General features: G+C 35.8%; 1 protein-coding gene across 5 annotated transcripts; it reads left to right on the top strand.

Moving 5' to 3' along the window:
• Positions 1-21,121: 21,121 nt before the first annotated feature.
• On the top strand, positions 21,122-87,590 carry MTX2 (metaxin 2). Of its 5 annotated transcripts, XM_077883467.1 has the most exons (11): positions 28,196-28,298; positions 47,799-47,846; positions 49,036-49,082; positions 69,695-69,767; positions 73,450-73,526; positions 74,676-74,768; positions 75,268-75,306; positions 75,692-75,817; positions 77,077-77,153; positions 86,968-87,007; positions 87,135-87,296. In XM_077883467.1, exons 1-10 carry the CDS (start codon positions 28,211-28,213, stop codon positions 86,978-86,980), a joined length of 681 nt encoding a protein of 226 aa, XP_077739593.1. In that variant the 5' UTR covers positions 28,196-28,210; the 3' UTR covers positions 86,981-87,007; positions 87,135-87,296. The 5 variants fall into 5 exon arrangements, with proteins under 5 accessions (XP_077739591.1, XP_077739593.1, XP_077739590.1 ...); XM_077883465.1 differs by lacking the exons at positions 28,196-28,298; positions 86,968-87,007 and adding an exon at positions 21,122-21,322 and having other exon boundaries at positions 87,135-87,590; XM_077883464.1 differs by lacking the exon at positions 86,968-87,007 and having other exon boundaries at positions 87,135-87,590.
• The last annotated feature ends 32,578 nt before the right edge of the window (positions 87,591-120,168 follow it).

Raw genomic sequence — 120,168 nt, 5'->3', positions numbered from 1 at the left:
CTTTGTCATAAATTAATTGACCATATATTTGTGGGTTTATTTCTGGGCTCTCTTTTCTGCTCCATTGATCTATGTGTCTGTTTTTATGCCAATACCACTCTGTTTTGATTACTATACTGTAGCCTTGTAATATCATTTGAAATCAGGGAATGTGATGCCTCCAGCTTTGCTCTTGTTTTCAGTTTGCTTTGGCTGTGCAATATCTTTTTTATGGTTCTATACAAATTTTAGGATTCTTTGTTCTATTTCTGTGAGAAATGTGATTGGAATTTTGACAGGGTTTGCACTGAATCTATAGATTGCTTTGGGTAACAATATTAATTCTTCCAATCCATGAGTATGGAACACCTTCCCATTTGTTTGTATCTTCTTCAATTTCTTTAATCAATGTCTTATATTTTTCAGTATACAAGTCTTTTACCTTATTGGTTAAGTTTATTCCTAGTATCTCATTCTTTCTTTCTTTCTTTGGTATTTATTCTGATGCAATTGTAAATGGGATTGTTTTCCTAATTTATCTTTCTGATAGTTTGTTTTTATTGTATAGAAACACAGACTTTCGTGTCTTGATTTTGTACTCTGCAACTTTACTGAATTCATTTATTAGTTCTAAAAGTTTTTGGTAGAGTCTTTAAAGTTTTTTTCTATATAAAATATGTTGTCTGCCAATAGCATGAGTTTTACTTCTTCCTTTCCAATTTGGATGCCTTTTATTTCTTTTTCCTGGCTAATTGTTCTGTCTAGGACTTCCAACCTATGTTGAGTAAAAGTGGCAAGACTGCACATTCTTATTTTGTTCTTGGTCTTACAGGAAAACCTTTCTGTTTTTCACTTTTCACTGTGATATTAGCTGTGGGCTTGTCATAAACAGCCTTTATTTGTTGAAGTAAATTCTCTCTATTCCCACTTTGCTGAGAGTTTTTATCATAAATGGATTTTGTATTTTGCCAAATGTTTTTTCTTCATCTGTGGAGATGATCACATGATTTTTATCCTTCATGATCCTTTTAATGTATTGTTGAATTCAGTTTGCTAATAGTTTGCTGAAGATTTTTGCATATGTTCAAAGAGGATGCCCCAATTTTTTTTATAAGCATAGATATTAAATGAATAGTTTTCTTTTTAATTTCAGCATTGATTGCTCCCATTGCAGACTTTGGAGACAATGCAATGGAAGCTAAATATGCTTATTTACTTAATAAACTCTCTTTTGAGGTATTGACCATATTATGCCATACTCCATTTTTAGTTTCCTATATTTTAAGACTATTGGTTGAATTCTGTCTAGGATGTTCAAAACAAAATGAAGCATAGTAGGGGTGTCTGGGTGGCTCAGTTAATTAAGCATCTGACTCTTGATCTCAGCTCAGGCTTTGATCTCAGGGTCATGAGTTTAAGCCCTGTGTTGGGCTCCACACTGGGTATGGAACCTACTTTAAAAAAAAAAAAAAAGCCTGGTAATTTCACAATACCAAAGAAGCCATATCTATGTTATAGAAGTATTTCAGAGGATTTAGGGCAGCCCCAGTGGCTCAGTGGTTTAGTGCTGCCTTTAGCATGGGTTGTGATCCTGGAGACCCAGAATCGAGTCCGACGTCGGGCTCCCTGCATAGACCCTGTTTCTCCCTCTGCCTGTGTCTCTGCCTCTCTCTCTCTCTCTCATCAATAGATAAATAAAAATTTTTTTTTAAAAGAAGTATTTTGGAGGATTTAGTAATTCATAGCATCTTTGCCCTGTGGGGATTGGTATCAAGGATAAAATAATGGAAGCAGTTTCATTCTGGAAGCTTTCCCCTTCTTTACTTCATTTGGAGTGGAGTTTCATTGGTAATAACCATAGAGAACATTTTTTTTTCATAGAGAACATTTTTAAGCCCCAAAGTTATTTTGGTTAACTTGAAAGACTATTTTTATCCAGTCACTGTCTAGTTCAATTATTCAATAGATTTTGAACTCAAAATATCATTATAGAAAGCAGAAAGGGAAAGTTAAGTATGTATGTCCTTTATACAGGTAATATAGATAGCTAAGGCACCAGTTGCCAAATACTTTGGTGTTATGCCTTCAGGGGTCAGTAAAGTAGGTTTCTAGATCCTATCACTAGCCAGTTGTGCAACCTCAGAAAAATAGTTTCAGCTTTTGGAACTATGTTTTCTCATTTCCAAAATAAGAACATTGGAGTAGGCTGTTTTTGTTTTGTTTTGTTTTGTTTTGTTTTGACCAGCTTCACCATCAGAAGGCCTCATTTTGGCAGTTTTCTGGGGAATCATGGTATGGAAATTCCAATTAGCTTATGTGGTCAATTTGAGGACAAATGCACAATGTCTTTAGGTGCTAGGTTAGCATCACAGAATTCCAAAAGTTTCCTTCAGATTCTAATATTCTGTGGTCCTATGACTTATTTGATGCCTATCTTCCCTCAATCATTATCATCAACAAAAATGAGTTATGGGGTACCTATTGTTTTACCATATTGGACTAGGCAAGGGGGATACCAAAAAGTTAAAGACTCCTCTTCAGTCTGCTTGGGAAAATAGGTTATATGGTTAAAATAAGGGAACAGGGTGATATGTACTGGGTGGTAATGATAACCCAGGGCCAGAGAGTTTAGGAAGGTCTTTAGAGAAAGGCTAACAAAGTAGAAGAGGGGAAACCTGTGGGAAAAAAAATGATAAGGTCTTTCCAGGTGGGATAAATGGAATCATCACAAACATGGGAGCAGGAATATTCAACGGCTGTCTTAGAAGAATGAACAGGCCAGTTTAGCTGGAAAGAATTGTATTATTATTTAATGAGTCTTTAATCCCAAATTGTGTGTAGCAGCTTAGCTGTTATTTTAGCAAATGTGGTAGCTATTATAGCTATATTTAGCCAGCCTGTGGTACATCAGACTATCCAACTGTTTACAATTACTTTTATTAACCCTAGGGAAATTATTGATGTGTCTCTGAATCTAACATTGACACAGTGGAACAATCGGCAAATATTTATTGAATCCATATAGTATGCGAGTCTTTATGAGGCATAAAGTTAGACTGGAAAGGTTCTAGCCCTAAGGGAGCAGACTAGTTGCTGTTATAAAATCCCCTCAGGGAAAAACAATATAAAATACAAGATCATACAGCCAATTTAGCACTTTAAAAAATAAACCTTCAAGAAATCTATACTTATAAAAATGATCTTACTCATACTTAGGATGAGAAGAAACCACCGATGAATCTAAACCTCTAGCTCAGGTCCAGGTCACTTCTTATCCTCATAAGCTCCAAGACACTATTTCCTTTCTTTTCTACTCTATGGATCTCTACATGGTGTTCTGTAACATGCCAAACTTTAAGTTCCAAAAGATGTAATCTTCTCTCCCCAACACACCATTTCTCTCCAAGCAAAATATAACACTAGTAGAAACCATTTTCATTGCCACTACTGACATGAAAAGCCAGCCACCAAAATAACTCCAAAGCAAGTGAAACTAAGCCTGTCCTTTCTCTGGTAATTCCTATGCTGGTGAACAGCACTATTTCCAACAGCCCAGTCACCGTGTTAGAAACTTGGGGTCCTGGAGGAAGGGCACGTTGAGGTGGGGAAGATGACATATATGAAGGGGATAGGGACAAGAGACTGTTGTGAGGCCAAAGGATGTGTCTGTCTTGATTGCTGTATTTCTACAGTACCTGGCACTTAGTAATTGTCCACTAAATATTTGTTAAATTTAGAAATTTGCCTGAGTGGAAATTATTGTTTTATCCAAAGGGATGAATAAATTAATATTCATTCTTTTGCTTTTTCTAGGTAGTATAGGGTTTGATCTACAGATTCTTGAATTATTACTATTGGTGCTTTGGTTCAGTTTCATCAGGGGCTGAAAAGAATTCTGAGAGCTACCTTCAAGATCTAACCAGTAGTTACAATCAGACTTCTGAGGGAAATTGAACTCAGTGTTTTAAGCAGCCAATATATAAAAATACTTCTGGAACACACTTGTTTGAAAATCGAGGTCTCTCTCTCTCTCTCTCTTTCTCTCTCTCTCTCTTGGATTCTTTGTTCTATATGATAATTGCTAAGTGAATATTTCAGGTGCTAGACACTAACAATATGCTAAGGAGGGCAAGATTGTTTCCAGGGCAGTAGGTGAGAGAACTTTTCAAGATGGAACATTTATACAGAGCTGTTAAGAGTGGGGAGAAGTTGGGAAGGCAGAGAAAAGGAAGAAGAGTCTTCTAGATGAGAGAAAAATTATGAACAAAAGCAAGAATTAGGGATGCCTGGGTGGCTCAGCGGTTGAGTGCCTGCCTTCAGTTCAGGGTGTGATCCTGGAGTCCCAGGATCGAATCCCGTGTTGGGCTCCCTGTATGAAGCCTGCTTCTCTCTCTGCCTGTGTCTCTGCCTCTCTCTCTGTGTCTCTCATGAATAAATAAATTCTTAAAAAAAAAAGCAAGAATTACAAGGGGTAAAGAGGGATAGTCTAAGTTGTTTAGAGAAGTATCGGAGATATGTAGAAAGAATGTTACTGCAAGAGCAACATTTTTAGGAAGATTAATTGGTGGTTATCTGTGCCATGACTTGGAGCTGAGTGAGACTGGAAATGTGAAAATTAATTAAGAGTCTATTTTGTAAATCCTGGCATGAGATAATGGCCTAATCCACAATGACAGTGGGTATACAAAGAACATGGAAAAAGATAACAGGAAATGAATGATATTTTGCTATTTCACAGAGCAGAAACTTTCTAGGCTTTCTGATGTATAAAAAATATATAAACTTCAGTGAGATAGTCTCTCAAACGCATCATTGCAAGGCCTTATATTATTTTTCCTGAAGGTAGTTTTCGTTTATATAGAAATCATATGAATGATACATAATTATACTGATAGAGTAACTAGTTTAATTTTTCATTATAAAAAAAGGTGCACCGACACTTCTATTTCCAGCAAAATCGTGGCTTAATAAAACACTTGGAAATCAGGGTAAAATAAAGAATCCTATACAAAAGTGAAGACTGAATCAAGAATCAAAACAGTGTGGCAGAAGATAATGTTATGACTGCCCTGGAGAGGTTATTGGTCTTGTTAACCCAGCACCTTGGGTTTATTGTCCCATGCAAGAACATGAGAGCTTTGGGCCAGTGTCAAGCTAGACCCCCCCACAATGTTAACATCCCCAAAGCTTGTGCTCTCAGAGAAAGGACAAGCTAGCAAAAACCTGTCTACCAACATAGGGAGGCAACTAGGAGCTTTTCGCCTGTATTCTAGGTGGACTGGAATCATGTCCACTTTCTTTTTTCTTTTTTTTTTTTTCATGTCCACTTTCAATTTGTAACCAGAAGTCCTCATACGGATTTGTTGTTTGAACTTACACTATCTGTTGGGGCCCAGGAATTCCTACACTGAGAAATCAACCAAAAAAAAAAAAATGAGATCTAGGCTAGACTAGTACTACTCCTGGAGTGCTTGGTAGGAGCAAATGAAAAAGCCTTCTGGAAAGGTATGCCTTTATTGTAGCAGCACATTATTTCCACAGAGGGAGCCTCACAGACTAAAATTATGGAATACACAGGAAATAGTCTACTATGTGAAGGTCAGCAAATACATCTTATGGCATGATCAGACCCCAAGAACTTCAATGAATGGAAGCATTGGTTAGATATTACAAAATATCTGATTTATAAAATTATTGGCTCTGAAGAAGAAATTAAGAACATAAGAAAAGAATAAGTTATCAAATGTTTTTAAAGATTATTTATTTATTTTTATTCATGAGAGACACAGAGACACAGGCAGAGGGAGAAGCAGTTTCCCTGCAGGGAACCCAACGTGGGACTCGATCCCAGGACACTTGGGATCACGCCATGAGCTGAAGGCAGATACTTAACCACTGAGCCACGCAGGTGCCCCAGTTATTGAAAGTTTTTAAAAAGTATTTTGGGGCCTTGCTCTGGGCAGATTGCTGGGAAAGTCTTGCTATTTGGACATAAGGAGGGCTAAGACTGATGGTTGGGAGTGGTCAACATTCTAAATCATGATGTCCAGGGAATTGTTATGAACTAATATATATTTTTTTAAGATTTTATTTATTTATTCATGAGAGACACACAGAGAGAGAGGTAGAGACACAAGAAGAGGGAGAAGCAGCCTCCATGCAGGGAGCCCGATGTGGGACTCGATCCCTGGACCCCAGGATCACGCCCTGAGCCAAAGGCAGACGCCCAACCGCTGAGCCACCCAGGCGTCCCTGAACTTTCATCTGTTTAATTAGTGCCTATATTAAAAACATCAAATATTTGGGATGAGGCCTTGTGGCAAGGGTCTCCACAAAGTGGTGATAATTTAAGTCAAATGGTCAGAGAATGGTGGATGTGAGATGTCTGTCCATTTGGAAGCAAGACCCCAGCAGTCAGGTAGAATGGAAGGGTAGTGATGGTGTGGGGGAGGTATCAAGGTTAGCTACGGACAAGGACTAGGGTGATGTCAACCCCAGTCAGACCCCAGTCAAAAGCGCTTGAGTTTAGGATAGATATATATCTAGGAGAAAAATGAGTTACCAAATAAATTGGGAAAGAAGTCCCATAATACAGATTAAGCATGCATAAAGAGGATAGGTGGCAGGGAAGATATAGTTAGATAGGTACAGGTGCCCTGGGTGCCGGACTTAGAACAACAAGACTCATTCCAGACCCTACATACTGATGGGAATGGGGTTTCTAATATGCTACCAGCCTTGGTTCAGACATGCTCAAAACTGGAGAAAATTTTATTTTTATTTTATTTATTTATTTTTATTTTTATAAATTTATTTTTTATTGGTGTTCAATTTGCCAACATATAGAATAACACCCAGTGCTCATCCCGTCAAGTGCCCACCTCAGTGCCTGTCACCCAGTCACCCCCACCCTGGAGAAAATTTTAAGTGAAAAGTTACTACTCAAGAAATACTTTGTCAGCATAGGAGAAAGTGCTTCTCCCAATAAACACTTGAAAAGAAATTATAGTGACAGTGGAAGACAGCAAAGAGTTGGATGGATTTACCATAAATCTGTTCATTGAGAGGTAGGAAACTAAAAGGCATGATCCAGGATATAAATATAGTCAGCTATATCTACTTATCTCTAGACTTTGCAATGCCTTTAGGTCTTAAAAAAACTAAGAGTCTTGCATTAGTATTGGATAATCAAGCAATTGTCGTGCCTTTTCATTTACTACAAAATATTATGCAAAATCTTTCTTTTTGCACATAATATGACTTCTATTGAAATGAATGCTACATCTAAATTTCATTTAGAACGTTGGAATATTTAGGATGTTTTCTACTGGATGGATAGAACCCCAGGCAGCCCTGTCCCCACCCTGCCTGGCATGTTGTTGCCCACCTATAGGCTTAGTCTGGAGGGACCCTGGCAGGAGCTGTTCATTTTTGGAAAGAGCCTGAAGCTCCTGGATTCCTAGGGTTGGGGATTTGCTTCTGAGAACCACAGAGTCTTTCTGACCCTCGTGTGTCAGACCTCTTGGGAACTGTGCTGCTAGATTGCTTGCGAGTTTCCAGAAACTCGTGGGCCTTTTGACTCAAATGGCATCTTGTTCCCCCCCTCCCGCCCTCAACAGCAACCCTCTCTTCCTGGGCGCACCCTCCTGCCGTCCCCAGGTCTGAGTGCCTGCTTTAGAGAGGCTTTCGGTGTGCTGTTCAGCTGTGGCTCTGGCATGACAAGGCTGGCAGTACGTTGTGGCAATCTTCCAGAGTTAGAAAGTTCTGTTTCCTGTAAAATGGAAATACAATTCCTAGATTCTGTGTTTGACTTTGAGGGCTGAGAGGAGGCTAAGGAAAATTGGTTTACAGTGCACTCTAAAATTTCCAAAGTATGTTCCAAGATGCATCTCAACTTGAGAAATTCTTTTGGAAAAAAAGATTGGTTAAGGAAACTGTAGGTTAGTTGGGAAAAAAAAGTGTAGAAATCACTGACCTCTACCTCTGAAACCAATAATACATTATATGTTAATTAATTTAATTTAAATAAAAAAGAAATCTGCATACCATTCTCTATTATGGAAACTAAGAATTCCTAGGAGCATGTTAATAATTCTAAGAAGTCTTATAGTAAAGAAACCTATTTCATTAGGATTGATCAGTGTTTTCTAAACTTTTTGGTCTCTATAACATTTTTTGAAGAATACATACTATTATCTTGAAAGAATCAGAATGCTGGGGACTAAGCTTTGGAAAACGCTAATTATCTGGACCTAATGGCATTTACTCAGGTTTCATTGTCTGTAGCTTCTGCCACAGAGGCCCACTTTTACACTCAGGATCTTTTTTCTTTGTTGGGCTTTGTGACTTCCCTAATTCTGATGTTTCTCCTACCTCCTCTCTGTGTCCTAAACCTGGGTGCTCTCCAACATTTAGGCCTCAGCCTGCAGTTCTTTATTTTTACTTTTTTAGTAGCTCCTTTCCTTTGGGATCACATTTTATCTTCTGGTTTCAATCATCACCTCTACATAGATTAAAAAAAAATCAATTCCTAATGTCTCTCCTAGCTCTAGTCTTGCATTTCAAAATACCTCCAGGACAGTTTCACTTGTATATTCTGCTGTTACCTCAAATTCAACATGTCTACACTTATCTTTCCAAAATACGTACCCCTTTAGGTGTATATACAAAAACAATAACTGGCTACAGTTCACGAAGGTAGAGAAAGCCCCATAGTAGTAGCAATAAAAAGATTAAATACTCAGAAATATATATAATAAGAAATGTGCAAAGCCTAGATGCGAAAAGTTTAAAATACTTCTGAAAGCCAAAAATGTAGTCTTGAACAAATGGAAAGATATGATCTATTCTTGGATAGCATGAGTCAACATTATAAAGTTGTCTTTAAGTCACTTTATAGATTTAATGCAATCCCACTAAAAATATCAACAAGTTTTTTTTTAACAAGTTTTTTTTTTTTTTTTTAAAGGAGCTATATAAATTGATGCTAAAGTTCTTGTGGAAAAATAAACAGGCAAGAATATCCAGGATAATATTCAAAAATTATGTAAAAGAAAGACACCAAAGAAGATAAACTACTTCCTGTAAAAAGAAAAGAGATTTTAAGAAAATAAACATTTATCTGCTAATTTGTGCAAAAGAAATGCAGAAAGGGTAAGCCAGAAATGAGACCCATTACCTACAGGGAGTGAATGGGAATGGGTAGAAACAATGGGTAGTAAGAATGAGGAGGAGTGACACTTATCTGTGTTTGTCTTTTTATATTACTTTGACTCAGAACCATGGTAATGTTTCACATGCTCCCCCTTCTCCCTGCAAAAGAAATAAGTAAAATCAGCCAGGACTTGGGAGGAACCTTAAATGGAACAGGAAAAGTAATAAATGAACATAAGTGTATTAAATGAATAACGTAATTGTACTGGAGCAGATGGGGAAGAAAAGAACTAAACCTAACCAACCTTGGAAAACAGTTTTGACCATAAACTGTAAGGCTAAAGCCAAAAATCCTGCACAGCAATATTGTACTCTACCTAGTAAATTTGTTTCTCATGGGGATATGAGCTTGCAATTCTGAAACTACTTTATGTGTACACTGTAATTGAACAAATAAGAAAATATATTGTGGATAATCAGAGCCAGGTTTCTCCCTGTCAGAGAAAGAAGTCACAAATAAGAAAAGGAGGGGGGTAGGACCTAGAATGAATTAAAATGTGGTGTTGGATTAAAATTGAAGGTATTAGTATGAACTCATGGTTATATACATATGTCTGTGTGTATGTATATGTTTTATACATATACTCATAGAGATGAATAGTTTGGAAATAAATATAGATGTGTGTGTACATGTGTTACTACATGCACATATATTTCCTGTCTTTGTTCACTGAGTAGGCCTGGAATCAATGACAACCCAATAGCTTTGGGTATATCCAACAACCAGATCTTGGTTTCTAAATATCATTCTCCAGTTAAAGAAACCAGAGTTGGGACACATGGCTGGCTCAGCGGTTGAGCGTCTGTCTTCGGTCCTGGAATGGAGTCCTGCATCCCCTGCAGGGAGCCTGCTTCTCCCTCTTCCTGTGTCTCTGCCCCTCTCTCTGTGTCTCTCATGAATGAATAAATAAAATCTTTTAAGAAAAAAGAAACCAGAGTTTTTGGGAAAATGGTTGATTCCATGGCTAGGGCAGGGGAAAATACAAGTGCACCTGAAACATCTTCTAGTGCAGGAAAATAGGGGAATGCCCCCAAAACGATAGGGGTATTTTGAAAAGGCACAGGAATCAACTTGAAAGATTTACCAATAACCAAGTCTGGGTAAATTTGAGCAATGAAATAAACAATGAGAGCTTGGGGTTATAACCTATAGAACAAAATAAATATCCATCAATTCATACTGATATAAATAAATACTTTAATAAATAAGTAAATATAAGAGGGGAAGGCACAGCTCTTCCTTGCAACAGGATTGTAATCAATAAATGTAAAAGGAATGATACAAATAGAAAATCACCATTAGGTAAACAACAAAATAATAATTGTGGCAGGCAAGACTCATCAACAGAAAGTAAAATTAGTGGACAAAAGGTATGATTTGAAAGAAGATTTCAGAGTCTCAAAGTATCTTTTATAATGTACTTCTTACTTCAAAGAAAAATGTAACTCTACAGTGAAGAAAAGTCACAGACTCTACCTTAGCCAAATTTAACATGACCAGTAATAAGATATATTGACTTTTACCCTGATATGATACACTGAAAGAAGGCACAACATTGTTTCTGGGGTAATTTTACCAAAAACACATAATGTCAATTTATCATGGAAACATAAGAGAAACCCAAATTGAGAAACATTCTACAAAATAACTGAACAGTATTTTGCAAAAGTGTCAAAGTCATGGAAGACAAATAAAAAGATAAACAGAGAAACATATGGAGGAGACTAGAAACATGACCACTAAATGCAATGTACGAGCCTGGATTAGAAAAAGGAAGTTAGAGAGAAAACTGGACAAATTAGTATAAGGTATGTAGATTGGTTAATTGTGTCACATCGATGTTAATTTCTTAGTTTCAGTAATTTTACTATATTATATTTTACATTTACAAATACACATATTTTACAAATGCAAAAATGTTACATTTACAAGTGCAACTTTGTATTTACAGAAAATAAAAATTATATTTTACTAGCAAATATAGATATTAGAGAAAACTAAGTGAGGGTATATGGGAACTGTACAATTTTGGGCACTTTTCTATAAGCCTAAAATTACTCAAAACAAAATTCAAGCAATTAGATAAAATAGGACACAACTTTAATTTTTAGGAATACATACTTTAAAACTCAAAAAGTGAAATTTAAAAAACTTGGGAGGGCTATGATATTAATTTTACTTTTAAGCCTGTTATAATGCATTTTTAATTTGACTTACACTTTCCTTAATATGCCTTCTTACTACCGCAAGATCTGGCAGAACAGGTAAGCTTAAAGTTTTTTCCAATATGCTTTTTTTAAAAAGCATTTTGTCTTAAAAAAATAAAAAGCACTTGTCTTGCTATACCCCTCCCATGCCTTCTGCCTGTCCACACCCAAGCTTTCCCACCAGGAGCGGTTTTGAGTGGGCCTCTTGGGGATCCCTCCTGGGTACCAGGGTTCTGCTTCCTTCCCCTCAGGCACCTATCCCTTCCCTCCCTAGCTGGCCCAGGGGCTTCCATGAGAACCTTGGAAGTTCCTTGGGAGCCTTGCCCAGGGACCTAGGACTGCCCAGGCTTCAAGCTGTTCCCTTACAGGCCTGGACTCCACCTTGCTGCCTTGGTCAGGGCCCCCAAACCTGAGCTGCCTGCCCTTTTCCTGTCAGGGGTCAGCATGGTCCAGTCCTGGGTGGAGAAGGCTGACACTGTGGGGGCCTGGCTCAGGGCAGGCGTAGGAGCCGGGGCACCCCAGTGCCACCCCCACCCAGGTGGTACCAACTCCACCCAGGTGGTACCAACCTGGTTGGGGAGGGGCAGCCTTGAGTCCTGTGCTTGGTCCGTGATACTGAGGTCTAGGCAGGACTTGCAGGGCCACCATTCCCCCCTGCTCCTCATCCCCCACTCCCCGCCTGTGCCTGCTTTGCAACCCCTTTGCTTGGGCCACGGTGTCTCTGCATTGCTTGCCTCTTTGCCTTTACCTCTTTTTTTCCTCCACCCCAGCATATGTGGGGTCTTGGCCCCCAGGCTGTGAGCTCCTTGGGGGCAGGCCCTCAATAAATGTGAAGTGCTGCTGCCCTCCCCCCCAAAAAAATACACTTCAACAAAATAATGACTAATAAAAGTAGAAAGATACATTCTAGTTTATCATAAGAAAAACATACAAGCTACTTATAAGACCTTTAAATTGTTATTAGATATTGAAGTATATTTTTAAAAAGATTTTATTTATTTGAGAAAGAGAGAGAGAGAGAGCATGGGAGTGCACAAGCTGGAGAAGGGGCGGAGGGAGAGGGAGAGGGAGAAGCAGACTGGGATCATGACCTGTGCTGAAGGTAGACGTTTAACCGACTGAGCCACCCAGGCACTCCTTTATTAGTACCTTTAAAATTTATTCCTTTTTTTTTTTTTAAGTCGGCTCCTGCCCACTGCGGAGCCCAATGTGGGGCCCAAACCCACCACCCTGAGATCAAGACTCAAGCTGAGATCTAGTTGGTTGCTTAAACTGAGTTACTCAGGTGCCCCTAAAATTTATTCTTTTTTTTCCTAAAATTTATTCTTTTAGGCATCATCTTTGCTCACTCTATATTCATCTCATTTTTATTTTTTTAATTTATTTTTATTTATTTATTTTTTATTTATTTATGATAGTCACAGAGAGAGAGAGAGAGAGAGAGAGAGGCAGAGACACAGACAGAGGGAGAAGCAGGCTCCATGCACTGGGAGCCTGATGTGGGATTCGATCCCGGGTCTCCAGGATCGCGCCCTGGGCCAAAGGCAGGCGCCAAACCGCTGCGCCACCCAGGGATCCCTCATCTCATTTATTTATTTATTTATTTATTTATTTATTTATTTATTTATTTATTTAATTTTTTTTTCATCTCATTTTTAAATACTGAGTTTCTTTGCTTTCCCTATTTGTGTTTATGTATGTGTGCAACTACACTTCTATAGCTATATTATATAGGCAGGTTCTCCTCTCTCAGATATGGGGTTCTATTCTCTCAGTTTAGCTATAAATCCTCTGGAGAAAACTGGATGAAGGCATCCTCTGTGGAGACATTGAATTCTCTTATCCTTTCTGAAACTGGTGAAAGGCCTTGAGTTTCTGCTACTTCAGTTTCAGTCTATATACAATGAATGTGCTTTGAGTGTTTCACATGCAGTAATTTTTTTTCATGAATTGGAGGAGTAGCCTGATAACACTACTAGTATTATAAATACAGTTTTGGGGGTGCCTGGGGGGCTCAGTTGGTTAAGTGTCTGACTTCAGCTTAGGTCATGATCTTGGGGTCCTGGGATTGAGCCCTCTGTGGAGCACTATGACTGGCCCCAACTCAGCAGGGAGTCTGCTCATCCTTCTGCCCAAACCAGCCCCCTTGCCTGTCCCCGTTTGTGCTCTCTCTGTGTCTCAAATAAAGCCTTAAAAAAAATTAATATAACTTTGAACCAAGCAGAGACAGATGTTCTTTGTCATTTTTATACTTGGACTTAGGTTCTCTACTGACAGTAAAATACAGACAAAACTAAATAGAAGGTCTAGATAAAATTCATATGGGTTCATGTGAATGACTGTGTTCAACCGTGAAGAGAGAAATATTCAGTCACTCATAAAAAATTTTCCAGAGACAAAATGGAAACCATTGCTGTGATTGGCAAGAGGTGCTGCTACTCCAAATTAGCTGTTTCTATTCCATTTGAGTTTCTGGGATACTGTTTTTAAAAAAAGGAAGCTGGCAAGTTACCAAATATTTCACACTGAAATTTAAACTAAGCAACAGCTTCAGATGGTTGCTTTTAATTTTGAAGAATTATATAGTGAAATGTTTTCATTTTATCTGGAAAGGAAAACATTAAGAATTGCCATGAAAAAAGGATATCGTTCCTCTTAAAGATTGTAAGACTTTAAACATGTGCCAAGATAAAATTTTGTGTTAGATAGTTGGAAGTTTTTGGATTACTGAAGGTGTACAGTAATACCAGCCCAAGAAGTTATTTTTCATATATCTAAATTTTAGAAAGGCATTTGGTATCCTGGCAAGGACATTTCACTCTGCTGAAGAGTTGTGGTAGCTATGGCAACATGACAACTTGAAACATTTCTTAGGCAACATTGCTTATGACTTTAAGTGGGTGCAAATATTCTTTCATAGCACTTGTTATACTGTGTCTAAATGGCTTGTTTGTTGTCCCTCTTTTCAACTGGATTGTAATTCAGAGAAGACACTGAAATTTGTTCACCATGTATCTCTATGATTTAGGTGAGGGCCCAGCATTGCAAAATGGGATCTAATAATGACTTGCTGAATGAATGAATGAATGAATGAATGAGTGAGTGAAATGAATCTCATTCTCTAAGGTAGATTCTAATCTGAAAAGAAGGCAAAGCTAAATTATCTGAAAATATTGGTGGCCATGTCATTTGGCATAATCTAGACGCTGACATGTTATCAGTTCACCATCATGGGAACCTTTTTCTCAATGTGACTCCAAGTCCTCAGGAGTGCTTAGGCCCATTTCTTTTTATCTTTTTCTTTTTTTTTTTTTTTTTTTAAAGATTTATTTACTTATTTATGATAGACATAGAGAGAGAGAGAGAGAGAGGGAGAGGCAGAGACACAGGAGGAGGGAGAAGCAGGCTCCATGCCTGGAGCCCGACGTGGGACTCGATCCCGGGACTCCAGGATCATGCCCTGGGCTGAAGGTGGTGCTAAACCGCTGAGCCACCCAGGGATCCCCTTAGGCCCATTTCTTTACCTTGTTTTTGACACTCATGTTGTATACATTCTTACTTCAGGCTTCTGAATCACCACCACCAACTCTTTAGCTTTAAGGGTTATAAGGTAAAATATGACAACTCAGATAAAGTTTAAAACCAGTGCCAAACTATCATCAAAAGCAAGAGTGTCTACAACTGATCTACAAAATTTGCCAGTTTCCATAACCCATCATTAAGTATTAAACAAGAGTCGTCACACAATGAGATGTACTTGCCCATATGTACATAGTCTTATATAAGGACATACAATCAAACATTAAGATATTTTGGATGTTGTTCTATCTGCCTGTGTTCTTATTATTATGAAGGAAATGAATCTCTGCTATGGAACACGGAGCTGGTCTAAGATAAGTTCTTGGCAGTATAATTAAGACTAATAAGGTCTATGTTTTGCAAGGTCTAGATGTAGACAGGTCAGAGCACTTGCCATATCAGTCACCTTTAAAGAAGTTCTACCCAGCATGATAAAAACATTTTTTAAAAAAATGGTAAAGGCGGCATAAAAATATTAGAGTTTAAAAAACAGCAAAAAGAAAAAAATCAAAATCCCACTCTGTTGTATTAAGGCTATCACATTTGAGAAAAGCTTTTTTTCATATACATGTTTTTGCATAGTTGTATTCACAATCAAGTACATTTCTTTTTTTTTTCTTTTTAAATATTTTATTTACTTATCCATGAAAGACCCAGAGAGAGTGGCAGAGGCACAGGCAGTGGGAGAAGCAGGCTCCCTGCAGAGAACCCGATGTGGGACTCGATCCCGGGACTCCGGGATCATGCCCTAAGCTGAAGGCAGAGGCTCAACCACTGAGCAACCCAGGAGTCCCCAAGTACATTTCTAATTCTACTCTTTTTACTTATAGTATCATTCATGTTTTCCACATTGTTTTATTCACACATATCATTTATAGCTTTAGAAAGTACACATCCTTGTCAGCCAGCTCTGGAAAGGTAATATATACACTAGGGATGAGACAGTTCTGTGTAGGTTTTTTGTTTTGTTTTGAAAACCTGTAAGTTTACTGCTATAGTGATTTAGGGTTGAGTTAACTCACTATATTTATAAGTAGTTACTTTTACATAAATATAAGAATATAATATATGTCTATATAAATATAATTCCACTGAAGGCATTCTTAGCTTTTCTTCTTAGTTAACACAATCATCTGAATTTTGCTCCTCCAACCCTACCCCAGGAGCAGTAGTTAGGGCATCATTTACATTTTATTAACCCCTTTATGGACATAAAAATATTAAAGAGCTTAGATGACTTTTGTAGTTTTAAAACAAACTCCACTTTAGTGCTCCTTATCCTTCTTGTGGACCATGGTACTATGGTATCGGCTGCCTAGCATCTTTTCTCTCATTTTCCACCCTTGCCTGGTCAATCACTGAACCCATTCACTTGGACAAAATGTTTCATTCAAGGGTAATAACATCCAAGCAATTATAATTCTTCCCTGGGATTAATTTATGGAAATTGGGGCTGCCAAGCTAAGAAGATGTTAGGTTGGTGCTTTAGGCAGTTATTTTTTCCTGCCAGCTGGGAAGAGGTGTGTCTTTGGTTAGAAGAACAAAGCTGAACAGATATGAGAAGAAAGGAGAGTTCCTAGAGCTCTTCATTCAGTTTTGTGAACCATTATGGTATATTTTCTACCACCATGAGGCAATAAACTTAAGCTTGCTTAGCTAGGTTTAATTGTGTCTCCATAATTTGCAACCAGGAAAGTCCTAACTAATTCAGTTCCTGTAACAGTAGAAAAGACATTTATAAACCACCAATGAAAAGCACTCTCACTAGATTTAGTTATAAGACTCAGCTCCCAATAATAACATAAAACTATAAAAGTGAGACAACACACATATTCTAATTTGGCAGAATGTTTTGGAAATTTCGCATTTTATTTATTTTTAAAGATTTTATTTATTCATGAGAGACAGAAAGAGAGAGAGACAGGCAGAGGGAGAAGCAGGCTCCATGCAGGGAGCCTGATGTGGGATTCGATCCCAGGACTCCAGGATCACTCCCTGGGCCAATGGCAGGCACTAAACCATTGAGCCACCCAGGGATCCCCAAATTTCACATTTTAATTACTGTTGAAAACCAGTTAACATTTGAAGAATCTAGGCCCACTATAATCAATAGTGTAGATATTTCCCAAAGTGTAGTGCTGTGGTCAATATGCCTGCACTTCATTTGAGGGTATGCTAGCCTAATATATAAGATGGTGGGATCTGAAAGTGAGAAAATGATAAAAACTTTGTTCTGGGTCGATTATGATTTCTTAGGAATTAAACAAAATGGATGAGTTAAGAAATGTAAGGATGAATGGCTGCCACATTTCTGTACCCTTTAAAAAATATCTTTGCAAACCCCATATATCAGGTCACTTGTAGTTGTCTACAGTTCCATTATTTTTTTAAAAAGATTTTATTTATTCATGAGAGACACAGAGAGACAGAGACACAGGCAGAGGGATAAGGAGGCTCCCTACAGGTAGCCTGATGTGGGACTCGATCCCAGGACCTTGGGATCATGACCTGACCCAAAGGCAGCACTCAACCACTGAGCCACCCAGGTGCCCCTACAGTTCCATTATTTTTAAAGAAGTAAAAAATGTTAACAGATGAACAAAAACGCTCTGGGGCATAACATGGTTAACTTAGTGTTTTTAATTGTATTAACACTTTATTTGAATTAGTTGAATTATCCATAATTAATTCTGTTGTGGGGGGAGGGGGGAGGACTAGTTTGATAAAAAGACCTGAATTTATCATTGTCAAGTAAGTAGAATAATTTTGAAGGAATCTCAGCCAAAATTTTATCTTGCAGGCATTTTTCAAAAAAAGAAAATATTTACATTTAAAATATTAACATTCTGTCAGAGAAAAATGAGATGTAGATAAAATGCCTTAGTATTTTAATGTTAATAAAGTATATATTCATCATGATAGCTGTGTATTTCCTATTTTAATATAGTAACATAAAATCTAGAGACATGAAAATATTTTCATGACAGAACAGTTTTGTAAGAAAAGTGATTTTATTAGGACAAACAATATTTTATTTTAAATAATTGTGTGATTATCCTTTTAGTAACATATGGATTCCCTAGCACTTTTGTTTTATAACCTCATCCTTAAGAATTCCAGTGGCTTGTTTTCTTGTATTTTCCTTAATTATGATCTCAAACAGATCTTCAGTTTTAAATCTGCCAGTTGTTCTAATACAGATGCATAAATACATTTATTCCAGTTGGTTATTTATTCAAAGACAGCTTGTTTGTGGATACTGTCAGGACATCTGCATTTTATTGGATGTAATTTTTAGTAATAAAGACCTCCCACATTATAGATTCTTTCCAGTCTAAATTAGCCTGTGTGGGAAGAAAGGAACCATCAGTCAGGGAGAAAAAGTGAATCCATATGGTGCTGATGAGTCTATTTCCCTAGTTACAATGATGAAAGGGTTGAGTATAGACGGTGCCCCCAGCAGATCCCGGTTTCTTTCTCAAAAGCTTGCTAGAACGGGGTTGGTGTCAGTCCCAACCTCTGAGCCAGCCCAGTTCATCCATGTGCCATGCATCAAGCCACAGACACCTAACTGAAAGGTTGAGGGCACATTCTTCTTTGCCTCTCTTCTTGCTCTGTTTCTCTCGCATGAATGTCCAGTCCCCGGATCTTGCCATTCTCCTTCCACTTTGGGGCTTACCTTTGCCCTTTGGACTTGTTGGATTTTGGATTTCCTGGTCCAATCCTAAGGCCTTTGGTTCAGGTTCCCACACAATCGCTATTGTATGGAGAAATCTTTAAAAAAAAAATCTGTGAGTGTCAAAAAGTAGTAAAAGATTTTATTCCAGGTTTTATTTATTTATTTTATCTTTTTTTAAAAAAAGATTTTATTTATTTATTCATGAGAGACACAGAGAGAGGCAGAGACACAGGCAGAGGGAGAAGCAGGCTCCATGCAGGGAGCCCGATGCCAGACTTGATCCCAAGTCTCCAGGATCATGCCCTGGGCTGAAGGCAGCGCTAAACCGCTGAGCCACCCAGGCTGCCCGATTATTCCAGGTTTTAAAAAGTGACAAAACAAACTTGGTAATAGAACTTGAATAGGTGACAGCTCTTCACTTTTACAAGTTATACTAGTTCACTGTGCCGAGAAACAGGAATTGAAAGCTTTTCTTTCAATTGACATCCAATAGGGGGAACAGTTAATTTCCCTTGGCCAATATCATTCATGGGATGAGGAGGAGGAAACTAGGCACAGCATATTCTTTCCTATTAGTGTTCTCTCTCCCAACACAAGCAAGGAAAACCTATTATTTTAACCTCTTATCAACCTCTTATCAATCTCAGCCAGTAAGAAAATACTTTTTCTTAAAATGTTGCTATATATATATATATATATATATATATATATATTCATGTACGTTTTGGGGGTAAATTTAAATTTAGTTTAAAAAGTTTCCAGGGCGCCTGGGTGGCTCAGCGGTTGAGCGCCTGCCTTTGGTTCAGGGCATGATCCTGGAGTCCCGGGATCGAGTCCCACATCGGGCTCCTTGCATGGAGCCTGCTCCTCCCTCTGCCTGTGTCTCTGCCTCTCTCTCTCTCTGTGTCTCTCATGAATAAATAAATAAAATCTTAAAAACAAACAAACAAGTTTCCTAGTTGCAAAAGGTGATGCAACTATTGATGATTTATCCTTAAAAAACTTGTTATTTAGCATAGTGGGTAGAACTGTGTCTCCACTTCCTCCACTCCCCTTCTCTAAAAAAGAGAAACAAGTATGTTCATGTTTCTAATCCCTGGTACCTATGAATGTGAGCTTATTTGGAAATAGTCTTCGCAGATGAAATCAAGTTAAGATGAGGTCATGCTGAATTAGGATAGACTCTAATCCGATGATTGGTGTCCTTATTAGAAGAGGGAAATTTGGACACAAACATATCTTCATCATCATGTGATGATGAAGCCAGAGATTTGAGTTGATGTGTCTATAAACCAAGGAAAGCCAAAGATTGCTGGCAACCTGCAGAGGCTGTAAAAAGGCAGGGAAAGATTTTTCCTAGAGTATTGAGAGATAGCCTGTGGATATCTTTGCTCTGGACTTCCAGCCTCTAAAATTGGGAGAGAATAAATTTCTGTTGTTTTAAGCCATTTATCTTGTGGTCATGTGTTATGAATTTCTCATCAGGGATAGGGGGGCTTGGGCTCACCAGATGATGTCTGAAGTCAGTTTCACTTGTAATATTTTTTGCCTCTAAATCTGTCACATATCCTGATCTTTCCTTAATCGTAGGCTTGTATAAACTGTCTAAAGAGTCACTTAAGGGATGTACTGTCTCCTCCTCTTCCTGCCCCTCATCCGTCAAAAGGGAGAAGAGTGTGAAACTTATCTTATTCTGCAGGATGAGCCACTTTTCGGGGGCCCAGAATCGAAAAGCAAACTCTCAGCTGATGCACTGCTCATGCCTCCTCTCTGCAAAGAACCTTTGAATAAAGGAATAAACACTACTGGTCGGTCTATGGACTAATCAGCCTACAGTACAGTGAAACAGAGGAAATTTAACGTGGATTTGAACCTGGGCTTCATTATGCAACCTGGGCAGGTAGTTTAAACTCTCTGAGCTGCTTTCTTTCTTTCTTTTTTTTTTTTTCTTTTTCTTTCTTTTTTTTTTTTTTTTTTCTGAGCTGCTTTCTTATCCATAAAACGGGGGCACCAATATGGCCTTACTGGGTTGTGGGGAAGATGACATGAAATCGAACGCTGCACACAATTTTTTTTTTTTTTTTTTTTTTTACAAGGGCCTGGTACCGTGCGCTTAAAATACATCACTCGCCAGAGCGTCCCGGGTGGCTCAGCCGGTTAAGCATCCCACTGAGGTCGTGACCTCGGCGCTGGGAGATCGAGTCTCTCCCCCCGCGCGGAGTCGGCCCCTCCCCCCGCTCCTGCGCGCTCGCAAATAAAGAAATAATTCTTAAAAAAAGGAAAAAAAAATTAACTTGGTTACAAAATGGGATACAGAACACCTCCAGGAGCCCTCTCTCCGCGCGCGGCCCTCCCCCAGGCCGGAGCCCGCAGCGGCCGGGACGCAGGCCCGAGGGCCCCGCCCACCGAGCCAGGCGCGCGCAGGCGGAAGTGCTCCCCCGCCGCCGTCCGCCGCGCCGGAAGTTCCTGGCCGGCCGGCGGCCACCTTGCGCGCCTCGCCGCCGCCCCCGCGCCCTGGTGCGCTGCGCCTGGTGGGCCGCGGAGGCCGGAGCGGGCCTGGGAGCGGCCGGCGAGCACGCCGAGGGCCGTGCGGAGCGGGCGCCGCGGGCCTGCGCGCAGCCGCCATGTCTCTGGTGGCGGAAGCCTTCGTCTCGCAGATCGCAGGTAGCGCGCGCGGCCTCGGGCTGCGGTGGAGGGGGGGCGGCGCGGGGAGCCCCTCTGCGTTCTGTGGCGTCAGGTGCCGAGCGCAGGCCTGGGGATACCGCGCGGAGGAGAGAGCGGAGGGGAGACGCTTGGCCAAGGTCACCCCGCAGGGGCTGTCACGCCGCCTGCCTTCTCGTGGGCGCACCTGGGCCAGCTCCCGTTGGGCCGCGAGGGCCTGGGGAGCGTGGAGGAGGCCGTGGGGCGGGGGCGTGGCCACGGGGCCAGGTACTCCCAGGCCTCCGTCTGCGCGCGCGCGGGGAGCCTCGGTCGTGGGATCTGAAGTTTAAGGGGATTTGTCCCTAGCAAGTCGCCCTCGCTTCCCAATGCCACTTCAGGGCGACCGAAATTCTTGCTTCCTCTGCAAGCAACACAGTAGTACTGCCATTTGCCAGACCCCTGGGACTCACCGAAAAGTCCTTCATATGTTTTTGAGAAACACCTTTGGTTGGATGGAGTGAATGAACGTGGCTGATGTAAATAGATTTGTTTTCTGTTTTCGAGGTTCTTATTTATCATAGTGAGATCAAGTATCGGGGAAGTGAGGAGACTAGGCATGGGTATTGTAGATGTGCTCTGACGGGCAGTCGTTAGTTTTAAATGGAATTAATCTTCACTTCCTGGCAGTATTTTCAACAAGAGTGAAGAGACACTTAACCAGGATAAATAGGTTACCTTTGAAATAAAGTAGTGTTTTGGAAATGGGAAGTGCTGAATGTGTCATAAAATTCGCCGAAATGTTTTTCATTGCATTGCATTTACGTGAAGGTACATTTCTTCTTCTTTTTTTTTTTTTTTCCTTTTTCGCTTAAATACATTGTTTTCTGGAAGAGAGGGACGCTCCCACTAGATTACAATTCTGAACACCTGTTTGTTGGTGCTCAGTAAATGTTTGTGACCTGAATCAATGAATAATCTTGAGATTTCAAACAGTGATTATTTCTGTTTTTACATTTATGTTAAAAGTTAGATCATTGATTTAATTTCCATTTCTGCTATGTTCAAAAAAATCAACCATTTCACATTGTATGCTGATTCTGGTATACTGTATGCATGTGCCTCAATGTGTCATTTCTTCTAAAGGAAAAATTATGTCTTTTTTTTTTTTTAAGATTTTATTTAGTTATTCATGAGACACACAGAGAGAGAAGCAGAGACGCAGGCAGAGGGAGAAACAGGCTCCATGCAGGGAGCCTGATGTGGGACTCGATCCCGGGTCTCCAGGATCAGGCCCTGGGCTTGAAGGCAGGCGCTCAACCGCTGAGCCACCCAGGCATCCCTGATAAATGTCTTTTAATAAACTTTTAATAAGTTTGGAATTTTGTCTCAGTAAAATTTAAGAACTTCTAGGAATTTCATTTGTGTGCCATTTTAGCTATTTGTAATCTATTACTCTAGAAGGAGGTATTTAAAGATGAATAATTCAATAAATTGTTTTGGGTCAACTCCCAAGTCATAACACCACAAGAATAAATTCCAAATGAATTAAAAATCTAAATGTTAAATAAGAACAAAAACCAAATTGTAATAAAATAACTAGGAAAAATAAAGGAGATAGTTTTCAGTAATCTTGGGTAGCAGGGGAGGCCTAAGTTAGACACAGAATCCAAAATTCCTGGGAGGAAAAATTGCAGAAAAATTTGAAAAGCTTTATATGATAAAAGACATAAGTTTCTACAAAAATAAATGAAAAAGACAACAGGACCAAGGGTAAAGTATACAGGCAATTCACAAATGGGAAAATGTAAATGGACAATGAACATGTGAAAAGATGCTATCACTAAAAGATAAAGTTTACCATTTTGTCAGATGGGCAAAAATGAATATGATAATTTCTAGAAGTGACAAGGGTATGGGAGAAAACATCTACCCTCAGACTGTTGGTGAGTCTGTAAATTATTGCTACTTTTTGAGAACTCAGTATAGCAAGATTGGTTAAAATGCCATCCTTTGACCTAGAAACTTTTCAGGGAATTTATCTGATAGAAATACTGGATCGTTATTTAAAGCAATATGTAGCAGTATTCATTATAGCATTAATTTTAATAGCAAAACCCCATAAATGTGCTATATACATGTCAAATTATGGTATGCGCACATTATTATAAATAATAGAAATGAGATACATATACCTGTTAAATATATTGGCTTGAAATTTATGATTATCTTAAGTAAAAAACAAGTTATAGGATAATATATATACTGTATGAACCCATTGTTGTTAAATAAACCCTATATAAACTTGTATGTATTTATGTAAGCAAAGAAAAACAGAATATTCAACTAATTTGAACTAGTAATTTCAGAGTAATAAGGGTGGAGAGTTGGTGGAGGGTAGAGGAACTATATTTTTGAATCGATCAAATTATTATAGTGAGAATATTTTGCTTGTGTAGTTTAAATGATTATAATTTTAAAATTAGAAGATTGTATTTGAGCAAGCAGTGAATAAGGGGTGGCTAAAATAATTTATAGGAAACAGTGTTTGACTTGTAAGTGACATAAATGTGACTCGGATCAATTCAGAGTATTTTATTTCTGGCAATAATATGGTTTTCTTGAAAGAGGTCAACCTTAAGAGATTAGCGATACATATCTATATAGTCTTCTTATACATACAATAAATAATTGTGAATGTTCTTAGAGTTGAGTGCTTTAATTTTTAGTGTATTTAACAGTTTGCTTAGTATTCCTTTCAGTGGGTGTGAGCTAACATACTGATAATTTCTTCTAGAAACATTTAGGGGTGCCTAAGTGCCTCAGCAGGTTAAACATCTGCCTTGGGTTCAGGTCATGATCCCAGGGGTTGAGCCCCACATCAGGCTCCCTGCTCAGTGGGGAGCCTGCTTCTCCCTCTCCCTCTTTTGCTCCCCCTGCTGTGCTCTCTTGCTCTGTCAAACAAATAAAATCTTTAAAAAAAAAAAAAAAAAAAAAAAAAAGAAACATTGAAAGGCATTTTGCATCTATCTGTGATATTCTTGAGAGCCTCATTCTTACGGCATCTTTTTGGAAGACTTCTGTGAACTCCCCAGTTTAAGTGAATCGTTTTTGTCTCTACCAGTGTATTCTTCACCAAAATCTTGCATTTCTTACTCGTTACTGTATATCGTCAGTGGCTTACTCTCTTCATCGCCACTGTTATTTTGGTTCAGGGCTTTGTCATTTCTCGCTTGGATTACCATTGTAGTGTCTGAATTGGTTTCCATGTTTCTAGTGTGGCCTCCTTCCAATACAGTCTCCACACTGCAAGCCTCAGTGAGGTTTTGTTTATGTGATTTTGTTATTTTCCTAAAATGCAAACATGACTCCTCTTGTTTCAACACCTTCATTAGTTCAGAATCATCTGTAGGTGGAGTGAGGCATATAAGACCTGCCATAAGTTGATCCATCTCTTCAGCCTCATCTCGTCTCTCTTAAATTCTCTTTCTATACTTTGTAGAGTTCATCTTTGGCACACATTGTCCTCCTCCCGAAATGCCCAGTTTGTTTGGATAACTCTTGTTTGTCCCTTAATGCTCTGGGCACATTTTAATCTGTAAGTCTTTTTTTTTCCTGTCAAATGAGAATTTTTTTTTTCCTGATAATGATTATATGCTACATGACCATTGTAGACAATGAAGGAATCCAAGAGAATAAAATAACAATCAGCTAAAACCGTAACAGCCAGATTGACTTGATGTTTCACTGTCATCATTAAAACTTTGATGACCAGAACTGTCTTGTTCTCTGCACCTGAATTAAAAAAACAACACATAAATATAAAATGTATCTACTTTTAGTAACCTGTTTTGTCATATAATATTGAGATGTGTTTCCTTGTCTGCTAATGGAATCACCCATCACCATTTTCATTGGTTGCATAGTATTTCATTGTAATGAAGAAATGATAATTATCTAGTTTCATTTTGGTGGGTATTTAGTGTGATATTAGGTCAACTGGAGAAGCAGAAGCTGTAGGATTTTGATTTCTAGCTCTAGCTTTCACTCCAACTCTAGCTTTGTATCGATGTCTCTAAACACAAATGCAAACACACACACACATACACACCCAAGGAATTAGCTTATGCTGTTGTGAGGGTTGGCCAACCAAGGACCATATCCACAAAGTAGACAGCCAGGAAGGGGAGATCTAAGAGGAAGAAAAGACACAGACAGCAGATACTGCTTGCAGTGTATGAATTCATAGGTCCTCTGTTAAAAGACTTCCAAATGATTAAATCAGATACACCCAGGATAATCTCCCTTTGGATTAATGTAAAGTCAACTGATTAGGTAGGGACTTTATTTATATCAGCAAAATCCTTCACAGTAGCTCCTAAATTAGTGTTTGGAAAACTGGGAGAAGGTATTTATATGCTACAAAATGACTGTTGCTTCTCCTTTGACTTCCTAGAGCCTGCTTTTCCCTGGGATTCCCAGAGAATGTCCCTTCTAGCTCACCATGATCAGAAACAGTAGAAAAGGAATTCTGGCAACTGTAGTTCAGTCTGGCTAAGTTGATGTATCCTAAAGCCATCACTGGTATATATGATTTTTCTCTGATGTGAGCAGTGCTTTCATGGATGTATTTGTATATCTGCCGAGTAGTTTCGTTGGATACATTTCTTAAAGTGGAAGAGGATTTTGTGTTTTTTAAAAATATTTTATTTATTTGTTCATGAGAGACACACAGAGAGAGGCAGAGACACAGGCAGAGGAAGAAGCAGGCTCCATGCAGGGAGCCCGATGTTGGACTCGATCCCGGGACTCCAGGATCATGCCCTGAGCTGAAGGCAGATGCTCACCCACTGAACCACCCAGGCACCTCATGGAAGAGGACTTTGTTTTTTTTTTTTTTTTTTTTTAATATTTATTTATGATAGTCACACAGAGAGAGAGAGGCAGAGACATAGGCAGAGGGAGAAGCAGGCTCCATGCACCGGGAGCCCGACATGGGACTCGATCCCGGGTCTCCAGGCGCTAAACCGCTGCACCACCCAGGGATCTCTGGAAGAGGACTTTGAATTGTTCTTGTTACTTAATATGGAAAGGAAGGGTAGGTTATGATTTTGAACTCGAATTTTCTTAATTTTTAGGTTTTGAATTAATAGCTTGGATCTTTAGATGATATGCTTGATTTAGAACTTTGGAAGAGGGATAAAAATAATCCTGGATATTGAATTGTTTTCAAAATCTTTTATAATAGCCCGTGTATTTTAAATTTACATTTGCTTATTTATTTATTTATTTTTAAAAATATTCATTGATTCATGAGAGAGAGAGAGAGAGAGAGAGGCAGGAACACAGGCAGTGGGAGAAGCAGGCTCCATGCAAGGAGCCCGATGTGGGACTCGATCCCAGGACTCCAGGATCATGCCCTGCACCCAAGGCAGGCGCCAAACCGCTGAGCCACCCAGGGGTCCCCTGCTTTTTCTTTTAATGGCAAGATTTTCAGTACGTTATGTGAGGTTTTATTTTTTATTTATTTTTTAATTTTTACTGTCACTTGGGCATATATCCGAGGGGAGGGTTGAGTATCCTGATTTGAGCTGTGTGAGTATATTTGAAGCAGTCACTGTAGCTGAGAGGTTGGAGTACTGTGATGGACAAGCCTGACTCCCTTGCATATCCCTGTGCTAGGAGTGGCTCCAGGCTTTAGGGCTCCACAGAGCCACCAGATACAAAAGGTGAGAGATGCTGAGTGCTAAACAGCAGAAATCTCCCACAGTGTCAATCTTTTTTTTTTTTTTTCTTAAGACTTTATTTTTAAGTAATCTCTACACCCAATGTGGAGCTTGAACTTCCAGCCCCTGAGATTAAGAGTCACATGCTCCACGGACTGAGCCAGCCAGGTGCCCATCAATCACTTCTTTCACCTTTTTTTTTTTTTTTTTTTTAAGATTTTATTTATTTATTCCTGAGAGACATAGGCAGAGGGAGAAGCAGGCTTCCCACAGTGAGCCTGATTTGGGACTTGATCCTAGGACCCCAGGATCATGATGTGAGTCAAAGGCAGACGCCCAATCACTGAGCCACTCAGGTGCCCATCACCTTGCTTTTATGCTTCTGATGGACTTTGGAGTAAGTCAGACCTGGGTGCTTACTAAATGTGTGACCTCGGGCAAATTATTTCCTTTTTAAAAAAGTGTTAGGTTTTTAAATTGCAAAATGGTGAAGATAATTTTAGATTTTTAAAAAATGATGAGGAAACATAATAATGCTTAGCCTTGTGTCTGACACACTGTAAGCGCTCTGTAAGTGTTCATTAATATCATTTTTAGCTGTTTACCTGTTTTTCTCTTTTACCAGACTTTGCCTCTAAAGGAGTGGAGGTCTGTTTATTAGACATTGCCAAAACGTTTTATCCTTAAAACTTAGCTGGTAATTATCTAGTTACTGATAAGAGTAAGCATCCCTTTTTGAGCCACTTCTAGATGACTTAGATACATAATTGCTAATATTAGCAATTTGATCCTGTTTGATAAGTAGGATATTATTTTTGTTTTATAGATGGGGAAATTGAAGCTTTTTTTTTTTTTTTTTTAAGATTTTATTTATTTATTCATGAGAGACACACAGAGAGAGGCAGAGACACAGGTAGAGGGAGAAGCAGGCTCCATGCAGGGAGCCTGATGTGGGACTTGATCCCAGGACTCCAGGATCATGCCCTGGGCCAAAGGCAGGCGCTAAACCACTGCGCCACCCAGGGATCCCAAAATTGAAGCTCCTTAAGTAATAGAATATAAAGGTTAGGAACCAGGCTGTTGGAGTAAGACAGAACTGAGTTTTTTTTTTTTTTTTAAGGTTTTATTTATTTATTCGTGAGAGACACAGAGAGAGGCAGAGACACAGGCAGAGGGAAAAGCAGGCTCCATGCAGGGACCCCGATGTGCGACTCAATCCCAGGACCCCAGGATCACGACCCAGGCCAAAGGCAGATGCCCAACCACGAGCCACCCAGGTTCCTGACAGAACTGAGTTCTAAGCTCAGCTCTGCTTCTTGTTCTGTGATTTTGAGCAGACTATCCCAGGCTACAGTTTCCTTATTTGTGAGAGGATAAGATGTTTCATAACATTATTAATCATCTAGTTCACGGTGATACATGTTAGTTTCTGATACCACTTTTTATTGCCCCAAGAGCCTTTGAGGATGTTATATTTGTAATGCTATCCTATTGCCGTTTTTGGACAGTGTGTTGTCTGAAGTGTCTTTATTTCTAGTAACCCTATACCATCTTTCTGGATGACCTTATTACTTCACCAGTGCCTTGCTATATTTTAAGCATGTCAGTTAATTTCATCATACTGTAATTATTAATCTTTTAAAATTCGTACAATATCTGTTCTGTTCTTTATTTAGAAGCTCAGTAAACTATATAAAGAATAAAAAAAGACTTGCAATATTTCATTTATCTCATTGTGGGCATGTGGGTGCTTAATTATTTAAATTTATTAATAACTTCATTCTAGCAGTAGCATTAATTTATATTATGATCTGGAAAAGTAGTTTTACGGGTTCCACAGAACCCATATGTAAGCATTTTGAAAGTAAGTATTATCAAAACAGGCTGTTTACAACATTTTGCTTTTATATCAGTAATAAAGTATATTCTATTTCATCCCTCTTCCATGTATTTACTAGGAAATGTGAACTTTATTTGAGAGAGAAATTTATCTGGGGGGCGGGCAGGGGCAGAGAGAAAGAGGGAGAGAGGGAGAAAGAGAGAGAATCATAAGCAGCCCTGTGCTTAGCACAGAGCCCAGCTTGGGGCTCAGTCACACAGCCCTGAGCTGAAATCAAGAATCAGGTATTTAACCGACTGAGCCACCCAGGTGCCTGGGAAATGTGGACTTTAAAATCATCTAGAAGGGTACTAGAAGTGCAAAGAAGTAGAAACATGGTTTAAAAGTCCTTTGTAAAATAGAAGTGATGCTAAGTGATGCTAAGATTTATTGAGAGTGTAGAAAGTGGTAGTCAAGCCTCTTAACATCTGATGGTCAAAACTCTTGTATATGCAAAACTCTTGACTATCTAATGATGATGATTGTAGCAGATAATTGAAAAAATAAAATGTGTTCAATTCTTTTGTTCCTGAAAATAAAGATATATTGTTAGTTTTACTTAGTATTCTGAGGATTCTCCAGTATTGAGGAAGGCACTGAGGAATCATTGAGAAGTTAATTGAACTGGCCATCAATTTCAGAGAATCTTCTTTCATTCATACTAGTCATGTGAATAGTCTCATACTGTAGTGCTTATCATCCTGGCGCATGCGAAGGTGACAATGAAGAGGCAGATGGAGAAGCAAAGCAAAGACAAAATAGGTTATACTGCAGAGTAGAGGCAAAGTACAATTTATTAACAGCAGTGTGGTTTTATTTTATTTTATCACACTTATATTCATGAATAGGTTGGAACCCAAATTCTCAAGAGGCGGTGTTTAGTTGCCTTTTAGAAAACTTTGATATGATGTTAAGATCACTTGAAAGTTTCTGATCTTGAAGTCGTCCATAGTTAATCATAATGTGAGTTTTAATTTTCTTTTTTTTTTTTTTTTTTTGAGTTTTAATTTTCTTATATGCTTTGTTTTAACATTCCATACTCTGAAATTACATGATTTTTAGTTTTTAATTTAAAAGATTTGGTGATGGATACCCCATAAAGATTTGCTAGTCTTATTTCTGTGAAGACTTTTGAGTTATTAATAATAGCTTAAGCCTTCCATATTTGAGTGAAAATTGAAAGAAAATATCATCAAACTTTTTAACATTTTTCAAACATTTTTGAAATTTCTTGATAAGCAGTTATCAGATGGACTGAAGATACCAAATGAAGATGAGATATTAAATTCTGCCTTCTCATTTTTTGTTCAAAGACAGAAGTTATAATATTCAGCAAATCCAGTTACAGACATTTATGTGTAGAAGTATTTGCCTTGCCAGTAAGAGAAATGCATGTTTTAATTTTTTATTGCTTTGTAAATGATCCTCTATTCTTGAACACTTTTCTTATTTTTGTACGCTCTATAAATGAATCATGGTTTTGAACTTTTCTACATCAGTAATAAAAATGAAATTTGATTGGTTAGTGATAAAGACAGTTCTTTTCATAAAAACAATCATTTTGTCATGGCAATTCCCATTAACTGTAACTGCATTAGCAAAATGGAAACTGTAAAAAGCATTTCATTTTGCTTATACACTTAGCTATGTTTTTGAGCTGATTATATATTTTTATCTTTAAGAACTTTTATAAGTCAAAGAAGTTTTGGCATGACTTAATCTGTATTTGGATTTTCAGAAGAGTTTGTTGGATATACTTATTGCAGGAGATACAGTATCTTTAGATATTGTCATGGAATTGCCCCCATGTCATATTTCGTTACCTGGTCAAACTAGAGCACTTACTAGAACTTCATACAAATGAATTTTATCATTTGTTAGGTGGGAAGAGCGCCATCATTACTCCAGTGTTCTACAGGTAATACTGGCAGCTGAAGCTTTAATGATCTGGCTTTTTGTTGACCTCCTTTTCTTTGATTCGCCTTTACATTATAGGGGGATGTTTTAGCATCATGAATGATAAATTTCTGGTTTTCTTATTTTATAAATTAAAAAAAGATTCTGCGTTAATAATAATGTGAAAGTAAAAGCTACCTTCTTTCTTTTCATTAGACATTGTTATATTTGTAATTTTTGCCATTCATCAGTTTCATATGCTGGTTTGACTAGTGAATGAAACTGGTTATGTAATGTTAACTATGTGGTAATCTACATTTATTTTTAGTTGAGATTGTGAATTATTATTTTTTAAGATTTATTTACTTGAGGGAGAGAGAGAGCACAAGCAGGTGAGGGCTTGTGGATAGAGGGAAAAGGAGAAACAGACTCCCCACTGAGCAGGGAGCCCAATGCTGGGCTTGATCCTAGAACCCCAAGAACACGACCTGAGCTGACCTGAGCTGAAAGCAGGCGTTTAACCGATTGAACCACCCAGGCACCCCAGGTTGTGAATTATTCTCGATGTATTTTCTTCTCAAACAGATTTCTCCTTCTCACTGTATATACTTGTACTGATTTTCCCATACTGTCATTTTGTGGCTGTTTGAAGAGGTAGATTAATTTTAATATTAAATATTTAGAAAGGGAGGTAATATTTTAGAAATCATGGAAAGCAGTTTAGAGATACATATAAAGTATGTTTTTCATTATTTACTGTTTTGGATTATCCCTGTATCATAGGTAAATGGCTTTACTGGTCTACTTTTTATTTTTATTTATTTTTTAATTTTTTAAAAGATTTTATTTATGTATTCATGAGAGACACTGAGAGAGAGAGGCAGAGACACAGGCAGAGAGAGAAGCAAGCTCCATGTAGGGAGCCTGACGCGGGACTCGATCCCGGGACTCCAGGATCACACTCCAGGCCAAAGGCAGACACTAACCACTGAGCCACCCAGGGATCCCCTGATCTACTTTTTATAAAAAGATTATAGTAAGCTCTGAGTTTAGCTAGCATAATTAAATCATTTTTCTCTTGGATTCTTTTTTTTTTTTTTTCTCTCATTTCCTGAATAATCTAGCAACTACCAGCAGACCAGAGTTTCTGATGGAGGTAAGCCATTGTAGTCACTGGGTTCTAAATTCTGAGGACTGAAGGTCAGGGAGACATGATGTGGTCAGGAAATAGGAGAGTGAGAGTTCAGAAAGGTAAATTTCAAGATAATGGGTTAATAAAATGGCACTGACTAAAGGGAGGGTGGAAATGTCAAAATCTATGCCTGAAGCAGTAAAGTAGAATTTATAAATGTAACATGGTCAGGAGTCAGTTTGGTAACTGATTTAGATGGAATTCTCAGGCCTCAGAAGGATTAATATTTAATTTTGTCTTTAATGATAGATCTGTGACTAATAGTGACTATCAAAACTGAGACTGTTCAGTCACTATTGTACTATACAAATCACATCACAACTGGCATGTAAAACAGTCATTTTATTATGTTCATGGATCCTCTGGGTCAGTTGAGACAAGTCACAAGAGAGATGGCTTGTTTCTACCTCGCAATGTCTGGATCCTCAGGTAGAGAGACTCAAAGGCTTGGGATCCAACAATTGAGGGCTGGAAACATCTGGAAGCATCTTCACTCACAGATCTAAGAATTGCGGACTAGGAACTCAGCTGTGGTTGTTTTCTGGAATATTTATACATGGCCTCTCATGTGGCCTGGGCTTTCTTGAAGCCTGGGAGCCTCCGAGCAGTCAGACATTTTACTCAGTGCTCCAAAGGCCTGTGTTCAAGTTATCAGAGAAGATGCATCACCTTTTATGACCTTGGAAATCTTGAAGCATCACTTTTGCCATATTCTGTTGGTCACAACAGAGTTGAGTCTGGCCAGATTCAAGGAAAGGGGATTTAACTTCACTTCCTGATGGGTGGATGGGGTAGTTGGGGTGTTGGTGAGATTCTAGAAGAGCTTGTGGGACAGAATACACTGTTGTGGCCATCTTTAAGAAGGTAATATGCCACAGTGAACAAGGTGGCAATATATGGTGCGTAGAGGTCATTTGAGTCTGTTTTAATTAGATTTGGGAACTGACTAATCCCATTTAAAGTTCTCAAACAAGATGGGGGTGGATAGGAGTGGGTGTAGGTAGAATGGTATGTAAATGTAGGGTGTTGTCATGCATTATAATCAGTTATCTTTGGAGCTCTCTAAAACAAGCCATGCTTCTATTGCATGGCATTTCTCAAACCTCATGCATACACTTGCACACATGTTCCCTTTTTTCTCCCCAAAGGCCTGTTATATGTGAAGGTTGAGGGCAGCTCTAGGGCAAGTTATTTTTAAAACACTCTATAGATGATTGGGCTGTGCACCTATTGTTAGGAACCATTAAGCAATTTGGAGAGCAAGTGAGTTTATGAGTTTCCTTTCCGCTATTGAATTTAGTACATATTATTGAGATGTTATCAGTCCTTAATTTGCTTTGATGGTTTTATTTCCAGAATTATAGCAACTTTTGGTGCCAGATATCTTTCAGACTTTAGATAGCAAAAGACCTGCTTGATTTCCAGCGGGATATATTTATTTGTTAGGTTGAGTACCTAATTTGCACTAGATCCCTCTGCTAAGTGCTGGCTTACTTAGAAGAATAAAACAATTCTTGCCTTTGATGAACTTACTTTTCTTGTGTAGGACACATCCATTGAAATGGATAATTTCAATATAAAGTGGTGTTTTGATAAATAGAAATGGTAATTTAGGAAGTCTTTACTGAGCACGTTTTATCACTTCTCAAACTGAATTGGGGTGTTAGATTTTCAGTAAATATCTCAAACTCCTCTCCCTGCCCCTCATCTTCTGTCTTGCACATTTCTTCTTTTGTTTGTTTTTTAAAGATTTTATTTATTTATTTGACGGAGTGAGAGAGAGCAAGAGCACAAATGGGGAGCAGTAGGCAGAGGGAGAGGGAGAAGGGGCTTTTATTTATACCCAGGGCTCAATCCCAGGACTTTGAGATCATGACCTGAGCCAGAGGCAGACGCTTAACTGACTGAGCCACCCTGGTGCCCCTGTCTTGTGCACTTCTAATTATATTTTGGATCCAGTTCAGATTTTATGTCCTCTTGTGGATTATTTCTTGTCTTCCTCAGACAGATTTAGTTATTTCCTTAAGAGGATTCCTATAGTATTTTATATGTACTTCTGGTCTGATACTTCTGTTAATAGTAATTATTGATATATTCTGTGACCTAGAGACTGTATAAGGCACCTATATGATTTATCTAATTTTATTTTTCCAGCAACCTTAAAAGGTAGGTAACATTTCCCCTTTTTACAGAAGAAGTAATTGAAGTAAGAATAGGTTAATAAGCAACTTGGTCAAGGACACTCAGATAATAAGTTGTAGAGTTGGGAGGGGAACTTATATGTATCTGATTTTAAGATCTGTTTTTCCCTACACAACCTGTATTCACTTACTGTATTTTAAATGTATTTTATTTATTTATTTATTTATTTATTTATTTATTTATTTATTTATTTATTTATGATAGTCACACAGAGAGAGAGAGAGAGAGAGAGGCAGAGACACAGGCAGAGGGAGAAGCAGGCTCCATGCACCGGGAGCCCGACGTGGGGTTCGATCCTGGGTCTTCAGGATCGTGCCCTGGGCCAAAGGCAGGCGCCAAACCGCTGCGCCACCCAGGGATCCCTTAAATGTATTTTTAAAAGATTTTATTTATTTATTTTTGTGGGCAGGGGGAGAGAGAGCACACATGAGGGGGAGGAGGAGAGGGAGAGGGGCATAGGAGGAGGGAGAGGGACAAGCAGACTCTGAATTGAGCATGGAGCCCATTGCATGGCTTGATCTCATGACCCTGAGATCATGACCTGATCTGAAACCAAGAGTCGGATGCTTAACTGACTGAGCCACTCAGGTGCCCCTGACTTACGGTATTTTTTAAAAATTTTATTATTATTTTTAAAAATTTTTTATTTTTTATATTTTTTTGACTTACTGTATTTTAAGTGGTTATGTGTGTATCAGTTACCTGTTCTTCTCCCCCCATTCTCTCTCCAGGCTCTGTTCCCCCTACCCATTCAACAAAGTTAGATCCTGAGGAGCAATGATCGTTTTATATTCATATTTGGCTTTTTATCATATTTTGGTAGTTTATAAAAAAACCTATGTTCGTTCAGTTAAATGCCTTTAATATATATCTTTCCTCTGTCTCTGAGGATTTTTCCATCCCTATGCTCTTATTCCTGAAGGGATTCTGTGATGTTTGGGCTATATTTATATTCTTTCTTTGTTTCTTTATCTTGCAGTTTTGCCAAGATTTTAGAAGGCACAAGGACAGATCAAATCTTCTGTAGGGTCATTTGTTTCATGACTAGCTGGGAGGAGTGAGGAAGGAGGAATGGAAAGGAGGTAGAAAGGAGTGGTCACCTCACTTGATGTGAGAGACGGAGTTTAGAGTACTGAGAGTAGTAAGCACATAGTAGATACTTAAAACATAGGCTTTTTTTTTTTTTTTTAAAGATTTTATTTATTTATTCGTAAGAGACACACACACACAGAGAGGCAGAGACATAGGCAGAGGGAGAAGCAGGCCCCATGCAGGGAACCTGATGTGGGACCAGATCCCAGGATTCTGGGATCACACGCAGAGCCAAAGGCAGATGCTCAACCACTGAGCCAGCCAGGTGTCCCAAAACATAGGTGTTGTTAACCAGTGATTGTGTTTGATTTAGAGTAGTGGGAGAATTGCTCTTTAGTTTGAGGGGCATCTATTTTCTGTTTTCTAGATTTAGATTTGGAGAACTATCACACCTTAAATATTACATTGTTAACATTGTTGAGGTCTGATACTTTTGCGGGGCTGTTTGTCATCTTTGTTTTTTGTTTTTTGTTTTTTGTTTGGCCAGAAATTGTACTTTTCATCATAACCAGCTGTTCTGTATAGTTCTGCTATTGATCTCATATTCATCTCCATTTCTGAGAAAAGTTCAGACCTACTGTCAGTGTTTCTTCTTTATCAATTTCAGATCACCATTTTTTAAAAAGAATTCAGATATTGAGTCTTATACCTTATTAAGTCTTAACCTTATTAAGGTTCATGTATATTCACAATCACACATAATTGGCCTGCTTTTTTTTTTTTTTTTAATTTAATTTATTTATTCATGACAGACACAGAGAGAGAGGCAGAGACACAGGCAGAGGGAGAAGCAGGCTCCATGCAGGGAGCCTGACATGGGACTCGATCCCGGGTCTCCAGGATCACACCCCAGGCCAAAGGCGGCGCTAAACCGCTGGGCCACTGGGGCTGCCCTGGCCTGCTTTTTTATCGGAAATTAATGAAAAATGGCTGGTTATTTTTATAATGCAACAAAGTCTAAATATGACCATTTGAGAAGAAGACGTTTACTTATTACTAAGAAAGAATGGAAGGCTTTAAATTTAACATGTATTCACTTTAGCTTCAGTTATTGGCTTGTTGATGTTGTGAATTAGTCTTCTTGACCCTTGTTAACCTCCAGAAGTTTGTTAGTTTTATGAAATTGATCCTTGAATGCCATTTTGAAATTGATCTCCAGTTTCACATAGATAGGTTTTGATGGCTCATGTTCAAGCCTCATAATGACTAACTTAATTTTACTTTCCTTATTGATTACATCTAATGGAAAAACTATCATTTAACCACTTTGGTTCCAAAATAAGCGAGACCTCCATTCATTAATCTTAAAGGCTTACTCTGGAACACTATAAAATTGAAACCTGTCACTAAGGCATGTTTTAAAACATGGCTTTAAGCCACAAGTGCAAATATTTAAGTAGAATAAGATGGACAAAAATCTTCTTGAATAAAATTAAACCACACAGGTCCTTACTACCACGTTTTCTGAGGGAAGTGAATGAAAGAGGTGAAAAGAACTTAATCTTATATCAGGTGTATTCTGTGTATCAGGGATAGTCTGTTTTTTGTAGTCTTTATAGACCATCTGCATCAGAGTGCTTTGGGGCCTGTTTGGATTCTTGGTTCTCCTCTCTACAGTATTAGAATCTCAGAGTTTAGGGTTTGGTGGAAATACATAATTTTATGAAGTTCCACAGATCATTTTTACTAAGGGTTGAGAACTACTGTTGTAGGATGATTATAATTGCTTTAAATTCTAATTAATTATTACCTAAGAATGTTTGTGGGCTATGTAAGAGGTTAGCTAACACAGTTTGTGCTCACTGACTGGAGCCGGACTACCTGTGGTCAGACCCTGGCTCTTGTTGCTAACTAACACTGTAACTTTGAGCAAATTACTTATGCTTGTGCCTCAGTTTTCTTATTATAAAATACAGATAATAATAATAGTGTATACCTCATAAAGTTGTGAGATGGATAACATGTCAAGCACTTAAGTGCACAATAAACACAGTAAGAGTCCTAAAATTTTGTTTACCTCGACTTTATTGAGGTATGGTTTACATATGCTTTTAAAGTATACAATTCAGTTTTTTTAGGATATTTACAGAGTTGTGATTATTATTACAATCAAATTGTAGAACATTTCCATCACTCCAAAAAGAAATCCCTTGCCCATTTACAGTCTTGTTTCTTATTCCCAGCCTGAAACAACCATTAATCTACTTTCTATCTCTGTAGATTTGCCTGTTTTGAGCATTTCATATAAATGGAATAAATACAATTTGTTTTCTTTGGTGACTGCCTTCTTTCACTGGGCATAATGCTTTTAAAATTTATGCCTGTTACAGCATGTATCAATACTTGGTTCTTTTTTATTACCAAGCACTGTTCTGTTGTATGGATATACCATATTTTGTTCATCCATTCTTCAATTGATGGTCATTTGGGTTGCTTCCACTTTTTGGCTGTTGTTAAAAATGCTGGTGTGAACATTTAACTACAAGTCTCCGTGTGGATATATATATATATATATATATATATATTTTTTTTTTTTTTTTTTTTTTTTTTTTCATTTCCCCTGGGTGAATACCTAGGAGTTGAATTGCTGAGTCATGGGAATTCTGTTTAGCATTTTGAGAAACTGCTAAACTTTTTATATTCCTACCAGCAGTGCGTGAGTTCCAAATTTTCTATACCCTTTAAACATTTTTTATTTCCTGTCTTGATAGGCATTCTGTGGGCGTGAAGTAGTAAACATTGTGGTTTTGACTTACATTTCTCTAATGACTCATGATATTGAGTATGTTTTCATGTGCTTGTTGGTTATTCATGTATCTCCTTTGGAGAAAAGTGTTCAAATCCTATGCCCATTAAAAAATTGTGTTATTTGTCTTTTGAGTTGTAAAAGTTCTTTATGAATTCTGGATATAACATTTGTCAGTCTTGGGGAATCTTAGCTCTTATCATCGTCATCATCGTTATCATTATCTACCTAGATAGAAGTTTAGGTAGTGTTTGACCAGAAGGAGATAGATTCTCCTTATTTTCTATTTTATTTGGGGCCTTACTTTGGTTGTGAGGGGGGAAGTTCTGCCCTCTGTAGTTTTCTTGAATTTTGAACTTGTTTGCTTTCTATCCTCTGCTTTCTGAATGGCAGGTTATTAGAACTCATTTGTCTTGGATAGTAATTCTATCATATTATTCGTGTGCCTTCACTTTGGGTCATTTTAATTGCCCCTATAAAAGGGATCCCAAAGTGTTCCTTAGCCCCTTACACTGTGTGAGAACAGAAGTCAGAGACCCAGAAGAGGGACCATCACCAGAACCTGACCATGCTGGCATCCTTATCTTGGGCTTCCAGCATCCAGAACTGTGAGGAAGAAATTTCTGTAGTGTGTAAGCCCCCAGTCTGTGGTACATTGTTGTTGAAGCCCAAATGGACTAGGACAAGTAGCCTTACTACCATATTAAAGAATGCTTACTTGCCAGCTTTTTTAGGTTTGTGGAAGTGGCATGTGCCACATGATACTTGTGTTCTCCTAAGTGAGCCATTTTCTGACATGAACATTGTTCTCTGACTATTGAGGTGATGGGAGAATGGTTTTAAATTCTTTTTGTGGGAAGAGTCACTTCCTGCATATACACCCTGTGTGATATCATTAAACATCCCCTATGAAACAGTAGCTCAGGGCCATTGCTGTTTAATACTTTCATGATCAGTATTTTCTGGAATATGGTATTATCTCTGAATTGTTATTATAGTTTGTAGATTGAATTGCTTTAAATCTAACACATAGTTCTTAAAATTCTAGTTTTGATAAAGTCCCATGTCATCATACTGTAAGTCTAAACATCTTAAAAATCTATTTTAAATGAAAGCTTTATATCATAACTGCCTAAAACTTGATAGGTGTCAGTGTTGATATCACAGAGATCATCAGCATAATAATTATGTCAAACTAGTAAACTTACTTCCTTCTTTTCTCTTTGTGTCTTGCAGTAACCTGTCCATGTTTATGAGCTGCCAAATGCTTTTTGAGTATTTTGTTTTCTCAGTAGTATTTGCATTTATACCTTTGGCAGAAAGCCATCCAAATTTGGAGATAGGCTATACATGTTTCTTATTCCTTTTGTATAACACTGTCTAAATAGTCTTAGGAAGCTGAAGAGATGACATCTATGAGCTTTTAGAATCTAGTTGCCTAAGGATAAACTGGGTTTGACTTCATTAGTGCACAAATGATAGGGTTGTGTAGAGTTATTATAACATTAATCAATTTGATGGATTGGAAATATGACAGTACTGAAGCAGCATGTAATATTAGTGCCTATTATTCTACAAATTATGTCTTCACCTACATTCATATGCCAGAAGAGTCATGTTGTGCATTAAGAATGCAGAACTTAAAAAACAGCAACACAGGGCACTTCTTTCCATGGCCCTTCTCTGGTCCTCTTAGATTAGATCATCAAGAAATAGACTTTGGAATTAGACTTTTTTATTAGGTCATAGCACTTTCATGCTGTGAAATACTCTATATTGAATGGCATGGATAGATTATCTGCCCCTTCTGTGGCCCAAAACTATCATTTAACCACTTTGGTTCCAAAATAAGCGAGACTGGAAAGAATACTATAGGTAAAATATAGCATGCGTAACAGATGAAGGCATATATATATGTGAATTTATGGGCTAGTAGTACTTCGCTATAAGTCATAATAGACTAGTAGTACATTTTTTTTTGTTGTTGTTATATTGTATTGGTTGATAAAGCTTAAAAATAGTAGATACTTTGAAGATAATTAAATGAGAAGCAAATATGTATTTTTTGGGGCGTAGGTATTATTTTACCCTGTGTGCATTTCTGACACTAATTTATTTATATATGCTTTTGTTTATTTTTATCTTATAGCTTTCAAAAGTCCAAGAGTATGTATCTTCTCTTTTTAAAATTTTTATTTATTTATTTAATTTTTAATTTATTTTTATTTTTATTTTTCAATATATTTTTAATTTAATTTTTTATTTTTATTTATTTTTTATTTTTCTTAAATATTTTATTTATTTATTCATGAGACACACACACACACACACACACACACACACAGAGACAGAGACACAGGCAGAGGGAGAAGCAGGCTCCATGCAAGGAGCCTGATGTGGGACTCGATCCTGGGTCTCCAGGATCACACCCTGGGCTGCAGGTGGCGTTAAACTGCTGCACCACCAGGTCTGCCCCTATTTAATTTTTTTTTTCCCTATTTAATTTTTTAAAAAAAGATCTATCCATTTATTTTAGAGAGAGAGAGTGTACATGTACCAGTGAGGGGAAGGGCAGAGGGAGAGAACCTTCAAGCAGACTCCCTGTTGAACACAGAGCCCCACGTGGGGCTCCATCTTGTGACCCATGAGATCATGATCTGAGTTGAAACCAAGGATCAGGTGCTTAACTGACTGAGGCACACAGGCACTCCCTCTCTCTCTCTCTCTCTCTCTTTTTTTTTAAAACACTGTTCTTCCCAACTTAAATACTTACAGGAGTGGAGAAAATGTCAGTGTTTTTTCTTGGTAAAAATAGTAAGAACTTTCATGGGTTTTTTGCTAAGGAATAAGATGTCATTCTAATTTGAGGTAATGAATTAATGTGGGTCACTAAGTACCTCAGAGTAAGTTATTGCTGTTATGGAAATGATATAGTAGTTTCTTATTAAAAAATTTCTGAAAGGGAAGTAGATTTACTTTGGAACTCTTGAAATAAAGATATTAGCTTACAGTGATACTTAGACAAAAATTAAATCTAGCTTAGTATGTAGTTCTTATTTTAACATATGTTACTATAAATGCCACATTCAGTTTGGAGCAATTGAGAAGCCAAGTCTTTTTTTTTTTTTTTTAAAGATTTATTTATTTATGATAGACATAGAAAGAGAGAGAGAGAGAGAGAGAGAGAGAGAGGGTTAGAGACACAGGAGGAGGGAGAAGCAGGCTCCATGCCGGGAGCCCGACACGGGACTTGATCCCAGGACTCCAGGATCATGCCCCGGGCCAAAGGCAGGCGCTAAATCTCTGAGCCACCCAGGGATCCCCGAGAAGCCAAGTCTTTCATAAATAATCTCAGGACCATAGGATTTCCACATTCTAGGGGTTTACTGCATAGAGAGATAAGATACTGATATAATAATAGAATAAACTGATGAATTACTGAACTCTACATCTGAACTGTAGGTTGACTAATTGAATTTACATAAAAATAGAATAAAGTAGAAAGTAATATAGGATATAAGACAAGTGCAGACTGCCTTAGACAGTATAGATAAAAGAAAAATTAGATTTGTTCAGTTAAAAAGCCTTCTTGATGTAGGTGTCATTTAACCTTGGTGTTGAAAAAGGTATAGGATTTGGATATGTGGTGGTGCAGGGACTATTCTTGGACAGGAGAAGAAGTTGAGCAAAGTCACAAAAGTGAGAAAGTTTGAAGTATATAGGGGAAATTTTAGGTATTATGGTAAGATATGAGGGTCTTGTTTTACCCCCCCCCCCCCCCCCCCGTATTAACTTAGGTGTGTTCTTTCCAACCTTTTCTCATAGTCAAAAAAGATGATTTTGCACAATAGAGGAGGACTCCTTTTTGTTCAGGGGTATGTGAATGGCTGGGTTCTTTGCTAAAATGTCAAATAAGTAGTTGTTTAGTAATGCGGTATTTTTCAAAGTGGAGTGGGATGTAACTCCCTGCGTTACGTAAGACAGTTGTTTGAAGTATAGAAAGTAAGTATTGGAGCTTGGATTTCAACTTATTTTTTTACTCTGTTTTCTTTTTTAATGTGTGCTTTATAATGTACATGATTTGTTAGCTTAGGAATACTGACCGTGTCATCTCTAAATCTATTTGTGCCTAATGCTCAAATATTTTTTTTTGTTGGGGAACTTAGATTTTAAAAAGCAGTGGTGCCTGGGTTAGAATTGTAGGGTGTGGAAAGGGGAGTTCTGAGATAATAGGTCAGATAATTGAAGGCCTTGTGTCGGTTTTAGGAGTGCTGTAACAGTAATATCAAATGGAAACTGTACATTTGACCTGAAACAAAGAAACACATTTCCAGGTTTAGGGTCAGTGCTGAGGTAATTAACGGAATTAGATTCCGCCAACCATTTAGGCTGCTGTTTGATATTTTTATATTTGTGTTACTGGTTGTAGTATTAAAGTTTTCTTGGTCAAGTTTCCCTTTTTTAGTCATGTTATGTAATTTCCTTATCTTCTGTGCTGCATTCTTAGCATAAACAGTACAGGATAATAACAATACTGATAGTGGTAATAATAAAAACATTCAGCCAAGGGATCCCTGGGTGGCGCAGCGGTTTGGCGCCTGCCTTTGGCCCAGGGCGCGATCCTGGAGACCCGGGATCGAATCCCACATCGGGCTCCCGGTGCATGGAGCCTGCTTCTCCCTCTGACTGTGTCTCTGCCTCTCTCTCTCTCTCTCTGTGACTATCATAAATAAATAAAAATAAAAAAAAAAAACATTCAGCCAACATTTACTGATTAGGTAGTAAGTTCTGGGGATGAAGTGGTAAGCAAAGATCAGAAAGGAACACTGGATTCATGGTTTTTATGTTCTATTAGGGGAAATAAACAATCAGTCCTCAAATCAGTGTAAAAATATTGTCTGCATTAAGTGGTACTTGCTGTCAAGCTAGTAAAGAGTGTTTGAACTATTCAAGGAGGGTCAGTGAAGGCTTCCCTGAAGACATGACTGGCTACATATTGTGTAGGGCCCAGTGCAAAAGGATCACATGAGGCCCCTGCTCAAAGAATGCTAAGACTAAGAGAACGTTAAACCAAGTGTGGAGCCCTTCTAAGCACCAGCCTTGTGCAGTTGCTCAGGTGGCACGTCCAGGAAGCCAGACCAACATCTCAGCATGTTTGAGCTGATACAGTAGCAGTGGAAGATAGCTCCTGGGCAGAGAAAACAGCACAAATGAATCTCTGGGGCAGGAAGGAACATGGTGCATCCAGAAACTGACTGAAGGCCAGTGTGGCCAGATTGTAGAGTGCGGTGAGGTCAGAAGGCCAGAGAGATAGAGAGGGTGATGTGTAAGGTCAAGTTGAGGAATCTGATCTTTATTCCAAGAGCCACACCAACTGTTGATGTGTTTTAGGCATAAAGTTTACTTTTGATGTGCTAATAATACCAGTATCTTGTACCTTAACAGCATTGAGCAACAGTCTCTCTCAGTCCCCCATATCCTACCAAAATTTTTCCAGAAACTTTGAGTCTCACCTTTTTTTTTTTTTTTTTTTTTTTTAAAGATTTTATTTATTTATTTGAGAGAGCACAAGCTGGGGCAGGGGCAGAGGGAGAGGGGAAAAGCAGGCTTCCCACTGAGCAAGGAGGTCATTGTGGGGCTCTATCCCAGGACCCTGAGATCATGACCTGAGCTGAAGGCAGATGCTTAAGCGACTTAGCCACCCTGGTGCTCCTGAGTCTCACTTTCTTTTTTTTTATTTTTAAAATTTTATTTAAATGGGTCTCACCTTCTGTATGTATTCTAAGGCTGATCTTTCCCAAAGGTGAGTTTAATAAGGCACTTCACACTGGGGAGTGTTTTTGGTGGTAGAAGCTGAAAATAGATGAGTCATGAACTTTTATTCACTATTGAATTTGTTTATGATTTAAAACATTTTAGGTCACTGGAGGTAAAACTAGTAAGAGATAAAAATGTTTTATTATTACGTAAGATGTTTCTTTTTAAATGCTACAGATTTTTAAGGGCTGTTGTCAGCACTGTAATTTAAAAAATTTTAATCTCCCTCTTTTATACATGATCGGGGCAATGGGTCGGTTTTGGCTTGCCTAACCTTGGGAAAGAGGAATAGGAAAGCAGTTGCATTTTGGGGCTTTGTCTTTCAGGTAATAGGCGTTCTTGGTAAAGACGACTTTCATTAATGTTATCCAATCTGAGAAATAGGCATTGTTCTTTGTCAGGTGTGGATAAGAGTGTTCATGATTCATGGATTTACTTATGAAGGCAGTTAATAGAGTTCGTTTCCTGGAAAGGTACCTACGTGGTTGGTTTGTAGATCCATTATCAATGCCACACAACTTAGGATTTTCACTTTTGGTTCTCTATCAAATGACATTCAAGCTCTTTCTTGTCCCATGTCATGTTTAAAATGTAATTACTTGAGCTGGTTCATGTGGGTGATGCACTTAAATCAGTGATATTTGTATGCTTTGAGCTGCTCATGGGTGAGATGGGTAGTCGATCATTCCTTGCATACTCTACCATTTCTTGCCTCCTGGTCCATGGATGCACTAAAATGTCATGCTGCTAAACTGACATAGATATAGGGTTTTATCAACCTATTTGCCTTCTCTTTTTAAATAATAGATTCTATTTGTGAAGGTAACACCAGATGTTTTTGGCAGTTACTTTCTGAGAATTTTTTTTTCTAGATTTTATTTATTCACCAGAGACACAGAGAATGAAGCAGAGACATAGGCAGAGGGGGAAGCAGGGTCCCTGTAGGGAGCCCCATGTGGGACCTGATTCTAGGACCCAGGGATCACACTCTGAGCCAAAGGCATATATGTGTTCAACCGCTGAGCCACCCAGGCATCCCTGAGAATTTATTTTCAACAGTAGTTTCTAAGTTGGAATATGTGTCATATTCTGGAACAAGGAAAATATACCCCTTCACCCCAGTTTCCATCTTTAGGTTCTTATTAATAACAGAGATTTCAGTATTTGTAGGCAACCTCTTTTTTTTTTTTTTTTTAAAGATTTTATTTATTTATTCATGAGAGAGAGAGAGAGGCAGAGACACAGGCAGAGGGAGAAGCAGGCTCCATGCACTGGGAGCCCAATGTGGGATTCGATCCCGGGTCTCCAGGATCGCGCCCTGGGCCAAAGGCAGACGCTAAACCGCTGTGCCACCCAGGGATCCCTGTAGGCAGCTTCTTTATTTTTATTTGTAATCAGGTAACATGTCTCCAGATTTCTTTATTTTCACATATGTCTGTTGTATTAGATCTAGAGAATCCATGGTAGTGATAATAAATTAACATTTACCTGAACACATAAATTTCTGTTCATATGAGAACTCTGCGATACTGCCCAATAGTGAAGTAACTTCTGATTAATCAGAGAATACTTAAATTATATCGTGTATGTGCTTAATGCTAAGTGTATGTTATTGCATTGTTTTGAAAACTTGTAATCCATGTATAGTACATATAAAATCTAGCTAACCATAGTTAAAATTATCAGAATTTTTAATTAGAACACCCTATTGCTTTAGCATAGATGATAATATTAAGTTTAGTAAAATTTTGATTAGCCAGAATGTTTAGGGAACAAAGTGGTAGGTTTAATCAAGTATCAGGGTAGCCTATACAGATGGGACATATCTATGACCTCAAGAAACTTAGTTTCAGTATCTTTGAAATTTTTGTAAATTTTACTTATATGCTTCATTGCTTTAATTAGATTTGGATGCATATAATTGAATCTTTTTAAAAATAATTGAATCTTCAATGATGTAGGATTTTATAACAAATGAACCTCATGGTATTGTTTCTCATATAGATGTAAACGGTATAGGTGTGCTGACCATACAGTTTATCCTAAAAGGTTATTTTTTAGTAATTTGCTGATGTCAGCTTGTTTTTGTTTCCTTGACTTTTGTTTTAAAAACTGTGTTACAAAAAACAAACAAACAAACAAAAAAACCAAAACAAAAAAAACTGTGTTACCCAGGTTAATTGGGTTCTTCCTGAAATTCTATTTTGTTAAAAGTTTACAGAAACGTATACTAAATATTTAGTTTTACTGCCTTTTTGGTATGTGAGTTGAAACTCACTAGCTTTTATATATGTGTATAATACATATATTTTTAAAGGTTTTATTTATTTATTCATGAGAGACAGAGAGAGAGGCAGGACATAGGCAGAGGGAGAAGCAGGCTCAATGCAGGGAGTCAGATGTGGGACTCGATCCCGGGACTCCAGGATCACGCCCTGAGCCGAAGGCAGACGCCCAACTGCTGAGCCACCTATGCATCCCTGTATATGTATAATATTATGAGCAACAGCATATAAAACTATGTATGGTGTATGTTGCTTGAGGTTTTCATGGTATTATTCCTAAATATGAGCCTAATTTTGTATAGCCCAAACCAAACCAAAAGTAGCATTTATAATAATATGATTTTTTTCCCTTTTCATTCTGAAGTATGAGTAAAAGCAAATTAAAGGCCTCCTTGCTCCCTAGACTATTTAGTGCATCTCACTGAGATGTTAAGAGTTATGGTCAAGCTTGGCTTCAGGCTTAAAATTAGTTTTATTAGCTTTATTTCACATCGTAGGTACTTACAGGTTCATCATGCCACTCTACTTTGTTTTTGTGGAGTGGTGGTGGTGGGTTCAAGGCAATGGAATGTTCTAGAATACAACAGGGTTCTTCTGTATGTTTAAATACTACCAATTTATAAGGAAAGATGTGTAGCCTGAAAAAGATATATTTGATTCTTTTGTATAGTGTTGTCTGTTTGAAATTTTGAAAGTTTACAATAAAATATTATAAATATTGTTTCACTATTTTTTGATAGTGAATCGAATTCAATATCTTATTATTATTATTTTTTAGGATTTATTTATTTAAGTAGTCTCTGCACTAATGTGGGGCTTGAACTCACACCCCGAAGATCAAGAATTGCATGCTTTCCTGACTGGGCCAGACAGACATCCCCAAATTAGTATCTTTTAAGTAATATTTTGGAATGGCTATGTTTGGAGGCTAAAAGAATAGTAGCATATCATCTGTTTTAGTTTTTAAATTTTCATTTTTGATTGGGCAAGATGTCTTCCACCTCTTCTCTGCTAAAACAACACCACAACTCCCCACCAAATAATAAACCAAACATGCATATATATACATATATATTTACATATATATGTATGTGTGTATATATATATGTATGTATATTTTTAAAGATTTTATTTATTGGGACGCCTGGGTGGCTCAGCAGTTGAGCATCTGCCTTTGGCTCAGGATGTGATCCCGGGTCTGGGGATCGAGTCTCACATTGGGCTCCCTGCAGGGAACCTGCTTTGCCGTCTGCCTGTGTTGCTGCCTAACTCTCTGTGTGTCTCTCATGAATAAATAAATAAAATCTTTTTAAAAAATTTATTCATGAGAGACACAGAGACATAGGCAGAGGGAGAAGCAGGCTCCCTTTGGGGTGCCTGACGTGGGATTCAATCGCAGGGTCCTGGGATCCCAACCTGAGCCAAAAGCAGGCTCAACTGCTGAGCCGCCTAGGTGTCCCCCAAACGTGCATTTAAAAGAAATTATCTAACCTACTTATACAGGATACCATGCAACCTAAGGTGGTATGGTTTGTTGCCATATTTAAGGTAACCTTGGCAATTGACCTTAATTAAATGCTCTAGGCAGATATTTGTGCTTATTAATTTTTTTGGTTATTGATACGTTTTTGCCCTATGTGCCTAATTGTCACTGCCTTGTCTCCACAGCTGCAGAACCTTGGCCTGAAAATGCTACCTTGTATCAACAACTGAAAGGTAGGTACTTGTTCACAATTAAAAATGGCTACGTATAAAAATATATCTAGGTTGCCTGGGTGGCTCAGTTGGTTAAGTGTCTGCCTTCCGCTCAGCTCATGGATCTCAGGGTCCTGGGATGGAGCCCCTCATTGGGCACCCTGCACAAAGGGAGTCTGCTTCTCCTTCTCCCTCTGCCCCTTCCTCCCCTGCTTGTGCTCTCTTTGTCTTCAATAAATAAGTAAAATCTTAAAAATATATATACATATATATATTTATAACCCAAAAGAAAAACAACCCCTCAATAATATCACTTCTGAGAGAACATAAAGAAGGGTTCTCTTGTATAATATGTCTAGGAGATTTTATCTAAACTTGTATCTGCCAGTGTAAACCAACTATTCATGGCCTATAAGGTCCTTAGTTTATTATTGACTCATTATATTGGCTGCTGTAGGCAGTGTAAAATGATGTGGTTGCAGGAGCAGTTGGCAGATTTACTGCACCAATAGCTGACACAGCAGATTTTTGAAGTCCTGTGGTAAAGTGGGTTCTCAGTAAAAAGGAACTGTTAAAATGTATAGGCTAGGATGGTTCAGGCTCCCTTTAGCAGCTCTTCATATATCATCAGATCACATTATGGACCCCATTTGGGGCTCAGCAGCCTGCTGCAGTTGTCAGAAGACTGCAAAGTAATGAAGACTAATAGTGAGCAGCCCTAGTCTTCTAAGCATGGAATTTTTATTGCAGCAAACTTGTCATCTTTCTTTTGTGTGACAGACCTAGACACACTGTGCAATATTAACTGCAAGCTGGTTTTATATGATTTTAAATGCTTTTACTTTTAACTAAAGGGGTTTGAGCACATACTATTTTACTTAATTTTAATGAAAAGAGGAATAATATTTCTTGAAAAGTTGAAAAATGAATTTGTTTTTGAGTGATTTTAATTAAATATTGTTGATAAAATGCAATAAATGATCAATTAGTTTTAGAGGAAATAGTCTTGTTTTATCATTATGTACATATTGTGGTAATTTAATCAAAATTATGATTGGACAATAGCATTGATATAGAACTTAATTACTTTAGTGAAAGGCTATACCTTTTATTTTTAAAAATAGGAATAGTGTTTTAAAAGAAAAGTATTTATATTTTACTTGTTTAGCAATCTCACTTTTGACTCAGACCTTTCATTGTATTTCCACAGGGGAGCAAATTTTGCTTTCTGACAATGCAGCTTCTCTTGCTGTGCAGGTAAATATGTAAATAATGTAATATTTTTCACTTGAGTTGCAACTGTTTTTTCCTCTCCAGGCAGTCTGTGATGTTGTATGTTTATAATTTTTCCGTGTGAGATACCATTATCAATATAACATCTCTTCTGTGAAGTATAATTTTATTAAGTAATATTTTCAGTTAATTGTTGCTGGTATATAAAATAAACAAAAATCTTCATTCTTTTATATATTTTTTTTTTTTAAAGATTTTATTTATTTATTCATAGAGACACAGCTAGAGAGAGAGAGAGGCAGAGATACAGGCAGAGGGAGAAGCAGGCACCACGCAGGGAGCCCGATGCGGGACTCGATCCCAGGTCTCCAGGATCACGCCCTGGGCTGCAAGCGGCGCCAAACCGCTGCGCCACCAGGGCTGCCCTTCATTCTTTTATAAAAATCACTTATGTGTTAGATGTATTCTCTTAGTAGTTTAGCTTTTGGCTAGATATGATGGTATTGATTTTTTGTGGTGATACGTTCACTTGTGGACAGTTATTTTCTAACTTATTTGTAAAGATTTATTTACCACATATTTTTAAGCATCATTCTTTCACTGTGCTCATTCTAGCTTAATCCATTTGTTAATCTGGAAGCAGATATACTCTAGCTATTCCTTATGTATTTATTGATTATATTAGTGTCTATTATTCCCAAACCACTTATTGAATGCAATAGCTCTTCACATTGTATATCACAGTTGGGTAATCCAAAAAAGGTTAGTGGTCCTGTAAACTTTAAACTGCACCATAGGAGGAATAGGATACTTGGGGATTATTTGCTTTAAAAACAAGGTATACAGTGTTATACTATATATTAACTAACTGAAATTAAACAAACAAACCCTTACAGATATTGCTAAAGGGCCCTGTATAACCTTCACTGATTCTGTTTCCCTCTCCCTTCTCTTTCATTATCCTGAATTTGCTTATCATATGATTAGACTATAGATAACTATGCATATGTAAAGAGGGAACAAAAATAACTAGTAATGTAGATTGCTTTTTATATTCATATAAATTTAAGAAATTGTATATGTTCTTTTTTTGGCACTTTGTTTTTTATATTTGTCCATTTTGATAGATGATGTATCTCTGATTTACTCATTTTCATTGATATATGTTATCCTGCTATATGAATATACTATAATTCACTTAAAAAAAGAGAAATGTTTATGGAGATTATAGAATTAAAGTTATTCAAATGTTTTACATATGTAGCTGTTATTTAATTAGCTTACATAGTTTGAATCACTATGTAAGCTAACTATGAATACTAAAAGAGGATTTTATTGTGTAGCACCTAAAAGATAACTTAAAAGATAAACCTAAGACGTGGCATTTTTGGAGATAGGACTGTGAGCTTCTGGAGAACAGAAAGAAAGAGAAGAAAGGGCCCATGAGATTTTGCTATGTTGCAGGCATGATGGAAAGCACTTGGTCATCTCACATTCTTTTTATTCAACTTGGTACTCTGTGTTTAGTTACTGTGTTTGATAGCATGTCATTTAGCACATTTTTGTTTTCATTAAGCAAGGAAAGAAGGAAAAGATGGAAAGAAATGTATTTGGATAATAATTCATATGAGTATCTATGAATATCTTTAAGTTTCTTTCAGATTTATTTAAAATCTTTTTACCAAAAATGTAAATTACATTTATTTATTTATCTTTATTTTATCTTTAGATGCTAGTATTATAACTAGTGTATTTTTTCTTATGTTAACCTTTGAGAAGCAGAAATTCTCAGTTGATTATATGCAATAAATATGGACTTTATATTGCTATAAATCTTTTTTTTTTTCTTGGTAAGGGTGAATTAAAATTTAGCTTTCAAATACTAATAACACTGCGTAGCATACCAGATGTACTCAGTAAATGTTGAGTGAAAGGTTTATAAGTGTGGTAAAAGCAATTTCGCCTGATAACTGATAGCACAAGCAAATTATTTGCTGTGTGTAAAACAGTATTTTCACTGTTTATCTTGGAAAAAATAGCTTCATGACCCAGTGAATATTTTAGTTGAAGCACTAATTCTTAACCTCTTTTTAATTGCCATTAAATTGCCAGGGATAATTCTTTTTAGGACTTCATGAAAACTGTAAAACATTTCTCCAGAAAACATTCCAGTGCACACACGCAAATAGAAATATACCTAAGCTATTCTGCATATCGTTTGATGGGATTTGCTGTAGCTATTTGGGGGTGCCTTGTGAAAAGACCCTAAAATTGCTGAAGTAATTTTCACCAAGGAATAGAGCAGTGGTTCTTAACTGAAGGAGATTTCTACCCAACAGAAGACATTTGACAGTATTTAGATATTTCTGGTTGTCATAACTGTTGAAGTGTATGCTATTGGCATCTACTGGGTAAATGCCAGGGATACTGTTAAACATCTTACAATGCCCAAGACAGTCCCTCCACAACAAAGATTACCAGTCCCAAATGTAAATGGTTTTAATGTTGAGAAATTCTGGAATTAACTAGTTTTCAGTACAAACTGATGTATGTTACCATTAAAAAAAAAAAATAATGTTTTAAGTAATCTGAAGAAGAAATTTTAGGGTATACTTTATTTAGCAACTCTATTTTTATGGTTCCTATTAATTTACTTTCTTACCATGGCTTCTCAAATCATAGTTCCAATTAAAACTAAAACCAGGGCAGCCTGGGTGGCTCAGCGGTTTAGCCCAGGTGTGTGATCCTGGAGATCTGGGATTGAGTCCCACGTCGGGCTCCCTGTGTGGAGCTTGCTTTTCCCTCTGCCTATGTCTCTGCCTCTCTCTCTCTCTCTCTCTCTCTCTCTCTCTCTGTCTGTCTTTCATGAATAAATAAATAAAATCTTCAAAACAAAACAAAACTAAAACCAGAAGAAAAGAACCTTTTAAAATGCAGAATTTGCTTAACCATTTCAATTTTTTTGTTATCCTACATATGTCACTTAGATGATAAATTAACCAGCATATATTAAAAATTCTTAGTTTTCTTCAATATTCTTTGACTTGACAGCTGATAGTAGCCATGACTATAAATGTGACTTTTCCAGATATCTGATGTAAACTTTATGGAGTAATTTTCTTCTATATAGTGGACCAGTATCCGTTTAGAAGAATCAGTTAAATGTGTAAATTGATCAAAACAATGTGACAGGTATCCATAAACTGGATATTTTCTGGAAGATACCAGATATCAAGCATCAGATATTTTAATAGTCTGCCAGTTAAGCCATCAGGAAATTTAAATTTTACTTACCACATAGACTTGGCATTTATTATATTCCTGGAACTAAGTGGTTAGATCTTTTTTGATTAAAGGAACCCTTATGATTTCAGTTTAAAAGAAAATAAATTTTTCCCTGGACTGTTATTTCCTCTTAGATTTACTTTTTCCCCCTCATCCACAAAGTCTAGTCATATACCAATCTTGTATGTTGGAAATAGTGAAGTATTAGTGTAGCATGTTCCTCTGTTCTCATGAGCAGAGTGTGTGTGTGTGTGCACAGCAGTATGTATATACATATATAATCAATCTGTATGTGTGTGTAATTGGGAAAAGAACTTTGATAACAATTCTCTGTTACTACTGTCTCACTTCCTAAGCCTGAACCACTGTCCAATAGATATATAATGTATATAATGTTGGCCACATATGTAGTTTAAAATTTTGTGGTAATCTCATTAAAAAAATGTAAAAAGAAACATGAAATTAAAAAAAAAAGAAACATGAAATTAATTTTAATCATATTTTATTTAACCTTGTGTATCCAAATATTATAATTTTAATATATGATTAGTACAAAATTTATTAATGGGATGTTTTACTTTTTTTATATTAAGTTCAAAATCTGAAGTGTATTTTTTACTTAACAGCACATCTCAGTTTGTGCTAGTCACATATCAGATGCTCAATAGCCACATGTAGCTGATGGCTCTTGTTTTGAACCACACATATCTAGAAATACACTATGAACTACACTATTCACATGTGAATTCCCCTGCAAGATTTCTGCATAAAATGTCTTATTTTCTTTTGAGAAGTTTATGACTTTACTGATTTGATAAATGCTGTCTTTTATAGCAGTTTCCCAAATAAAATGGGCAGTTGACCTCTTCAGATACAGTATACCTTAAACATTTCTCTTTGTTTCAAGTTTCTTCATCTGTAAAATTGAGATATAATAGAAGCTATTTTATTGGATGTCATGAGGATTGACTGTGTTAATATATATAAAGTACTTAGAAAAATATGTGGCATAATGTAAATATGCAATGAATGTTGGTTATTATTTCCTTCTATTCATTGACAGAAGTGTATATAATCAATATCAGCAGGAGGAATGGAAGCTTGCAGGCCTTATAATGCCTTAACACACTGAAGTAATTAAAATAAATGTTAGGTTTAAGAATTTTTTGGAGGGGGGCAGGCCCGGTGGCGCAGCGGTTTAGCGCCGCCTGCAGCCCAGGGCGTGATCTGGAGACCCTGGATCGAGTCCCATGTCAGGCTCTCTGCATGGAGCCTGCTTCTCCCTCTGCCTGTGTCTCTGCCTCTCTCTCTCTCTCTCTCTTTCTGCATCTCTTTGAATAAATAAATAAAATCTTAAAAAAAAAAAAAAAAGAATTTTTTGGAGGGGTGCCTGGGTGGCTCAGTTGGTTTAGCATCTGACAATCGATAGCACAAGCTATCAGTTATCAAGTTCTCAGTTATCTTAATTTCGGCTCAGGTCTTGATCTCAGGGTCCTGGGATGGAGCCTCACATTGGGCTCTGCTCTCTGTGTGGGAGTCTACTTGTCTCTCTCCTGCTCCCTCTTGTTCTCTGCTACCCCACCCCAGCTTGCGTGCACTCTTTCTCAAATCAATAAATAAAATGTTTAAAAACAATTTTTGAGGGGACATATTTGAATTTGTCTGAACATTATTAATTTTTGTAATCATTCATACCATACCTAAAATGTTAATATTGAGTGCTTTAATTCAAAGTATTTTTTTAAAAAAATACTGAATAAGATTTGTTTTAAAAGTGAGTTTTATTGAATACTTTTGTTGTCTAAGGTATTCTACTGAGAGCTTTTTTTAAAAAAGAATTTTATTTATTTGAGAGAGAGATTGAGAGTGAGCATGAGCAGGGTGGGGAAGGGCAGAGGGAGAGGGAGAAGTAGACTCTCCACTGGGTAGGGAGTCTAATGTGAGGCTTGATCCCAGGATCCCAAGATTGGGACCTGAGCCAAAGGCGGATGTTCAACTGATTGAACCACCCAGGAGCCCCTCTACTGAGAGCTTTTATGTGAAGTATCTCATTCAGTCTTTACCATAACCTTGGTGTAAGGGACTATTATGACTTCATTTTAAAGATGTGGAAACTAAAACTAAGAGCTATGCCCCACATCATAGAGCCCGCAGACTGTGGCAGTAAACAGACAGTAGCAGCATTGGTTGAGTACCTACCTAAATGCTCATTGCTATGCTGAGCACTTAATTCTTTTTTTTTTTTTTTTTAAGATTTTATTTATTTATTCATGAGAGAGACAGAGGCAGAGAAGCAGGCTCCCTGTGAGGAACCCAGTGCGGGACTCGATCACAGGACCCCGGGACTCCCTAGGATCACACCCTGAGCCGAAGGCAGATGCTCAGTCACTGAGCCACCGGGGTGTCCCTGAGCACTTAATTCTTATTAACTCATTTAATACTTAAAACAACTGAATGGGTAGGTGCCATTATAATCCGAATTTTGCAGGTAATATTAGTAAGAACAACAATAATAACGAAGCTAAAATGTATACAGCACTTACTCCATGTGCCAGGCCTCGTTAAATGTATCTTTAAGATACATAGATGATTTTCCCACTCAGCAACTCTAGGAGATGGGTAGTGGTATTATTCCCATTTTACAAATCAGGGAGTTAAAGCGGAGACATTAAGCAGATGGCTCAAACTTACATAGGTAGTACTTGGCAGAGCTGGAATGCAAACCTGGGGAGTCTAGAGTCGTAACATTTTGTTGCATAGCAGTTCAGTCCAGTGACACATATCTTTGAATTTTTATTAAAAAATAAGTAGGCATTTAATTCAAAAATCATTTCTGACATTTCCCATCAAGTTATATCTTACAACTTACAGATTACATTAAGATGGGAAAGATAAACATGTGTCTCAGCTTTTGGACCTCTGCAATGTGATAAAGGCAGTCTTACCTATGTTGTCAGTTATTGTGAAGTTCAAGTTAGATAATAAATGAGAAATTCTTTTGAAAAAAGTGAAAGCAATAGAAATAGCAGTAGAAATAACAAGATGTTGAATGCTGAATTAGTACCTTATACATATTTTATGAAGTATATAATGTTACTTTCTAGTAAGTTTTAGAAAGGATATTGTTTATTATATGAAGCTAATTTAAAAAGAAACTCGTTTTCCTTTTTTGTATGGCTTTATCTGTTGTAGAAGTTTGGGCTTATTTTTAGAGAGTGTCTCAAACTGATGATCATTATTAGAATGCTACATAAAAGAAAATGTTCTTTTTACTTAGTTTTTATACTTACTTCCTGTAAGAATAACATGTAGGCTCAGGTTAAGGGAAAGATCACTATTCTACTTAATAGTCTCATTATTCCCTATTTTTCGTGAATAAATACCCTGTTCTAAAAATGAAAGGGCAGACAACAAAAAAACTTTTTTTTTTTCTGTTGAATATGTTGTATCATTTAAAAAAAAGTCAGCATTTTTATAGGCCCTATTAATTCTGGGCCATGAATACTTACATGTCAGATCTGCTAATAAATTATTAGCTGACCCTTGCTTTTTCCTTTTAGCAAATGATGCCTTTTAGGTAGACATATTAATTAGCAGTTAAATGATAATATCCTCATGTAGTGATTGGGAAGAGTAGGAGAGAGGAGTATCTCTGTCTCCTTTGGACTGTGAGTCAGTTGTTCCACTGGAGAAATAGCAGTAATTCTGAAAATACATCTACTGTAAACATGTCATGTCATCCAGGTGGTTGCAGTGGACAACTTGTAGAACTACAGAGGAAATGATTTTTGAATTTTCAGTTTGGTTGAATAGGATACATTTTTTCTTCAAATTGTTTATGGTTGTATGCAATTTTTTTAAGTGTATGTTCAAACCTGATAGAAGTAGGATGCCACCAGTGGATATATTTTAATAGAGAATTAAGAGAATACTGTTTTATGAAAGACATTTTTTGAATTGATGTAACTTAAAGTTTCATAGAGCATAAAAGTTTTTCGAGGTTTGTTCATCCCTCCACTTTGATCATCCTCTGCAAAATGAGGCTTTTGTATTTATCTTCAGGATTAGAAGAAGGAAAGGAAAGCTTAAAGGGAGAGAGAATTTAGGGAACATTTATTCCATAAGGGAACCTGTAAAATCCTTTTCAGTTATTTTGGTAAAATGAGAAAAATGGAGGCTGTAGGATGTTTCCTTGATATTATAGAATTTAAATTCTTCAGATTGAATGTCTTATGTCACCTCTTATATACCAGCAGTATTATTTTGGTGATTTATGCTTATAAAACTTGGAAGGATTTAAATATATAAAGTATGGTCTTCAGAAAAGATAATTTAAGTTGAACTTAAGTTGCAAACAGAATTTAGCAGATTAAAAACATTTTCAGTATTAATATTAATTCCTCAACATATAAATGGTACAGTATATATAAAACATTTAAATTAGTCTTACAAGATTTGTGAAAATGAAGATTGTCAAAATAGAATTAGGTGGCTATTAGAGTTGTCATTTTTAGTAAATAATAAAATGAATGATTTTACAGAATAATAGTTTGTTGACCTAAGTATCTATTTAACTTAGCAAAAATGGACTTTCCTGCAGTCAAGGAGAGTTTGCAAGTTAGAATATCAACCATATACTTTTCTGTTTAAAAAGTAAAGAGCAAGCAGGATTTAAAAATTTGTTGCTGTTAAACAGAACAATGAAGACATAGCAGTAAGATGAAAAAATGACAGTCTATTTTTTAAACAGAAAAGGGCTAGAATTCTTCATTATTAGATATACAGTATCAGCATAATCGATCTAGCAGCATTATATTTGAGCTGAAAATACACTTAAATTTGAGGCCATACACTAGCCTGTGTGAACGAAACATCTTTCATATAGTTCTGAGATGAAATTACCCTTGAATGAATAGCATCTTCATTTATCTTCAAACCTCTTCTGTGCTCTTTAGTGTATCTACTCTTTCAACATTCCACAACAAGAATTACATTACACCATTATACCAGAGTACTTGTGCGGTGTGAAATAGATTGGTTTGGAAAATGAACCTGGCTTTGCTATAAATTACATTCTCAGGTACAAAGGAATTTGTTATTTTGTTTAAAATAGTCACAAATATAATTAAAGTCTTAATTTATGTTAAACTACAAATATGGCTATTACTTTAACTGGATTAGGAACTTAATCTGTCACTTCAGGAATGATACCTAACACTTTTCATTTGTAACCTTAGATACATTATTTCAATTACAGGGTCTGCAGCTGTTTGATATAAAAAATGAATTATTTCGTAGGTAGATTTGTTCATGGTTTTTAATTTTAAAACATGCTTCTTCAGTAAGGTGGAAAATAATTCTTCAGTTGTCGTCACAGATTTTCTTTTGTGTACTGGTAAAACAAGATATGGATTAAAATTCAGAACCATTTTCATTTTGTGCCCTGAAAATGGCATTGCATGCTTTAGAATAGTCCTTAGTGAATTCTTATGTGAAATATTTCAAATTTAATTATGAAATGAATAGAAGCTTTGTCCTAAAGAAGAAAAGCCAAGGTCTGCTGTCTAAGGATAGCTTTTACATGGTTAGACTGAAAATTGCTTGTTCCCTATCTAGATTTGGATAACTTTGTTAAATGATCTACTTACATTTAGAAGCTACGTTTATAATCCCTTACTTTCCATGGTATTTATCAGCGTAAGGTACTTAAATCTTTTAAACATTTAAGAACAATTCTTTCAAATTTTGTATTATTTTTATATTTTTAGTGGCAAGCAATGTTGATTTTACTGCTTAAATGCAGAGTGTTCTTAAGTATTTAACTTGTAAGACAAGTAAATGTTCATTTTGGTTTTGGAATAAAGAAGAGGAAAGAAGATAGTTGGTGCTGATTATTGGTAAATGATCCAATATTGGGTTACTATTAGTTTATCAAAATGAATACATTTTAGATCCTTGCCATCTACTATTTAGCATATCCTAAGAATTTTAAATTTGTTGGAGTTTTTTGTTGTTATTTTTCTCAGTTGGGAATATTTATTTATAAATAATAAAACTTTTAAAAGGATTATAGGAACTCAAAAAAAAAGTTTCCTTTCTTTACTTCCAAAGTGTTCATTGAGTGCCAAAAATGTGACTGGTATTGCTTTAGATTCTTGAGTGATAGAAATTATTCTGTGTCTTTGTCTATTTTATAGCTCCTTATGCTTAATATTGGCCTTACAACTTAGTTTTATTTATATTTAATTCTAACAGGGAGAGTTTGTATCTTTTCCTATTCTGGTTATCTTTTTTGTTGCTTTCTTTCTGAACTTGATTTTATTTCTACAGCTGTCAGATGTTGATGTATCTAAAGTTGAGTCAAATATTCCAAAAGTAGTTCTTGGCATACTCTGATGTGATCTGTCTCAATGTGCTCTCAATAGCATTTCATGTTTTTGAGACCAAATTTTCTCTCTTTAAAGCTATTTATGCTCACTGAATTGTGGTTTCTGATAATTTTTTAAGTTAAATTCCTGTTACAATTTTTCTAAAATAATACCTGCTTATTGATGTAGTTGTCGTGTTATTGATTTATTTTTATTTTTATTTTTAAAACTTTTTTTTTTTTTAAGATTTTATTCATTCATACATGAGAGACAGAGAGAGAGAGAGAGAGAGAGGCAGAGACACAGGCAGAGGGAGAAGCAGACTCCATGCAGGGAGCCCGATGTGGGACTTGATCCCGGGACTCCAGGATCACGCCCTGGGCCGAAGGCAGGCGCTAAACCACTCAGCCACCCAGGGATCCCCATGTTATTGATTTTTTAAAAATAACTGGAGTTACATCTAACTTTTTAATGCAGTGAGCTTTGGTTCCATAAAATAACAAAATACTAATCTTTGTTGTATCTCACTAGTGTTTCTACAAATTTAGGTATGTTTTCATTTATTATTGTGAATATCTATGGCCTAGTCATTGAGCAAATGTTACATGAGAATGTATAGTATGCTGAGGATAAAGTAGTGAATGAGGTAGACATGGTCAGTGTGTGCTCACAGAGCTTACAGTTTGGAGGTCTTTTATCAATTCATTTATCAGTTTCATCAGTATGTACGACTTTGAAAAATTATTCATAAAAGTTTGTGTTAATATCAGGACATCTTTATACCCTTGTTTTTGCCTTGTTTAAAAGATTTGATATAAGGTACATACTGCAAACATAGAAATCATGTGTTTACTCTTTACCTTATTATTCTTTAAACGTACTTTTGGTTATGTTCCCTAATTTATTCTTTTAATATCTATTTAGGGATTTTTATCTTATGTACAATTTTGCTGTTTTGATTATAAAGGAACAAATATAACTGAAGTACAGTATATAATTATTTACTTTTTTCCTCTTAGGGAGGTGTTAAGGGGTAATAAGTGAAGTCAGCTTTCTTTTGAAATCACCAAGTCTTTTTACCTTTGCAAATGAATAAATGAGTATTTATTGTTACTAATATTATTACTATTAATTTTAATAATACCTTAAATTTATTGAACTGTTGTGTGCCAGATGGCATATAAGATGCTTTACTTTAGTACCTCAGTTAATCAGTTTAATTAATTCTAGTCATTTTAGAAATGAGAACGCTTATGAGTTAAAGGAACTTTCTCAAGCTAACAGTCACCAAGGTTCCACCCAGAGATGTCTCACTGTGAGACTTCTGCTCTGTTAAGTCTTACTGTTCTATACTGACTCTTTTTTTTTTTTTTTTTTAAGATTTTATTTACTTATTTATTCATGAGAGACAGAGAGAGGCAGAGACACAGGCAGAGGGAGAAGCAGGCTCCCTGTGGGGAGCCCGATGCGGAACTCCATCCCAGGACACCGGGATCATATCCCTATACTGAGAATTGATACAGAGAATTTTCATTTTTCTTCTTCCTCTTCCTCCTCTTCTCCCTCCTCCCCTCGCACATCTTCCTCTTCCTCCTTCTCCTCCTCCTCCATACCCAGCATGGAGCCCAACTCAAGGCTTAAACTCACAACCCTAAGATCAAGACCTGATTTGAAATCAAGGGTTGAATGTTTAGTTACCCAAGCACCCCAAGGATTTACATTTTTCAGAAGATATCCTTGTGTTCCACTTAAACAGCGTGCTTCTTAAGTCTGTACTGTTTTAGGATCCATTAGGTTATGCTAGGCACTTAACCAGTGACAATTAAGGAGTAGGAATGTGCTGATGGTCACCCAGTCATAAGAGTGGTGTGGACAATAGAAAGTTGCCCTGCTCTAAATGATGGGAAGGAGAGTCGCCATGAGATTTGCAGCATTCTCCCTATGCAAATGTAGTAACCAGGGCAGGCCTGTGTTTGTTGGCTGGCTGTGTTTCTGTTCAACCAGGTTTAGCCCTTCTCATCATTTTATGAACTAAATATTTTTATTTACCTTTTTTGGTTTTGGTTTTGGTTAACATAATGCAATTAAAAGTTATTTGATATTTCTTTTTTTTTTTGATATTTGATATTTCATGTTATAAATCAAAAATCAAGATATTTGATTTTTACTGTTATAGATTCTATTTTCTTTCTCCTGTGAGGAAGCATAATATTCATTGTTTTCTGTAAAAGATATTGGTAATTTTTTGGCTTTAAATTTAATTTCAATTAGGTTTGCTCCTCCAGATTCTTTCTGAAATATTTCTGGTATATTTCTTTGGGAACAAAGACTTAAACTAGATATGCACAATTTTTGAAGTGTTTTGTTTTATTAATATTCTGTTTACCTTATGTTAATTGTAATTTATAATAATTATAAGACCCGCATGTTTATTTTAAATCTCCTGAAGATTGGACCATAGTTGCTCAGATTTTTTTTTTTAATTTTTTAAGAAAAATGTTGTTTATTTATTCATGAGAGACACAGAGAGAAAGGCAGAGACACAGGCAGAGGGAGAAGCAGGTTCCATTCAGGGAGCCTGATGTGGGACTTGATCCCAGGACTCCAGGATCATGCCCTGGGCCGAAGGCAGGCACTCAACCACTAAGTCATCCAGGCATCCCAAGTTGCTCAGATTTTAATGGACTGACAGTGGCTTTCTGGTGAGCCCTTATCTGACCACTCTACATCTAATAGCAATACCTTCATACTGCTTTGTACTTCTAAGTAGCAGGAATCACCATATGTGTTTTCTAATTTCATCTGTCTCCATTGGAATGTAAACTCCATGAAGGCTGAGACTTTATGTTCGTTCACTTGTTCTATTCTCAGTGCCTACAATAGTGGTGATATATAATAGCTGCTTAGTAAGTCTGTATCAAGTATGTGGATGAATGCATAAATACTTGCCATTCATTCTTCTAGATAATCAGAATTGTGTCTTTCTATCAAGTTAGTTCACAGGAAGCTACGTATTGGATCAAATAAATTAGCCTTTTGTAGGCCTTATTAAATTGTGTTTTAATATTTTACTCCAGACCTTTAGAAGAAAAATAACATAAAAAGCAATTTTTCATTTGGCATTATGTTGTCTCATGTCATTCAGTAGCCCTTACAGAAGATTCCAGATGAGAAATGTCTTTTGGAGTTTAGTATGAGAAGTTCACTTGGGGAGTGACCCTATTCTTTTCTGAAGACTACAAATATTCCATTGATGGATTCACCACAGTTTACAGAATCAGTCTCTTACTGATGGATATTAGGCTACTGTTATAAGTATAAATATTATAAGTATAGTATAAGTATACTGTAGGATTTCTAGCAGTACAGCTGTGGGGTCAAAGGTTATATATGTTTAAGATATTTGTAATGTTGCCAAACTACCCTTATAAAAGATTCCATTGATTTCTACTCCAGCCAGTGGTTGAGTATAAATTTTATGTTTTGAATATTGACTAAGCAGCCTCTTAAAAAATGTTTTTATTATTAGAAGTTTCTGTTGCTTCATTAAAAAAATTCACATAGGATTACAACTAGAAGATTTACTGGGTTTTAGACTTCTTTAGTCTTCATTTTGTGATTTGATGTATTGTTCAGATTTTCATGTTCATTTATCGAGCCGATAATCATTATCTGGCACATAACTGGGAATTACCATAGTAAAAGCTAGTTTTAGAAGACAGAAGCATCTGAATAAGTATCAAGAAGAATCAGAAGCTTAACTACCATGTTACTGAAAGATTGCTGTAATAGGGTCCCTGTCTGTATTTCTGATATTCTGTTATCTACAGCATTTGAAAGGGTTTTCTCAACATTTAAACTGCTAGTTTTATAATCAAATCAAAGCAGTGGCATTGTTATTTATAATAACACTTTTGAATCTGGGATTTAAGGTTATTTGTAAGGGTTGAATTGACTGGTAGCAGATTGTTCTTGTTCTTTATACTTTTGGCTTTGCTTTCACTTAATGCAAATAAAATATATTTTAATTTTCAAAATCATTTTTTACAAAAAAATCTGAGCCATGATTCCCAGAAGATAGGATTCAGAAGCAATTACTGAAGAACTAGAACTTAGAATCTTCATGGATTATTGCAGGTGTCATCTTCTGGGACTATTTCTAGAATTTCTCTGATTTAAAAGTTCTCCGTGCTCTTTCTAAAGAATTCAGAGTCAAGAAAAAAATATAATCCTTTTGTACTTACTTTTTTCCTTTCTCCTAACAATTGGTGACATTGGATATCCTTTTTAGCTTAGAATTAGGAATTTTAGAATCAAATTTGCTACTCTTATTTATTTAATTTTTTTTATTTATTTATGATAGTCACACACACAGAGAGAGAGGCAGAGACACAGGCAGAGGGAGAAGCAGGCTCCATGCACCGGGAGCCCGACGTGGGATTCGATCCCGGGTCTCCAGGATCGCGCCCTGGGCCAAAGGCAGGCGCCAAACCGCTGCGCCACCCAGGGATCCCTGCTACTCTTATTAATAGACGTTTGAGTCCCCAGTATTTGATTATTATGGATCAAGCTGCTGTGAGCATTCTAGTACATGTAGGTTAATGGGGGGAGAGGTATATTTCTGGGAATGGAATTATTGTCTGATACGGTAGGCATATGCTTAGTAGTAATTACCAGACAGTTTCAAGGTAGTTGGATTAATTTATACTCCCACCTGTAATGAGAGGCTTATCTTACACACACATACACACAAACATGCACGCACGCACGCACACAGTCTGCTATCCCCCCCATATCCCATCCCCAAATCCGGATACCCAGAGGCAACCAGCTTTCAATTCTTTCAGCTGTGTTATTTTTCCAGGTATTTACCTCTGTATTTTTAAGATGCTTGTGTTATTAGTTCAATTAAAAATTTTAAAGGTATCTATTGAATTCCACTATGAAATTCCCCTCCTACAACTCCCCTTCCTCTTCTTCCCCATCTTCCCAGTTATGTTCTCAGTTTTTTGGTTAAATTAGTATTCAGTGTTTATATTATAATTAGAATGTAAATATTGATCTCAGTTGAGTGGCTCAGTATGAACATATCCTTTTTTCCTTTTTTTTTTTTTTTTTTTAAGATTTTTATTTATTTGAGAGAGAGCATGAATAGGATGAGGGGCAGAGGGAGAAGTAGGAAGCCCCATTCAGAGCTCAATCCCAGGAGTCATGACCTAGCCAAAGGCAAATGCTTAACTGACTGAGTGACCCAGGTGCCCTGAACATATTCTTTCTGTATGACCCCTCCACCTCGCCCCCACCCCCAGTTAATAATCGTTTTATTTAATTCATTTGGGTAGTTTTCTCTCCTAAACTCTGAACTGTAATATTCCCCCTCACAATGGTCAAATACATCAGATTCTTTCTTTTCACTTCTCTCAGAAATACTACCCTTGAAACTCTTGTTCCTTCTACTCTAATTGGAACAGTTTTTTTTTTCCCCCTCTGCTGGCTTCAGAGCTGTTTTCTTATGACTGCTATTCATCATCATCCATGGAATTCTTTTTGCTTTTCTTTTATGTTGGATTCCTTATTCTCTGGATCCTGTATTTTTTTTTCTTGGTTTATTATTTCTATTTTGTGCAGTACATTCTTCATTAGCTTCCTAGGGAAGAGTACACGGGAAATAAAAATTTAAAGACCTTGCTTATATGATACTACTTTTATTCTGTCTTCATACTTGATATCAATACCTTGGCCACATGTAGAATTTTAGGTTGGCAAGATTTTTTCTGTAATGTTTTTAAGGCCTTGTATTATCATCGAGCTTTCAGAATTGCTGTTGAGACATGAGTGTCATCTATTTGCTCAGTCCTTTGTATGCTCCACTTTTCTTTTTTCCCCTTTTCTTTCCCTTCTTTGCTTTCTTACTTCCTGTATGCCATGATCACATCCCTTAAACTCTTTGTATGTTTGTGTGTTCCCGTATTATAATAAGCATATTTGTTGTACTTACCTCTAGGCAAAGCTCTTATGCAAGTACCTGGCATATAGCAGTAAATGCTCAATGAATATTAACCATTATAATGTTTCTTTAACATTTTTTCTGCAGTTTTTCTTCCCTGTCATTTCCTTTTTTGTGGCTTATTTTGGCTCTCTATTTTTATGTTCAAGGCTTTCCTCAAATACCTCTTGGTCCGTGCTAACAGCTTATATTTGAGAGTGAGGTACTAAAAAGCTGAGGGGGGATGAGGGACTTTTTGACATGTAGGCTTTACAGTAGACTGCTTGCATAATGAGCTGCCTTTTTTGTTGGGTGCTATCCCATCTTCTCCTGCCCCTCCTCAAACTGTCAGCATTTTTGGACTTTTCTACAGTTCTCTCTCTTATCTTGGAGGGACTTATTAATTTGGTTGCTAATATATGGGAGCTGAAAGGGAGAGGGGTGCTTGGGTCTCTTCAGTCAGTGTCTGCATTCTCACTTAACTCTTACTCTTTTCAGGGTAGCACCCCCACCCCACCCACCCAGGGCTGTCCGCTGTTCTTGAGACTTGAATCAGGAGTCTTGCTGGTTCAGTTTCTTCAGAAAATGAACCTCAGTTTCCTGCCAAGTTGGAGGCAGACTAGTTCTGTGATGCTTATACAGACTTTTAGCCACCCCTCTTACTTTTAGTCCTTAACCTCACCTCTGCCTTCTGTGGTAGTTGTTGCCTCCAGTTTTGGAATCTTCCTAGTTTCTGTAAGGTGGATGCATTGATTTTTTTTTTTCCCTTTGCGTACTCTAAGATTTTAGCTTCCTCTGCCCTGTTAAGTCTGTTCTCCCATCTGACAAATGGGCAGACATTTCTGGTTTGCTTTGGTCTCCTGTCCCCCTTCTTTGTGTAATCCTGGGTTTATCAGTTTTCTGTTTCTTCACTGTTATTTTAGAATTTTTAAAAATTTTATTTATTTATTTGAGAGAGAGAGAGAGAGAGAGAGAGAGGACACAAGCATGAGTAGTGGAGGACAGAGGGAGAGGGAAAAGTAGACTCCTTGCTGAGCAGGGAGCCCAATATAGGGCTTGATCCTGGGACTCTGGGATCATGACCTGAGCAGAAGACAGATAGTTAACCAACTGAGCCATCCAGGCACCCTAGAATTTTCTTTTTTTTTTTTTTTTTTAAGATTTGTTTATTTATTTGAGAGGGAAAGAAAACACGTGGGGAGAGAGGGGTAGAGAGAGAGGGAAGGAGAGAATCTCAGATTCCCTGAGGAGTGCAGAGCCCGATATGGGGCTCCATCTCATGACCCCAAGACCATAATCTAGGCTGAAATCAAGAGTCCAACAGACAATCAATTGAGCCACCCAAGCACCCTTATTTTAATAGAATTTTTGAAAGATTGCGGAACTTCCAGGGCAGCGCCGGTGGCGCAGCGGTTTGGCGCCTCCTGCAGCCTGGGGTGTGATCCTGGAGACCCGGGATCGAGTCCCACATCGGGCTTCCAGCATGGAGCCTGCTTCTCCCTCTGCCTGTGTCTCTGCCTTTTTCTCTCTCTGAATAAATAAATAAATCTTAAAAAAAAAAAAAAAAACTTCCAGTGATGATGTAAATGTTCAGTTATTTGTGCTGTCCAATAAATACAGTAGCCATTCACCACATGTAGCTGTAGAGCACTTGAAATATGGCTAGTGTGACTGGGGAACTGAATTAAAAATTTTATTCAATTTTAATTCATTTAAATTTAAGTTAAATAGTCACAGGTGACTGGTGGCTACCGTATTAGCACAATTATACATTCTGATAGTATGTGCTCAGTTTTTGCTGCAAATTATTTTATATTGTTAATCACTTGAATTAGTTTGGAATAAAGTATCCAGCTGAAGAATAGGAGTTAGCTGAGTTATCCTAAATGTCCTTATTTAATTAGAATTAATTTTTCTGTGGATTTACATAAGAATAAATATATGAAGACTGCAATTTCAGAATTGAAAATAAAATGTGTTTTAGGTTGGTGTATCATGCCTGTTTTATTTGGGGGCTGATAAGAGATGGAAAGTGAAAGTTTGGGAACCTCCCAGGAATCTTTTTTCCATCCTACAAAAGAAAGGGAAAATATTTGAATCAAAGCCTGGTTTAGATTTAAGTTTTATTTTTATTTTTTATTTTTATTATTATTATTTTTATTTTTATTTATTCATGATAGAGAGAGAGAGAGAGGCAGAGACACAGGCAGAGGGAGAAGCAGGCTACATGCAGGGAGCCCGACATGGGATTTGATCCAGGGTCTCCAGGATCGCGCCCTGGGCCAAAGGCAGGCACCAAACCTCTGCGCCACCCAGGGATCCCTGGATTTAAGTTTTTATATTCTCAAAGACAGTCCTAGTAATGTTCTGTTATGCATTTTTAATGTTTGGATGAAAATATTGTGTTTATGACATCAGACTTCTTTGTGAACTGTAGGTTAATTCGTAAAATTTCTTTTGAATTGGGGTTGAAGAGTAATTGTAGTAAATGTAAAATTAATCTTTGACTAATTAGAATTATGCCATTAGTTGAGGTCTGTGGGGAGTTGAGTGTTACTAAATTGGTCAGAATGCAACCAGTTAGGATGCCTGGGTGGCTCAGTGTTTGAATGTCTGCCTTCAGCTCAGGGCGTGATCCTGGGGTCCTGGGATGAGTCCCGTATCAGGCTCCCCGCAGGGAACCTGCTTCTCCCTCTCCCTCTGTCTCTGTCTGTGTCTGTGCCTCTCTCTGTGTCTCTCGTGAATAAATAAATAAAATCTTAAAAATGCAACCAGTTATATTTTAGTAAAAAAGTAAGAAATTCACAGGACTGGAAACATGGCTTTGATTGCAGAATCTTACTATTTTGCTTAATCTTTTTTAGTGAAGTAATAGCTTTTTGGAATAGCGATTAGTACAGTTACCACTGTGTATTTTGTTCAGCAACCACTGTATATTTTGTTCAGCAAAATATACAATATTTATTATTTTTATAGCAGTGTAATTGTTAACTAACAAGGGAATATTATTCAGACATTTGAGAAGATAATATTAAGTAGTTCTTTCAAATTCTTTTGTTCTTTCCTGTAGGCCTCAATCCCCTTTTATTCCTTCATTCTCAGCAGATGATTTCTTCTCCCATTTCATAGAATGTGAATGTTCTCTTGTTTTCTTGTCCTTCTTGCTTATCAAGTTGTAATCACTGACTCTAACCACCCCTTGCATTAGAGTGGAAAAAGTGTCCTATTTTCTGACAAAAACCTGTGCTTTTACATCCCTTTTAACCTTCTCATGGATCTTGTATGCTTGTTATTCTACTTGTTTTTTTGTCATTTCAGTGTGTTTCCGCTGCCTTTTCTTTTCTTTTCTTTTTTTTTTTTAACTTTTCTGTTTATGTTTTAACAAACTCAGCCTTTCTTTCTCATCGGGTACAGATACATATGTAATAGAAGGAAGACCCTTCTAATCTCTTCTTAACCATTCTTCTTGAAAGAGCTACTGATATTTATTGTCTCTAATCTTTCCATTTCTAGCAATCTGTGTTTTAATAAGCCTTCCATTTGATTTTGATACTAGTGTACGCTTGTGGGTCAGTCAAGTTGTTCACTGTCACTGTTATAATTTGAAAGCACCGGTTACAGTATTTAGAGGACATTGAATATTTACACAGACACAGAAGAATCAACTGTTGTTTGGTTGAGGTGATGTTTAAAGCTAGAAACAGTAATTGTTGGTGAATTAGAATTTGGTTTGGCTGTGAATTACAGAAAATCCAAAATAACTGACTTAAAAGATAGAAGTTTATTTCTTTTTCTTATAAACACAGGTAATCCAGTTTTGGTGACTATGATTATTGAGGAACAAGGTTTCTTCTTATTTTTATTTGTATTTTTTTATTATCTTTTAAAGATTTTATTTATTCATAGAGACAGAGAGAGAGAGAGAAAGAGAGAGAGAGGCAGAGACACAGGCAGAGGGAGAAGCAGGCTCCATGCAGGGAGCCCGATGTGGGACTTGATCTGGGGTCTCCAGGATCACACCCCGCGCTGCAGGCAGCGCTAAACTGCTGCGCCACCGCCACCGGGGCTGCCCAAGGAACAAGGTTTCTTTACTCTTGTTGCTCTGCCATCTTCAGTTCTCAGCTCCTATTTCATGGTTCAGTTTGACTGCTGTGGCTATAATCATCGTTTTCATATTCTAGTGAGCAGAAAAGAAAAAAAGTGGAGAGACCACATCCCTTTCCTTTTAAAGAAACTTCACAGCAGTGGCCCAGAACTTTAAGTCCCTTTGGCCAGAATTTAGACATTGGTCACATCCAGTTGTAAGGGAAGCTGGGAAGTAAACTTATTTCAGACAGCCATCTATGAAGATATAATTCATGGTTTTTAAAAGTGATTGCATAACATTCCATGATTTGGATTTACCGTAAATGATTTACTTGTTCCTTATTGTTAGACCTTTAAGTTGCTAATGAAGTTTTTGTTACTATAAACAAAGTGAAAATCAGCAACTTATGTCTTTAAAAAGTGAATTAGTGATCAATAAAAGCCACATGTTAGAATATTGAGAATTATAGGAGAGAACTTGGAAGTAGTAAATAACATTTTGAGAGTTTTCTCCTAAGACAAGAAAAGAAGAACCCATAAAGAGAAATGGAATTAAGCAATACCTTATAAAATGTGGACTTCCGTCATCATTGAAGAAAATTAAAGCAATATATAGTATTGCTGACTTATAAACTAATGCAGTAAAATAAATGTGGATAATTTACATTTTTTAAAGTGTGTATAAATGCTTAAAGTGTCATACATTTACTGGTGTCTAAGTCATACTGATTTTTTTTAGTATTGAAATGCCTTTTTATTTTGTTTGGAATACAAATCTTTTGCTTTAAATTGGTCTATTCTTTTCCTATAAAGTGCTATATATGAACTATTACTTAAGTTTAGAAAATAAAAGTTGTGTTCAAATATGTATATACGTTCACTAGGCTAACTATGCTTCTCTTGATTTGTAGGCCTTTTTGCAAATGTGTAATCTGCCTATCAAAGTGGTTTGTAGGGCAAATGCAGAATATATGTCTCCATCTGGTAAGTTTTCAAAAATTCTGTTAATATTCTACATTGATAAATTGTAGTGATAATCCATTTTTTATACCTATATTTTAAAAATGCCTATTTTTGTTTACTTATTTACCCTTTGAAGAATTATCCCATGGTTTTGTAAAGTAACAGTTGTAAACTTGATAATCTTTGGGTGGACATTGCTGCTCATTTCAACTCTTTGGTCATAGTCGGTTACTGGAAAGTTCTAGAAATTGCTTTAAGTAGTAAATATTAAGAAAATACATAATCTCAGATATCCCCAGTCATATTTACATAAGACTATTTCTACTTCAGAAAACAAATTTTAGTATTAATGAGTCCATTGGTTATTAAACATGGTTCTCTAAACTATGTTCTCATATTAAACAGAAGGAAGAATAGAGATTGTGGAATAATTAATTTGTCAAAGATCTTAAGGTCATCTCTGAATGCTTTTGGTTTCTCATTATTTTTTTTTTGTTTAATTTTTATTTCAACAAGTTTTAAGATACTTATTAAGATTTTAGCCTTTCTGCTATTTTTTATAATCAGTATTGCCTTTTCTGTGTATCATGTATTAGTAGTTTAAGGTACAGTTTTAAATAAATATGATTTAGATAATTTTTAATATAAAAGTATAGTGCCATAATGCTGATAAATAAATGTTAACTAGAATTGGTATGGATAATAATTATGGATCTTACTTTGCAATAATAACACAGAATTACTCCTTTATGGGTAAATCCATTAAGTCCAAATGATTGGGATAAATGTGCTACATTGCTTTTCAGAGAGACATTTACATATCTTCTCACTCCGAAGATAACTTAGAAATGTGTAAAAGACTTTCTTTTCATCTTAGGTTCTTAAAGTGGTAATTGTCAAAAACTGTGAAGACAGCCTCACACACACTGAAAATTCTACATTAATACATCTACACTTACAGATTGATGAATCTACATTTTAAAACATTTCCATAAAAAATTTCTAGTCTTATAAACGTAGACATATTTTAGATTGTTGAAGACCATTAACTGACTCATTTTCTGTTAATTTTAAATGTATGTTTTATAAACTTTCTGAATTCTGGTGAATTATATTGGGTTTTGTCCCATCTTTTTCCTTTGTGTAATCATGCAAAAAGTGTAGCTACACATATAAAAAACTTAATAATCTAATACTAAAGTTGATGTCTTTGGCAAATGAGGAGAAGCCATAGAGTTCATCCACCTATTTCCTAAGATGGCTGTACTAAGTTATCACCTAGCTAGATATCGGTTTTTTAATATACCCTATGAAAGACAAATATAGAGGCTATAAGACCTACACATATTCATACATACATTCGTAGGAGGAGTTTCCTGTAGGTAGATGAAAATGACCCTTTCTATTTAAGGCATTTATTTAAATTTTATCATCACTCTAGTATTATTCTCTTTTATCATATGATTTTGGGTGATGAGTGGTATGTTTTGTTTGCTTGATCTTGCTATGGTAGATTTTTAAAGCAGAGAGCATCACAGAGTGGTCAGAAATCAAGTCACTCTTGGCTAAGAGTTAGGAAATTTTTACTCTAATCCTTCTGTGACCCTGTCACATATTAACAATTTTCTTGGGAAATTTCACTTCTCTTTTTTGAGCTTCAGTGACTACATCTGTAATGTGTAATGGTTGGATTAGATGTTATGCAGGGCTCTTTTTATTTCTAGTATTTTCTGAATCTACAAACTTGCTTTCTTTTTGCTTCCTTTAAAAACCAAAGTTCTAAAAATGATTATTCTGCTTAACATAAGAAATAGAGCCCTCAGTTGTTTTTTTTCTTTTTTTAATGATCTCTGATTGATGCCACAGAATAAATGTCTTACCATGCTTTTGCTTGATACCTGCAATAAGGATATAACATTGGCTCCACTTTAAGTCAGGCAAGTGACAAAAAACATTATTCACTTCTAATTTGTTGCCTTGATTTTTATATGTTTCTTTATATTTAGACATACATGAATACTCAGTTGATTACCCACACTGCTTTCCTGCTTCAGAATCTACTGAAAGCATTTTTTTTTTTTTTTAAAGAAAATACAGGGGTGCCTGGTGGCGGTGGCTCAACAGTTGATTGTCTGTCTTCGGCTCAGGGTGTGAACGCAGGGTCCTGGGATCGAGTCCTGCATTGGGCTCCCCATTGGGAGCCTGCTTCTCTCTCTGCCTCTCTGTCTTTCATGAATAAATAAAGCAAATCTGAAAGAAAGAAAGAAAGAAAGAAAGAAAGAAAGAAAGAAAGAAAGAAAGAAAGAAAGAGAGAAAGAGAGAAAGAGAGAAGAAAGAAAAGAAAGAAGAGAGAGAGAGAGAGAGAGAGAGAAAGAAAGAAAGAAAGAAAAAGAAAAAAGGAAAAAGAAAGAAAATACAAACTCCTTCTTCCAAGAAGGCAAACTGAATATTGAAAATGAGAAATATACGTGGCTTTCAAAGTGTTAAAACCTAAAAATAGCCTTCAGTTTAGGCATTTATCCACACATCGTTTTCATTCTCAGATCATTTTATCTCAGAGGACCTGCACTATTTCTAGCATTTTAGTACTTACAAAGATTTTATCCCAAGTTAAAAAACAGTATGACCTAATACTCAGATAAATTCTTTTTTGCAAGATTTATAAAGCAGTAGGAAAAGGAACTGTGGAATTCAGTGTTTTTATATTGGTAATATGGAAATGTCTTCTAAATATATCTATTGAGTTGTTATTTCCCTGAAGGGGCCTGCCTGCCTTTTGTAATGCGTGTTATCCTATGGATATAGACTGAAGCTTTTGTTGGTGCTATGGACCTCATCCATTACCCTTGGGCTGAGTGAGACAGAGAGGAGTGAATCTGTTAAAAAGGACCATGAAGAAGCCTGCTGTTAGTGTGAACTCTATTTGAACTAGGTCTGATAGCAAGTTTCATCCTCTAGCTTTTGGGGTGAACTTTATTGCTATTTGGAGACTATTTCATCATCTCTGATAATTTCATCAACTATAGTATTTATAAAAATGAAATACTTTTTTAATGTGACATTTAGTTAGAGAAGCCAGTTTTTATAAGCATACTTATTTTTTTTTCCTCAGATGTGTCTGGGAACATACTTTGTATTATAATTCATAAACTATCATACCTTCAAAGATTGTTAATTCTCTTAATGCCTGATATTTTTTTTAGTCAAAGACATTTATTATTATACCATTATATGCTTAAAATATTGAACTTAATGGGTGTCTAAGATTTAAAAGTAGAAATAAAAAAGAAGTCGTCTTCTTAAATGTAATTTAAAGTACAGATTGATTCATTGTATTCTGAAGAGAAAGCCCCATTACATTTCTTTTAAATCTAATAGTGGTTGTGGACCAATGTCCTGCCTTGGTTGTTTTAATTTGAATAATTAGTGTTTACTGCTGCTATATAGCGATTTGTTAGTGTTAGTTCTAAAAAGGGAATATTGTGATCAGTTATCACATACAAGTGAGAACTCTAGAAATGAATCTCCTTTTTCTTTTAAAATTAATCAGTACTCGTTTAAAAGCTTATAGAATTTCACGTGCACATTTAACTATACTTTCAAAAGTTATAGGGTTATGAAATCAGCATATTAATAAAACAGATTCTATTTTTGTTTTAACTTACTGAAAGTATTTTCATACATTTTTTTTTTTCCTCCACAGGTAAAGTACCTTTTATTCATGTAGGAAATCAAGTAGTATCAGAACTTGGTCCAATAGTCCAATTCGTTAAAGCCAAGGTAATAAAAAAGATATTAAATATATTTGATCACAGTTAGTCTTAAATAAGTCATTCATCATTGTTAAGTGTGTCTTAACATTTGTATTGATTTTAACCTAGTTTTATAAAATGCCAATATAAACTAGTGGAGAAATATTTCTAAAGCATAAGTTTTTTTTCCCCCATAATGTAAATCAATAGCTAAAGATGTAATTTGATCTTTACAAAATGGTAGATAATATTCTAACTCACACGAGTTTTGGTCACAAATGGAAACTTTGGTTGTTACAAAATGTCAGGTTAACATTTGAGAAGGTAGATACAGGATATATTTAGAAGTTGAACATATTAGTGTATACATTTGAATTCAGTTTAGGTTTTAGTGGTTATAAGGACAACCTCCATTAACATTATGGGTAACATATCATCCTTCTAAATTATTGTATAGTATTATTTTGTATGGATGTTTTATAATTTATTTACGTAAGCCTTTATTGATGGACACCTAAATTGTCAGTTTTTGGCTCTTATTGACTGTTAAGATAAATATTCTTCTACAGATGGCTTTGTACACTTGTCAGATTATCTCCTTAGGATAAATTCCTAAGAGTGATACTGTGATACTATATACATTTTTAAAGTCTCACCAAGATGGCTGGATTGAACTAAAGGGTTATACCATTTTATGCATCTACTCATTATTATAGTATTTTAGAATTTTTAAATTAGTGTCTCTTTCCCTATACTTTTACTAACTTTCTTTTTCATCTTTGATCACTTAATAAGCAACAATAAATATCAGTCTTTTGGCATTTATTACTAATAAGGTTAGTCTCTAAAAAAAGAAAAACCGTAGGTTTACTGACCATTCTTGTTTTTTTCTCTTGTGAAATAATTGATAATGTAATTTTGTCCATTGAAAGATACATTTTTATAATGACATATAAATATGCCATTAACATTTATTAATATTTATCAATATTTTGTAGTGATAGAGTATTAACTTTTTCATATAAAATTTTATTTTAGATATTTTGGAAATTTATTAGACACTTATAGTAAAAGCATCGATGAAGTAAAAACATTGATATTACTTGGTAGTAAGATAACTGAAAGTTTTTGTCTATTTAATATGATGCTCTTTTAAATTTTTTAAAATTTCCTTTAGGGCCATTCTCTTAGTGATGGGCTGGATGAAGTCCAAAAAGCAGAAATGAAAGCCTACATGGAATTGGTCAACAATATGCTGTTGACTGCAGAGGTATAATAGAAGATAATAGACCTTGAAAAGAAGCTTTTCCTCTCATAAAAGATCATGTCTTATGGGTTATTTTAAAGTTATTGGAAAATAGGAATATAGTCAAGCAATTCTAGGCCTAGGATGGGTACTGAAATTATTTGGTTATTATGTTTGAATAAGTTGTCTGACATTTTCAGATATGGTTTTTTCTATTTGTAAAAAGGAGTGATTCTTGACCAATCATTATTTGACTTTGGCCTTGGGAGTTTTACTTAAATAGTATCTGTAAAATACTTCAGCGGTATTTAGATATACTATGTGAATAAGAAATACTTTTAGGAAGTACTACCATTAATTAAATTTAATAATTCTGTATAGCAACATTAGCTAGAGGCAGAAAAATTCTAATATATGTGACTTTTATAAAGTTGGCTTATAAAAAATCAACATGGCCAAAAATAATTTTATCCATTTTCTTTTTCATATTCTAAAGTTTTAGTGACTGTTCTTTTGTTCCTAGTTGTATCTCCAGTGGTGTGATGAAGCTACAGTAGGGGAGGTGAGTGGTTCTGCAGCATTTATCTTAATTAAAATTTAATGAGAAAACACTTTTGCTCAGAATCGTAAGTCCCTGCTCATAAATGAAACATTGTGGTTTATACCATTAGTGATATAGTTTTTCACTTACTTTAATTTTGCTTGCACATACATTTTAGGGAAGCTATGTGTCATTGTTTGATTTAACTGGTTGCAAAGTACATAAAAGTTTATATATTTTTAAAAGGAATGGTTTGAAATTTTAATTTTTTAGATTGCAAGCTATGTATTTTTTTCAGATAGCTGTATTTGTGTTCCAAAAATATGTTTTCCTAAGGATTCTGTTTGTAAAAACAGGCTTTGTTTTTAGAAAGAATCATGTTTCTCACAAAGTCTTTTTGCTCTAGATCACTCATGCTAGATATGGATCTCCTTACCCTTGGCCTTTGAATCATATTTTGGCCTATCAGAAACAGTGGGAAGTCAAGCGTAAGATGAAAGCTATTGGATGGGGTAACAAGACTCTGGACCAGGTGAGTTCAGGTCAAAGTTGAGGGTTTCCTCAACTTTAATGCATTAAATTCATTTTTTGTATTGGTAGTCTTTAAAAATCTCAACATAATAAAAAAATTGAGAAAACATTTGCGCTTATTTTTTCTGACGCGAAGTGGTTTTTCTTTGTTTTATAAAAATCACATATGCTTATTATAAAACAAACTGTATAATACAGAAAAATTAAAAAAGGAAATAGAAATTGTTTGAAATCCTACCACCTAGAAATTACCACTGTTAACTATTTGGAGAACATTCTTCTAGATGTCTCTTAGTGACATTTTCCTTAAATGGGATCATATTATACCTTGCACTCTATGATCTAATTTTTTGCCATTCACCAATGCATTGTGGGCAACTTTTATGTCAATAAATATAGATCTACAGCATCAGAGCTTAAAAATAAAACCCTGTTAAATACAGCACTTAATATATCTATTTTTTTTGGTCTTAAATTTACTGAAGTAGCAAAATTAAAAAAATACATAGCTTGTCAAAGTTATAAGATTGAACTAATTCAGTCATTAAACTAATAATGTCTCTTTTTCAAGTCTGCTCATAGTCCTTGCCAGCCAGTTTACCGATGTGTGCCATTGGCCATAAGGGGGATTGGGTAGATGAATAGGGATCCAGTAAATAAAATCCATCTCCACTACTGGGAAAACAACTCAAACGCTTTTACTCCTGGTGGGTCAGCAGTGTCATCTTTATGAAGCAGATTTTTTTACATACATAAAGTCAGTTGAATATATGGATTCAGGAATACATTTTTGTAAGGGGTTGAGTTTTGAGATAAAAACTTTCTTAGGGCAGCCCTGGTGGCTCAGTGGTTTAGCGCCTGCCTTCAGCCCAGGGCATGATCCTGGAGTCCCGGGATCGAGTCCCATGTCGGGCTCCCTGCATGGAGCTTGCTTTGCCCTCTGCCTGTGTCTCTGCCTCTCTCTCTCTCTCTCTGTCATGAATAAATAAATAAAATCTTAAAAAAAAAAAAAAACTTTCTAAGTAGTAATCCTTATAAAGTAATTTAAATATACTTGTGTTTAAAGGGAAGTTTCAAATTTTCTTCCTGTTTCTTACATAGAAAGTATTACTTATGTTCTATATGTGTTTTATTGTCTGATCTAAATATACGATAAAAGGTCACCTAAATTTACATTTTTGTTATAAACTGTGAGATTGTAGACATATTTTATTGTTTTACTAATTTAAATATTTTTGGGGGGTCTGTTGCCTCTGTTAGGTCTTAGAAGATGTAGACCAGTGCTGTCAAGCGCTTTCTCAAAGACTGGGAACACAACCATATTTCTTCAATAAGCAGTAAGAAAATTTATCTTTTTTTAGTTAGTTGCTTTTCTATGTTGTTAGATTACAAGTTTATTTTATCATAGAGGAATTGTTTTATCAAGAAATATTTGTGAAGACATTTTGTTTTATTTTTCATTTTTCCCCTCATTAAACATTTACTTAGCACTTGTTGGTTATCAAGCACAGCTCTAGGCTCTGGGAGACCAAAATTTCTATGACATAATTGCCATTAAAAATTAGTCTTAAGGGCAGACATGTAAACCAGTCATTATTTTATGATATAAATATACCACTAGGGGTAGTTGGAGGTGCTGTGTATGGAACTACATCATCTTAACAAAATTCATTTGCAAAATATTGTTAAAACATAAAGTATAACCATCTTTGTTTATATACAGTGATACCCTGGGTCCCCCTGGATCAGAAAACTAAACAATTAAAAAATTTTGTTGGATGGACAAGCACTATTTTGAACTTATCTTTTAAATTTAATGAAAATATTTGTAAAGCATAGAAAGCATGAAGGATATAGATTTTATATATATATATACACACACACACACACACATAAATTGATTAATTTATGTCTCATAAAGACAATTATTTTGTAATCTCGAAAAGAGTAATAATATAGGCAAAGAATGAGTTTTCCTCTTTTTTCAAAAAAAGTTATAATTTTAATATATCAGAATCCTCCTGTGATCCAGTTTAAGATGGGCTTAAATTAACATTTTAATCTCAGTGTTTTATTTAGAAACTCTAGCCTTTTCTAGGCTCCGTAGTACAAATTTTTGCTTTTTAGATTGATACTTTTTAAAAAGGTTTATTTGCTATTATATCTTTATAGGCATTCATCTTCTGTAGCCATATGAAACATCTTTTGGGAGAGATACTAATATTTGTAGCAAAAATGACAAGGATGATAGCTTGGAAATATTTTTATAAAATATTAATGTATACTACATATGATATTTGGGGTCTGTTGATCTCTGAAGCACAAAGTTCATAGAATTGAAACCATGAAATCCTGGTAGTTAAAGCTGTGTTCCTGTTTCTAGTGATGTTTGCTATGCAGAGTCTATTTGTTTAGTCTCTGACACAAAAGAAAATGTATCCATGTGTAGTACCAAGTAGTTCCTTTTCTTGCTGACAGGAATTCTTAGGGCCTGAAAAGCCCAGAAGTGTGTTTTATTGTTTGAATTGCATCATTCTGTGTTAGGAGGTAGTTTTGTTATGCATGCTGCCTTCATGGGAGACTTATTTTTCTCATTTAAACTCCGTGTCAGAGACTTCATTCATAACCAGGTATCATTGAGCATGTGATTTAGTGGACATATCACAACAGTTTTCTTTTTATTAGGGTACAATTATATTTAAGCTTGTAATGAAAAATTCAAAATTTAGAACAAACACAAAACCAAAGGTTTGCTGTGGAGGAACTGCTTAATTTATATGAAGGTGTAGGTTTCTGAAACAATTTTACCTTGTATGATACTTACATAAACATCTTCCCCTAACAATTGAAAAATAGATTTCATTTTTAATTTTAGTTTTACCCCATTCTCTAATTAATAGTAAACTGTAATTAGGAAAAAATAATTTGTGTTTTCACTCTGATATGACAGTCTTTTCCTCACTTCTATCTGTCAGGCATCATTACTTTGTGAGATACTGTACTTTAGTGAATAGAGCATGGCTTAAGTCTCGATAAGGTAGTATTGGATTCCAGGTTGGTGGCCCTGAATTCTGTTCTTGGCTCTAATATATACCGGACTTCAGCAGCTTGCTACTTTATTTCCCTATGTATCCTCCCAGTACCCTCTAAAATTAGAATGAATTTTTCTCCTAGCTAACTTCCTGGGGATGTTGAGAGGACTCATTGAAAAGAATTTAGTAGTTTTACTTGGTGAGAGAAGGGGAAAGGGTGGGTGAGGAGATCCTGGAGCAAGAAGAGGAATTGGGAAAAGGGGACCAAGAAGATAAATGGTAGAAAGAAAAATTTAGGAAAGTGAAATTGAGGGAAATTAGAAATAACACAAGATAGATATACTGGTGGCCTTTTTATCATTTATCATATTTAGTGTGGGTAGCCTTTTAAGTATTTAAATCATATATTTGAAATGCAACTATAACAAAATCTGTATTTCCTGCTGTATCCAAGCTGTCTTGCTGCTGTGATATCTGTTAAAACATCTATCCAAAGGCTGCTAGATCATTTGTTCTTTTTCATGTGGTGAGCATGGACCTGGAATGAAAAAGTAAAACTTTTCTTAAAGTGTTATTTTTATACCTTTTTTCCCCTAAGTGTAGTCAGGGTAGAATGAATTATACTGTTGTAAAGCATTTATGAGCTCCTTGCAGGTCTGTGTGTTTTCTAAACAAAACCTATTTGTCAGCAGAGGATCAATAAATGTTGGTTTAAAGTAGTTTAAATTGAGAAATTGGAAGAGGAGTTATGTTTGAAAAAGAGTACTGCTATTAACTATTAAATGGTAAAACTTGAAAATATACCCTCATATACTGATAGGAAAGGGTATATGCTACAGGAAATGCTACAAAAATTATACATGGGAATCTTAAGACGAAAAATTTCGGGGAGGAATTGGATTTTACTGAGGTTTATTCAATAAAGAAATTGCCATTTGAGAAATTAAGTCAGTAATCTAAACACTCCCAACAAGTCCAAGACCAGACAGTTTCACAGGTGAATTCTATCAGATATTTAAAGAAGAGTTAATGCCCATTCTTCTCAAGCTATTCCCAAAAATAGGAGAGGAAGGAAAACTTCCAAATTCATTCTATAAGACCAGCATTATTCTGATACTAAAACCAAGCAAAGATACTACAAAAAAAGAAAACTAGGCTAGTGCCTGTGGTGAGCATAGATGCAAAAATCCTCAACAAATGTTAGCAAACTGAATTCAACAGTGCATTAAAGGGATCATTGGGCAGGGATCCCTGGGTGGCACAGCGGTTTGGCGCCTGCCTTTGGCCCAGGGCGCGATCCTGGAGACCCGGGATCGAATCCCACGTCAGGCTCCCAGTGCATGGAGCCTGCTTCTCCCTCTGCCTATGTCTCTGCCTCTCTCTCTCTCTCTCTGTGTCTATCATGAATAAGTAAATAAAATTGAAAAAAAAAGATCATTCACCAAGATTAAGTGGGACTTATTTTATCTTTTTAAAAGATTTATTTATTTTAGGGAGAGAGCATGCACATGTGAGCAGGGGGAGGGGCAGAGGGAGAGAGAGAATCTCAAACAGATTCCATTCTGAGCATGGAGCCCAACTTGGGGCTTGATCTCTCAACCCTGAGATCATGACCTAAGCTGAAATCAAGAGTGGATGCTCAACTGACTGAGCCGCCCAGGCACCTCAAGATTAAGTGGGCTTTATTCCATGGATGCAAGGGTGGTTCATTATTCTCAAATCAATCAGTATGATACATCACATTAGTAAGAGGAAGGATAAAAACCATTTAATCATCTCAATAGATGCAGAAAAGGTACTTAAAGTACAACATCTCTTTATGACAAAAACTCAACAAAGTGGGCATAGAGGGAATATACCTCAACATAATAAAGGCCGTATATGAAAAATCCAGCTAACAAATTCAATGGTGAAAAACTGAAAGCTTTTTCCTTAAGATCAGGAACAAGGCAAGAATATCCATTCTACCACTTTTACCACAAAGAAATAAAAGACATCCAGATTGTATGTATGTATGTATTTATTTATAGATTTTATTTTTTTATTCATGAGAGACACAGAGAGGCAGGCTCCATGCAAGGAGCCTAATATGGGACTCGAACCCCTGGAATCTGGGATCACACCCTGAGCCAAAGGCAGGTGCCCAACCTCTGAGCCACTTGGGCATCTCTATCCAGATTGTTAAGGAAGAAGTAAAACTGTCATTATTTGCAGATGACCTGATAATATATGTAGAAATCCAAGACTCCATTAAAAACTATCAGAACTCATAAATGAATTCAGTAAAGTTGCAGGATGCAAAATTAATATATAGAAATCTACTGCATTTCTATGCACTAACAGAAATTAAGAAAACAATCTTGTTTACAGTAGCATCAAAAAGAATAAAAATGCCAAGGAATAAATTTAACCAGAGAAGTGAAAGACCTATACTTTGAAAACCATAAGACATTGATGAAAGAAATTTAATATGACACAAGTGGAATGATTTAGCATGCTCATGGATTTGAAGAATTAGTATTGTTAAAATGTCCATACTACCCAAAGTAATCTACAGATTGAATGCAATCCCTATCAAAACACCAATAACACTTTTCACAGAACTAGAACAAATATTCCCAAAGTATGTATGGAATCATAAAAAACCTCAAATAGCCAAAGCAATCCTGAGAAAGGAGAACAAAGCTGGAGGTATCTTAATCCCAGGTTTCAAGATATACTACTAATCTATAGTAATCAAAACAGTATGGTCCTGGCACCAAATCAGACACATAGATCAATGGAACAGGATAGAAAGCCTAGAAATAAACTCACACATATGTGGTCAGTTGACAAAGTAGGTAAAAATATACAATGGGGAAAAGGACAGCCTTCAATAAATGGTGTTGGGTAAACAGGACAGCTACATGTAAAAGAACGAAACTGGACCACTTTCTTATACCACACACAAAAATAAACTCAAAGTAGATTAAAGACCTAAATGTGAGACATGAAACCATAAACTAAAAGAAAACATAAGCGGTAATGCTTTAGACATCAGCCTTAGCAACATATTTATTGGTATGTCTCCTCAGGCAAGGGAAACAAATGCAAAAATAAACTTGGAACTACCTCAAAATAAAACGGTTTTGCACAGTGAAGGAAACCATCAACAAAATTAAAAAGGCAACCTACTGAATGGAAGAAGATATTTGCAAATGATATATTTGATATGAGGCTAATAGAGAAACTCTATGAAGAACTTCTATAATTCAACAAACTAATCTGATTTAAGATGAGCAGAGGACCTGAATAGATATTTTTCCAAAGAAGACATACAGACACATGAAGAGATGCTTCACATCACTGATCAATAGGGAAATGCAAATCAAAACCACAGTGAGATACCACCTTACCAGTCAGAATGGCTCATATCAAAAAGACAAGAAATAAAAAATGTTGGTGAGGATAGAGAAATTGTACACTATTGGTGGGAATGTAAATTGGTGCAGCCATTGTGGAAGACAGTATGGAGTTTCCTCAAAAAATTAAACATAGAAATATGATCCAGTAATTTCACTACTGGATATTTACCCAAAGAAAATGAAAGCACTAATTTGAAAAGATATATGCACCCCTATGTTTTTTACAGTATCATTTGTAATAGCCAAGAAATAGAAGCAAGCCAAGTGTCTATCAATAGGTGAATGACTAAAGAAAGTATATATACACATATATATATACACACACTTATATATACACACATATATAAAATATATAATAAGATGTGCTATATGTATTATTGAGCATAAGGAATGAGATTTGCCACTTGCAGCGACGTGGATGGACCTCAGGGGTATTATGCTAAAATTTAAATCAGACAAAGAAAGAACATACAATTTTACTTATATTTGAAAAAAATTTTGATTTACATTTGGAATCTAAAAAACAAAACAAATGAACAAAAAACCCAAAAAAACCCAGACTTTTAAATACAGAAACCAAACTGACAGTTACTAGAAGGGAGGTGGGCAGGAGGGATAAGCAAAATAGATAAAGGCGATTAAGAGGTACAAACTTCTAGTTATAAAATAAATAAGTACACATAGAGAATATAGTCAATAATATTGTAATAATGTATAAACTATGGTTATTGTGGTTGAGCATTGAGTAATGTATAGAGTTGTTGAATCTGTATGTTGTACATCTGAAGCTAACCTAACATTGTAGGTCAATTATACTTTAATAATAATTTAAAAAAATCACCATTTGAGAAAATTAAGGGAAAGTCGTTCAAAATTTCAAAGGCAAAATCTAAAAAAGGTTGATGGCAAGGGGCTTGATTTACAAACTTGAATGACAGTCCTGAGATCAATGATGGATATATAAAGATATGGTATATGTAGGTTATCTCTAGTAGCATGAAGACCTGGCAAGTTAACAGTTTAAGAAAAATTACTGAACATTGAGACAAAATTAATGTATTTGAAACTAGACTGACTATGAAAGGTATCAGGAAGAAAGAAATATTCAATCATAATAAAGCAAAAAGTTGAATATAGAACAATTTTAAGTGGGAAAGAGTAGGAAAACATTCACATTTACGGTATTTTTATTTTGATATTCAAATGAAAGAATAGTAGATAACTGATATTAGCTGGAACTTTTGGTATAATCATCATATATGTAAATCACACCATCATACTGTATACCTTAAACTTATACACTGATGCATGTCAATTATTTTCAGCAAAACTAGGGGAAAAAAAGAATAATAATAACCAACCATTGGAAATGTAGAAAGAATGATAATGCAAGATAAGGCAACACATTTCTTAGAATCTTAAAAATATATTTATGATCCTGGGATATTTTTCTAATAAAAGTCTATAAAGATGGATGTAATATAAATGAAAGATGTTAAAAGTCTTAGGAAGAGAGTTGCTATCAGCATTCAAATTGCAACTCCTGCCTAGTAAACATAAGGGTGGAAATGTCCCTTTATAGAGTATAGGAAAGGTAAATTTTTTTTTTTTTGAAGGAAAGGTAATTAAAACAATGTGCATTAAGATCTTGGCTCAATTAAACAGTACAAATATTGGGCAAAGTGTGGTTTTTTTTTCCTTGTCTCATGAATTGCAAATGTTTTTGAGTTTATTGCTTTTTTTAAAAAAATCAGGCTTATGGTTTTTACATATGGTAAAACTTTTATGTTTATGGCTCTGAGTTTTAGTAATGATCTACAGTTGTAGCACCACTACCACAAGTGGACTTTTCAAAAAGAAAGAATTACAGGAATTGGTAATTTATATATGTCATATATATCTAAATTAATATAAGTAATTGCTGAAATTTGTAAAGATTAAAAAATATGCATTGGGAGTTAAGTATATGTGTTTCATTTGATTTTAGTATATTGTATTCTACTCCTTCTTAGATGTTCTAAAGTAACTTGCCACACAGTTGCTGTCTTTATGTAACAAGAGATCAGTTGCAATATGCTCATTACCTATATAATTCAGCACCTTTTGAGTTATATGGATATATGTTTGCAGATAATAACATTTGACCACTTCAGGGATACGTCTAGACCACTCTAGTTTGAATACACACTTAAACTCCTTCAGAGCCTTCATTTACTGATAACGGACACACAATTTTATCACTGAAAGTTGCATCAGGAAACATTCACTTTTTAAATGATCTACTTCAAGAAGCAAAAAGTAGTTAACCCTACATAATTAGGGAAAAAAATAAATCTTAAATTGGTGAGATAACACCTTTTAAGAAATATGCTTATGGATATGGAAGAGTTAGTGTTTATATTACTTCTCGCAAAGTACCTCTACATTTATCCACCTTCTACATCCCTGGTTCTTTTCAGGTATCCATTTATTATTGATTCTTCATTTCTAATGATATTATTCATGATGTTGTTAAGTCCAAGGACACTTGTGATTTTTTTAATACTATACTGTTGGCTACCCTCTTAAACATGACCATTGACTACACATCTGACTTTGTTACTAATTCTTCATGAATGTGCCAAAAAAAGGGAAGGCTTTGAAAGAATAAGTACTATTGACAAATTAAATATCCTGCATACTTTAGGCAGGATGCTTACTGTCCCCTTGCATTCAGCAAATACTGTGATTCAGTTCCTCTGATCCTTTTCTAAGAAGTAGGGATATAAGAGAGATATGCAGTGTTACCTCTGAAGAGCTTAGAGTATCATCAGTTAAGTGGACATAGTTAAAGTGTGGCATGAAAAATGAATCACCTTTTTATTCATTCAAAACATTTATTAAGAACTCTTTGTCCCAGGCTTTGTTCTAAGTATTGGGAACACAGCAGGAAACAAGCAGAGAGGGAGACAGGCAATTAACAACAGATATTGATAGTATTAAGTACTACATGGAGAATTCAGATAGGCTCACACGGTAGTAAGTGGCTGCATGTGCGCTTTAGTTTGGGTGTTCAGATGTGACATTTAAGCCTTACTCTGAAAAACAAGAAGGAGCCAGCAATGTGAAATTAAGGGAAGAGTGTTCCAGATAGCAGGAATAATTGGGTCAAGCCCTAAGTGGGCTTGAGTTTGATCTGTTCAAATGGAGGAGGCAAGGCCAATATTGGTTGTGTGTTGACAGTGGTAAGAGATGAGATTGAAGAGAAGCAGGGGCCAGGTTGTCTAGGCTTTGTTTGCTACAGGTAAGAAGTTTGGCATATCCATGTAAATAGAATGGATATTCATTGGAATAGTTTATGCTTGGAGTGGTATGGTCTGGTGACATTAAAAAAAAAAATCACTCTGGCTACTATGTGGTCAATAAATAGAAGCAGGAAGGCTATAGTGAGAGATGATAGTGGCTCAGAGTAGATGATAATGGAGAGATATAAATGGTAGTAATCAGGACTTACTTGGTGGTTGTGTCTTGCAATACTTGCTGATGGGTATGAAAGGGTAAGAGAAAGAGAAGAAGAGAATGAGAGTTTTGGCTCAAATAGCTGAGTACCTTTTATTTTGGGAATATGAGATGTGCAAGTTTGAGATGCTTATTTAGCATTTGGGTGGCGATGTTATGTAGACATTTGAATTTATGATTCTTGTATTAAGGGAGGGACTGGGTTTGGAGATAAATATTGGGGAATTATTGGCTTGAAGAGGTATTTAAAACCACGCAACAGCATGAGGTCATTCATCATTAGTGATCAAGGCCACATAGCTAGTACGTAAGTGGCAGAGTTAGGATCCAAACTCAGATTTGATGGACCCCAAAATCTGTTCTTCCAAACCAGATTATTGGAACATACTTTCACATTTACTTAAGCTAACACGCATTTTCTCAAAAACTTTATCACTATGGGACTGACGGCAATAATTAGTTCATTATTGTGATATTTTCTCCCTTTAGTAATATTTTAATATTATTGGCAATTATTTTAATATAATGTATAATGTAGTTTGGTGATGCCTCATCTATAGATAAATTTCAATTTTTTGTTACTAATATATAATTGAAGGGAAAAATACCCTAGAAAATTTTTTGTTGAAGCCATCTTTATCTCTCCTTCAGAAAGCCAAATTATTGGGGTGCCTGGGTGGCCCAGTCAGCTAAGGGTCCAATGCTTGATTTCAACTCAGGTCATGACCATTGGGTTCTGAGCTCAGCAAGGAGTCTGCTTGAGATTCTCTCATTTCTCTCCTTTTGCCCCTCGCCCCAATAAATAAATAAATCTTTTTTTAAAAATGAAAGCTAAATTAATTTAAAAGTTGTAAAATTAAAATTAAATTATGTTGTTAATATATAATTGGGTAATCAGGTGTCATTTGTCCTAGCGCCACAGTGATAGCCTGTACTTTGATAGAATTTTGTTTATGCGTCTATTAAAACACTTACTAAATTGTGTTGTAATTTATGTTTTGTGTCCATGTCTTAGAATATCTTTCATGTTCTTAACATCTCTAGCATGGTTCCTAGTATACTGGAGACCTGCTGTATTTTTTAGTGGATAAATTAATGAGTAAAATGAATATGATCAATTACACCAATATTATTTTAACAACGTACTACTTTAAAAAACAAGTCGCACAACTAGCAAATTATAATTTAAAAGGTTTTTTTTTCATATCTTACAACAGAAACTCCAAGTAAAAACAAAATAAATTCTATCAAGTTGAGGTAGGATTTATTTCTTATATAACTTTTTCTTTTAAATAAATTAATAAAATGTTTTAAAAAGTAATGTATATTTTGCCATACAAAGTAAATGCTGTTCATGTTACTCTCATTTCTACTTCTGTTTTAGGCCTACTGAACTAGATGCACTAGTATTTGGCCATTTGTATACCATTCTTACCACACAATTGACCAATGATGAACTTTCTGAGAAGGTGAAAAACTACAGCAACCTCCTTGCTTTCTGTAGAAGAATTGAACAGCACTATTTTGAAGATCGTGGTAAAGGCAGCTCATCTATCAGATCATCGTAGAGATATGTCTTAATTTAGTTATTATTTTAAAAAACAACTTGAAATATGTTACTTGAACGTTATAGTAAATAATGGTATCAGAATTTTAAAACCAAAAACACTGTTTTTTGAAACCTCAGAATAAATTATATAATGTATCCTATACATGTACTTTATACTGTTACTTCAAATAATTCTGAATGATTTCATTTGATTTGCTGTACTCTGTATCTTGAAATTTCTGTTTTCTTGAAACATGTATGCATATAAAAATAAAGTGCAAAAGAACTGAATGGTTAGTGTATTTACTTTCTTTTGATCTTTCCAAAAGCCACTCTGAGCTTTTATACATGCAATAAACTGTCTTTTCTAAGGCAAGTAATTTGTGTTCCATACTTTTAAGATTACTTTGATACATGCTGAACCTAGAGACGGGGAAAAATGTTCTTAACAAGTATTCACTTCACACAAACAAAGTATGCACTTAGAAAATGTAAATAATAGCAAGGCAATTAAATCCCAGAACAGATTACCATTTAAGAACACTCTTCATCTAAACCTAACTGAATTTGTAAATATTTAATCAGAGCAGCTATAATTTATATTGGGATGAAGGTAGAGTTTCAAGGACCTTATTTTTTTGAGACAAGAATATTTTAATAATGTTTTATTCCTCTTGTGGGAAAGGGAGTTTAGTTTTCACAGAGGTATCAACAGGAATTTGTATATAAGCACTAAGGATTATAGGTTTTGTCCCTTTCAAATTTTCTAATATTTTATATACAACAAAGGATGCTATAAAGAGATGTGAAAATCATATCACGTCTTGAAAATATCAGGATAATAGTACTTTTATATTTGCTTTTTATGTAATACCAGGCATTTTTACCTCATTTAATCCTTACAAAAACAGTATGAAGGATATTATCCCCAGTTTACAGAGAGGATGGTAGAAAGCAAGCATAATGCCTTGCCTTTGGTTATAGAGGTAGAGCTGAATTCAAACACAGGCATTCTGGCATCTGTTTGGCTTTTAGTGAACACTACACTTTTTTGATTAAGATTATAGATTTAGACCAAATTTTTTTTTTTTTTTTTTTTTTAGATTTAGACCATATTATGGGTAAATTAGGTTATCCTTAGTCTAAATCCTGTATAAACTTTGGGTACTCTCTTTGGATTATAGTGCTATTTATAGCTTTCCTGAACTAATTAGTTTTTAAATGCGTATTATTAAAATAAAAAATCCCAAGCTACCTGTGTTTCTGCAAAATTTTTATGACAGGTTTGTTTGGTTTCTTTTTTGGTATATATTTTTGTATACTTGTTTTGTACTTGATTTTTTTTCTTAAATCGTAACATTCATTTAATTGAACTGAAACCATTTGTACTTGTGTATAAAATCTAGACTTTTTTCTTTGAGTTTTTTTTGATATTAAAACATTTCAGCAAAATAAGCTGTGGTATTTTTATCTTTACTACTGGCTGTATTATTTTTTTTGTATTCTTATTTTAAAATGAGGAACATTGGGGGATAATAGATTTTTTTAGATAGTTATTTTAGATGCCTTTTTATAAAAAAAAATAGATGCCTTTTTATCAAAGTTGAGTTATTTACTCTTCCTTAAGACTTATCATATCTATGGAAGCCTCTGGGAGGCCTTGTTTTTCTCTAGTCTTGAGTGAATCCCCATCAAAACAATGCATTAGAAAGTAGAAACCTTGACTATCCCATGATAGTGATTCAGTTGTCTCTTTTTATCTTTTAAATTTGGATCCACAAAGCCAATTCATAGTAGCTAAAAATGATCACTGAAGAGCTAGTTTGCTGTCTAAAAAGTTAAATGTTTTACTGTCAAAATATTTAACATGAAAATAACTAGCATAGTCCTTTATTTAAATTAAAATTGTGAGTAGTGACAAAGTTTCAATCAAGATAGATACAGTCTAATAATGCACCTGAATGATGTGCATTATTGGACTTAATATATCTTCTATGAAACCCTTTAGAAGTCCAACTTGTTACTTTTTTTTTTTTTTTCCCAACTTGTTACTTTTTAATTGACTATTGGACAAGTAGACATTGAATTAATTCATTAGGAGGCCAAATCCAGGAAAAATAAAAAATGTCAGTCTGAGAGATTCACTTAGTATATCTTGATGCCTTTTTTTTTTTTTTTTTTTAAGATTCTATTTATTTGAGAGAGGAGCACAAACAGTGGCAAGAGTGTGAGGGAAAAGCAGACTCTGCTGAGCAGGGAGCCTGATGCAGGTCTTGATTCCAGAATCCTGAGTTCATGACCTGAGCCGTCAAAGGCAGCAGGTTAACTGGCTAAGCCACTGAGGTGCCCCCATCCTGATACTTTTTAAAATTTTTTTCTTTTTTTTTTCTGATACTTTTTTGATGAACATAATATTTGATAACATTTTTCATACTGTTGTGTATGATTGTCATTTAATGAGGATGGATAAAATGTAGTTCTACATTGAGATGTTTCAAGATCCTGTATTTTAAAGTAAAATAACTTTTTAAAACATTTTAACTTCTTGTTTTAAAGTATTATAACCAGTTTCTTATGAGCTAATTTATATGTTTTATTGAATCTTAAATATTAAAAAGGTTGATTATATCTAGACTGATAGAAGTATTTTCCTAATCTGTTTTTAAGTTCCTAAGAATTAGGGTTGGATTTCTATCTAATTTTTTTCCTTACATTTTTATCAAATTACAATAATTGAATTTTTGATAAAACTGTAGTAGACTCTGGGATTTTTTTACTTTGACAGTTTTGTGTTCTGTGAATAGAAATAGTCATTTCTTTCTAATCCATATGCCTTTTGCTTGTGTTGTTTCACTTTGTTTTTTGGTTTTGCCTATAGCACTGACTAGGACTTCTAGTACAGTGCTGAGCAGGAGTAGTGAGAATGGACATCTTTACCTTATTCATTATCTTAGGGGGATAGTATTCAGTCCACCATTAGGGGTGGTTAGTAGGATTTTTTTAGATGCCTTTTACCAGGTTGAGAAAGTTCTGTGTCTGGTTTGTAGAGAGTTTGTGTATGTGTGTTTAAATCATGAATGAGTGGTATATTTTATCAGAGTCTTTTCCTGTACCCATTGAGATGATCATAGTTTTGTCATTAGTATGTGGAAATGAAAGGTTACATTAATTGATTTTTAAATATGGAATCAACTTTAGTTTCTTGGGATAAATCCCATAGGATATGATTTCCTAGATTTTGTTAAAGATTTTTGTGTCTATATTTATGGAAAGTGTTGATCTCCAGTTATGTAATACCTTTGGATTTGGTATCAGGTTAATGCTGGCCTCATTAAATGAGTCAGGAAATATTCCTTCCTTTTAGAAGAGTTTACATTTGGTATTCTTCCTTGAATGTTTGGTAGAATTTACCAATGCAGGTCCCTCAGCCTAGAGATTTCTTTGTTGGAAGATTTTAAACTTAAAATTTTAAGTTACTTAGTAGATTTAGGGCTATTCGGGTTATCTCTTTCCACTTGAGTGAGCTTTGGTGTATGCCTTTATAGAAAATTTGTCCATTTTCTCCACGTTTTTGAATTTATGGCCATAGAGTTCTTGGTTTTTCATAATCCTTTTTTTTTAAAGATTTGTATTTATTTATTTATTTATTTATTTATTTATTTATTTATTTATTTATTTATTTATTATTTATTTATTTATTTGAGAGAGAGGGGGGCAGAGACATAGGCAGAGGGAGAAGCAGGCTCCATGAAGGGAGCCCGATGTGGGACTTGATTCTGGGACTCCAGGATCACACCCTGAGCCAAAAGCAGACGTTCAACCACTGAACCACCCAGGCATCCCTCCATAATCCTTTTAATGTCTGTAGCATCTGTAATGATGTCCCTTCTTTCCTTCTTCATATTTTTCATTTTCATCTTTTTCTTAGTCTGGTTAGAGATCTGTCAATTTTATTGTTTTTCCAAAAATCCAGCTTTTGGTTTCATTGATTTTTCTGTTACTTATGTCATTCTCAGTTCTTCTTTGTTCTTATTTCTTCTCCTTGCTCTCCAGTTTTTTTTGTTTGTTTGTTTTTGTTTTTTTTTAAGTTTTTAAAGTAATCCCTACAACTAAGATAGGGCTCAAACTCATGACTTCAAGAGCTGCATGCTCTACCAACAGAGCCAGCCAGGTGTTCTAAATATTGCTTGAAAGGAAATATGACATATTGTGCTCTTATTTTCATTCAGTTTGAAATATTTTCTAATTCCCTTGTGATTTTTCTTTGACCCATGGGTTATTTATAAGTGTATTATTTGAAAATATTTGAGGACTTTCCAGGTATCATTTCTATTACTGATTTCTAGTTTAATTCTGTTATATTTCTAGAACATACATTATATTTCATTTTTTAAAAATTTGTTAAAGTTTTTGTTATGGTCTAAAATATAGTTTATCTTGGTGAATGTTTCATGTGCAATTGAAAAGAGTATGTATTTTGCTCTAGGATAACAGTATTCTATAAATGTTTAGCTAGTCTAATTGGTTGATGCTGTTGTTCAGGTCTTTTATATCCTTATTAATTTTCTGTCTACTTGTTCTGCATTACTGAGAAGAGTGTAAAATTTTTTTTTTCTTCCTGTCAGATTTTCTTCATGCAGTTTGAAGATGTCTTATTAGTTGTATATAGATATTTAAGGCTGTTATTTCTTCTTGGAAAATTGATCCCTTTATTGATTTGTACTATCCTTCCTTATTTCTGGTAATGTTTCTTGCTCTAAAGTTTTTTTTGTCTGATATTTAGTTATTTCAGTTAATTTAGTATTTATTTGATATAGTTACTGTATATTTCTTTAGATTAATTTTTACAAGGCCTATTTATCATTTTACTTCTTGCCTATTTATATCCTTTTATTTAAAATGTTTTTCTTATAAACAACTTAGAATTGGATCTTGGATTACCTGACAAATTCTTTTAATTGATTAAAGGTGTTTACATTTAAGTAATTATTGATGTAGGTGGATTAAAATATAACATCTTGCCAGGAACTTTCTATTTGTTCTACTTGTTTAATGTTTCTTTTAACTCTTCTTTCAGATTGTTTTTTTTTTTTTAATGAGGCCATTTTATGTCTACTGTTGGCTTATTATTATTTATACCTTAAAATTTTCTTATACTGGTTACCCAGGGTTTACTATATATCTTTAATCAGAGCCTATTTTCATATAATATATACTGCTTTACTCCCAGTCTATGGCTTATCTTTTCATTTTCTCAGTGGTGTCTTTAGAAAAGCTGAAATTTTTAATTTTGATAAAGTCCAGTTTATCACATTTTTCTTTTATGGATTATGCTTTTGTTGTCATATCTAAGAAACCTTTACCTGGGGCAGCCCTGGTGGCGCAGCGGTTTAGTGCCGCCTGCAGCCCAGGGTGTGATCCTGGAGACCCTGGATCGAGTCCCACGTCAGGCTCTCTGTATGATGCCTGCTTCTCCCTCCGCCTGTGTCTCTGCCTCTCTCTCTCTCTGTCTTTATGAATATATAAATAAAAAAAAAAATCTTAAAAAAAAAAGAAGAAACCTTTACCTAATGAAAGTCCTAAAGATTTTCTTCTGTGTTTTCTTTTAGTAGTTTTATTGTTTTCACTTTTATATCATTAAATTCTATGATCTATATTGAGTTAATTAATTTTAGTGGGATGAAGTAAGAGTTTTTTTGCATATGGGTATACAGATGCTTTTGTTTGGCTACTTTTGTTCATGTGAGAAATGGGGGAGAAGGATCCAGGTGGGGATTTTGTTCCTTTACTGCGACCACTGCTGCTCTCCTCTTCAAGAGGCCACAAGGGACACTTTCGTAGATTCCCACCATGTCTCCAATTTTTTTTGGTAAACATCCTGTGAGGTCTTTGGATAGGAGCCTGAGAGTGAATGTGAATTCTTCTTTTGTCTTTGGCCCCCAGGGTTTTAATAGTCTTTTCTGAGGTCACACTCAGCTTTTAGCAATTAATTAGAAATTTTAGCTAAGTTCTTACTGTAGTTTCTTTTTAAAGTGAACAAATGCTTACGTATCTTCTCTTCTTAGATTGAGTTGGTTGGCCTTGCAACCTCAGCTCTCTGCTGGTCAAGAATTGGGGTGAATTTGTAGATTGTCCGTCATTCTAAGAGTGACAGCAATGCTCTTTTCAGCTTTCTACATTATAAGAGTGGAAATCTGGAAATCTAGGCTGCTTTTTACTATTGAGATAAGAAATGCTCATTTAGAATTAAAACAATTCTTAAGGAGATTTTAAACATACAAAAAGAGAAAATAATAAAAACTCCCATATACCTTTGAACCACTCCATTGCCTCAAATGCTACCAACTGAGGGCAGTCTATAATCCCATTCTTTTTTATATACTTTATTTACTTAATATATATTATACATAAGTTCATAGAAGTTTGCTTTTTAAGTTATACAAATGTGTTCCATTTTCTTAATATTGTTGCTATGTTGATCATATCCACACCTAAATTTAAAAATAGAACATTTACTTATGCTCACTTAGGGCAGCACATATACTAAAAATGAAACATTTACTGGTATCTTGAAGACCTCTATATGACACTATTTTGACTTAATCCCAGCTCTTTACCCTACCACTGGAGGTTGCCACTATCCTTAGTTTTATGTTAATCATTCCCATGATTTAGCTTTTTTTGCTTTTGGTCTTTCTATAAATGGAATCATACTGTATGCATTGTTCTATGTTTTGCTTCTTTCACACAGTATTACGTTTTTTTATTTCATCATTTTATTTCACTTAGCAGTGGTTAATTATATAGTATTCTTTTATATGCAAATGCTACACTTGATTTTTCTGTTCACCTGTCAGTTGACATTTTGGTTGTGTCCCGAGTTTTGCTGCTATAAAAAATGTTGCTCATGAGCAATTCTGTACATTTGTCCTGGTGTAAATGTGCAACATTTTCCCAGGGCATATACTTAGGAATCCAGTTGCTGGGTTGTCCAGTATGTGTATATTTAACTTTACTAGTAATTCCAAGTTATTTTCATAAATATTTGTGTCAGTTTGCACTTTATACTTACCTCTTTGCCAACATTTGGAATTATTAGACAATTTTTAAAATGTGGTTCTCATTTGTATTTTCAAGATTACTAGTGAGCTTAGTATGTATTTATATGTTTACTGGCCAATTCTTTTTTTGTGTGTGTGTGTGTGATATGACTACTTATGTTGGTTTTGCCTGGTTTTCTGTTGGGTTGTATGCATAGTCTTAGTAATTTATGGGAGTCCTATTTGTATTATAGATAGTAATGCCTACTTGGTTTTAAGTGCTATAAATATTTGCTCCTAATTTGTGCTTTGGCTTTTCACTTCATTTATGGTATGTTCTAATGTACAGAACTTCTTAAGTTTTTTATAGTTGAAGTGTTGATCAGTCTTTTCCTTTATGACTTGAGCTTTTGTGTCTTGTTTATAAAAAAAGGACACTCTCCCAAATCCTTATGTATAATTGAGGATTCAGTTTTAGCATCCCATCATTTGTGAGAATAAGAAGGCCTTCTTGTTTTCCATGGGAGGTGACCCCTAAGCCCTTGTGGCTGATTTCTGTATTTTAACCTATCAGGTAGACTCAATCTTGAGAACTAATATGGTTATGGCGGATTTTAGTTTCATAGAGCCCATAACTGGAAACTAAATGCATTGTATTATGATGAGTAACATTTTTCTGTGTATTTTAGTGTTCCTCTTGTAAGTTTTGCCTACTTTATCAACTTAGGGGAGACCTTAAAAAACCATATGTCAAAGTAATACAGGCAAAGTATTACTTTGTAATTCCTAAGCACATTCACTTTACTTTCATTGAAATTCATAGAGGAAGACAATGGGAAACTGGAATCAGATATGTTGAGAAGATATAATTTTCTTTTTTTTAAATTTTTTTACTTATTTATGATAGTCACAGAGAGAGAGAGAGAGAGAGGCAGAGACACAGGCAGAGGGAGAAGCAGGCTCCATGCACCGGGAGCCCGATGTGGGATTCGATCCCGGGTCTCCAGGATCAGCGCCCTGGGCCAAAGGCAGGCACTAAACCGCTGTGCCACCCAGGGATCCCGAGAAGATATAATTTTCAATTGCATAGCACACCTTTATAAAAGTTAAGGAAAAAAGTCAAGTTCTTCAGATACTGATTGGCATGAAGAATTGTCCTACTAAGGACTAAAGTCTGCTCACCTGGCTTCTGTGTTCCACACAGGTATCTTGATGACAATTTATGATGGCTATATTGGTAAATGTTAAGAAGCAAAACTAAAAATCCCACTAGAATTTGGGAGTTTATTTATTTATTTATTTATTTATTTATTTATATTTTTAAAAAAATTTTTTTAAGGTTTTTATTTATTTATGATAGTCACAGAGAGAGAGAGAGGCAGAGACACAGGCAGAGGGAGAAGCAGGCTCCATGCACCGGGAGCCCGATGTGGGACTCGATCCCGGGTCTCCAGGATCGCGCCCTGGGCCAAAGGCAGGCGCCAAACCGCTGCGCCATCCAGGGATCCCAGAATTTGGGGAGTTTAGACAAGGAATTTATTGCTATAAGATATTAATGGCTTGCAGAATTTTTTTAGCATACTAAAACACTCTAGGTTGTACTTTCAAGAATGATTACACAGAACTCAGTGACCAGTGATGCTATCTCCTATCATCAGGAAACCATGGCCTGCACGATCATTCCATTACTGCTGTGATCAAAAAGCTGCCATGATCGGGATGCTGTTGCCATGCTGCAGCATGGAGCAAGAGTCAGACAATGCCTGCTGTAATACGCACTGGCACAATGGATACCCACCCCTTGCTTCTTAACTTCACAAAGCTAGTGTGACTAAATTATCAGGTTCTCTGCTGATGCTGCCACAGAAAAAACAGACCCTTTATGAAAATGCTAGAGGGGCACCTGGGTGGCTGTGGTTGAGCATCTGCCTTTCGCTCAGGTGGTAATCCCTGGGTCCTGGGATGGAGTCCCACATCAGGGTCTCCAAGGGGAGCCCGCTTCTCCCTCTTGCTTATGTTTCTGCCTTTCTCTGTGTCTCTCATGACACAGAGAATGCCCTTCATGAATAAAAATCTTTGAAAACAAAAACAAAGATGCTCGAGAAAGAATTGTACCTTGCACCTCACTTTCAGTTTTCAAATCTTTACAAATGATCTGAATGACAGAACCTAAATAATACCCAGGGCCCTGTTTGTAAAGGAGTCTGGAAAATATAAGTTTTAACTTTGCAGAAGCAGGAGAGAGACGCACCCTAAAAGGATTGTGTAATGGGTATTGAACAATCCACTGTGTTCATCAACCTTGAGGTAATAAAGCCACTCCTCAACATTTTCTTTTTTATTTTTTTAAAATTTTTATTTATTTATGATAGTCACAGAGATAGAGAGAGAGAGAGAGGCAGAGACATAGGCAGAGGGAGAAGCAGGCTCCATGCACCGGGAGCCCGACGTGGGATTCGATCCCGGGTCTCCAGGATCGCGCCCTGGGCCAAAGGCAGGCGCCAAACCGCTGCGCCACCCAGGGATCCCTCCTCAACATTTTCTTATACAAGGTTTGCCTCTCATATTAAAGTTCTTCATGTACTTGGGATATCTTTTTTTTTTTTTTCTTTAACGGTATGCAGTAGCTATTTAATTTCATCCTTTTCTCAGAATGGGTGACTAATTTTCCCAGCACTGTTTATTGACCTTGATTGGTTTGAGGTTTTCTGGCTCATATATAATCCCAATTCTATTACCTATCCTGTTGCACATAGGATTGTTTCTTGGCTATCCTATTACATTGGTCTATTAAGTCGACTTAATAGACCTATTTTGCATCAAAATCAAATGCTCATAATTATCATAGCTTAATACAAGTTTTGATATCTGATAGGGCAAATATCCCCTTACTCTTTGTCTTCAGGAATTGAAGTTGGATTTTAGCACTTTCATGCAAATTTTAGAATCAACTTTTAAAATTCTACCAAAAACAAAAAAAATAGGATTTTGATTGGATTTACATTAAATGTCTGCATTATTTTGGAAAGAATCACTATCTTTGCAAAATTGAGTATTTTCATAAATGTGTCATGCTTCCATATGTTTCTTTAATGCCCTTCAATAAAGTTTTTCTCCATAGAGGGCCATTCTGTTTATTGATTTTACTATTTTTTCACTTTTTCTATTTTTAGCTATTATAAACATTTAATTGAAAAATTTAATTGTTGGCATAAACAAATATTTTTGACTTGTGTGAAATTTATCTAGTAATCCTGTTGAACCTACTTCTTTTTTTTTTTTTAAGGTTTTATTTATTTACTTGAGAAAGAGACCATGTGTGGTGGGAGGGGGAAGAGGTAGAGGGAAAGGAAAAGAGAGAAGCAGCTCCCCCCCCCCCCGCCCCAGCAGGGAGCCAGTTGAGGGGCTCAATTCCAGGACCTGGAGATCAATCATGATCTGAGCCGAAAGTAGATACTTAACTGACTGAGCCGGGTACCCAGTCATCCCTGAACCTTCTTATTCTAATGATCTTTCTAAGGATCCTTTTTGGTTTTCTATGGATAAAAGGATACAATTCATAGGAAATGGCAGTTTTTAAAAAAATTTTTGTTTCTTTTTCTTGTCATATTATGGTAACCAGCACTTCTAAGTTAATGTTAAATAAAAATAAAAGGTCTTTTTATTTGCATATTATTTAGATGGGAATTGACATTTTAAAACATGGTAAATCTCTTAAAACGTGGTAAATCCATTTATTTAGATTTTCTTTTGTGTACCTCATGAAAGTTTGTTTTGCTACATATAGACTGATTTTTTTTTCCTTATTACAGGTTTTATTTTTTCTGCTTTTTTTAAATTTTTTTTTATTTTTTATTATTTTTTTTTTTTCTGCTTCTTTGCACGCCTAGTAACTTTTCATTTGAGGCCAGATAGTGCAAATTTTATCTTTTGGGGACCTGGAAATGTTTGTATTCCTTTGACTATTCTCCAGCTTTGTTCCAGGAAGCAGTTAAATTACTTGGAAATGGTTTGATCCTTTTTGGTCTTTTTAATGTTTCAGACATAACAGGAACAATATACAGTCTAGGACTAATTTCTCTTCTGAGACAAGACCCTTTTACGTTAACATTTTGTGATTTATGAAATTTTAAAATCTCACTGGTGGGAATAGGCACTATTCTTACCCTTGTATTATCTCTAAGTACTGCTCCCTCTAATCCTTTTGGGCGTTTTCCTGGCCTCAACCCCAGATAGTTTCCCCATACCTGTGCACTGATCAGTATCCTGCTGAATATTCAAGGGAGATCCTCTGCAGATCTCTGGAGTTCTCTTTCCCCTCTACTATTCTACCCTACAAACTCTTTAACTGCCTGTCTCCCTGGACTCTTCCCTCTACCTCCTCAATTTAGGGAGTCTGGCAGTTCCTCTTCCATGTGCTCTGTCCTGGAAACTCAGGACAACTGGGGGGCAAACATAGGAATCACTATGTTTCTTATCCCTCAGGGATCACTGTCCTTTGTTGGCTGTTTTTCAGTGTCTTGAAACCATTGTTTCATGTTTTTGTCTGGAGTTTTAGATCTATCAGGTTGGAGGGTAAATCTGGTTCCTATTACTCTTATCTTAGCAGAAGCTGCTATCCAAATAAGAGTATTTTTAATTTCCAAGATTTCTGTTTATTTTTGTTTCACAAATAGCAGTATTCTCTTGAGTCTCAGAAGATCTTATAAACTTATCTTTGGTTGCATAAGTCACTCTTTTTGGATGATAGTTTCTCTTTTGAATTTCGAGTCTTTCTCATGGGCTTGAGTTTCTTTATATGTTTGACAATTCTTGGTTGTCTGCTTATCTTTCTTTGCATTTGAGAATTGCTGTACATTTCTTTGTGGATGCTAGTGATACAACCTTATCTGGTTCTTCTCATTTTTCATGATATTCTTCCAAATTGAGTTTGGTGGCAGTTTGTCTTGTGAGTGTGTTGTTTCTCATTCTTGGCATTAGTTGTTCCTTGTGCACTTCACTGTTTCTCTGATCCCAGATCTGTGCTCACTACATCATCCTGAGAGCAAATACTGCTATTGAACATTTCCCACTTATTCTTAGCCAAAGCTGGAGATTGAAAAGAGCTCCATTTGCCTGGCTTCTCAGAATTCATTTTTCTAATTAATCACTTGGAAATATCCCTTCCTGTACTTTATATAGTATCAGTGACCTATGGAATTTCCTTAGACTCATTTTTGTGATAATCTGCTATCATTTGGAGCTTTGGTTTCTTCTAAACTTATTTCTATGTAGATCTAATGCCATCTGCATTATTTTTTTAAGCATGAGTTCTTCAGAATTTCAGACCCTCTGGGAACATTTTTTCTTGCTTTCCACTGTTGTTATGAATATATATTTTTAAACATATATATCTTCTTTGACAGTTTATGGGCTATAGAGCAGAAGGAGATGTGTACACATGTTCAGTGGTTCCATAATGTTTCATTATATGAAGATGAGCCATCAAGAGATTTTGATCGTTTATGATGTGTATAAGTTACATTGTAATGAACATTCTTGAACATATATCTTTACATGTTTATGTCATATTTATGAAGGGTAAATTCCTAATGGTTGGAATTTTCTGTCAAATAGTATGTGCTTCTTGCTTTTGATAAATTTTAGAAGTACATATTGTGAAATTATCCTTTTAAAAAGTGTATTTGCTTTTGTCCAGACCCATAGGATGTATAATACGAAGAGTGTACTGGCATGTTCTGTGAACTATGAACTTTGAGTGATGATGTGTCTGTCAATGTGGGTTTGTCAATTATAACAAATGTACCACTCTGGTGGGGGATGTTGACGGTGACTCTGCATATGTGAGGGCTAGGAGTACATGAGAAATCTTTGTACTTTCTCCTCAGTGTTGCTGTGAACCTAAAGCTGCTCCAAAAAATAAAGTCTGAATGTTTAAAATGTATTTATTTAATATAGACATATAGTGTTTACAGGGTATGAGGCATTGTTCTAAGCTCTTTACAGATATTAAATAATTTATCCCTTACAACAACCCTATGATATAATATCACCTTTTTTTCAAGATAAGAAAACTAATGGGGTACAGAGAGATTAAGAAATTTGTTCAAGGTCACATAGCCACATTGTATCATTTTATATTTCCATGGAACTGTTTTCCTGTGAAACATCTGCCAATCTAAGTGAAAAATAATATCTTATTACTCTTTGATTTTGTATCTCCAATTATATAAATTAGGTTAAACAGTGTCATATCTTTGTTGGTTATTTGTAATCTCTAGTTTTGTCTGTTGCAAATTGGATCTTTTTCTTATTGATTTACATGACGTGATCTTTGTATCATAGATCAATTAACCTGTGTTTTCATAGGTGTTGTGGATATTTGTCCTCAGTTTGCCATTTGTTTTTGACTTTATTTTTTCCAGAAGTAAATTTAAAAATTTTGAATGCATTCTTTTTCATTGTCGCTTTCTGATCTATGTGCTGCTTTTGATGAATTCAGAAATTGTGAGGCAAGAGATGAGAGAGTTAAGAACTTGGCTTTATTGTTTATTTATTTATTTACTTGTTTATGCAAATGGCTATACTGTTTTCCCAATATTTACAAATTCACTGATTAGAAACGCCATATTTATCACACTAAATTGGAATTTGAAATTTTGTCCAGAAACAGTAACTTTAGTTATTATAGTAAGCCTTAGCATTTCTTCTTACATGGATTATCAGTTTTCAAATAATTAAGATGTAATAGAATGTACTTAACAATGAAATTGCATCTGGCATAATTTGAATTTCTCAGAATGAATCAGAGTATTCTAGGATATTGTAATGCTTTAGGGTTTATTTTTATCAAAAGCAGTTATCATTAGAATGAAGAATTTTAGTGCCAGTTAACTAATATGTGTAGTTGCTAGAATGGTAGATACATTATTATAATTACTAATCTTTACAAAGTTCTAAAACTTTGATTTACCCATGTTATTACTATTTATTTATGTATTTCCCGTTTCATTGAGAAATAATTGACATAATTCACTGTATAAGTTTAAGGCATATAGCATGATGGCTTGATTTACATATATTGTGAAAATATCACAGTAAGTTCAGCTAATATCCATCTTTTCATATATATTAAAGAAGGGGAAAAAAGGGGAGAAAATTCTCCCTGTGATAAGAACTCTTTAAGAGCTAATCTCTTAACAACTTTCCTGTATATCATACAGCAGTATTGGCTATAGTCATCATGTTATACGTTACATCCCCAATACTTATTTATTTTATAATTGGAAGTTTGTACCTTTTGACCACCTTTTCATAATCCTTCTCCCCTTACCCTCTGCTTCAGGTAACCACAAGTCTTATCTCTTTTTCTATGAGTTTTTTGTTTTTGTTTTGTTTTGGGTTCCACATATATGTGAAATCACACAGTATTTGTTTTTCTCTGACTTATTTCACTTAGCATAATGACCTCAAGGACCAATCATGTGGTCATACATGATAGGACTTTCTCAATTTTTATGTCTGAACAATATTTCTCCTGGCTTGAAAAGTTTCTGTTGAGAAATCCACCACAAATAGTCTTATGGGAGTAACCTCTCTCTTTTGCTGCTCTTAAAATGCTTTGTGACCTTTGACAATTTAATTATAATGTGGCTCTATGTAACTCTATGGAGGTTCAATTTATTTGAGGTCCTTTGAGCCTCATGGATCTAGATGTTCATTTCTTTTGCCAGGTTTGGGAAGTTTTCAGCCTTTGTCTCTTTAAATATACTTTTTATCCCTTTCTCTTCTCTTTTTGGAATTTTCATAATGCAAATATTGTTTCTTTTCCGTGAGTACCATAATTCCCATAGGCTTTCATTCTTTTTAATTTGTGCTTCTCTGACTGGGTACTTTCCAATGTCCTATCCTATAGGTTGCTGATTCTTTCTTCTGCATGGTTGACTACTTTTGTAATTTTATTCAGTTATTCAGTTATTGTATTTTTCAGCTCTAGGATGTCTTTTTTTTTTTCTGTTTTGTCTTAATGGGTACTATTTCCTTGTTGAATTTCCTGTTTTGTTCATATATTGTTTTCTTAATTCTGTTTAGTTGCCTGTTTAATTGGAGTTCACTAAACCTCTTTAAGAGAATTAGTCTGAATTATTTGTCTGACAGTTCATAGATCTCTATTTCCTTAGGGTCAGTTATTAGAACTTTATTAATTTGCTTTGATGGTGTCATATTTACCTGATTTTTCATACCCTTGATTCCTTACTTTGGTATTTGCACATATGAGTAATCAGGCTTCTCTTTCAGACTTTACAGGTTTGGTAACCTAGCCATTCAGCTCATTTTGGGTTTCTAGGTATGTCTTCTGATAATGTCTTTGAGTAGGTGGGGTCTGCTATTATTTATTTTTGGGTGAAGCAACTGTTTGAGCTCTGAGGACAGGGATGGAAGACAGTGTGTGCCTCTGACTGAGAACAGTTGGATTGGACTGCTGGCTTGGTTCTCTGCCCAAGTGAGGCCATAGGATGGAGTCCATGGTTGCCTGGCTTCTCTGGTTAGGCTTACTAGATGCTCAAGGCTGGTACCATAGTCAGTGATAGATGGGGCTATGGATTCCCCTGTCAGGGGAAGCAGCAGGACAGAACCCAGGATCTGTACAACTTGTTTGGGGGACCCAGTTCATTGTAGAGTGTGCACTTAATTCTCTGGTCAGGCAAGGCTACTAAAGACAGGAGAAGCTATGGGCTGCAGTCTCTGTTCAAATGTCACTGTACATAGGGTGTTGGATGGGCTTCACAGCTTCCTGTGTGCTCTGATTCGTAGGTTTCCTGATCAGAGAAGCTGAAGGCTGGATTCAGCAGTGAGCGGGGCTATGATTAGAAAGAGTGGCATAATGGGAGAATAGCTCTAAAGCTGGTGAAGCTCTTTGTTGGTTGTCTTAACTCAAGCTGACCCACACCTCAAGTTCCCTGACCAAATAGGACCACTGGCTTTTTTCTGCAGACTCTTGGTTCTGCCTGCCTCTCAGCTGGGGTGCTACAGGGCCAGCAGAGCTTTCAAAAGTTGTCACCAGCCCTTCTGGTGAGATGGGACTGGAAGGCACTCCACAGTGAGTGGGGCTATGACTTAGCTCCTTGCCTGGGCTCTAGGGCCCTCAAAACTCCTTGTTGAGGATTTGGATAGGTAGATCTGCACCTCATTGAGTCTCCCCTGGTCAGAGCACAGCCCTGACTTTGTGGGACAGATGAGGAAAGCCACAGGTTGGGATTACTACACTGCAGATGCGCATTTGATCTGCCAGGATCTGTGTGCTGGTTGTTGCAAGCCCCTTTCCTCTTTGTCAGTCAGATTCCCAGTGGTGCTGGGCCCTGTAGATGCCCCTGCAACCTTCTGATGTAAGATCAGAGTAGAGGTTCCTACAAAATGACCCACAATGCAGTGGCAGGGGAGGTGCAGGTTGTTTGCCCTGGGTTCTCTTTTCCCAATGGTAGAAACAGGCTCAGGAGAGATTGCTTCAAGTGCTGCTGCACTGGCCTGGGGTGGGACGGAGTAGTAAGCGTGTAGCTGCTTTTCTTACTCTACTAATGCAGTCTGTCTCTGAGCTGCTGGGTGTGATTTGGTCTTACCCCATGTTTTAGGATTCTCTCGGTGATGTCTTGTTCTTTTCTTTTTCCTTTTTTTTTTTTTTTTTTTTAAGTAAACTCTATGCCCAGTGTGTGGCTTGAACTCATGACCCCAAGATCAAGGGTCACATGCTCTACTCACTGAGCCAGCCAGGTGCCCCAAATGGTGTCTTGTTCTTGAATAGTTGTTAGTTGTTTTTGTGAGGGGAAGTCAAGTCAGGAACAACCTATGTTGCCATCTTGGTGACGTCACTCCAGCATTCACATCCTGTAAAATCACTAAAGTATACACTATTCATTTTATCGTCACCTACCCACCGATGAACTTGTGTTGGAGGATAAATTATTATTTTAATTTGGAAAATGATGTTTTTCCCTCCTGACTCATACCTTTTTCCATTAGTGTGAGATAGTCAAAGACTATACCTTAAAAAACAGTTTGTTATTTACTGAGTATTTTGAAAACTTTACCAAATATGTCAAATTACTGAAATGAGAACTTAGGTGATTCAACTGACAGTTCAATGTCCTAAGTTTGGCTTATTAGATATTATTCAGTATTTTTGTGGTTTTTACACCCAAGTATTTAATATGTGCACTTTCAATGATTATGGAGTTGAAATTGTGTTCCTGAGGGGAGAGCTTACTCTTTGCTCCCAGATTACCTGTATATTTTGTTAATGTTCAACATGCAATTATTTCATTTTGGTTTAGTTATCTGTTTGAAAGAAATACCGTTCACAGGCACAAAGTTGTTTCTGGGGGATTAGCTCCTTATTGTTTTTCACTGCCTTGGTTTTCAAATTAAATTTAACAAAATTGTTTTAAAAATAATGTGTAAAAGAACTATAAACTAAAACTATTAATTTTATGCTGTCTTTTTCTTTAAATCAGAAAAATTGCCTTACTGAACTTAATGCAATATACTTTCATCAGTGTAATGTGTCATTTATATAAAACCAGAGAGAATTAAAAGTAAAACATTAAGGATATTGCTATTTTTAGGTTTTTGTTGTATGTACTTAGTTTGAATTCCTGATTCTATTTATTTTTTCTGTCAGAATAAGCAAAGTATGATCACAGGAATAATATTTAGAACTAGTACAACAAACAGAAACTGAAAACCAAGAAGAAAATACCATTAGGAAAAACATATAAACAAGTCTCATCAATGACCATATATACATGAAGTCTTAAAGCAAAAATACAAAGCTAATAGTGAAATTAAGGCAGTTAATATTTTTTTAAAAAATACTCAGGCTTCTCACTAGGAAAGATCACTCCCTGTCTAGTTGTTTGTCATGATAAATATTTGATGTTTTAAATAGACTGAAAAATTAATCTATGATATAATTCTGGATATAAGGCCCAAATTATCTAAATAATCATTTAACACATTCATATAATGTAGATTCACTGTCTCATTTCTTGCCAGTCATTTGACTATATGACATTAAAAGTTTTTTTCCGACTAAAAGCAATACTAGATTAGGTATCCATTATCTGTTCCCTTGGAGAATTTAGAAGTGCTGAATTTCTCATTGGATAGCTCAAGAAGCATTTCGCCAAGTTCTTGAATAACCAAATTGTCTTTCTCTTGGTATCATATTCTTATTTCATCACTAGACTAATACTCTTGAGAGTTAAATTTGATCGGATTTGATGTGTACATTCCCCAAAGTGCTTATTTTCATTTATTTAATAAAAATCCTTAGTTTGCAGGATCTGTGCAATGTAAGTATTCTGGATAAAGATCTGTTGCCTAATTTACTGCTCCTTATCTCCAAGAGTGTACCTATTTGCCGAACATACGGTAGATACTCAACAAATAGTTATTGAGTGAATTTAGGCAGGGATAACCCCCTGATATTAGCAAATGAAACAACACACTTCAAAATAACCCAGGATCAAAAACAAAATTACAAAGAAATTAGAAAAAAAATTGAATTTAAGAGTAATAAAAATATATCCAAATTTGTGGGATTTAGCTTATGCAGTGCCAAGAGGGAAAATTATAGCTCTACATGTTCATATTAGAAAAGGAAAAAAGTTTATGATCAATGATCTGAACTTTTACCTTCAGAAATCTAGAAAAAGAGCAATTAACCTCAATAAGTACTATGAAGGAAATAATAAATAATGGAAATCAATAAAATAGGAAATGGACATACAGTAGAGAAACCCAAAATGACATAGAAAACAAACACAATCGAGAATAATCAATGAAACTTTAAATAATTCCAAAAGAAAAATGGATAACCTTTTAGATGGTTCTGGAACAACTCAATATCATATTTTTAAAAAAATCTCACCTCAACTATCCACAAATATAAACTCAAAATATATTATAGATCTAAATGTAAAAGTTAAAACTCTAAAACTTCTAAAAGAAAATACTGAGAAAAACCTTTAGGACTTTAAGGCAGAAAAAAAGGACTTTAAGGCAGGCAAAGATTTTGTAGATAGGACACAGAAACACTTAAAAAGAATGAAAATACTGAAAAACTGAACTTTTCAAAATTAAAAACCTTTGCTCTTCCAGAGACACTATGAAATAAAGAGAGTTGCCACAGACTGGGAGAAAATATTTGCAATAATATATCTGATAAACATCTTGTATCTAGAACACTAAAGAACTCTTAGAACTTAATAAAAGACAACCCATGTTAAAATGTGAGCAAAAGACTTAGACAGAAGTCTAAAAAATATTATCAATGGCCAATAAATGCATGAAAACAAATTTAATGTCATTAGTTATCAGGTAAATGTAAATTAAACCACAATGAGATGCCATGGTACACTCATTAAAATGGGTAAAATTGAAAAGTTTGACGCTAACAAGTATTGGCAAAGATGTGAGGTAACAGTTGGAATTCTTATATACTGCCAGTAGGAATACAAATTGGCATGAGCACTTTAGAAAATTAGCAGTTTCTTAAACATTCATTTACTATATGATTGAACAAAATCCACTTCGAAATGTTTGCCCTAGAGGAATGAAACTATATCCATATAAAGAATTGTACCTGAATGTTCATTGCAGCTTAATTTGTAATAGCCTGGGATTTTGAGAGAAATCCAAAAGTCCATCTATAAATGTATAGATAAATTATATATTCAAACAGTGGAATACTATCCAGTAATAAAAAGGAACAAACTACTGCTACTTGCAACAACCTGGATGAATCTCAAAACCTTAGTGGGGGTGAAAGGCCAGAGGTGAAATTGTATACTCCATGTACATACATATGAAATTCTAGAGGAGGCAAATTTAATTTATAGTGAAAAGAGATCAATAGTTGCCTGGGTGAGGTGTTTTTTAAGTTTTTATTTTATTTTTTAACTGAATACAGAGGGGCACAAGGGAACTTCTTTGGTAATGGAAAAATTTTATATTTTGATTATGGTGTTGTTTGTAAGATGTATAACAAATTTTGGCAAAACTCATCAAACTATATTTTACTCTGCAAAAAGTATACCATACTTCAAAAAGTTGACTTAAAGAGATGAATAGAGTGATACTTTCTCTTTGCTCTCTGAAACCTGCATAAGATGGGGATTACCATTCTTCAAAAGTTACTGCATTTGGGGGAGGAGTAGATTTTCGACTAATAATTCAGTTTATATTTTTGGTCATTAATTTCTTTAGGTTTCCTATTTCCTCTTAAAAAGCAAATCAGTGATAAATCAGCACTCTAAATTCCAACTTAAAAAAAAATAAATAAATAAATTCCAACTTAAGTTACTTCTCTTTCTTTTTTATTAAGAATTATGAGATATCAATGAGAGAAGAGGGTTCTGTTTCTCCACTTACTTCAAATCCTAGTTAAGACTATTCTTAAGAGTCATCCTGAGATCTAGGCTTGGTTACTTTCCCCTCTTCTGTGTTTCCATATCATTTCCAACATTGTGCAATTTTTCAAGTGGTTTTGATAGCATGCCAGGAATTGCTTGTTTAGATAAGGGCAGAAGTAAAATATTTCTTAGCTGAGAAAATTGATGCTTATTTCATTTATGAATCTTGAAAATCTTTGGATATATTTAGCCACATATCCCAAATCCAAGTTATTTTTTTCTCGATTATTATTTAATACTTCTCCATTTAGCCAGGAATCACAAATTCAGTTCAGAAGCCAGGCTTATAATGAACAGAATGAGACAGACTGGATATTAAGACAATAGGGAATACTGGAGAATGAATCCCTCAACCTAAAGTATTGACAACAACAACAAAATGAAGACAACTTGCCTGCCAAACAAATATGCCTACAGGCCATACTAAACTGGTTGACCACCATTGTGAATCCATTGACTTGTGACTTAAAATATATAGTACCACTCAAAGAAGTTTCTCAATTAGGAGACAAGGAATATTGTGGGAAGTTTTTCAAACACTCCATATTCCCCTTACCATCTGCCTAATTGAGGACCACTGGTAATACTTCCTTAGTATCTAGTGTTAAATGATAATAATCAAGTTGATGGCACCATGTGGCTTTAGTTACTGGCCATTGCTAACAGTTTTCTTTTTGCCAGCAGAGAATGGTAATTTTGCTGTGAGTTTGAGCAAAACTACATTTGTGCACAATTGCATTATTAGAGAAATGACGAGAGATAACCATATGTAGCTCTCAAATGACCCATATTACTATGTTGAGTACTTGGACAAAAATTCTATTTTCTCATTTATTATTCATTCATCCATTCAATAAATATTTAAATGCATGCAAAAATGAGTTAGTGGTTTCTTTTCTCCGAAGATACTTAAAACTTAGTGTTGGGAGGGAGAAAATCTAGGCCTGGTATTCAAATGGCGAATGTCGCTGAGTTGGGCTTAATGAAGCCTCTTAGGATCAGCTGGCCTGCTAGCAAACGCTTCATTTCCCGTGGATTTCTTTCCTCACAGGCTGAGCAGAGCTCCAACAGTCCTCACAACAATTATCACCCACTTGTTCTGTAGGTCTCAAGTTTTTTTGCATTAGTCAGGTTGAAGGATTCATGGTATTAATCACGACTGAAGTTGTTATTTATCACCTGCTGGGTGAGAAATAATAATTTTGGCACTAGTGGGGCAGCAGGCCAGAGGTACCAAATTAAGTAAAACATCTAAACACCAGCAAGGATCATTTCTCTGATTAATGAATTGTTACAAAGAAAAAGTGCTACTCATTATCTGGTCTTACCAATACAAAGTGGGACATGTAAGGAAAAAAAAAGTACCAGCTTGCTCAGTCCAATTTTTCTGTTTATTTTATTCTTTGTTTTTGCTCTTTTTTCTTTGACTAGGAATAGATTTGGATAGCCAATCAAACTATTTTTAATTTTTTTGCTACCAAATAACACAAAGGGAGAGATACCTTGTATTTTAGTAGTATACCAGGCCATTTCAATACAATGCTTTTTGTGACCTTTAGGAAATTAAAGTGATTTCAAAAGACATTAGATAAATCACCTTTAAAATGTTGAATTACCTCCTCATACATGTATAAATCAAAGATTTTACTCTAAAGAGTTGGTACATTTTACTTTTTCTACTCTGAACTGAATACCATTGCTGAAGGGTTTCTTTTAGAAAGGATACATTTTCATTTCTGGTTTTTTTTTTGTTTGTTTATTCGTTTTGTTTTTGATAGTTCTGAAAAAGAAAAGCTCATTTTTACTCTGTACCCTAGAGTAATCTTTACCTTTCAAGTGCTATCTAAGAACTTCCATTTTTAATCAGTGATAGGAGTATAGGAGTAACAGGGACTGGATTTATTCTCCTGCCTTAAACAACTGAAAAAAAAAAAAAAAGAAAGCAGACAAAATATAGGAAACATTGGTTTTCAGACGTGAAACAGTAGTCAGTTCAGGATACTGATCTTTGCATGAAGGAAAACAAAGTGAGCCCTTCAATTGTCTCAGCTTCTGCTTAGCCAGCATTTCTAGGCTGCAGCACAAGAGAACAGAACCCAAACAGAGCCTGCTAGGTTCCCTGAGTTGAGAAGACAAGAGTTCAGAGTTCAAGAAGGCCAAGGTGGCCAGAAAACACAAAGCAGAGTACCAGAGAGGAGACAACTGCATAGAGAACTCTAAGAGATCTATAAAGGGTTTTGGTTCTGGTCTTGAGTGTTGATCATCACATGCATAAGAAGTAACTACCAAGACTCAAGGAACTACTGATAAAGAGCAAGCAGAATGATCTTTAGAGCTCATGGTGGGCCGGGAATAGTTTGTGTTCCAACCAATCAAGAGTAGAAAGATCACTTGATGCATGAGTCTTTAAATGGGGTCCTCAGGAAGGGATTGTCTCAGAAGGGAATCAGGGCCAAATTAGGCCTGGACTGTAGGCTGTGTGGATCTTCTTAAGAAAGCTTCAAAGCAAGCCTCAAACGAATTGAATTAATTCCAAGTAACTTCACTTCATTCCAGAACAAAACCTTAAAATACTTAAGGAACATAAAAACCTCCAGCACCCACTAATGTAAAATTCACAACATCTGGCATCCAAAAAAAAAAAAAAAAAAAAGACTAAGCATGCAAAGAAACACAAGAAGAAAAATCAATCAGTAGAAACAGACCCAGAAATGGTACAGATGACAGAATTAGTGCACAATGATGTTACAACAGCTATTATAAATGTACTCCAAGGGATCCTGGGTGGCTCAGCGGTTTAGCGTCTGCCTTCAGCCCAGGGCGTGATCCTGGAGACCCGGGATCGAGTCCCACATCAGGCTCCCTGCGTGGAGCCTGCTTCTTTAAAGTATTTAAAGTAACTAAAATTTAAAAAAATATATCAAATTATATTGAAAGCATCTAAGGGAGGGTAGGCAAGATGCCTACATATGGAATACCATAATAATACTTAAAAGTATTACTATAATCCTTATAATAATAAGGCCAGATATAAAAGCCATCTACTAAAAAAACTCAATCCGAATGAGTTTAATTCAACTAAACAAATATTTACTGGACATTTTTTATGTTGCACTTGTTCGATTCTGAAAGAGATACAAAGACACAGCCTGTATTCTTTAGCAGATTATAGTCTATGGCGGGGGTAGATAAGGCAAAGATGTGTGCAAAGTTAAATGAGAAGGCAAAAAAGCAACCATCTAAGAAGAGATAGAAGGGCATGTGTAATTAAGTATTCCAAAAATGACACAGTTTAAACATGTGGAAAACTATTGACATTTAATGGAATGGTTGTCAAAAGTTTCATGGAGAAGGTAAACCTAATTGTATTTTAGAAGATAGGAAGGTAGATTCTGAATAGGGGAAGACGTTTATTAAAAGGTAACAGTATGAGTAAAAAGTGCCCGGTAAAGTCATGGATGGTAGATAAATCAGTGTAGTTGGATCAAAGGTGTCTGTAGGATAACCATGAAAGGTGAAGTTGTAAGAAAATAGGACTAGGTGACAAATGGCCTTGAGCACACTTAAGCAATTCTGACATTTAGGCAACGTGCAGTCGTCCTAGGCAGTACGCTATGATGGACATTGCTCTGGGCTTGGAGTCAAAAACCTTGTTCTCCTGGCTTCAGTTGGTTCTGTATAAATGGTCTCAGGCAAGTTATGCCCTCTCCAAGTTTTATCTCCCTCATCTACAAAATGGAAATGTTAATATGGTTCTACCCATCTCACACTCTTGGTGCGAAGATCAAACAAATGAAGGAATGTGTAAGCGCTTTGTGGATTATGAAGCAATCCACAAATCCAAAGTATTACTTTTACTGAAGAGAAGAATAAGATATGATTAAATTGGCTCTTGAACAAGATTGATAAGGAAATGATGTATTCTATGCCTGCTGTATAGCTAGAGGACATAAATGAAAGCCCCTTTCATTAATTTAAATTGAGATAATAGGTAGTTGGATTAGGAAAATTGCCAAGGAAAAGGAAATAGTGGGGCAGGTCTGAGAAGAACTTGGAAGAAGAAGGTCACAGGGCTGATAGCTAAGGAGATGTGGTGAAAGAAAAAGTAGTGGCAGAACTTGGAGCCTCGATGGCAGAAAAATCACAGTTGATAGAAAAGCACTTTCATGAGACGTTGACCGTTTGGAAGCTAGGTTTGGACATGTTGAGTTGGACGTCCAAATGGTAATGTCCAGGAAGCAGTTTAGAAAGATATTAATGTTTACGATTCTAATTTAACAAATCACCCAAAGAATCTTCTATACACAAGAGAAATCTTTACTATCCATGTCCTTGGTATTTGTAGGGTACAGGAGAACAAAAACCTGGGGATGGAGGAGGGATAAACTGGGTGTAACTCAGCTCTGCCAACCTTGACAATGCTCATTTTAAAACATGTAAATTAAACTTGTCAGAATAAGTTCCTAGGGGGCTGCTGGCCACATCTTTAAAACTCCCCAAATGTAAGATCACAAAATCCATCTTGCTTGTTTTTCTATAATTTTATTATTAACATATGTATGTTTCCATTTTCTGCCCTCTTGTCATTAATTGAAAGAATCACAGATAATCAGAAGTGGCAAATACTGATGGAAATTCTGTTAACTGGCTGTTCTTTTCAATTGAGAGTATTCATTTTCTGGAAATCATATCCTATTGAGTCACTACTTAGATGGCCTTGGTGGCTTCTATTTCACTTATTCCCATAGGCACAACTGGTTCTAAATGGGATTTTTTTTTTTTAGTTTGGGAAGTACATAGATTTTTGTTTTACAAATTAATTTTGAGGGCTGATTTATTTTTATTAAAATTGGGTACTTCTGCTCAAGTTTTCAAAGTCCGTGTTTGAAGATTTTTTTTTTGTTTATGTCCAAATATGGTAAATGATAGAGGACAAGAACTAAATATCACATGTCTTTGTTTAGTTCCCCCCTCCCCCCACCACCCCCGCACAACCCGCCATTGAAAGAGGGGGGCCCGGGAGATATTTTATGTCCATGTGAATTTTATAGGAAAATAAATCCATATGTTTCTGATGAACTTACACTTAACTCATCAAAATGTGTGGTTTTGTGAAAACTATTTGATGTCTAAACAGATCCCTTTGGGACAATCTTTAAACCTTTTTATTTCTTCTCCAATTGCTCCCTCTCCCTCCCTGATAAAAACAGAGGATCGTAGTGAGAAAAAAAATACTGCACTGCCTTGAATCAAATATCTGGATTCTGGGGAGCATTTACAAGTTAAATAAATAGATAGCTGGATAGATAGATAGATAGATGATAGATAATCAATCCTGTCTTAATAGTTTAGAAATTATGGTTTAGTATCTCCCTTGAACCCTGTGTGTGTGTGGACATGCATACACATAAAAGAAAATCTTATTTATGGGTTCCTGAAACTTGAGATGTGCCGAGAGCCACCTGGTAATGGCATTGTAGGGGATGACAGTTCCCTCTACTTCTTCTGGCCTATTAGGTAATGGCAAATCCCTAAAATTAATGACACCTCCTGGTCGTAGGTGTAACCCTCTCTGTTTAGGACTGATGACAACAAGTATACCCTTCCAAACCTTCCACTAGGTGCTCATGCAAAGGGACAAAACACAGGCCATTTCAAAGGCAGGTGGCACAGCCGGTAACCAGGGATTATACCAAGAGTGCCCTTTGCTATTCCCCTTTATCAAAATACATTCATCCCAGTTCTCAAATCTCTGGTTTGGGTGCCTACATCTCTCCCCACACTAATTTCTGCAGGTCAGACGGTGACCCTGATCGGAACAAAACCGGGAGGCAGATACTCACACCGGAGCGCCCCGCACCCCCCCGGGTGTCACAAGCCATATCGCTGCAAATGCCTCACACACCTTGGAGCGCAGCTTGTGGAACTGATGAGGTGAGAGCGCGGCACAGCGGCGCGGGCCCGGTAATCACAGGGCTGAGGAAACACATACATCATCTGCCACCCAGGTTGGCATTTCAAGTAAAAAACCTTCACACTGTGTAAGATGTTGGACAAATGATGGCCATATGCATGTTTGTCTGGGTGCAGATGGCTCTGCGTTCTCCGAGAGGAGAAAGCTGAGCTCGGCTCTTTTTGCAGACAGTTTAATATTGGTGACACAGTTTATGTCCTCTGCAAAAACAATAATGGAGGAGAAGGTGACATAAATTATTTGCAAATCGTTTGACATATGCAGGGCATTGTCCTTGCAATAATCACCATCAGTCTGTCAGTTTAAGATAAGAACCGTGCCACTGCCATTTTATATCACTGTGTTAAGCTTTCACATGTTGTAATTTTACAGATTTGTTCTTTGGAGAGCCTCCGCAACACAAATCAAATTGGATTATGTTTAGTCATGTACTGTATCATGCACATTGCTTAGATAAAAATAAAAACGTGCGCTCTGCGGGATGGGGATCTGGAGGCCGGCTTCCATCCCCTATCTCTGGGAGGTGGTAGTTAAATAAACGTCTCCATCTGAACCATTATTCAACTTCCGTTCATTTTTCAAGTTGGTGAGGTTCTTTTTGGAGAATATTGACTTTCGTTTCTCACTATAAAGATATCTAGAACGCATATGGGATGAAAATGGCCCAACGGGAGGATTTTCCTTATGTTTCCTAGTAGGTCTAAGAAGTTAATATGCAAATGTCCAATGATAGCTCATGGTGACCTTTTCATTTTCTGTGTGGGCTTATTGGATTTCTTTCTCAACCCAAGAAAATGATGATCAGTGGTGGTTCAAAAGTAGACCTGTTGTCCCAATCGCCAGAGTTTGAGCTTAATGCCACATGAGGCCTTGTGCTTACTGAGTTTCCTGATGCCAACTGCGTTGAAGACTGTGTGTCACAGTTGAGCCTTGCAGAGCAAATGCCTTAGGTGCTCCTGAGTCATTGTTCTATTGCCTGTATTTGGACCAATTGATAAATGAAACTTAGAGACTGTTTCTCTGGTTTCCCAGACTTTCCAAGAAAACTGTCAATTCCAAAACAGGGCATTCAGAAATTGAGCACAAAGATTTCTATTATTTTTTTTTTTTTTTTTTAAGGAGCACAAAGATTTCTAAAGGGAAATGGGATTTGTTTTCATTTGGAAAAGTTAGCTCGATTTAATTACATCAGCAGAGCTGCATCTACTTTCTCTCTCTCAGAACACAGCCCTTGAAACAAAGATTTATTGCATTTCCCTCTTTGAGGTAACATTTTTTTTTCTCACTGAAGGCAGCCATTATCGCTATACCATTTTATATCTATACTGATAAGTGCAGTGAGGCAAACATTTATAAATAAATTGCTTTAATCTATCTTAAATGATGCATTTAAACAATGTGTCAGGGAATTTGACATTAGGTTCAGATGATTTCACGAAGTCTTCATAGTAGCATTAAATTGGAATATTATTTACTTAGCATTCAAGAAAGATTTAAATAAATAAAAATATAAACTCGATGAAAATGCTGATAAAATAAAATACTGTATTTATAGGACCAAAGTGTAAAGATGGCAATTTCTGCTGTCTTCCAACAAACTTAACGAATCCATTTATTTTGGAAGTCATTGTCTGTATGCTGATACGACCTCTGTCTAACCTCTTGTTGGACCCATGCAACTGGATGTCCCATGAGAACCTCGGATTCTACCGCCCCTTATTTTTTTTTTAAGATCTTATTTATTTATTTATTTGAGAGAGAGAGAGAGAGAGAGAGAGAGCTCAAGCAGAGGGAGGGGCAGAGGCAGAGGGAGAAGCAGACTCCTTGCTGAACAAGGAACCTGACGCAGGGCTCAACCCCAGGACCCTGAGATCATGACCTGAATTGAAGGCAGACACTTACTTCCCCAACTGAGCCACCCGAGCGCCCCTCTACAATCCTGTCTAAAGTGCTCTTCCTCCAGCAATCCCACCATCTGAATTAATGTCACCATCTATTTAGTTGCTCCTTAATCTATATTCTCTTACAACTTCCAAGCTCATTTCTGCCATAAAACATTTGTATATATTATAGTTAATTATTTTAATTATTTGTCTCTCCAATTAGACTGCCAGGTCTTCGAAGCCATGTCAGACACACAGCTGTGCAGTAAATATTTGTTGAATTGAATGGAATCATCTTTGGCTCCTCTTTCTCCCTTGTCTCAGTATCAAGTACTGCCAATTATTCCTATGAACTGTGTCTAGCATTTATAGCATCATCCTCATTCCATTGCTTTGTTCCTGGTTTCAGGTCCTCATTGTCCTTCTGTTATTTTTTGCTAACTATTCTCTCCAGACTGAGGTCCTCCATTTCTGCCTCTGTTCTAGGTGGGTACCTGTTTCCTAGGGGTCCATGCACTGCTTTTGTCTTACAGCTCCAGGACTCATGGCCTTATTGTAGGATTGATTATTTATGTTTCACAAATCAGGGTTTATCAAATATTAGCTTACTGCTAATTTTTTGTATAGATGGAGTTTTAGAATGTGATTCTACACATTGAATTGTAGCTTTCACCAAGTCTGATCTCTCTTCTTTGTGATATCTATTTATAGCTCATATGCCCAGGTTAGATTTCCCTTTTCCTTTCAACTGTTTACTGATGCTTAAAAAACCTTTTTTTATTTTGACAAATTTTAAACATACACAAATGTGGAGAGAATAACATAATGAACTCCCTGTACCCGCTGTTCAGCTTCAACAGTAATGAACTCATGGGCAATCTTCTTTTGTTTAAAACTCCATTCCCATTCTTTTCATTGATCATTGTATTGAATCAAATCCTAGATGTTCTGTATCACCTTTAAATATACTATATATTTCTAAATGATAAGGACTCCCTTGAAACCTTGTTAAACACCATTTTAGCACTTAGCAAAATTGACCTTTCTATCATCTAATATGTTGTCAATGTTCATATTCCTTAGTTGTCCCATAAAACATTTTAAAAATTATGTTCAAATAAATATCTAAATAAGGTGCACACATTGCTGTCAGGTTGATGAGTCACTTAATCTTGTGTAATCTATAGAGAACTCCCTCATCTCTATTTTTGCTTGGCATTTAGTTGTTGAAAGACCTAGGTATTTGTCCTACCACCTTTTCTGCAGTCTGGATTTATTGATGGCATTTATTGATGGCATTTTCTTTCCCTTTATTTACCAATTTTCAAATTAATGAATTTGGTTCCCTAACAATCTCCAATGACCAATGAGTATATTATTTTTTTAGTATCATTATGAACAAATGGACTTTAAATATTTGCTTGGTCAATCCAAGTATTTATAATCTTTATTGATGCTCAAATGGTCCCATCTTCAGCCAGTGGGAGGTTCTGTAGTTTGACTCTGAATCCTTTTGACTGTGGTAGTATTTGGTGGTTTCCAATTTTTATTTGGCTTTTATTGTTTTTTTTTTCATTTGTTTTTATTGAAGTTTGATTTGCCAACATATAGTATAATACCCAGTGCTCATCCCAAATCAAGTGCCCTCCTCAGTGCCTGTCACCGAGTGTATTTGGATTTTATTGTGATCAATTTATATATTTCCTTTTCCAGGCCTGGGATGAGCTGTCTCTCACAAAAACTGGCTTTTTTTTTTTTTTTTTTTTTTTTGCTGGAAAATGGTATTTAGAGAACACAGTGAAGATACTCATTGCTACTGGGTTGATCATTATTTCAGCCATTTTCAGTGAATGGAAGTAGGCAACATAATATAAATATATTCACATACATAATTGAAACACGAGGCATATTCAGAGAAGTCTGACCTGCATCTCTGTCTTGAATATATCATAGTCCTTACATATTTGGGTGTTTTCCTATTGTTCTGCTTTCTATTTCAGAACACTCAGTGCTTTAATGAAAAATTGAGTATATTTTTTCTCATAATTTTTACTAATACACTTTTGGAATTGATTCCTAGAAGTGCAATACATAGGTTGAAAGTAAATGCCTGTGTCATTTGGTTACTATTGGCAAATTCCCTATGTATGATCTAATTTTGCATTGTCACTAGTAATATATGAGAGTTTCTATCCCCTGCATATCAACATAGTATATTTTCTAACTTTGATTTTTACTAATCTAATAGCTGAGAAATAATATCTAAATCTAGTTTTTAAATTGACTTTATTGAGGTATAGTTTACACATAGTAAATTTTAGGTGTACAGTATTCAGATTTAGAAAAATGTATATATCCATGTGACTACCACCAAAATTAATATATAAAACATTTCCATCATCCCCCAAAGTTCTTCATGACACTTTATAGTCAATCCTCACTCCCTACCCCACTCCTGGTCCCAGGCAACCACTAACTTGCTTTGTATCTCTGTAGATTAATTTTTCCTATTCTAGAATTTCATATAAATGAAATTATATGTACATACTTTTGTGTTTGACTTTTCTCAATTAATATGAATTGAGATTCTATGTGAGATTCATCCGTTGATGCATGGATCAATTTATTTTTTGAAATACATTTTATGAGTTGTATGGATGTACTGCACTTTGTTTATCCACTCGCCTCTGGATAGCCATTTGTGTTGTTTTAGGTGTTTAGCTATATTGAGAAACACTGTCATGAATATTCATGATGTATCAGTTTTTGTGGGGACATATGTTTCATTTGGCTAAACACCTAGGAGTGGAATTGCTCAGTCGTATGGTAAGTATGTATTTAGCTGTATGAATGAGTAACTACAAAATGTTTTTCAAAGTGGTTGTACTATATAGTATTCAGCAGTATTTGAGAGTTTTAGGTGTGCCACATTTTTGCTATTAATTGGTGTTGGCACTTATTTAAATTTTAGCCATTTTAGTGCATGAGTAGTGATTTCATTATCTATTTATTTAGTTTTATTATTATTATTTTTAAAAGATTTTATTTATTTATTCATGAGAGACACAGAGAAAGAGGCAGAGATACAGGCAGAGGGAGAAGCAGGCTCCATGCGGGGAGCCTGATGTGGGACTTGATCCCTGACCCTGGGATCACACTCTGAGCTGAAGGCAGATGCTCAACCCCTGAGCCACCCAGAGATCCCTATTTAGTATTATTTATTGTGATTTTATTTTACATTGCCCTGATGAGTGATGTTGGGCATCTTTTGTAGACTTAGTGGCCAGTCATATGTTTTTGGTTATGAAGTGTCTGTTTAAATCTTTTGCCCAATGTTAATTGGAGTCTAAGAGTTTGTATAAAAAACCACCCACCCTGGCTATAAGTCTCTTGTCAATTTTTTAAATATATTTTCCTACGCTGTGGCTTGCTTTTGCAGTTTTATAAAGAATATTGTTGGAAGAGCAAAAGTTGTAAGTTTTGATGCAGTACAATTTATTACTATCTTTTTCTAGGTTTGTGCTTTCTGTGTCCCATTTACAACAACTTTCCTTACCCCAAGGCCACAGAGATTTTCTAAAGTCTTAGCTCTTACCTTTATTTCTGTGTGTGGTATGAAAGGTAAAGTCCTTTTTTTTTTTTTTTTTTTTTTTACCCCACATGGATATCCAGTTGTTGTAGCACCATCTGTTGAAAAGATGATTCTTTTCATATTGAATTATTTTGGTAACTTTTGCTGTACATGAGTTGACCACATATGTATCTGTTTGTTTCCAGACATTTTATTCTGTTACATTAATCTATAAGTCTATTCCTATGCCAGTACAGTTGTGGTAACTGTAGTTTTACAGTAAGTCTTGAAATCGGACAGGTTACATCTTCCCATGTTATTTTTCTTTTAACAAAAAAGTTTAGGTGATTCCAGGTCCTTTCAATTTCTATGCAAATTTTAGAGTCCATTTGTCAATGTTTACATACACATAAAAATTTCCTGGGATTTTTACTGGGGTTTCTTTAAATTTAGGGAGAATTTACATCTAAATAATATCATTTTCTCCACCTAATTTTCATAGTATTTATTTAGGCCTTCTTTAATTTTTCTCAGTGATACTTTATAGTTTTTAGTATATAGTTCTTACTCATGTTTTGTTAACTTTATCCCTAGGGATTCCATATTTTTGATAGTGTAATTATTGCTTTTAAATTTCATTTTGGAATTATTTGTTGTTAACATATAGACATTTAATTAAATTTTGTGTATTTCTCTGCTACCATACAACTTTGTTAAGTTTACTTTTAAGTACTAGTAGCTTTTTGTAGATTAGTTAGATTGGTTTTTTACATATGCAGTCATGTTATATCTACAAATAAAGACAGTTCACTTCTTCCTTTCCCATCTGTATGCCTCTTATTACCTTTCTCTTGCCTTATTGTACTGGCTTGGACTTCTAGTACTCTGTTGAATAGAAATGGTGAAATGAAACATCATTGCCATATCCTCAA

This window comes from Canis aureus, chromosome 34 (assembly GCF_053574225.1).
Source record: "Canis aureus isolate CA01 chromosome 34, VMU_Caureus_v.1.0, whole genome shotgun sequence".
In the NCBI taxonomy this organism is placed as follows: Eukaryota; Metazoa; Chordata; class Mammalia; order Carnivora; family Canidae; genus Canis; species Canis aureus.
Note: the sequence above shows the minus strand (reverse complement) of the source record. Positions and strands in the feature narration are given on the sequence as shown.

Bases quoted from the DNA above. Each gene is read 5' to 3' on its own strand.
- MTX2 (XM_077883464.1), top strand. From the start codon at position 28,211: ATGCAGGGACCCCGATGTGCGACTCAATCCCAGGACCCCAGGATCACG. The intron at 49,083-69,694 runs GTAAATATGTAA...CTTGATTTGTAG, and splicing joins CAGCTTCTCTTGCTGTGCAG to GCCTTTTTGCAAATGTGTAA. The intron at 77,154-87,134 runs GTAAGAAAATTT...CTTCTGTTTTAG, and splicing joins CCATATTTCTTCAATAAGCA to GCCTACTGAACTAGATGCAC.